The sequence below is a fragment of the Zingiber officinale genome, chromosome 2A (genome assembly GCF_018446385.1).
Source record: "Zingiber officinale cultivar Zhangliang chromosome 2A, Zo_v1.1, whole genome shotgun sequence".
In the NCBI taxonomy this organism is placed as follows: Eukaryota; Viridiplantae; Streptophyta; class Magnoliopsida; order Zingiberales; family Zingiberaceae; genus Zingiber; species Zingiber officinale.
In genome coordinates, this window is record NC_055988.1 from 167075883 (window position 1) to 167188985 (window position 113103).

General features: G+C 37.1%; 9 protein-coding genes and 2 long non-coding RNA genes across 17 annotated transcripts; 6 read left to right on the forward strand and 5 right to left on the reverse strand.

Annotated features, from left to right (window-relative positions):
- The first annotated feature begins 33621 nt into the window (after positions 1–33621).
- LOC122043106 lies at positions 33622–45972 on the forward strand. 3 transcript variants are annotated; one of them, XM_042603578.1, is made up of 7 exons: positions 35409–35463; positions 41361–41433; positions 41514–41581; positions 41653–43802; positions 45136–45240; positions 45348–45522; positions 45633–45972. In XM_042603578.1, the coding sequence occupies exons 4-7, from the start codon at positions 41770–41772 to the stop codon at positions 45831–45833; spliced, it is 2514 nt and encodes an 837-aa protein (XP_042459512.1). In that variant the 5' UTR covers positions 35409–35463; positions 41361–41433; positions 41514–41581; positions 41653–41769; the 3' UTR covers positions 45834–45972. The 3 variants fall into 3 exon arrangements, with proteins under 3 accessions (XP_042459510.1, XP_042459511.1, XP_042459512.1); XM_042603576.1 differs by adding an exon at positions 33622–33803 and having other exon boundaries at positions 35333–35463; positions 41361–43802; XM_042603577.1 differs by having other exon boundaries at positions 35408–35463; positions 41514–43802.
- Positions 45973–46946: 974 nt separating this feature from the next.
- On the forward strand, positions 46947–49570 carry LOC122040254. Its single transcript, XR_006128565.1, has 3 exons — positions 46947–47162; positions 47266–47326; positions 48521–49570. It is a non-coding gene; the product is annotated as an uncharacterized LOC122040254 (long non-coding RNA).
- A 4602-nt stretch (positions 49571–54172) lies between these two features.
- LOC122043107 (synaptotagmin-3-like) lies at positions 54173–62869 on the reverse strand. The gene is made up of 9 exons (XM_042603579.1): positions 61860–62869; positions 61197–61438; positions 60636–60654; positions 59549–59754; positions 59222–59331; positions 59031–59129; positions 58451–58901; positions 58266–58364; positions 54173–54375 (listed from the first exon to the last, which is right to left on the reverse strand). The coding sequence occupies exons 1-8, from the start codon at positions 62633–62635 to the stop codon at positions 58276–58278; spliced, it is 1992 nt and encodes a 663-aa protein (XP_042459513.1). The 5' UTR covers positions 62636–62869; the 3' UTR covers positions 54173–54375; positions 58266–58275.
- A 4245-nt stretch (positions 62870–67114) lies between these two features.
- On the forward strand, positions 67115–69664 carry LOC122043108 (BTB/POZ domain-containing protein At3g19850-like). The gene is made up of 4 exons (XM_042603580.1): positions 67115–67282; positions 67361–67851; positions 67931–68561; positions 69075–69664. The coding sequence occupies exons 1-4, from the start codon at positions 67220–67222 to the stop codon at positions 69471–69473; spliced, it is 1584 nt and encodes a 527-aa protein (XP_042459514.1). The 5' UTR covers positions 67115–67219; the 3' UTR covers positions 69474–69664.
- LOC122043109 lies at positions 69444–74442 on the reverse strand. The gene is made up of 4 exons (XR_006129444.1): positions 74297–74442; positions 71920–72200; positions 70879–71013; positions 69444–69576 (listed from the first exon to the last, which is right to left on the reverse strand). It is a non-coding gene; the product is annotated as an uncharacterized LOC122043109 (long non-coding RNA).
- A 1932-nt stretch (positions 74443–76374) lies between these two features.
- Positions 76375–78772, reverse strand: LOC122043110 (transcription factor ILR3-like). The gene is made up of 5 exons (XM_042603581.1): positions 78499–78772; positions 78339–78398; positions 77601–77678; positions 77320–77482; positions 76375–76855 (listed from the first exon to the last, which is right to left on the reverse strand). The coding sequence occupies exons 1-5, from the start codon at positions 78606–78608 to the stop codon at positions 76562–76564; spliced, it is 705 nt and encodes a 234-aa protein (XP_042459515.1). The 5' UTR covers positions 78609–78772; the 3' UTR covers positions 76375–76561.
- A 1471-nt stretch (positions 78773–80243) lies between these two features.
- LOC122043111 (ATP-dependent Clp protease adapter protein CLPS2, chloroplastic-like) lies at positions 80244–82990 on the reverse strand. Its single transcript, XM_042603582.1, has 4 exons — positions 82702–82990; positions 81305–81403; positions 80704–80813; positions 80244–80615 (listed from the first exon to the last, which is right to left on the reverse strand). Exons 1-4 carry the CDS (start codon positions 82949–82951, stop codon positions 80532–80534), a joined length of 543 nt encoding a protein of 180 aa, XP_042459516.1. The 5' UTR covers positions 82952–82990; the 3' UTR covers positions 80244–80531.
- A 5377-nt stretch (positions 82991–88367) lies between these two features.
- Positions 88368–96016, forward strand: LOC122043112. Of its 3 annotated transcripts, XR_006129445.1 has the most exons (10): positions 88368–88717; positions 89183–89712; positions 90396–90495; positions 92116–92184; positions 92460–92556; positions 93554–93624; positions 94761–94822; positions 94907–95024; positions 95129–95371; positions 95681–96016. XR_006129445.1 is itself a non-coding variant. In XM_042603583.1 (9 exons), exons 2-9 carry the CDS (start codon positions 89381–89383, stop codon positions 95207–95209), a joined length of 930 nt encoding a protein of 309 aa, XP_042459517.1. In that variant the 5' UTR covers positions 88368–88717; positions 89183–89380; the 3' UTR covers positions 95210–95463. The 3 variants fall into 3 exon arrangements, 2 of the variants coding, with proteins under 2 accessions (XP_042459517.1, XP_042459518.1); XM_042603583.1 differs by lacking the exon at positions 95681–96016 and having other exon boundaries at positions 95129–95463; XM_042603584.1 differs by lacking the exons at positions 88368–88717; positions 95681–96016 and adding an exon at positions 88791–89080 and having other exon boundaries at positions 95129–95463.
- A 1544-nt stretch (positions 96017–97560) lies between these two features.
- On the forward strand, positions 97561–100354 carry LOC122043114 (putative 4-hydroxy-4-methyl-2-oxoglutarate aldolase 2). 3 transcript variants are annotated; one of them, XM_042603586.1, is made up of 2 exons: positions 97561–97705; positions 99596–100354. In XM_042603586.1, the coding sequence occupies exon 2, from the start codon at positions 99612–99614 to the stop codon at positions 100116–100118; it is 507 nt and encodes a 168-aa protein (XP_042459520.1). In that variant the 5' UTR covers positions 97561–97705; positions 99596–99611; the 3' UTR covers positions 100119–100354. The 3 variants fall into 3 exon arrangements, with proteins under 3 accessions (XP_042459520.1, XP_042459521.1, XP_042459522.1); XM_042603587.1 differs by having other exon boundaries at positions 97637–97770; positions 99596–100311; XM_042603588.1 differs by lacking the exon at positions 97561–97705 and adding an exon at positions 97793–99514 and having other exon boundaries at positions 99596–100311.
- A 3475-nt stretch (positions 100355–103829) lies between these two features.
- Positions 103830–108504, forward strand: LOC122043113 (probable adenylate kinase 6, chloroplastic). Its single transcript, XM_042603585.1, has 4 exons — positions 103830–104318; positions 105759–105899; positions 107039–107311; positions 108116–108504. The coding sequence occupies exons 1-4, from the start codon at positions 104010–104012 to the stop codon at positions 108257–108259; spliced, it is 867 nt and encodes a 288-aa protein (XP_042459519.1). The 5' UTR covers positions 103830–104009; the 3' UTR covers positions 108260–108504.
- Positions 108505–109051: 547 nt separating this feature from the next.
- LOC122043116 (plant UBX domain-containing protein 7-like) lies at positions 109052–112272 on the reverse strand. The gene is made up of 7 exons (XM_042603589.1): positions 112053–112272; positions 111835–111941; positions 111675–111755; positions 110745–110838; positions 109849–109948; positions 109498–109706; positions 109052–109430 (listed from the first exon to the last, which is right to left on the reverse strand). The coding sequence occupies exons 1-7, from the start codon at positions 112155–112157 to the stop codon at positions 109260–109262; spliced, it is 867 nt and encodes a 288-aa protein (XP_042459523.1). The 5' UTR covers positions 112158–112272; the 3' UTR covers positions 109052–109259.
- Positions 112273–113103: the final 831 nt, after the last annotated feature.

Genomic DNA, 113103 nt, shown 5'->3' on the forward strand with positions numbered 1-113103 from the left:
GGCGCCTTCGGTTGGATAAGCAATGAACACCACGGAGCTCATCGACGCTGCGAAATCGGGATAAGTTTCCCCGCTGAAGGCACCTCCTATGGAGGTTGGAGGCGCCCTCAATGGCTTACTTAAGCCTGGTTCGAGCAGAGGCAAAGACTAATTAGATGTTGGCAATCTTTCTACTGCGCACTACTTAAAGGACGATCCAACAAAGTCGTAACTCGACTCCGATAACTGGAAGCCTTAAATTCTCTTTTCTTATTTGTCGGTATACTTTTATTTATTGCATTTAAAGTGTACTTTGATTTGTAAATTTATGAAGCTATAGTGATTGCCTATAGAAAGCACTCTTACGTGCGGGCATTGGAGTAAGAGTCGCCATAGGCTCCGAACCAAATAAAATCTTGGTATTTATGTTTGATGTTTACTATTCCGCTACATATCTTTAATCAATTTATTTAAAGCAAATGAATTAATCGCGAGCGCTATCACCCCCCTCTAGCGCTTTACGATCCTACAATTGGTATTAGAGTGGGGTCGTTTCGAATTAGTGAAACCGTCATTCAAATAATTTTTTCCCGTGGTGTTAATTATTTTGTTTTATTTAATCGGAGTTGGTATAATTGCCTTACCCTGATCATTTTATCGCAATTGAAAATTCATTTTTCTCAAAGCTGGTGCAACACTACTCGAACTCGCTTATTTAAAATTATTATCCTGCACTACTAATCCAAGACCAAGTCTTGGAACAAGTTTTCTCATTTTTTTTTTGTCGTGCTAGATTTTTAAATGGCCTACCAAGAGAGATATAGAACTACATGCCCTCCCCTCTTCACTGGTGAAGAATTTTGTTACTAGAAGAGTCGAATGGAATATCACCTCAAGACGTAAGTCGAGATGTGGATAATCATCCAAACGGGATTTGCTTATCCCACCGAAGATGGAATTCTCGTCCGGTGCAACAAATGGGATGCACCAATGAGAAAAAGAATCGAAGCCGACGCAAAGGCTACCTAGACTCTACAATGCAAGCTAACAAAAGAGGAGCTGGACCGAGTCGGCCCGTTCTCAAGCGCCAAAGATCTGTGGGAAAAGTTAATCGAGTGCACGAAGGGACTTCCGACATGAAGGTAAGCAAACGTGATTTAATTTTAAATAAACTGTATAACATAAAAATGCAGGAAGGTGAGTCGGCAAGCCAACTCCACACACGGATTCAGGATCTGCTGAACGACCTTCATGCAATCAGTCAGAAGGTGGAAAACTTCAACATCATCATGTATGCACTCAATGCATTTTCCGAGGAATACCTTTGTGGGCATCAATGATAGATGCTTACAAAGTATCCAAGGACCTTTCTTTAATTATACTAGACGAGTTTTTTTTTTTCTAAATTTGAACTTCATGAACAAACTAATACTACTCGGATCGAGAAAGGTATTGCTTTGATTGCAGGAACAAGAAAAATACAGGAATCAAAAGAAAAGCGCAGAACTGAACCTGAATCTGAAGATGAACCGGACTCAGAAGACAACGATGACAAGATTACAGTCGAACTCATCAACCTTGTACGAAAACTCTACAAAAAGAAGAAAGGATTCACCAAGAAAGACATCAAGAAAGTGATTCAGTCCAAGACGGTGTAATCAAGTCCAAAAGTGAAGTACGAAGTAACCTGCTACGGCTGCAACAAAAAGGTACACATCAAAGCCAACTATCCAAACTAAAAGGAAATGAATAAGCAAAAGGAAGAAGAAAGCATTGCAGGCGACATGGGATGAGTCTTCTTTAGAAGACTCTAACGAAGAGCTCGAACAGACGAGTTTCCTTGCCCTTACGGCTCGGGGACAAGTCGACGAATCATAAACTGAGAGCAAGTCGGACACAGAATCTAAGAGAAGCCATGTATCTGTATCCATTTCTGAAGGGCCAAACCTCACTGTAAGAATTTCTCAGATAGATAAATTACATAACTTAGTTAACTATCTCATGCGTAAGTTAGCCAAATTCAACATTCGAGTCAAGTCACTCCAAAAGGAGGTAACAATCCTTGAGGAGACTAACCTAAGTCCTTTGACTGAGCCAGTTCAAAATGGAAGTTCAACCCAAATCCAACAACTTGAGGAAGAAAATTTCAATTTGAAAACTCAAGTTAAAGAACTTAAGGACACGTTGGAATGGTTCACCTTGTGTTTCAAGAATCTTGATCTGATTCTTGTAAAACAAAGAGTCGTTTACAATCAATCCGGATTTGGATTTAAGGCTAAAAAAAATACAGATCTTACTTATCACTTGTAAATAAAACAAATATAAAATTAGTCCAAGCATGGGTCCCCAAGTCAAACTTGATTAATCAAGTTGCACTTGGTCAATATTGGGTCCCCAAAGATCAAATCCACTACCTTGATAGACCCTATCGAGGCTATGATCCAGGGGAAGCCGATAGATAGATTTGTTTGATGCTTGCTTTACTGCTTTCACTATACATGCTTAGACTACGGTAGATAAGGACCTAGACTTGATTCACACTTAACTAGTTAGACCAAGGAGTTTCAGAAAGGAAATTAAATATTTAATTTTTTTGAAAGACTTTGTCTAGAAGTGGTGGATAATCTCATACTCAAGAAGGTCTAGTGCCTCGCCATAGTCTGGAAGCCAATCATTGAAATAAATATTTAATTGACTAATTGTAAAATCTTAGTCTAACTCAATTGTAAATCAATCCTTAAATTGTAATCTAATTGAAGATAACATTAACCATCTCACAAAATCCTATAAGGTTCCCTGATTGATAATTTAGAAGAAGAGTGAGATGGATCTAGATTTAAAATATTAAGTAGTTAACCAAACCCAAATTAAGTAAAATTAATTCAATTAAGTTAACTTAATTAATTTCAAAATATTATTTATAAAATCATAATTAATTTCAAAATCTTACTTAATTTCATAAATTAATTTCAAAATCGTAATTAATCTCAAAATTATTTTTAAAATCATAATGAATTTCAAAAATCTTAATTATTTGATTATTAATTTTCAAATCATAATTAAATTTCAAATTATTAATTCTTAGATTTTCAAAATCTTAATTATTTTTAGAAGATAATTAATTTTTAAAACATAATTAATATGTAAGCTTATTAATTTTCAATATGTTTTCAAAATCTGTAAATTTTAATTATATTTTAAAATTATAAATTTAAACTTATGTTCTAAAAATTCAAAATTTAAATTTATTCCAAAATTTGAAATTCAAACTCATTGAAAATTCAAAAATCTCAATTTCAATATTTTTGAATATTGATAAAATTAAAATAAACTTAACTCCGTCTCATACAAACTCATAAGTTTTACATGTTTGATAACTTAGAAAGGGTGAGACAGAAAATTAGAAAAATAGATAATTTCTTTTATCTTATACATGCTTGGAGTCTAGGATCCTCAAAATATTTTTAAGGCATTAATCAAGGGGGAGTGAAGGGAGTCCAGTTAAGTTAATTTTTTATTTTGAAAAGTTAAAGTATTCTTTTTTAAACTTTTCTTTTTGCTCTTTGAAAAGTTAAAGTTTTTTTTAAAAAGGAAATTTAGTTTTCCTATTTAACTATTTTTTAAAAATAATCCTTAAATATTTTATTTTAAAAAAAGTAAGATAAAATATTTTTGTATCTAGAAAAATATTTTTTTTTTAGAAAAAATTGAGTACTTAACTAAGCTTCTTATCAAAATCTTTTTTAAGCTAAGTACTTAGTTAAGTTTTTTATAATTTTTTTTAACTAAGTATTTAATTAAGCTTTTTATGAAAATCCTTTTTAATCTAAGTACTTAACTGAGCTTTTATCAACATCTTTTTAAAGCTAAGTACTTAACTAAGTTTTGATCAAATTTTTTAAAACTAAGATTTTATCAAAATCTTTTTTAAGTTAAGTACTTAACTAAGCTTTTTATCAATTTTTTTAAAAAGCTAAGTACTTAAGTAAGTTTTTATAAAGCTAAGTATTTGATAAAGTTTCTTTTTAAAAAAATTCATCTTCTTAACTAAATATTTTTTACAAGAAATTCTTTTTAAAGTTAAATGTTTTATCAAAATCTTTTTCAAACCTAACTGTTTATCAAAATTCTATTAAAGCTAAGTTTTTCTCTAACTCTTTTTCAAAAGCAATTATTTTCAAATTTTAAGTTCAGCTAAGTTTTTTATTTTCAAAGCATTTCTAATTTAGCTAGGTGTTTTTCAAAGCAATTATTTTCAAAAGCTAAGTTTTTTTTTAAAAAAGCTAAGTCATTTTCAACCTTTAAAAATTAGCTAAGTTTCTTTTTGCTACCTTTCAGGGGAAGCTTAAAGTTAAACATAGTAAATTTTTTAGTATTTTTATATATTAAACAAACTTTCTCTCTACTTATTTATTTTTAATTTATGTCAAAGGAAGAGAGAAGTTAAAAGTTAAGAGTTAAACATAATTTTTGTAAAAGGAGAGCATAAGGAAGTTTTTTTTACAAATTATTATATTTATGCTCATGCTAAAATTCCTTTAATTATCATTATGTTTTACTTAATTTCGAACATGATTGTCATAATCAAGAAAGGGGAGATTGTTGGTACAGGAAGCACCAAACGATCGAACCTGTATTTTGATTATGTCAAAGGGTCCAAAGTTAAGTTCTCTTGTAATTTAACAAGGTTGATTGAGCTTGCAGGAAAAGTCCTAAGTGTACTTAGGCAAAAGTCCTAGTGGTTCTAGGCAGGTGGAAAACCCTAGGGGGTGGTAACCCTAGGTCCTAGGGGGTGATAACCCTAGGTGATGAAAAGTTCTATCTACAGTTAGGCAGGTGAAAAACCCTAGGGGGTGGTAACTATAGGTCATAGAGGAAGGTAACCCTAGGCGGAAAGTCTTAGCGGGTCGAGTGCTTCGGGCAAAATCTTAGAGTCGAGGACTCTAGGTTGAAATTGTGGCGGTTTGGTAAAGATCATGAGTTTAAAAGTATATAGTGTAGGACCGTTAGATTCGATAGAGGGGGGGTGAATATCGATTCGAAAAAGACGAGTATAAACACAGCGGAAAAATAAAATAGACACAGTTGTTTTACTTCGTTCGGAGCCTGTGACGACTCCTACTCGAAGGCCCGTGGTCCTTGACCACTTTCGTTGGGCAATCACTAGCAATTCGAAATAATGATTACAAAAGAACCGTACAGTGAATGCTAATGAAAACTAAAAACAAAATACCGACAAGAAGGGAAAAGAATGGAGCGTAGTGTCGGAGCTTTGTTGGCGTCGCACTGAACGTTGAGCAGCAAGACCAGCAGTAGAAGAATTCTCAGCTTGATTGATTGATCCTGAAGCTCCTGTCTGGGGCTTCTTTTATATGTTGTTCCAGGCGCATGGATCCCTTCCGGGCGCCTGGAATGTGACGTAGCTGCACAAACCATGATGCTCCACGTGGCGACGACTCGGCTGGATAGAATTCGCCTTCCGGGCGCCCGGATCCCCTCCGGGCGCCCGGACCACCTTGTTCCAGAAACCTCCTTTTTCCTGCAAAACAAAGTTAGTCCGAGGCAAATGTATATCCTGTAACACAGATTGTCAGCACAGTTAAAGTTCAACAGATAAATAAAAAGAGTATGACTTAGATTCCGTCTTTCCGAGACCGGAATCTAGTCACGATCTCGACTTAGACATCCGAAATGGATCTAAGCCGGATCGACGCCTAATGTCCCCTTCCCGGGAACGCGTCCTCACAGTCACTCCCCTCCAGTGACTTACCTCACTTACCTGCCAGACGTCCGGTCAGCCCGTCGACCCGTCTGGACTTCTCGCCAAGCGTCCGGTCAGCCCGTCGACCCGCTTGGACTTCTCGCCAGCTATCCGGTCAGCCCGTCGACCTAGCTGGACTTCTCGCCAAGCGTCCGGTCAGCCCGTCGACCCGCTTGGACTTCTCGCCAGCTATCCGGTCAGCCCGTCGACCTAGCTGGACTTCTCCTGCACACTCGATCAAAGTGTCAGACAACAACAAGACTAACTTAACCTATTTGTCATTCATCAAAACCTAGGTTAAATCGTTAGTGCTAGCCGCACCAAAAATCTCCCCCTTTTTGATGGAATGACAACCTGGTTAAGTTAGTGAAAGCATATGCAAGAAACAACATGCATTTGTGTGGTTTTAAAGTTAGTTTGTGTTTTCAAATTGGTTTAGCTAACTTAACCACCTAACCCTCCTCCCCCTTTGGCATTCATCAAAAAAATGAACAAAGGTAAATAATCATAGTGAAGAGTTACTGTAACAGGTAATCAAATTTTGAAAGATATCTAAGTTTGGTTCAAAATTTGAAAGATAAAAGTGTAATTTTTAACACCAAGTAAAAAAATAGTCAAGTTGACTTGGGGGAGACAGGTTGAGTTTTGAAAAGGTTAATCAAGTTTAACTCTCAAGTGTGTGGAAATTTTCAAAATAGGTTTTTCAAATTTACTTTTTATGTTTAAGTAACATCTACTTTTCAAATAGGTAAATTTTTCAACTTCGATTTTTCAAAACAAAGCAAAAATTAAATATTTTTTTAAGAAATAAAATTTTTGCCAAAATTAATTTTTAAGGCTGATTTGATAAAGGCTAAATTTGGAAATAGTTAATTTTTCAAATCAGGTTTGAAAATTGGGTGGGATTAAACTTTCACATTTTTTAAATACTTAGTTAAGTTTAAATTTTGTAAATCAATGTTCAAACATAGGTTAGGTTTTAAAAGGCATTTGTCAAACACACAAAATTTGAGTTAATTCTCCCCCTGAACTTGATATTTAACTTTAACCAGCTGTCTACCCAATTAGGTACTAACTAGCTATCAGAAGATAGTAGCTTTCACATGGTTAGTCAGATTAAGTTGATTACAAGCAGTCAGTTTTTTTTGACTTGACTGATTAACTTTAATCTGATTAATATCTGAGTTGTATTTAACGTCCAGACTTATGTTGATGCACTGAAATAAGCATCTTAAGTCCAGACAGTTGGCCTATGCATCTCACCCCTTTCTATGTTTGTCAAACACACGCAAGGTAAACCTAGGGTGTTGGTGAGATGCTCAAAAACTAGTCCTATGGGTACATGCTTTCTAAGGATTCAAAACTAGTCTAAGGCAAAAACTGTTTTTGAAAATCTAAAAATGGAAAGTTTGAAAACAAAATAGTTTTAACTTATAAGTTGAAAAACTAGTTTTTAGAAAAATTATAGTCTACCGAGATAGAGCATAATCAATGTAGGTCTGAAATATCACTAGATAAATCCAAAATATTTTACAAGTAGTGTAGCTACAGAAGTAGGTCATCACTAAAGCTACTGAGATGATGAAGGGGGTGGTCCAGATCCCAAGGATCGAAGAAGTGCCATCAGCTCAGTGTGTCGGGTGTCTCCGGCAGCTCGTAACTCGGCAACCTCTCGCCGTATGTCCCGATGAAAATCCGAGTTCTCCTGCTGGAGACTCGCCATAGCTCTCTCTAGTCCGGTCATACAGTCGGCTAGAGTGCGGGGAGCGTGTCGTGGTGCTCGAGCTGGGGGTGGTGGTGGAGCCGGTGCGGCTTCCTCTGGAAATAGTGCGAGCATGAACTCGTCCACCTGTGCGTCTGGTGCTGTGCCCCCCTCCGCCAAGACATAGTCCCGTCATCTCTATCTATATGGATGCCGGTTAGGGAAAAGTTCCGAGCGGCTATAACATCGAACTCGGTCATATGGGCAACGTCTCCCCTAGTGACATCAATGTGCAACGAGGACATATAGGCTGTCAGAATGTGACCAAATGGCATATGGACTCGACTGTCAGTCACAAATCCAGCTGAATAGATGATGGTGGAGAAGATATGTAGGCTGATGTCAATGTCTAACCTATGAATCAGGGCATACAGTAAGAACGAATGGAATGGGCGCATCACAGCGATGTCCCGAGTAGTCAGTGGTAAGATGCAAAGGACTACAACCCTATAAAGAGCGTAGTCCTGGACTCGAAGTTCTACTGACCTAAACTGTGTCACAGTGGGATCTCTCTCTCCTCCGAAAAAATACGAATAAATCGTATCGAGAGTAATATGTGAGTAGGGATCTTCGAACGGTAGATCTCTCGGAGAATAGCACAAAAAGGAGCAAGTAGATGGACGCAACTCTAAAAACTCTCGGATAGTCGTAGGGGAAAATACGATATCAGTGCCTGCTGCCCTAGTGGTATAGGTGAAATCGTCTACTTTTACTAGGTTATTGCAAAATTCGGCACACAGACTTATGTTTATTGGACTGGTACATTCGACAAGGTTCGTTAAGTTATAGTGGCCTATAACCTCTAAAGCAGAGGGACATGACCTTAGAAAGAACGATCTATCTATGCAGGTAGTCCTAATGGCCTTATAAATGGTGGATTCAAACTTAATCCTAAGTTCGTCTGTGGGAAACCTAGGGTCTGTACTAGTATTGGAGGGTCCAGCACCAGTATTTGTTCGTTTCCTACTGTATATAAATAAAAGAATATTCTAAGAAAAAAATTGAGAAGACAAATTCTAATAAGATTTTAGAGAGGGGAAGTATTTTATTTAACGAGGAGCCATCGAAAAATATAGATTTGACGACTTCAGCGTCTTCACCGCAAGAAAATTTTGATTTTAGAGTACTTTCGCACTGAGGTTCAAAGTGAACCTTGGCAAAAGTGAGAATTTGTGGGGCAAAGGTTGGGGGCGCCTGCTGCCCCTTATTTATAGGGGACTCCGGGCGCCCGGATCACTTCCGGGCGCCCGGGGTTGCTAGGGCGGGGCGCCCGGAACCCGGAGGGGAATACCAGGGGCTCCCGCCCCTGGTTTTTGACTTCTTTTTTTTTTTTTTTTTTTTTTTGAAATTAGGTTTGAAGTTAAGTTTTGAGTTTGAATAAAATTTTGAAATTAAGTTTAAAATTAAACTTTTGAAATTAATTTTTAAGTTTAAAATTTTGAAATAAATTTTTAAGTTTTAAAATTTTAAAATTAATTTTTAAGTTTAAAATTAAAATTTTGAAATTAATTTTTAAGTTTAAAATTTAAATTTTGAAATTAATTTTTTTTTGGTTTAAAATTAAAATTTTGAAATTAATTTTTAAGTTTAAAATTAAAATTTTGAAATTAATTTTTAAGTTTTAAAATTAAAATTTTGAAAATAATTTTTAAGTTTAAAATTAAAATTTTGAAGATAATTTTTAAGTTTAAAATTAAAATTTTGAAGATAATTTTTAAGTTTAAAATTAAAATTTTGAAAATAATTTTTAAGTTTAAAATTAAAATTTTGAAAATAATTTTTAAGTTTAAAATTAAGATTTTGAAAATAATTTTTAAGTTTAAAATTAAGATTTTGAAGATAATTTTTAAGTTTAAAATTAAAATTTTGAAAATAATTTTTAAGTTTAAAATTAGAATTTTGAAAATAATTTTTAAGTTTAAAATTAAGATTTTGAAGATAATTTTTAAGTTTAAAATTAAAATTTTGAAGATAATTTTTAAGTTTAAAATTAAAATTTTGAAAATAATTTTTAAGTTTAAAATTAAAATTTTGAAAATGATTTTTAAGTTTAAAATTAATTTAAGTTTAAAATTTTAAAATTAATTTTTAAGCCTTATTCATCTCACTCGATCTATATTATCAATCAGGGAATCCTATGATTTTGTGAGATGAAATTGGTTTGATTACAGAGTTTTGGTTTAACTTGTGTTAGATTCAGACTTAGCTTTGGTTTCCACAAATAGGCATTCTTCGGATAAACTTCTAAGCTTGGTGAGTCACAAGGACATCATTAGAAGTAACCAACCTTTCGAGGTTTTCCGAATAGTCCTATCCACGGAACTTAGTACTAAATCTTGGTCTAACTGGTTAGGATTCGTTTAAGGGTAGCTTCGGTCAGTTCCACTTGGCCAAATGCACCAGATCGAAACCATATCTTTCTAGACATGCGATGCCCAAGTTTCCCTAACGTACTATCATCCAAAAATTTCACCAATACCATGATTCAAGTTAAACTTGGTCTCTAATTCTAATTGCCCTGCCGGGTTTGTTAGTTTTGGGTTACCCTGTCGGGTAAGTTAGTTTTGGAGGTGCCACCTCCCCCTGAATTATTGGCCATTAATTTAAGTTTTGATTTTAGGCTTGTGTCGATTCTTTTATAGTTATAGTTAACTTGGTGATAATTTTGTTGTTTTTTAAACTGTTTAGATTTTGAATTTGATTTAGGTTTGTATTTTGGATTTTGGTTTGGTTTATTTAATTTTATATAATGTATTTTTTCTTTAGGTATATAATATTGATTAAGTCCTACTTGCGTGGTTAGACACGCTTTCGGAACCCAAGCTAGATTGGTTGACTTGTATTGGGTTATTAATGATTTGAAGGTTTTATTTGAATTCGACTTATATCCTAGTCCGGTTTTATTATAACATGCTTTTTGATTATTTAGGATTAAGTCTAAATTTTTTGATCTTGTTGTGAATTTTTCTAACATCTCCTTTAAATTGTTTATTTCATTTTTAATGATAAATTCTCCTCCTCAAGTGTTAGATCTTGAGTTGGATTTGAATTTTTTAATTGTTCCTTGAGGTTTTGATTTTCCTCAAGAAGTAATTTGTTTTCATTTTCTACTTTGGTTAATTTACTATTTAAACAAGAAATGATTCTAAAAAACTTTTTGTTTAAATTAAAATATACCTCATTCGAGCCTTCGGAAACGAGTACGGACTCGTGGCTTGTTTCAGGTTCAGACCCGTCTTCATCTTCCGACTCATTTTCAATTTCGGCTTCGCGGGCCATCAGTGCGAGGTGGCTCTGATGTTTCTGCTCTTCTTCCTCTGATTCGTCCGAGGAGTCGTCCCACGTTGCTTTGAGTGCTTTCTTTTTTGTTGGCTTTGGTTTGTCGAACTTTAGTTTTGGGCATTCGTTCTTGTAATGTCCCTTTTTGTTGCAGCCGTAGCAAGTCACGTTCTTTTGTTCTGAGGGAGAGCTGGTCTTTTGAAGATCCTTTTTGCTGAAGCTCCTCTTTCTCCTGGTGAACATTTTTCTTACCAAGTTCATCAGGTGTTCTTCGTTTTCGGAGTCTTGGTCAGATTCTTCTTCAAATTCAGGCTTGCTTTTCTTTTCTTTGGAGGACCCTGCAAATAGAGCTATACCTTTCTCAGCTCCAGCATTAGTTTGTTCGTGTAATTCTAATTCACAGAAAAGCTCATCTAATTTTAAGTTAGAAAGATCCTTAGAAATTTTGTAGGCATCCACTATTGATGCCCACAAACTATTACGTGGAAAGACGTTTAATGCGTACCTTATTAAGTCTCTGTTCTCCATCTGGTGGCCTATCGCATGGAGCCCGTTGAGGATGTCCTTGATCCTCGCGTGTAGTTGATTCGCCATTTCACCTTCCTGCATTTTTATATTAAAAATTTTATTTAAGAGAAGGTCTCGTTTTGTTACCTTGGCGTCGCTCGTTCCCTCGTGCAGCTCGATCAACTTGTCCCATAGCTCTTTAGCGTTTTTGTGTGGACCGACTCTGTTCAGTTCTTCTCTTGTCAATCCGCATTGTAGAGTGTTGATCGCCTTATTTTCTGTTGATGCTTTTTTCTTGAGATCTGCTGTCCAGTCTTCAGGATCCACTAGATTCCCGGCGTTGTCCACTGAAATTTTGTAGGGTCTCGTGATGCTCATCCACTAGTCGAAGTCTGTTTTGAGGTAGACCTTCATGCGCTTCTTCCAGTAAGGGAAGTCGTCCCCGTTGAAGAGTGGAGGTCGCACTGTGCTGAATCACTACAACAAAATCGCTCATAGACATCAGTGGAACAACATCGGTTTTAGGCTAAAACCGAAGTCTTTGAGTATTTTACACCGGTTTTTCTAAAAACCGGTGTCTATGAGCGCAGATTTTAGCTCATAGACATCGGTTTTTTAGGCGATGTCTATGAGCGCCCTTTTTTTGGTTAATAGATACCGATTTTAACATCTGTTTTTAAAATCCGATGTTAATAAACCCCTTCTTAAATAATTTAATTTTTTCACCTGCTAAAATTTACAAGACTTCACAAAATTCCCTCCAAACCTAAACCAATATCGTGCCCCTTCTCTCAACATAAACCTAAACCTAAACCTAAACCTCAGCCTCATCTCCCTCTTCCCCTTCCGCCGTCTCGCCCTCGGATATCTCGCCGTCGCCGTCCCCTTCGTCTGCAAGTCCTGGTACCGCGCCTCCCTCGACCCTAGCTGCTGGCGCCGCCTCAACTTTTGCTCCCTCGATTTCTCGCCGTCGCCGTTCATTTCCTCGTCACATCTCCCTGCCCGATTCCGCCGACCCTTCTCTTCTTTCCATTTTTCCCGAGTCGACAGAGCCACTCGTCGCGCCATTTCGCTGCCTAGCTGAGCTTCGCAGGCGGCGCCACGGCTGACGGGGCACAACGCGAGGACGAGTGGAGGCGAGACGAAGAAGAAAGAGGCAAGTGTATCTACCTGTGATAACTCGAAATCCATGAGGTATAGTGGGGTGGAAAACCTATAGAAAGTGAGGATTTGGTATGGATTTCGACTGGTTTTCTTCTGGTAAAGGCTTTGATTGTTCTTCCTGGAGATGTTTTGATTTACTTCTTTTGTAGACGCTTTCGATATGTTTTCCGCTTTTGTGGATGTGTTTGGTTGGTTTTTCTTTGTATTCGTTTCGGGTTGGATTCTTCTCGGTGGGATGTGTTCTTGTTGGAGGTTTCGGTTGAAGGTTACTGCTTGGTTTGCGTATGTTACCCAAAATTGTTTGACAGTGATTTCTGATGTGTTCACAGTAGGTTTTCCTAGAGATTTTGGCTGGTGTTCGATGATTTGAGGTTGAGTTGTGTTGTGTTTTCCATGATGAACAAGTTGTAGAGAGTTGCACGTTACCTGTTTGTTAGAATGGGTCACAGAGAGGTCAGAAGTGATTCGAGCTTTCCTTGAAGTTTTGGTTCCTAATTGGAGGGTTTCGGAATGATTTAGAGTCGAATTTGTGTCTTCGTGAGAAGTTGATTTGAAATCTTTGGGTAATTTCCACTCAATGAATTTTCCCCTGCAGCATCGTTTACGGATTTCTTTTGATTTGGTTTCTGGTTTAGCTCACTTAGAATGTGATAGCAGATCAGGAAAATTAATGATTTCTTTTGATTTGGTTTCTGGTTTAGCTCACTTAGAATGTGATAGCAGATCAGGAAAATTAATGATGCATTGTCAGGACTGGTGGGTGGAAGACCTTTCTGTGCTAAAAATTGATCTTTATCAACGAGTTATCGCTGCAATGAGGAGAGCTGGTGGCTACGTATATTCTTGATGTTTATTTGTTCCCATTCTATAACCTTGATCCTATGTTTATTGCACCTATATTTCAGCTGTTCTCTCTCCCTATCTGAACCTGTTCAATGAAAGTATGTGATAGGTTAATTGTTTACTGAGAGTACAACTCAAGTTGCATTTCTTGTCACCTTCTTTTCTTGATATTCACTATTGTGGAAAATGGATTTTCAATTTTGTGCAGTATGCATCTGACTTACTAAAAAAAACAATGACAATGATAATGTTTATTGTCGATACTTTTAACTCCATCAGGCAGTAGTTGTGAGCATTGACCCTCGGAGAGTCTTTGTCGGGAGCCCTGATGATGTTGAATTTAAGACCATTAAGGTTTCTTCCCCAGGTACTATATAATTATAATTTAGCCTTTCTTGCTTCTTTTAGCTCCACAAATTATTGCTTTTCTCATTATATGTTTCTTTCCACTTCTCTATGATTACATTTCTTCTTCCATGATAACTTCAGGCCCCTCAAGTGAAGAGTAGGCATGGTATCAGTGCACAGTAAGCTTTTCATTATTTATGCACATTATTTTCCCTAGTCATGTATTTTGTCACTAATTTCTTCAAACTAGTCTGGATGCTTCAACCCAAACTCGTAACTATAAATTGGATTACTTTGTGTTAACCTCAGATGAACAAACAAGGTCTTCAAATCTTTCTCTTGTCTGATTTGACCTTTTCTTGTGCAGGTCAATGGTGGACGTGAGGTTCGGCCTATTGGAGCTTTTGAACTTGCAAAAGCTGTCCAAGAACTTGGAGCTGGAGAAATACTATTAAACTGCATAGACTGTGATGGTAATTTTTCTTGGAGTTTGCAAAAGTGTTCTATTTGTCCATCCCTGAAGCCTTGTCCCTTTGAAGCCTAATGTCTAGCAATGGGTTCATCAAGGCCTCATATAATGTCATTGTGCATAAGAGAGATGCAAGTTCTTCTACAGTGTATTTCGATACCTTGCTCAGATACACTAGTTTTGAATAGCATATATAAATTTATGAAGAAATAGTGAAGCAAAATTTGTATAAGCTAAATAGCCTTACCGCGACATCTACATGTGTCAGGATGGGGAACTAATGAGAAGACACTGATCAACATTTTAGCGCATAGAAATGCCACCCAAAGAAAGCAGATTCAGTTGGCTTACGAGGAATTGTACAACGAGAGTCTCACCAAAAAGCTCGAATCAGAACTGAAAGGAAACTTTGAGGTGGTTATTTTTCTCAACCTTTATTGTCCAATGAATGTTTTTATCTGTAGGGGCAACATCATTTGCAGAAGCTAATATTAATTATTTGAAAAATTTATAAATGTGAAGAGATCGACATGAACTTAGATATGACTTGAACCAATACTATGAATGTAAGTACATAATTAATGGTAGATTGATAGGACTTGTGGCTTGTTATGCGTGATATGCTTATGTACACTATCACATTGTAGCGGTGTATCTGATTATGTTTGATTCTTCAGAAAGCTGTATACCGCTGGAAACATCCACACTTCCAATCAAAACTTGACACTCTTAATTTGATAGCATGTAAACGTTTACAAAAAGCATTAGATGTTTTGTTTCACAAGAGTGAAAACTAGTTGCTTCTACTTAATATGTACATGGTTTATGCATATGGCTTAGGTGAAAAGGAGAAAAGAACCCACACAAATTGGGACGAATTTAGCTCTGACATAGCATGTACAGTAGCTTAGGGATGACCTTAAGCAATTCACACAACATAAAACACATGAATTAAACAACCCATATTAATTGACCTACATCCCATTAAAGAAAATTTATATGTTGACTTAAGCAATCCTTATGCAACCATTAATGAGTGTAGCATTCTCTCATTTCATAAGCTTATATGGTTGCTTTATTTGCCTAAAATAAGTTACAAACCGGATGCTATGCTTTTGTTACAAACCAGATACTAGTTGGAGACTAAATGATTGCCTAAGAAGAAAGGAATTAGAGATTAGGAGCTGCAGTGAGTAGAGTGGCTGGATAAGCTATCTTAAATGGTAACCTTAGGATTAAAGTATTGATTACATTTTTAACCTGCTCAACTTCCTCTAAATATCTAACACATTGATACTCGAATTTAACCTAACCTATTAAGATAAATGGGTAATCAAACTTAAAGGGTACCCATTACCATATTTAGCTATACCAATGAATTTCAAGTTCAACTAGAAGTAAGAGTGAGTGTCAATATGCCTGTGGGTACCTCAAGAATAGGGAACTCTTTGTTTTTATGATTTAACCCCTCTTCATTATTTTACTCACATCTTTTGTTTTTACCTATATTCATGTTTTTCATTAATCAGATAGAGACCCCTAACTACATTATTTAGGCTACAAGCTCGACCTCTACCACATGGCTATAGGGAGGAAATGATCATGTTGATCGCTAATCTTATCCCTAGCCGATCATTAAACATTAAATGTGTGGGAATTTACTAGAATCTACTCCTACATGAAGCAAATGAATAAAAACTACAAGTAAAGTTTACCTACCCTGTTATGACTTCAGAAGAATATGCTGAATTTTCCATGTATGCTGGCCTTTAATATAGAGGGCTACAAGAGGATTATATCTTAGGTCAAGACACTCCAAATCCATCATAAACCAAAGGGAAAATAGTTTCTACTTACTAGAGGATTTAATGGACCCAAAAGGAAGCTCTAACTTGCTGTTTTGGGTGCTGAACTAAGGAGGCAGCTACCTTCTTGCCGCATTCCTTGCTGCTGTGGTTGGTAGCAGAAATCACAGAAAATAGGGGGCTTAGTGCAGGATATTCAGGATACCAAGATGGCATCAGAGGTAGTACAATAAATAGTATATCTCTTCATCAGAGGTAGCTTTGTTCTTCTATGCTTCACTAGATTTGTTGTGTAGTCATATTTCTTTGTTCAACCATTATCATGCCTAGTAAGTTGTTGTATGATGCTGTCGGTTCTTATCAATCTGTACACTTGAATTAGAAGGAGCAAATTATCTATGTTATATTCTAAGCAGCATATACTAAGTGTCATCTATGAAAGTTTTAGATTCTATGTTATATTCGTTATCTTGCACAGCAGCCTTTAAAAACTCAGTATTCTATTTTATTTGATACATGTACACATTTGTTTTAGTTATTTGACATATGGTGGATTTATGTGTTTTTACAGTTTACAAATCTCAAGTACTCCAGAGTTGAAATTGATGAAGTGCGGTTCGAGTGGGCTGAATGCATGCTAGATTACATTTGAAGTGCGGTTCTACCTTGATGTGTTAAAAGAATGTTCTACCTTGATTTTGATATTTATTAGCTAGCTTTTGATGTAAAAAGAATGTTTGGGTATTTTATGGATATTGTTGTAAGAAGATTATTTATATAATTTGTGAATATTTGTGTATTTTATGGATATTATTGAATGAAGAATATTTGTACAATTTGTGAATATTTGTGTATTTTTTTTTGTTATTGTCGGTTTTAAAATCAAATCTGTGCTGTTAGAAAAAATATATATTACATCGGTTTTCCACCGATGTAAAACCGGTGTTATAAAGTAATATTACATCGGTCATTTACCGCTGCCAAAACTGGTGTTATTAACATACAATATTACATCGGTTTTACACCGTGTATGAAACGGTGTCGTTAAGTGATACTACACCGGTTAATAACCGATTCGAAAACCGGTGTCGTTAAGTGATACTACACCGGTTTTAACCCGATGTCTAAAATAGCAGACTTTTAACATCGGCTTCATAGACATCGGTCGAAAATCAAATAGACACCGGTGGAAAATCGATGTCTATGAGCAATTTTGTTGTAGTGAATCCTTCTTGTTGGGACATTCTGTGCACAGGTAAATAACCAAAAAAAATCCAAGACTTGGTCTTGGATTAGTAGTGCGGGAAGAGAAAAATAGAAAGGAATCTAGATTCGTGTTGCACTAATTTAAATTGATTAGAGAAATATTAAGTTAACGAAACAACAGTTTTAAAGTTAATTTAAAAAAAATTCACCCCCTGTCTGATTGGTGGTTGCACCAAATCAGAGCGGTACCTGCTCTGATACCACTTGTAGGACCGTTAGATTCGATAGAGGGGGGGTGAATATCGATTCAAAAAAGACGAGTATAAACGCAGCGGAAAAATAAAATAGACACAGTTGTTTTACTTCGTTCGGAGCCTGTGACGACTCCTACTCGAAGGCCCGTGGTCCTTGACCACTTTCGTTGGGCAATCACTAGCAATTCGAAATAATGATTACAAAAGAACCGTACAGTGAATGCTAATGAAAACTAAAAACAAAATACCGACAAGAAGGGAAAAGAATGGAGCGTAGTGTTGGAGCTTTGTTGGCGTCGCACTGAACGTTGAGCAGCAAGACCAGCAGTAGAAGAATTCTCAGCTTGATTGATTGATCCAGAAGCTCCTGTCTGGGGCTTCTTTTATATGCTGTTCCAGGCGCCTGGATCCCTTCCGGGCGCCTGGAATGTGACGTAGCTGCACAAACCATGATGCTCCACGTGGCGACGACTCGGCTGGATAGAATTCGCCTTCCGGGCGCCCGGATCCCCTCCGGGCGCCCGGACCACCTTGTTTCAGAAAACTCCCTTTTCCTGCAAAACAAAGTTAGTCCGAGGCAAATATGTATCCTGTAAAACAGATTGTTAGCACAGTTAAAGTTCAACAGATGGATAAAAAGAGTATGACTTAGATTCCGTCTTTCCGAGACCGGAATCTAGTCACGATCTCGACTTAGACATCCGAAATGGATCTAAGCCGGATCGACGCCTAATGTTCCCTTCCCGGGAACGCGTCCTCGCAGTCACTCCCCTCACTTACCTGCCAGACGTCCGGTCAGCCCGTCGACCCGTCTGGACTTCTCGCCAAGCGTCCGGTCAGCCCGTCGACCCGCTTGGACTTCTCGCCAGCTATCCGGTCAGCCCGTCGACCTAGCTGGACTTCTCGCCAAGCGTCCGGTCAGCCCGTCGACCCGCTTGGACTTCTCGCCAGCTATCCGGTCAGCCCGTCGACCTAGCTGGACTTCTCCTGCACACTTGATCAAAGTGTCAGACAACAACAAGACTAACTTAACCTATTTGTCATTCATCAAAATCTAGGTTAAATCGTTAGTGCTAGCCGCACCAACATATAGGATATCTCCATTTGCATGAGACCTTTTGGGAAGAGCCCAAGAGCAAAGTCATGAGGGCCTAGGTACAAAGTGAATAATATAATGTCATTGTAGAGATATGTGAACATCCTTTAGGTACAACACGACCAATATACCAAGTACATTTCTACTACCTTTGAGCATCACTTTACTGCTTTCGAGCATCATTATAACGGCCTAAGCGGTAAGTAAATAATGCTTTCGAGCCACTAATAACAATAAATGTGTCAAATATATTTTTATTACCTCCAGACATCAATCCATTACCTCCAAGCATTAATTTTACTGTTTACGAGCATCATTATAAATATTTAAGTTTTTATTGTTAAACATCATATTACCAATTAATATGCTCCATATAAAAGTCTAAAAAATTTCACTCTGGTTATATTTATCTCTCATTGATTCTTTTTGGTTATGGGACATTACATGCTTAAAGGTATTGGTGTCACATATTTTATAAAGCTTTTACAAAACATAACAATTTAGTCATATTCATTCTAAATTTATAAAAGCATAAATCTATTAGTATTTATAACTCAATCAGGTAAAACAGGTATCTCCTAAATTATGTAAAGACCTTAATATTTATATTGTCAGCCAAGGCATTTTTCACAAAACACTTTCCGAGCAGTAAAAATGAATAAGCACTAGGAGTGGTATACCAATAGCGGTAGTTAATCAAGGGTATAATATACCTCTCACACTTAATCAGATTTCATTTGACTTCGCTCTTCAGTTTATCTTGAAAAAGGGATATCTGATGGTAACTGATCCTGTCGGGAAGCTGAGAAGACGGATCTGCCGGTGTGACGTGTCTGGAAGGTTGACTGTATCCCCATGACCCGGTGGTGAGCTGTCATCTGCGTTGACCTAGTCGTCAGAAGTCCTCCGGTTGACCGCATCCTCGCTTGAGTGGGTTCGCATTTTTTCGGTTGTCTGATCGGCATCTTCTCGATTGCGCGCTCGACTCGGTCGCTCGTCTTTTTACCTGATCAGCATTATCTTCGGTGCCTGGAGCACACTATTACTCGTCGCTCGCCCGATACTACTTGAGTTACTTGCTCAGGCATCGCCACGGCTACTCGGTTGACGTGTAGAGATTATGTGATTCTGATTTCACGTTCGGTAGCGATTCTATATTGGGTTTGGTCTAGTCAGTCAGACTTGCGCCTCCTTCGATTAGACTTGAAGGGGAGGCTTGTGATCCGGATATAGTTTAGGGCATGAGAGGAATTAAGGAGAGGGAAGGGGGCATTTTCATCCTTTCATGGGTTAAGGCCTTTAGGGTTTTAGTGCTTAAAGCACTGTTCACATAGGGGGGGGGGGGGTTCATGCTTTTTCCGCCGCCAGCCAAGGAGGTTTTTCTCCCTCTCGGGCCGTTTGCCGGCGCCGACGAAGCCGCCGACTCTCCCCTCCTCCTCTCTTATACCTCCTTTCCTCTTCTCCTCAGTGTCGCCACCAGGGGGAGGGGTGCTTTGTCAGGAGCCGCCTCTAGGAACAGTGGGGGAAAGGGGGATTCGCTGGTCTTGGTCCGCCGCCAGAAGACTCGATGAAGGAAGCTCCGTCGCACTTCGCTACTCACCGACGTCTATGGTCGTTCTTCTTCTTTACTTCTCCTCGACGCCATCTCCTCCCCTCCTCATGATTCTCTCCGCCTCCAACACGTCCAGTAGAGGACACTACTTGCGCTGCCTCCGCTGTCGGCCACGCTCGTTCCTCGTCGACGCTGATGCCACGGAGGGAGATCGCTGCCATCTCCAGCGGGTGTCGCCGTCGGCAGCCACCGCTGCCGCCTCTTCCGACAGCCCTACAGTTGACTCCGGCGTCTCAACAGTTGGCTCCGACGGCTGTACATTTGTTGTCTCCACCACCTTTGGCATAAATCCGACCCACCGCGGTGTTTCCGGACATCTGTGGTGTTTTCCGGCCATCGAGCCGTGATGTTCTGCTCTTTGTATTACTACTATGATTGTGAGATGTTTTACTAGCCAGCCTATAAGCCGTCAGTGTGTGTTGTATATCGACCTGCGAGCCGAGGACATATTTTGGCTTACATGTTACCTTGTGGATACATGCTACATCGGATTCCACGTCGTTGCTCCTAGACTCGGCTCCTCAGTTGACTCACATCCACCTACCCTGCACAGTCGAGAGGGCCAGATCCGCATCGCGACCAACTCACCGATCCATCCGAGGGCGCCCTACGTCATCATATTCACATTACATTTATTTCACTATTTCACTATTATTCGGTTGCTCATATATTTGTGGGATCGCCTCGAGCACCGGGTACCAGAGACCAGGGTAACCCGGTCGATGGCTGCAGACATTATTGACTGGAGGACTTCTGACGACTAGATCAACGCGGAGGACAACTCACCACCGGGTCATGGGGATGCGGTCAACCTTCCAGACACGTCACACCGGCAGGTCCGTCTTCTCAGCTTCCCGACAGGATCAGTAACCAAGTTTTTTCTCCAAGAATATTATCTTGGAACATATATTTAATCAGACTTCGCTCTACAGTCTGACTTGAAGGAGGGGCATCTGATGGTGGCCAAGTTTAGCCCAAGTAATATAGTAAGGTTCTCCTGGGTAATATAAATAGGTTACGCCCTATGGGCCGATTAAATATTGTTGGGCAATACAATCAAGGTTCCGCCAAGAAATAATACTAAGTTCCGCATAATAACATCCTCAAGGTTTTGCCATGCAATAATACTTAGTTCTGTAGAGTAACATCCTCAAAGTTCCGCTGAGCAATAATACTTAATTCCATAGAATAACATCCTCAAGATTCCACCAAGCAATAATACTTAGTTCTACAAAATAACATCCTCAAGGTTCCGCCGAGCAATAATACCAAGTTCCATAGAGCAACATCATGAAGGTCCACCAAGCAATATCATCAAAGCTTTGTAGAGCAATGTTATTGAGTTTGTTATAGAGCAATACGCAGAGCAATGATAGGGAGGTTTTTATACGGCAATAATATTGAAGGTCAGTAGGGCAATTACATTAAAATCTTCAGAGTAACGTTATTAGGGTCTGTCAAACAATAACACTAATTTTCACAAGAACAACATTATGGAGGTCCACCAAGTAATAACATTAGAGTTTGCAAAGCAATGTTATTAAGCGAATCTTTTGTCATGAAGCTTCTGATTATCAACAAGCGGTGATTAGTGGATGGAGAGGTGTCAGAGATGGTTTCCTTGATTCCTTTTTTATACTACATAACAACCAAATACTAAGGTGGTGTTTGGTTCTCTCCTAGGAATCTGAATAGGAATATGTATCATAGTATTATGGAATGGGAATGAATATGAGCTTGAATATCATTCTTTAAAATAATGTTTGGTTAGTTGAATATTTTCAATCGGAATGAACCTAAATTTTCTTTTTTACCCTTAGAGAAAAATAAGAGAAAAAATTAGAAGGAAGGAAAAGTTGAATGTGAGAGAAACATATGATGAGAGAGAATGTATGATTAGAGAGAAAGTGTGATGGAAAAAATGAAGAGAGGGAAAGTATGATGAGAGAAAGTGAGGAGAGAGTGCATGATAGGAGAGATTAAGAAAAGAAAAGGTATGATGAGAGAGAAAGTGTGCTGAGAGAGAAAGAGTGATGGAAAAATGAAGAGAGAGAAAATATAATGAAAGAAAATGAAAGAGTGAGGAGAGAGAAAGTATGATGAGAGAGACAGTGGGTTGAGAGAGAAAGAGTGATGGGAAAAATGAAGAAAGAGAAAGTGTGATAAGAAAAATGAGAGATTGAGGAGAGAGAAAGCATGTTGAGAGAAAATGAGGAGAGAGACTGTGATGGGAGAGAATGAAGAGAGAAAAAGTATAATGAGGGGAGATTGATAAGAGAGATTGAGAAGAGAGAAAGTATGATGAAAAATGAGGAGAGAGTGTGTAATGGGAGAGAAAGTGTGATGGAAGAGAATGAAGAGAGAGAAATGAGGAGAGAGAGTGTGTGATAAGAGAGAATATAGAGAGAAAATGATAGAGAATGTGTGATGAGAGAGTGTGTGATGGGAGAGAATATAGAGAGAAAATGATAGAGAATGTGTGATGAGAGAGCATGAGGAGAGAGAAAGTATGTTGAGAGAGAAAGTGAGATGATAGAATAAGGAGAAAGAAAATATGATGAGAGAGAAAAAGGAGACAGAGTGTGAAATGAAAGAAAAATTAAATAAATATACTAAGGATATTTTTATCCAAAACTTAATTCACATTCCTATTCCATCAAAACCCAAGGGAGGGGATGAGTTTCATCCATACCCAAGTTTTTGGATTTCATTCCAAAATCTTGATTTCATTCCCAGCAACTAAATACAAGATTTAGGAATGAATCCATTCCCTCATTCCCAAACCCTTAAACCAAACGCCACATAATATTGTATTTCGGTACATGAACAAATCAATTAATAAAAATCAAACACTTAAATTGCAATATCTTGTAATTGATGTTTTGCTTGTTGTCCAGCGGACGATTAGGATGAATCACCATTTCTAATTAACGAACCAAATCTCTCTCTTATTTTGAATATTCTTCTCTTTAAAGGACAAATTTTTTCTCTCGTCCTCCTTTTCAACACTTGGACGATATAAATAAGTGGTAAGTGGACAATTTTCTTAACGTACACTTGCCAACAACTGCAGTGTACTTGTTGCTACAGTTATATTCCACTAATGAGAAATCCATTTGTGAAAAATGACGAAATAGGTACCACCGAACATGAGAAAAAAAATCCATTTGTAATGACGCTCATGAAGGTCTTTGTTGGAATATGTCTGATACGTGTGTTTTAACATATATATTTTGTAAAATATATATAGTGAAAATAAAAATATGATAATAAAATAATTTTATTATAATACACACCACGTGTATAAGGATACAATTCATGTAAATATAATCATAAAATAAAAATTTTAAAATAATAATTATTCTAAGTATATCTTACATATGATGCGTAGGGAAAAGATATTAACTTTAGTGATGCCCACAAATCTCGTCACTATTTGTATCCATGCTGAGATCTTCAAGACAACTTTGGTGAGCAACAAGGGTTGTCTCCGATTGGTACTAGCCAAGTGTGAAGGCGATGCGATCCAAGAGAAGGAAGAAGAAACGAAAGCTTGATGATGAAGAATTTCTTCCTCTTGACATGAGGTGGGCGGCGACAGAGAGAAGAGGAAAGAGAGATACTAGTTTCTATAAAAACCTAAACTAATGAATAATGAATTGATTAATTATTCTCTCCACCATATATATATGAGTTAGATTAAAAAGTCCAAATCCTGTCCAAAATTTCTTAACTAAAATTTAGCCCATTAACGTCTTGATTTGGCTCATAACTAAACTAATTTAGTTCATGACTAAACCAAATAAGGTCTAACTCTTCCCTAAGAGATGTGGCTCATTCGCACTTCTGTTTTGACAAAATATTTTCTATATTTGCCCTTTTATTGATCCAACCAAAAATTTTATCTCTTGATCTGAAAATCAAATTCTCAAATTTGTTTTACGTCTTTTAGATACTCATAGTACGTGTGATGCAATAGATTTCTAATTTATCTTGATCATCCATAATTAACTATTTAATTATGGATCGATCATGAGTGACACCTAGTAGTACATCATGATCCTCAATTAATCAAAAAATCACAATTGATTCCAAAACTAGTTCTAAACCTTCAGCCGCTACAATGAACCGTGTCTTATTTCTTTCACTCATCTTATACCCACTTGATTCAGAATATGATTTATGTCTATCCTCATTAATGTAACTACGTCACACCTAGTCCAGGTAATACTTCTATTTCTTATAGATTCAAATTACTCCTACATGTATCTAAGAGTCTCATGCTCTTAATATGTGATGTTTTACAAATATTTTGAGTAATAATCCTGACAAGTGGTTATAAGGTATACATCTCCTTACACGAAGCAGTGAATTCTCTGTAAGTTATCCAAATACCTTCGAACACTTTAACTTATACTCAATCATCTCGGGTTCACATCTCTAATTGCTTTACTTAAAATGTCAAAGTATACTTTATGATCAAAGCGACTTGAATACCTTAAGTAGAAAGAAACTTGCACTCGAGCTGCAATAAGTACTTCACAGACATATTCATCTATGTTGAGAATCATATGAAATCTTACAGCAAATCACTCCAATGAACTAGTTACCATAATCAATATTCACGTTTAACTCTCAACATCTCAATGTCTCTAGCTAGTGAGTAACAACTGCTTGGTTAGAATAAGTAATATAACCCGTGCTAGTCTCATAGAATTGATGATATCTTAATGTATCAATTCATTAACTAGGGAATATTTCAATACTTTCATAATTACACATGTAGAGACTCTCACTAGTTGTGATCACATCACAAGTTCTCTCATACTATGAGTCGTATTACAGACATTCAGTAAATGAGTTTAAGATCATTCAAACACATAAGTAAAGTGCACTCAAATAGTGAATTTATATTTATCGAAATAAATAGTACAAATCATAAGATGATTGTCTTAGGATACCTCTCAAACATAACAATCTTAGTGACTACGTAGATGAAGATTTGTAGTATAATGGAGTAGTAACAAGTCGTAGTGCATAAAGGTCTCAAGGTGAGACAAAGTGTGAATAGCAATGTTAAAATGACCTAAACATTGATGTAGCTTGGTGAACCTAGTCGGATTGTTGCCCTCTTCTCCGTACCCATGCAGTTTGACACCTTCTAAGGATCCCACTAGGCTCGTAAAGTTATAGTGTTTGAAAACTACCATGTTTATTATGCGATAGTGTTCCAAATGTTATATTAACTTAGGAAGCTATGGAACTCAAGATGTTATAGTGCCCATAATGCTACATTAATTGAGTAGCTATAGTGCTCGAGGAGTTACAATACTCGGTGATCCTGCCCGAGCTGTGAGTCGATGAAAGCTGGGGACATGGCGCTCTCTGCTGGCTCCGCGTAGACGTCGGGATGAGGTGGACCTCCGGCGAACCTGCAACAAAGTCGGACCGGGAAGGGGCTCCCGGCGACGACCCTCCGACGCTCAAGTCAGGCGAGAAGAAAGCTGAAGCAAAATAAGGAGAACTGTAGCTACAGTATCGTTCATTGCATACCTCCGTCGAAGTCTTGGGGTCCTTATATAGGCCCCCGGGGAGGCGCGTGCACGCTCATTGGTGCGTGCGCGCTTCCCCAAATATACCTCAAAATGGATGTGTCAGAAAAGCACGTCTGACGTCATACTGCAACTGTTCGAGCATATCTCTGACATGACAGTGGAAACTTCCACTGTACGATTCTCTATCTGGTCCGACCGCCGACCATGTTGTCTGTCGGTGGCACATGTCTCGAGAAGGATATCTTTGGCCGACCCCTTTGTACTCTTCTGCACCTTCTGTCTTTTACCAAGCCGAGCGGGAGAGATGCTCGGCCATACTAGTCGGGTCGAGCGGGACCGCGCCTTGGCCATACTAGTCGTTCGGGGGACGCAGGTGGGGCCGAGCGAGTGGGTCGCTCGGTCATATGCTCGGATGAATAGCGTATATGTTGGCCTACGGCCTAGCTGAGCGGCCGCTCGACCCAATCAGCTGTCGTATGTGGATTCCTGAGCGTCGAAAACTTGACCCTTAGCCGAGTTATCTCCTTGCTGATATGGCATTCTACTGCGGACGATCGGCAAGGTGGCTTCCCGCTCGGCTCACCTTTTACGTTGATCATCTCGACCTCAACCTCCACGTGTCATTAACCTCTGTCCATACGGGACCCCTCCTCTTCTACCGGATCACGTGCCTCCCCCTCAAGTCTAGTCGAAGGAGGCTACAAGTCCGACTGACTAGACTATCGGCCTGGCGACATGACGGTCGTTCCGTATCTGATGAGAATGTCGCTTGGCATGGAACTCACTGACACTTGGAGAGTTCGACTTGTCGGTGGTTGTCTTGCCGACCCAACGTCGGTCAACGCTGATGTCCTCCGAGTTTCCTCGAAATTCATGTAAATCCTTGCCATTAAGGCCGAGCACGTGTCCTCGCCTACGTAATGGGGGTCATTAAATGCGCCCAATGGGGTGATGCAACGTGGGCAGGCGGCTGTCATCGCCTGCTCGATCTATCAGGCTCGATGTGACCCCTGACACTTTGAATTCAACAGGCGGATGCGCTCCTCGGATCCCGTGCCCTGGATCGGGCGGTCCCTGCAGCTCGAGCCCAACATTTATAAGGCCGCCTCCTCTCCTTCCGTCGCTTCCACTTTATCGCGCCCGTGTTCTTTGATGATTCTTGCTCTATTCTTCGGCGAACCACTTCTCCACATTCCGGCCATTAGTTCTCTTCTCCAGCAATCCTTTTCTCTGTAATAACTCTTTGCCCGCTCCTTTTTTGTTTTTTTCGTGCTTTTCTTCGTATTCCGGTGGTGTCTGCGCTCCGTAGGCACGGTCTTGCTCACTGCCTCCATTGCCTTCTGCTTTCCCTTTGCTTCACACTCCGGTCGTAATGGCTAGTTCTTCTGCCCCCTCTCCCGGTCTTTGGTATCAAACCATGGAGAGTAGGTTTGATTCGGGAGATACCTTCAAACTAATCAACACCTATGACATCCCCTCTGACCATAAACTCGTTTTGGCCAAGTCGTCCGACCGACCACATAAACCCATCGGCCCGAAGACCGTCGAGCGGCGACGTTAAACTCTAGAGTCGGACTGACGACTATAAACCCCCCGGCCCGAAGACCGTCGAGCGGCGACGTTAAACTCTAGATTCGGACCGGCGACTATAAACCCCCCAGCCCGAAGACCGTCGAGCGGCGACGTTAAACTCTAGAGTCGGACCGGCGACTATAAACCCCCCGGCCCGAAGACCGTCGAGCGGTGACGTTAAACTCTAGGGTCGAAGCGGCGACCATAAATATCCCGCTCGGAAGACCGTCGATTAGCGACGTTAAATCCCAGAGTCGGACCGACGACTATAAGCCCCCGGTCCAGAATTCGTGGGGCGGCGATTGAAAACATGACTTGTAGATTGCCAAATGACAATTAGGGGTCCAGCCTTGGCATCACAAAAGCCCAAGGAAACTGACGGAGGTGATCTAGCAATCGACTACCGAACAGTAACGTGAATATCGTGAGTCATGGGCTCACGAGCCACGCGGTCCAAACGCGCACAATGATTTGACAAGAAAACAAAGGCATAGGAAGATTCATTCAACAAAACTAGCCGAATGACGATTACAAAAGGGTTATATAGGCCGTACGGCCAACATACATCCAAGACTTCACTCTAAATAATGAAAAATCTCGTCCGGAATCGTGGTCAGAAGGTCGGCATGGTCGCGAACGGGAATAGTAAAGTCTTCAGGTAGCCGGCCCTTTTTCTTCAGATAGTCAGCCGTTGCGGTGATAGCTAGCTCGAACGCGTGGACGAGCCGAGCGCAGGCCTTCTCTACAAACTTCTCCGAGCGGATTAATTCTGTTGCATGACAGCGACTCGGCTCGGTTCGACATCCTGATATTCTTTGAAGGCAGCGCGAGGGGCATCCAACGCCTCTTGAAGTGTCTTCAAGTCAGTCTGAAAGGCGGCTACCTCCGTCAAACGACCATTCTTCTTAGCAGCAAGCAAGTTGGTCAACTCGTTGACTTTGACCTCAAGAGCCCGGGCTGCCGCATTCTTTGCCTCCAGGTCTGTGATGGCCTGATTCTTCCTGTTGTTGGCCAATGTGATCTTCTTGTCATATGTTTTGACCTGGGTCTCGAGCCGATCCACCATGGTCTGCAAGCCCGAGGATCTTTGCCGCTCGGCCTCTAGCAGCTTATTAGCCTTGTCCAGGTCGGCCTTCAGCTCGACATAAGAAGGGCCTTGAGAAGGAGCCCCACTGGAAACCTTGAGCTTTTTGAATTCCTCCTCGAGGAAAGCTAATCGGTGGTAGACCGCTATACTCTCCACCCAATGCTGCGATTCGGTTAAAACGTAAAGAATAGTCAATACTGAGCGGAGGATAAAAAGAAAAGGCTTCTAAGAGTTACCCCGGTAGTTTGTTGTAGATAGTTGTTGCCGAGCAGCCCAGGTGGCATCACGCCCACACGCGCTCGAGCGTCCTCCCAGACTTTTGCGAGGGGCCCCCGAATTGTTATCAAGTATTCGGGGCTCGACGGCTGGTTAGCCTTCTACAAATATTCCTCTGTCGGCAGGTGGAGCAGAGCCTTGATAGTCCTGTGCCGGCCCGGAGTGGACTGAGCGGACACGGAAGGAACAGAAGTTTGTCTGACCGGCTTAGAGCGAATGAGAGAGCGCTTGATTATCTGCCGAGCTGGAGGGAGCGAGCTAAGAGGCTGAGCAGCGACGGGGTCGGAAGGCCAGTCTCCTTGAGATAGGGTCAGGTCGGACGACAGCGCTTCCACAGACGCTGGAGCAAGAGGAGAGTCGCCCATCTGTTCGAGCACGTGAATGATAGAGGCGTATTCATTGGCTTTATGCAGCATATGGTCGTAGCTGCGAGGCGGCTTTCTGATGAGCGAGCGGAAGAAATCGCCGTCCACAAGCCCTTGTGTGAACGCATTCATCATGGTCTCCGAGGTGACTGTCGGGATATCAATGGTCACCTGGTTGAAGCGCTGGATGTAGGCTCGGAGCGTCTCCCTCGGGCCTTGTTTTATGGCGAATAAGCTGACGCTGATCTTCTGATAGCGCTTGCTGCTCGCGAAATGATGAAGGAAAGTCGTGTGGAATTCTTTGAAGCTTGTGATCGATCCGTCCGGCAGCCTTCGGAACCATCGTTGCGCCGATCCCGAAAGGGTGGTGAGAAATACCCGACACTTTACACCATCTGTATATTGATGTAAAGTGGTCGTGTTGTCGAACTTACCCAGATGGTCATCTAGGTCGGTGGTCTCGTTATATTCTCCGATCGTCGGGGGCGTGTAGTGCCTTGGCAGTGAATCCTGAAGAATGGCCTTGGAAAACTGCCGATTGATCTGCTCGGGGGATGACTCATCCCGAGGCGCCTTCCCCTTCATAGCATCCCGTGCGGGCGCTTCATCTGATGACCCTTGATTGGCCTGTGCCAGCTTGGACGGAGTCTGGAATAATGCCCGATGAAACGGAATAGGGGCGGGCGGCGCATTCCCTAGAGTGCCGGTCTGACCTTTATTCTGCGCCCATGTGGAGTATTGCTCCGGTCGGTCTTCCTCCGCCGCTCGGCCACCTGACGCCGAAGTTGCCTGTTGTGCTAACCGCTCGGCTAGCGCGTTCTGTTGTTGCTCCACGATTTTTGCCGCTCTTGCCTCAATAAGGGCGTCGAGCTCCTCCTGAGAGAGTGTCACGGTGTGTGGTCGTCCAGCTCCTTCCATCTTCTTTGCTCAGATTCAGGTGCGTTCCCACAAACGACGCCAATTTGATCATGTCCGAGCTATGAGAAGATGAAAGCTGGGGGCGTGGCGCTCTCTGCTGGCTCCGCGTAGACGCCGGGATGAGGTGGACCTCCGGCGAACCTGCAACAAAGTCGAGCTGGGAAGGGGTTTCCTGCGACGACCCTCCGACGCTTAAGTTAGGCGAGAAGAAAGCTAAAGCAAAATAAGGAGAACTGTAGCTACAGTATCATTCATTGCATACCTCCGTCGAAGTCTGGGAGTTCTTATATAGGTCCTCGGGGAGGCGCGTGCGCGCTTCCCCAAACATACCTCAAAATAGATGTGTCAGAAAAGCACGCCTGACGCCATACCGCAACCGTCCGAGCATATCTCTGACATGACAGTGGAAACTTCCACCGTACGATTCTCTGTCTAGTTCGGCCGTCGACCATGCTGTCTGTCGGCAGCACATGTCTCGAGAAGGATATCTTTGGTCGTCCCCTTTGTACTCTTCTGCACCTTCTGTCTTTTACCAGGTCGAGCGAGAGAGATGCTCGGCCATACTAGTCGGGCCGAGCGGGACCGCGCCTTGGCCATACTGGTCGTTCGGGGGACACAGGCGGGGCCGAGCGAGTGGGTCGCTCGGTCATATGCTCGGATGAATAGCGTCTATGTTGGCCTACGACCTAGCTGAGCGGTCGCTCAGCCCAATCAGCTGTCGTATGTGGATTCCTGAGTGTCGGAAACTTGGCCCTTAGCCGAGTTATCTCCTTGCCGATCTGGCATTCTGCCACGGACGATCGGCAAGGTGGCTTCCCGCTCGGCTCACCTTTTACGTTGATCATCTCGACCTCGACCTCCACGTGTCATTAACCTCTGTCCATACGGGACCCCTCCTCTGCTACCGGATCACTCGAGATGCTATAATGTGTGGGATGCTATAATATTTGGGAGCACAACCCATTCGAGTTCAGGAATGGACCACATAGATGCATCATGTTAACAGCCCCTCTTCTACATTCCAACTCGGGTTGACACTCGCTAAGGGTCATGTTAGCCCTTGACCTCTCCATCTCACTCAATTGCAGCTACTCGATCATTTGACGATTTCAAGTCATATACTACATCCATGCCGAGCGAACCTTCTTCAACCTTAACCTCCGCCACTCCCTAAACAGGTGCATTACCCACCCTAGCGAACAACCTAATCTGAAGGCGACATCTAGCTAATGATCTGACTATGTCAGAGGTATGCCCCAACTGTTGTCACTTTTGTGCCCTACCTTCCTTCGTGTGGTCAGTCAACAAGAGACATTTCACTTGTGCGATCGCCTACGTGGCTTGCCTAGGGCTCACATGGCAACATACATGGATATTCCTTTTCATCGGTTATAAAAAGCTTGGCAATGATATGTGAATGTATGATTTTCTTCTCTCACATGGAGGCTACTCTTCTTCTTCGAGGTCTCTCAATCTCTTACGCACGTGCACGAGCTTCATTCTTAGCTCAGCGCTGACTTGTCGGTTAAAGAGGTCACATAAGCAACGCTAGTCCCCACTAACGCATTTTGACTCGCAAGACATTGGGAGCAAACTAGTGGGAGAGTGGATGCTCCTGCTATTAGGAAATAATTATTATAAGTAAATAGTTATTTATTTCCTAGTTATTAGGGAATAATTATTATTAGAAAATAATAATTTATTTCCTAGTTATTAGAGAATAATTATTATTAGAAAATACTTATTGTTTTCCTAATTTATGTGTTTTTCTATTTTCACTTGTAATGATATTTATATATATCATATGTTATCATTAATAATATGTGTGAATTCTATCGTCAATATGGTATCAGAGCGATAAGCTTAACAACAATCTTTTTTTTTTTCTTTTTCTCCTCTCTTCCGCGTTTCCTTTTCTCACGGTTAAAAAACAAACTTTAACTTTCTTCTTCTTTCTCTGCCACTAACACCAACGGGATTCGCCGCTGTTGCGTCTTTTATACTGTTCACCTGTTGCTGCGGCCAAAGGAGGCGTCACCGTCCAAAGGCAGCCCACCATCGACCTTATCGTAGTCAAAAAAAAAAAATTCTTGTTGTCCCTCCGCTGTCGACGTTCTTGTATTACCAGCCCCCCTTTCCCTACAAATTTAGCGACTCCACCGCTTCCTTCGCTTTCTCCTTCACGGGTTCAAGTCCATCCTGTGACACCTCCTTCATCGGTGTCGCCTTTTCTCGGGCTTCTGTTCGGTCGCTTTTATGATCTTTTTAGCTTTCTTAGAATCTTCTTTCTCCCCTATTTTCCTTTCTTATGTTTTTTTTCCTAAAAAAAAAATTCTCTTTTCTGACTTCCTCTTTTTCACTGTATAATAATTTTGTTTTCTTCTTTCAAAAGGTCCAGGTTCAATTCCTCCTCTTTTCTCTTTCTCTTCTTATTTTTTCTCATATCAAGAGCAATATTATTATCTTTTTTCTTAAGTTTAAAGATATCAAATTTCATCCTTCTCTTCCTTCTCTCCTTTGTTTGTTTGTTTTTTTTAAGCAGCATCCGCATTATAGCGGTCTTTCCTTCATGAATATTATTTTAGCCATCTTTTGATAGACCAAATAGCAAGTTTTTTTTTTTCAAGTTTTATTCAATAGCAGATTTTTTACTACATCTGCTCCAGCATATGCAGCCACAAAATGCAAGAAAAAAAAAAGGAAGGATAGAAAAAGTCGAATGGATGAAGAAGAACATCATCAAACACGACTATGGATGCAACTCACATGCTGTTGTCAAAAGACTCTACTCGATTGAATCGAATGCAAAGAGTCATCCTTGGGCTAGATACAACACGAACTCGGTTGGCTTGTTTCAAATGTCAAAGAGTCAACAATACATTTATTTAAAAAGAAATAAACAACCCATAAAAATTATTTTTGGACAAAAATTAATACATCAATTTATTTACTAAATTTGTGACTAAATCATTTTTTCGATTTCTCGTTTTCTTTTCATTTGAAGGAAGGTTCCTTCGGATAAATTCTACGTATTTTTGGATAAATAACAAATTTAAAATACCTCATTAAATATCTATTTTACTTAGTTTAATTAGAAGCAATTCAAAGGCATAAATGGATGCTAAATTTAGGCGGATATTTATATATATAATCAATATATATGTGTTGTAGAAAACGGCTCCTTTAATTTCATTCCAATTTGATTATATATTTTTTTCTCACGTCATGATAAATGTCCATGTTATCAAAATCAATTTATTCTCTTTAGATTTACTCTTTAATAATCTATTTATTCCAAAAAAAATGGACGAAGAACAGAAAAGGAAATTAGACGAGAATTAAAATAATTTCCCTTTTAAATTTATTTATGGTCAATTTTAATCCCTTTGTCGTCGTTCAAATGAATTTTTTTATTATTTTTATAATTTTTCAGGTGTTGTTTGGTTTGACCACGAGTCGCGGCGGCTTTGGTAGCTAGAACTTGACACGGCAAGTAATACGCCGGTTCGTTTTTCAATCGCGTAGAAATAACTCTGCGACCGCGACCTTCCTTACTCCCTTTCCAAAACAGTAGCACCGCCCTGGACTATTGTCGACCGCGCCGAAGCCCAAATATGCGGTCGCGGACCCGTAGTGGGACCCCTGTATAACCAAATAAGATGCGAGTGTTTGGAAAGGTAAAGTATAGAGGTGTGTATGTAGTTTCCTCGTCTATTTTGATTTTCCCGTGCTCGGCCCCTCTCCTCGCTCTATAATATCCCCTCTCACCCTCCCACCTACTCGCTTCTTCTTCTTCTTCTTCTTCTTCTTCGACAATTGGAATCGATCGGTGGCGATCTCTAAGAACAGTGACATCTTTGCTTCTTCATCTCAATCTCGCTAACGATCTCTCGATCTCTTAATCGCGCATCGGAAGAACAACATCGGAGGAGCGTGCGCTTCGAGGTACTGTTCTCACTCTTTCATCCGTCTCCGTTTCGGATTCCCGCGGTCCCCTGCGAAATTTCAGCCCGCACGTTTCCTTTCTGTGGTTCGAGGATTCCAATCGGTGCTCCTCTTAGTAATGTGCCTTTTCATTGGTTTCCTCTCATGTTTCCACGATCGGAGATGGTTTTGCTCGCGTGCTTTGCTCGCTGCGCTTTGTGATCGCCGTGTAGTTGTTCGTGGATGTTGTCTCCGGTCTTTGTGTGTGATTATTATGACGCTACAGTGCGTGTCGGCTTACTCCGTCTGGTGGTGATTTGGTGCATCTGTCTTGATTTTGTGGATTGTCTTTACTGCGATATTGGGGGAAGGTTGGGACTTGCAGTTGAGGATATCTTTTTGAGTCTGATGTCTCTTCTCCAGATTGGATTGAAGTTTCGATACAAAATGAGATCTTTTTTTTTTACTCTCTCCGCCTAATCTTCTTGGTCGGATAAGTATATATGTCAAAATTTGGGAAGATGAGAGGTACTTGAATTCAGCTTAGAAGGTGTGCGTTTCTTCTGCAGTTGATTTTGATCATAAGTATACTCAGTTTATGAAAATTTAGGATTCCATGGTGTAGATAAGCATCCTTCTTCCAAAGGCCTTGTTTAAATTGAAAAATTCCGGTTCGTGGATCCAGCTAACTATCTATTGATGGACCTATTTCATCTAGAACAATGCGATAGACTAGAGGGCTTGCGGACTTGATTTTCAGGGATGCCCATTTTGGAACTTACACATATTGCTTCTCATGATTTGACTTAGTGGAGGATAACTCCTTATTTCATACTACATTGTTTATTACTCATTAAAATCCGTCTTAAATCTTTCCATTTTTGTATTTGTGATTACATATTGGTCTCCCTGCAATTATTATCTACGATACCTTTATACTCCCTTATATGCTGAACCTTAGAGCTCATCCAATTTGTGTGGGTACTTCTTGTCCAGTCATTTGGTTTTATTACATCAGTTTTGGAACAATTGGATCTCCACATAAGTTATGCATTTCTCTTAACTATTTTTAGCTGGTGGAGTGATCATATTCAATCATCTCAACACTTTAGCTTCACTCGTAGATATTGGAGGAATATATATCAAGAATTATTAATGAATTAACATTCAGCTACACAACCAGTGAGATATAAGATTTCATAGGTGGAATTTTGCAGAAGAAAGATAAGAAATGTTTTATTATTTTCACTTGCTGGGGATTGGAGACATTTTTCTTCAGTACCTTGCACAGACCTGTACCATCATGTCTATTCTTGATATGAATGAAACTTTTGTGTGCTTCTTGTTATTTTTCAATAGAAAAAATATTAGGATTGTGACTTGACATGAATATTCATGTATATATGATTCTGACGAATACTTACCTAAGTATGTGGAGTGCTTAAAAAAACATAACAAGTTTCCCGTATTCCTTTTTCTTTAAAATATCTGCTACTGATTGTCCATGTGATTGGTCTATATGAATTCATATGTTTACTTTTTGTGTTCAGTCCTAGGCAATGCCATATAAACATCGGAGGAGATATAGTACCATTGAAAAGATTGCATATGGGAGAAACGATTCGCTCTTGCTCCAGGACCTTCAACCACCTGAACTTGACCCAGGAAGTCCTAAACTAATGTACTCTTCTTTCTGGTCATTTATTCATTATCAGCTTAGCAACTGTTGACAAATTGTCGTTATTTTCCATTTGTGTTTAAATCCCTTTTTTACTACTTGTACTTGCTAATTTTAGGTTTTTTTTGTCATAGTAAAACTGTTCTTTTCCTTTAGGATGATATTTTGGGTGCTAGGTGAATACTGATATGCCACCCGTGTCTGTCCAAAGTTGAATCCTCGATGAAAAATCTCAAAGTTGTGTTAGGTCATGACAGCTAGTAATAGAAGTCTAGAAACCTATGGGCATGGATCCTATAGCTAACCTCAAATAGTTGAGACTAACATGAATTCAGGATGATGGAAGAAGTGGAGACGGCGATGATGGCACATTCTGTTGCCTAGAAAAAGCAGCTAAACAGAATTCGGATGGGTTTTATATTTGGCATCTATGTTTTGTTTAAATGTACTTGAAGTGTGTACCTTATAGGTATTAACATTAGATTTTGTGCTGGTTTTAATACATAAATATTAGAGTTGATCTGTTTTTTTCCTAGTATATTTGTTCTCTCCTTTCTACTTATCTCTACTCCTCTCTCACTATTTCTCCTAGTTTCTTTTTCTATTGCTGTCTGCTTTTCCCTTATCTACTATCGTTCTCCACTCCAACACATTCTACATTAGTTAGACAATGCCTACTAAACTGACACTATAAACTATTGTGCATGTAGCATGTTGTCGCGTCCTGTGCATATGTAGCATGCAAGGAAACAATATGTACGCCAATATTAAGAAACTATTCAGCATTGATCGTATCCATAAAAGTAAAATTTTAAAAAGTATTGACCAATTTATTAGAAATAATTCACTTCTAGCTAATGGATTACCTAAACGTTCATCACTGAAAACAAAGTAGTGTTCATTTAAGAGAGAGCAACTAATTGAATAGGCTAGAGAGAGCAATTAATTTCCATATACAACAATCAAGGAGGATAGAGAGAGATTAATTTCCATGTAAAAAAACTACACAAACTTTTCACATTGTTTATTGCAACTCTTCCATCTCCCTTTGCTTCACATCCAGTTTAATTATAGCTTCACTGAACTCTGTGTAAGTGAGCCAATTGAGGTGATTTGGACTAATGGACCAGGAAAGCAAGGTGGCAAAGATCTCAAAAGCTCACAATTAGAGTGCCTCTTAACAATGTCCAACCTCTGTTGCCATGGCACCCATTTCGATTGACAATTTCTTTGTGTATCAGTAGTATCATAAAGCAAAAAATGTGGTACCGCCACACTTAAAGAAGACAAGAACCAACTTCTAAATGTTAGTGTAATGTTTCTTCCGCATACGAAAAACAATGAACCTTTTTTACCCCACTCAACTTTTATTCATTTTCTTGTGTTCATACCATGAACAACTGTGGAAGGTCAAAAGCCTATCAACTCTTTGAATTCACACCTTCATCTTTCTCAATGATCAAGAGAGTCCAAGAACTCTAAGGCAAGGAGGAATCTTTCCTTTGTGAGTTGGGGAATTCCACCTCCTGATTGGTGAGGGCTTTGGTCTGATATGGAGCCCTTCCTATGACAATATAACCTTTAAGACACCCCACAATATTCTGAATCATCACGATAAGAACATCATTTGCAGGAGGCTAAAACACTTTGTACACTTCTGTCACTGCTTTTTGGCCTCTTCAATTTCACCATGTTTCCTATGACCATTGAACGCCACTTTTTCAATGTTATCTACGAGGACAGTGTTTGAGGAGATAGAGTTGAAGAAAGAGAGGTGGATACACGAAAGATGTAGTGGTATGTAAAAATCTACTTTAAAATTGCTCTATCCAATAAAAATGGCACATTTATATATTTTGTTGATGAATTAAAGATTGTCTTAATATGACAATTTAAACATGCATGCATTTGTCATACACTCAATTCCATCGACTTGTCATTAAATATTCCTCTTTTGGTCTCCCGCTGAGTGTTATTTATGAGGATAGTGTTGGAGAGAGTCGAAGAAAGAGAGGTGGATACAATGAAAGATGTAGTAACATGTAAAAGCCTACTTTAAAAGTGCTCTATCCAATAAAAATGACATGTTTATTTATTTTCTTGATGAATTAAAGATTATTTTAATATGACAAGTATACATGGATGCATTTGCTATGCCCTGAGTCCATCTGACTTAACATTAAATATTCCTCTGTGAGTCTTTCATCAAGTCGTTTTTTCTCACTTTCCTTATGGCTGGGAATGCTTGCATATTCAACATGATTCCCACCGCAAAGTTCTTCTATCACCTTCTCCCATCAGCAAAGCACATCAAGACATTCTTCACTAGGCACTCTGTCTAGTCTAAGCCTTCAAGGCACATCAAGGCATTCTTTACCAAGCACTTCATCCAGCCTAAGTCTAGCAAAAGTCTCATTCCGTGAATGGTGGTGGAGACAAAGCTGTGGAAGGAGACACAAATGGTTCCTTTAAAATTTCTCCATGTATCTATAGCAAAAGGAATATATGTTTTAATAATTAACATGCATCACACTACTATGCACTATTTTCAAGAATTTTTATAATATTAAATATTGACATTGTACATATAGAGCTTGAATTTTCAATTGCACATAGTGCAAGTTCTAACTAAAGTTACTACGGATTATTAATGATAGGACATCACTTATAACACATTAAAGGATAAAATTAATTTAGCTAACTGAAAATAGTTTGGGACAAATAAGATTTGGTGAGACGATGATGACTATATAATTATAAAATAATAATATGAAAATGTAATAAAGGGCGCTCGATGCACGAAGCTCCTGCTGATGTGGGTCCCAAGGAATGATTGAACCACATTAGGTATATTTTACGCAGCCTAATCTTGCATTGCAAGAGGATGTTTTCGCGACTCGAACCAATGATCACAAGGTCACACGACAACAACTTTACCATTGCGCTAAGGATCCCCTTCAATAATATGAAAATGTAATAAGTTTATAAAATTCAAAAACTTCTTCTCCCTTTAATTGGGATAGTGCCTTAGTCGTCAAAGTTTTTTCAATTAAGTTTCATGTCAAGTTCGATCAGGGGTGACTTACAATATCATTTTAGGCCATTGGAAAATTAATTACACTAAAAATCAATTAACCTACAGAGTAAAATTCCTTTACACTTATAGAATGATTTATAGCCAACGAATTCTTTCCTTCCTTCCTTTTTAAATCTTACTCTCATTAAGTGAAAGAGAGTTTTGACGCAACAGTAAAGTTGCTACCGTGTGACAAAGATGTCACGAATTCGAGTCTCGTAAACAACCTCTTGCAAAGTAGGGTAAAGCTGTGTACCCTTCCTCAGGACTCCGCATTGGTCAGAGCTTTGTACGGTCTGCCTTTTTTTTTTACTCTATTCATTAAATCCAACATTAGCTAGACTAGTCATTTTATTTATGATTTGTTATCTCGAAAGAATATGTAATGTGATATCCACATGAGGGTGTATGTGACAATGCAAAGCTTTCAATATTCATATGTAGGAAAGTACCCGATTTTATATACATAGGGGTCGATACTCGATACAACATAGGACGTTTAATCATGGATCCTATGCTTTGGGGAAAATCGATTCTTCTACTTCACGGAGATAAAAGGGGCCAATTGAGGAGCCTTTAATAGTCATCTATTAATATATAATAAACCCATCTCATATAAGAACGTGACATTGTTCCCACAACTTGCAACTAATAACCAAAGATGATAAAAAAAATCATCAAAAATTTTGATTTTGTTCATGCTCAAATCTTCCTACTATAATTGTTCTTGAGCCAAGAACCACGTCTCCAAATCTTAACCAAAATGAAAGTGCTTGAGAAACAAAAAAATCTTCTTTTATGACAGAAGTTCTAGAAACTTGATGGGATTGTAGGGAATTTCATCGCATCCACATGGTGGTATATGTTTGGTTTTTTCAACAAATCAAAATTGACCAAGCATGAATCAGCTATCATTTTAACAAATTTCAAACGAATTTGTTTATTTGTCTCAAAAACTTAAAGTGTTGGTGACTACTTAAGCCCTAGCATACAAAGGCGATAACAAAGGACTTTAAGCTGGACCTCAAAGCTTGACAACTGCTAGCAAAGGAGATGGAGTTGCTTGACCACAATGTTGATAAGAGTTGGGAAGATTGATGAGTAGTGATGAAGACAAACAAAATCTATTAAGTGAATCCATAATAATATTAGTAATAACTCAATATAAAATAATAATATTAAGGATGACTTATTATAGATATAAACTAAATAAGGGATCATGCTATAATTATTAAAAATATTTTAATGATTAGATGATAGACTATTATATTGTTAATAATGATAATATATGAGTATATACTAATAAGATAGTACAAATAGTTATTCAGTGTTACAACATACGATAGTTATATTTATTAGGTAACAACTAAATGCAAGTAATTGTTTCAAATTATCAAATACTATTTTTATTCATTGGTCTTTTATATAACATGCCAAAATTGGTGTGCTCATGAAGATTCCTAAAGCTTATAGGATTACTGTGATCTGTTCTTGATATACATGGAGGATGCATACAGCGTTATCTTTTTGACAGACGGGTATTTTTTGGAAGTGAGTTATTGTTGTTTAATAATTGTTACTCTATGCTAGGTGATTAATCTATGATACAGCTCAGGGATAACTATCTCATGTAGAGGTAAAAATGATTCCTGGTAAGAATCAAAAACTTACAAAGAGGAGAAATTTTTATTAAACCCTTGAATGCTTTATATGAGGGATTGAGAACCCCTTTTAAGACTATTTTTTGTAAGTTTGAGTTAAATTTTTGTTCTATTTTATAATACCTTGGAAACACAATATAACATCAATGAGGCGCCTTGAAGTGATTGTCCTTCTTTATTGTTTTTAGTGATTGAGTGGATATAAGTAATGGGGCTTGGGGGTTTGTTATTGTGATGAAGGAGAGGTTGGATGACATTTGAGTATCGAATCAAGATTTTGCCCTGATAGAGCTGTAAATGAGCTGCACATTTGTGAACAAGTTCTGTGTTTTGTAAAAGTTCGTTTATATTCATTCAATATATATATATATATATATATATATAAAACAAAAGGCTTGAATACTCGTGAATTCGATTTGTTAATGTTCATGAACAAAGGTCGTGAACAATATATGAAGGAACTTTTTTTTATTAAATCAAACAGAGTGGGGATCAAGAACCCCTTTTACAAAACAAAGGAAAGACATTCTAAGGTTAGATTCAATTTTATCTATTTTATAATGGTCAGTAAAATATGATAATAACATTAAAAAAATTGTAACTCAATAAAGTTGAACTTTCTAATTTAAAACTGGCAATTTAAACATTATTTTCCCCTAATTTTATAACACAACTAATTATCTATCTTCTTCATTTATCCTTTTTGTATTGCTACTGTTGTTTGCTACATTACTTCTGCAATGATATATTTTGGTCTAGCAGACTAGTCATTTGGTCAACAGGTGCAATATTCGCATTGAGTTTGCTCGAACACTAGAAGTGACTGCCTAGTTATTGTGAATGTATTGTCATATGTTTCAAATCTTGAACACTGCTTACCATGTTGAGCAATTTGAAGTTGGTTTATCTTAGTGGATTGGATCTATTCTTTCTGTTTTGGCTAAATAAGCTTTTAAAAATCTGTGCTGGACTGTGCTAATTGTAATTTTGCATTTTTCTTTCTATTTTGATACTTTAACCTTACTTTTATTTGTCAGTTATCTTATGTCTATACTTTCTGTTTTGGCTAAGTACATTTTCAACAGTTTGTGTTGGACTGTGCTAATTCTAATTTTTGCTTTTTCCATCCTATTTTCACACTATAACTATCTTTTATTTGTCAGGTTTCGTCCAATCACTGTCATCTTTGTTGATAATGATGCACTGGCGAATGCGTCATATTTGCCATCTAATATGGTTAGTCCTGATACATCATCTCCGAGACTTTTTTTGATTAACCTAGATACAGACTTCCGAATGTCCAGTTCATCTGGCAGTGGTAGTGAGGCAAGTAGTTCAGGACAAGGCAAGAAAAATTTGTCCAGTTCTGTCTCAAGTACCTCAGGTAATGCTTCCCCCATCTCTGATAACACAAATGTAGTTAGTTCAGATTTTTTGGTTGGTCTCTTTCCAAAGGAGGAGAATAAAGCTAAAAGAAAATCAAGAAAGAAAGACCAGAAGAAGAGGAAGCAACGTAAACGAGTTACATCTACAAAGGATCCCAACAAGTCAGTTGTTCAATGCAATGCAAAGATGCCTATGACCTCTGCTTTTGAGACATCTGCCCCCAGTTCACTTTGCTCTTCAGACAAACATCTCCCAGATAGTAATTTGTCAGATGAGGTAGCCGTTAGTTTGTTGGACAAGGATGATAGTGCAAATACTAATAAGTTTGTTGACTGTCCAAATTCACTCTTGTCTACATCATTCAGTGATGAGATCGATGATTTTGAAACAGTACCATCTTCTGAAAGATCTAGTGATGATTTACACTGGACCACTACCACTTGGCTTCATTCATCTGGCAATTTTAAAAATGAAGAAGCATTACCATTTTCTTTTGATGGGGGGAATGGAGGAGAGAACTGCAAAGAAAACAATATCTGTGATGGAAATTCTCCCATGGACAAGACGAACAATGACATGAGTGAGAACACTAGTGATGATACTGTAATAGAGTTACCAGTTAAGGATGAAACTGGACCAAGCTCTTCAGAAGTACCAAAGGATCCTCATAGCTATGCTGCATGTTTTTCAAATAATGTCCTTGATGCTTACTGCGGTACTGGAAGAGCAGATTACATCATCCAGGATGACAGCAGCAATGGTTTCCATGTTGTTATTTCTGGAAAGAGAAGAAGAAGGGCTAGAAGAAGGATGAATAATGGAGCTTTGAATGGAGAAAATATGCCCATTAATGCAAATATACATAGTAACATGGAGAAAGATTACAATTACTCCATTTGGCCAAAGCTCCAAAAATTTGGAGAGGAATGTTCTAAACCTAACAGGGTCAAAGTTTCATCTTCACACATCAAGCTTGCAATGAAGGATGACAAGATGAAATCAGAAGATAGGAAATTTATTGAGCCAAAGAAAAAACAAAGTGGAATAACCCCGTGTTCAGGTGGAAATTCCAAAATAGAGGCAAGCCTAGTAGCCTCTAGAGAATCCAAGGCTAGTGTAACTATCACTAAATCTACAGTTGGAAACTCTGTTACTGGTGTTATGTGTGAATCTAACCCAATTGCCAAACAAGCAGAGCATAATGATTGGAATGTAACTTGCACTGCTAAAACTGATGTGCCGAATGGTATTCAGCAAAGAGAAGGTTTGCAGAATCCACCACCCGTACAACTTAATATCCAAAGTAAAACTGGATCAAAATCACCTGGCAATGAGGTATCTGGAAGATGTGTTTCTAAGCTGACTGATAATGAACTGGAGAAGAGAGTTCCTGTTCCCACAGAGGAATTTTTTTGTCACAATAAACTTAGCTATATTCCAACCACAACAAATCAGCTTGGTCAGGGGAAGATTGAAACTATTTCTGTAAGTGATACCAAAATGAACTCTGAGGACACAGTAGGTTCCATTGTAGGTAATGAAGGTCAAGAACTCATAAAGCCTTGTTTTGGAAGTTACAAAGAATCAAACAATTTGAACAGCATTAGTACCTCAACACAGAATAGAATTCCTGTTGTGACAAGAACTTCAGCAGATATTAACAAGATAATGATAGCTCTTAATGATGTATGCAAACAGCAAAGAGTAGTGGAATATGCTCAATTGATGATTGGCTATCCAATTGCTGATTTTGAGAAATTTCTTTTTTCTGCCTCTCCAATTATTAGACAAACAGAAGGCCAGAATATCTCCTTGAAGAACATTTGGAAATGGTATGAAGAACCTGGTTGCTTTGGGTTGGAAGTGAGTGGACAAGAATTTTGCGATTCAAGAAGGCTGCCCAATGGGTATTTGGACTTCACTGCCTATTTTGTGCCATATCTCTCTGCTGTACAACTATTTGGGATGTCTGTTAGTAGCAGAAATTGCAATCTGAATTCTCAGGTGGATCAGACAGATAAATCTTCAAAATCTTTGGGTTCTCACTCCACTTTAACATTGATGCTGCAAAACTCTTGCAAGAGTGCAGATGTATGCTTGTCAGACTTCTCTTCTGAGGGAGATTTATCTGATAAAAACACTCCTGTTAATCAGGCAGATCTCATTTTTGAGTACTTTGAATCTGACCTACCCCCTAGGCGCCCACCATTATTTGACAAGTGAGTCATGTTTCTCTTTATTTATACTTCAGCTGATCTCTCTTGTTAAGGAATTGCTGCCTTTTGAAAAATTCCTGCAAATGTTACTCTTTTCTAAAATATGCCTGAAAAAATATGTAGTTTCCCAGCATCATGTTTTGAAGGGCATTTAAACTTTCTCTAGGCTCATGTGTAGACGTGACTTTTATATACATATGAGATGAATGACAGTTATTTTAAGAGCATAATGTTCTGTAGATGGTATGCGACAGGATATACGGAGTGCATGTACCATACAAGTTTTTATACTATTTCAAGATAACTAACTACCAATTCATTTTAATTTTAGATCATCTAAGTTTCCTTTTGGCCTGTTTTTGTAATTGATCAATAGTTGTTTCATGTAAACTGAAAAAATGTTCTTTGGTAGCAAAATCCAACAATTTAAAAATGTAGGGATCTCATGAGAGAGAAAATCCTTAAAAGAATGATGACCATGAGCAATGTGCAGCTCCATGAAGTTAGACTGCTCAACAGCACATACACATTATTAGGCAACAAAGGTGGATATGTATGTAGTTCTTACCGAATAGTATCAGTTATATTGTCGAATAATTATGTCTTCTCATTCCTATTCTTCATCGTTTTAAGTCTTAGATATGTTTATATGTTTGAAAAGGAGAAATGGGAGAAAGAAGACATTCACCTAAGATATATAAAAAAGTAGAAACAGCTCATACATAGCAAGGAGGATGGAGGCTAGAAAAACAAGCAAAAATACCTGCCCAATGAGAACTAAGGAGTTTATATGTGCCTGTAGTTCAATACTAGAAGATATTACAGTACTAAGATGTGTGTTAGAATTTTTAAGCCTTAGAGGAGGTAACCTGTGGAAGGGGAGCCTTGGCGCAACGGTAAAGTTGTTGCCATGTGACCAAAAGGTCACGGGTTCGAATCCTAGAAACAACCTCTTGCAAAAAGCAGGATAAGACTGTGTACAATGGATCCTTCCCCGGGACCCCGCATGGCGGGAGCTTCGTGCACCGGGCTGTCTTTTTTTTTTTTATTTTAGAGGAGGTAACCTGTGCATTGTAAATCAATAAGCATTGGATAGATTGGTTTATTTAACACAAATTACTCTTTATACTTGATAAGAATAAGGGTAGGCTTTGTTAACAGAAAGAACATCAAAGCACAAGTTGATGGGGGGAAGAGTGTGAATTAATGGAAGCAAACTATAACCTATGGTCAAACATAAAGCATGTCCAAATCGTTGGTTCCCTCATTTTACTCTTGCATTGTATGTTCTAGAGTTGGCGGTTCTTTTCTGATATTCCTCTTTTCCTCAATACAGGACCAATGAACTAATGGCTGGTGATACAGCTTCTGATGGATGTATATTTGGAAATCCATCAGTTTTGGAATCTATTGAACTGCAAGATCTTCATCCTGCATCTTGGTCTGTCCAAGTCAATATTGTTTTCTTCTACATTTCATTTGAGGTTCTGTTTAGTACAGATAGATATTCAGATATTTCTTTTTCGTCTTCGTTTATTTTCCTTTTAGGTATTGTGTTGCATGGTATCCCATATATCGTATACCTATTGGTCGTCTTCGTGCCGCCTTTCTGACTTATCATTCTCTGGGAAATTTCACTCGTCGTGGTAATCCAGCAGATTCTCCTGGTGCTTGTGACACTCTGGTTTCTCCAGTTGTTGGTCTCCAGTCATACAACGATATGGTACATCTTCTCTATGTTCATACTTTGATCCTTAAGAAACAAAATTTTACGGGTGATGATATTTCGATAAGTTGTTTGTTTGGAAAAGATAAACTGTGTTTGCGTTGCAGGGCGAGAATTGGTTTCGACCAAGGAACATGGGTTCAAATGTTCCCTGTACCAATCCCAATACTTCAGAGCTGGTAAAAGAGAGGTTGAGGGCGCTGAGGCAAACCGCAGCTGCAATGTCAGGCACTATAGTTTCAAAGGGTGACTCTCGCTCTGTGAATCGGCATCGAGACTATGAATTCTTCGTATCGCGGAGCAGATAGATTGCTGAGATGTTTTCTTTTCCCCCATAATTTTGCAATATTACCTGAAATGCTAATTACAATTGTCCATCTTAGAGTCAAGACTGCAACTAGAACAAGGCGAGAACAATTCTCACATTAACGTTTTTTTTCCCTTCAATTTTCAACTCTTGAAATAAGATTCAGACTTGCAGACATAAGCTCTCATTTCAACTGGTTTGAGCCTTGTTTCTCGACGAGTCATGTTATTACAATTAAGATATGTTTTTTTAATTTTTATGATAATGAAAATAATAGATGTGTCACCAACCCAGATCTTGGCAAGAGTTTCATCCCTTTTTTTGGAAATAATGAACGTCTTTCTTATTTATAGTATATCTAACTATACTACGTTCCTTGTAGCATCAAGGATAACAATTAAATTGTTGGAGCAATAACAATTAAATTTTTATCTCACAATTAAATTTTTATAGACCCTGCTAGACTTTATTTCCTATTATATTTTTATTTTTATTTTTATTTATATTTAATTTAATTTAATATTATTTTATTATTACTAACTTATATTTATTTGGGTCATAGTATATAATTTAAATATTAATCTTCATAAAGATAGAGAGTATAGTATAATAACTCTTTTTATTTAGTTATATTAGGTGTTATAATGTATATTTTAATTTTGATAAAAAATAATTAGAATATGCTTTTATTTAATTATAATAGATTATTTTGTTTATTTTTTAGTAAAAAACTAGTTATAATATAGATGTATTAGTTTAATTAAAATAAGTGCTACAGATAGTTTGATAAATAAATAAATATATTTGACGTTGATTCAAATTAATTCCCTCTGCGCTTTATTCATATTGACGACGTTGGACATACCGTTGACCAATTTTGACTAGCCACCATTCCCCGCGGCACGTGTGCGCAAGAGCTAGCGCATCACCGGCGCACGAGCCGGGTGGTAGGCCAAAAGCAGGTAATGGTGCGTCTGCCAACCAATATCCGACCGACGCTTGCCACTCTCTCGCTTAGAAGACCGACACGCGCCTGTCTTCCCGGTTGGAGCTCGCACGTGCGGCCGTAGCACTTCTCATTAATCCCCTGTCTCTCGCTTTCTCTCTCGCTGATTTGTTTTCCTTCTTCTCTCTCTGCTTTCTCCTTCGCCACTTCGCTATCGAATCACAGAGATGCCGATCGGTCTCTCGCCGTCGACCTCGTCGTCTCCTCGATCCATAATCGGCCTGCGTTCCTACTTTCCCCCCTCAGATTTGTAGATCGTATGCATCTGGCGGAAGCTCCTAGTCGACTACTTCATTGGCTTCTTTTGGCGGCTTGCATTTGAAGGTATTTATCTAATCCTGTGCTTATCCATTGATCTCCCCTTCTTTGATGGAGCAGATCGATCCCTCGTACTTATCTTCTCGTTTCCTGTCTCATGGAAGAACAGAAAACAGAACTGATCTACTCGAATCTGATGCATCCGGAAAAGAGAAAGCACAATCGCTCAGGTCAGTTCATATCCCAATTCCATTTCCAGTTTCTAGAGAAGAAAACTTTTTATTTAGGTTAATTCGGTCCAGTCAATGTTTCTTAGTTCTTTCAGGTTATCCATATCTAAATCATTTCTAGTTCCTAGAGAAGAAATTTCTCTTCATTGCTAGTTTTCTGGATTTTTTTTGTTCTAATTAATCAGATCTCACTACTACTGCATGATCGTTTTTTTTAAAAAAAAACATTGTTTGATTCTGAATCTGGAAATCTGTGCAGTAATTGGCTTAATTTAAAAAGTTATGTGGCTGTTGAATTAACAATCAGAGTGGCTTGCACTGTACCTAGATTAATTAGTGTAATTCAGTTGCATATGAATCAGTGTGTCTCTGACACCTTTGAAAAACAAGTTTCATTTGTTTTGTTTCCTGATGAAATTTCAGATTTTCAGGTGAACAATTTTAGTATTTTCGACAGTACTTGTCATTGAAAATTTGCAGCCCCACCATTGTCTGCGTGTGCTTGCTGTTTGCAATCCCACTTTAGAATGCATATTTTGAATTGCAGTATTCTGCTTAAAGGAAAATTAATAATAGTAAAGACTTATCCCATAAGCTAAGGTCGTTACACAGATCTTTCCAAATTATTGACCTCTTTTTCTTATTATGTTTTCATTTATGTTATTCCACGTTATTGTTCATACCATTTTGAACGCCTTTTAAATGTTTTTTAGTTTTGGCTTTCTTTTTAATGTTCTTATTCTTTTTATCAATGTCTATCTTGGTATATCTTCATATTCACTTCAACATTCTCATTTGTTGTTGGTGTAATCGAGTCATAATTAACTTTCAACATCATATATAACATAACTGATCTAATTCGTAATTAGTAATATTTTGAACATAGAGAGCGAAAATGCTAATCCAAAGATGTATTTCTGATAAGTCAAGAATATACATATTTTTTTAAAAGAGAAAAAATGTTGTATCTCTACTAGTGAATATACATGCATCATGAAGAAAGTGTACCATTTTGCCTTATATTTGCAATTTTATTTTTCCTTTTTTTATTTTAATCTACACAGCACTACTTTGTTTTAAATTTACTTCTTTGCATTTTCCAACAATGACTAGTTGAGGATGATGTGATAAAGTAATATTCTTGATCTGGCATGCAAGAAGTGAGGGAAGCTTTCGTTTTCCTTGTTTTTGCAGTACAACACAGTTCTTCCACTATCGGCGGCACGTCTCGGCCTGCAGAGCACAAACTGCATGGAGGCATCTGCAGTGAAGGTACAGTACCTTTAGGTATGATGCAAACGCGGACTCTGAGCTTCCAACTTTAATTTGTCTTAATTGCATTCTTAAATTCTTAATTAATTATTAGCTGCATAGATTAATTGCAAATGAACTGTGGAGGCTGCATAACGAAATCGCTAATTAGTATGGGAAATAAAGTTTGGTTGGCAATCGAAATTGGAGCAACTGAAATATTAGTTCGCTAATTTGTGTTGACACATAGGGAAAAAAAATCTAAATACTCTGACTAACATTATGAAATTATTGGGATTTATTTTTCCATAAAGAGAGCAAGGATAAAATTATTATTGTGTGATGTTGTAATCATGAATTTAAATCCTGAAAATAATTATTTTCCATATAAGATAAATAATGGATGGTGCAAGCCTTTTTCGAGTAAATCTCAATGTCCAAAATTTACCCAGTCAGAATTTAAATATAAGTCTTTTATTATTACATGCAATTTTAATTAATACATCTCAATCAAAAAATGAATGTTAAGAGTTTCATTCTGATATTCTGATTATTTAGCATTGTCTTTTATGAAATTACCATATTAACGAAACTAGATGGGATTATTTTTTTACTTTCCACGAAGAGAGCAACTCACTTTAAGGTCTATTTAATTTGTCAATATATTTCTATTACATAAATCAACCTATCAGTACCAACGGTTAGTCATTAAAAATCAGTACACGTAATTAAATTATAGTACTGATTTTTAAATATTAATATCACATTAATTATTGCTGCATGTAATCATTTTAAGAGAGAATTTTATTTTAATTTAATTAGAAAGAGGAAAAAATATTGAATGTAGATGAGAGAGATTAAAAAAATAAATTTTGATCTTTTTAGATTGTTCACGTCAAATGTCACCGGCTTATTCAAAGATGTGTAGGGTAATATTCTTGTATGTGTTTATATATATATATTTAGTATACATTTCTTTTTTCCCCACGCTTCTTGCAAAACATCTAAAAGGTTGATGATAGAGGTGTAAACGAGCTAAGCCACTCGCAAGTTATTTGGGTCTCGGTTCGAAAAAAAAAATTGTTCGAGTTTGTTCGATTAAATTAATCAGCCGAGCTTGAGCTTGTTTTCGAGTTCGAAAATCTTATCAAACCGAGCCCGAGCTTAATAATACTTGGTTCGTGAGTTCGTAAACATATTTGTTAAGAACCTCATTTATCTTATATATATAATAAATATAATAATGTGCTATTAATTATTATATCTAATTATCTTAATGAGTTTGAACTAGCTCGTTTAATTTTTAAACGAGTTTTTTTCTAAACAATCTCAAGCTATTTAATTTTATTACGAACTAAACTCGAGTTGAAAATTTTAAATTTAAATTAAACTTGAGCCAACCTCAAGCTTAGGGATAATGAATTGAACTCGAGTTCTAACTTTTTACTGTTCTTCTAATTGATTGTCAACTATATTTTTAGAAATTCTTTTATTTAATTTTAATGATCTGTCAACCATTTGATAGTATACTTAATGTTGAAGAACAGATTAAAAAAATTAGCCCCTAAGTTATGGTGTAATAAATTTAGTATAATTAAATTCCTAGAAATCAGCCTCTTGTGAAAAAACGTAGGCAATAGATCCTTTTCCTGGCAATAGATTTAGATGACGGAGTTTCGTATATCTAGCTGTCGTTTTTTCTAAGTATAATTAAATTAAAAATTATGTATAATAACATAAAAATATATTTATTATAAAGTATAAAAATATATAAAAAATATACTAAATATTGATTTTCATGCCGAAGTCAATGGAATGGTCCGCATTTAATTTTAAAAAATGAAAATAGCGATGATAATGCCGATGTATAATAATGTGATTCACTACCACTCGTTCGATCTAAAATTAATGGGCAAGATCGCGGGCGCCCACGGACCAGCCATTTCCTTAGACCTTAGGAACCGTCGCCTAGGAACAAACTCGGCGACACATGTCAGTCGTCCATTCAAGCAGCGCGCTCTGAGTATAAAGAATTAGAAACTGAACCCCTGCACGAGGCACGAAGCGGTTCGGAAACCTGAATCGAACTGCTTCGGTTCGCGTTCCCTTCAGGTTCTATTTAAACCAGGCTTGGACCGGCTTTTTATTTAGCTTTGTCATCACTTTTCCTCTACCCTCTCCCCTCTCCCCTCTCCCTCTCTCTCTCTCTCTCTCTCTCTCTCTCCCTCTTCCATGCCCATCTCTTTCTTGTTGAATTCTTGCAATTTTCTAGGGTTTGATGTGCACTTGGGCTTGGAGAAAACTGGGGTTGGATAATTGAGATGATTTTGTGATAAGATTGTGGGCATGCTCTCCACAGGCTTTCTTGAACTGTGAACTCTCCCCTTTCACTATCGATCTCGTCTTCTCAGAGAGAATTCTTACACTGAATTGGACTCTCAGAAGGACGGAAAAGACTGAGGAAGGTTAACTGCCGTTGATAGTTCAAGAAAGCCCGTGGAAACCATGCCAGATCTTAATTAATATGGTTTCTGATAGATTTGGATCCAGATTTATGATTTCATGCCGTTCAATTTCCTTGAAGGTTTCTCTGTGTTATATATATATATATATATATATATATATATATTTTTGTGTGTGAATTTTTACTCTACTTTTATGCAAATTTGGCGAGAATTGTTTTGTAGCAATCGGCATTATATCTCAATTATATCACTGAATTCTAGCGATGGAGTTTGACTTTAGTCTTTTTTGCAAATTTGGTGAGAATTCTCTTGCAGTAATTGGCATATATCTCTCAATTATGCAACTGCAAGTTGTGAATTCACTGAATTTTTTTACTTTTAGTATTTGTTTCCTCATCTAGATCTTGCAAAAGAGGTTTAATTTCATTTGATGAAGTTTTTTTTTTCCGTTTGTAAATTATAATTGCATGATTCACGGTTCCTTATCTTTTTCCAGTCACCTATTTTGTGTGAATTGCAAGTCATGAATTCACTGAATTCTAGTGTAAGAAGTTGTTGTAGATCTTTTGAAATCAGTATCTCATTTAATATTGTTGAAGAATTGTTTATTATTGCATGATTCAGCTTGCTTTTCATGCTTCAATTCACTGAATTCTAGTGTTAGAAGTTGTAGATCTTTCAAAAGAGGTCTCATTTAATTTTAATAAAGAATTGTTTTATTATTGCATGATTCAACTTGCTTTTCATGGTTCAATTCATCCTTCAATAAATTCACTGAATTATCACAAACTATTCTTAATGTCCATTATCATCTCTTAAATTACCATTAATTATTACACTTCCAAGAACAGTTACCACTGTCCTCAATGAACAAACTGTTAGACCGACAACTTAGCTTCTCAAAAAGGTTGGATTCACATAGTTGAAAAAGGTAGGAATAATCACTAAAGCACAAGCTTCTAAATGAAGAAGGTCGATCGATAGAGGAGGGTGCATTAGTGTCATAATACACACACAAAGGCAGTGAAAGGTGAGAGAGAGGTAAAGAAGGTGGAATGTGGGGAAAAGAGGAAGACAATCATGTGAGCCCTGTGCGAGGAGAGGACAATTATGCTATGGCTCACTGGCAAGAGGATTAAAAAGCCTTAGGACCTGGCAGTTTTTCTACCTTCACCCATCCATCCAGTAGTTTAACTAATGCTCGCCTTGCCTGCTAATTTCCTTCCTTCAAACCTTTGATTATTCCTTGCCTAAGTTGGTCCGCTTCGATTCGGTTGATTCGATTAACAAGCAGTGATTGAATTGTATTCAGTGGTGATCGATGGTGAAGTTAAGTTGGGGGTTGCATGAGATTTGGTGGCAAGGGACCAGTGATGGGTGCAAACCTGTCATCACATTGTTCCAGCTCAGCGTGCAATAGATGCGCAGGCACAAGAGGACACACCAACTCCCACCTTGCTTGTGGGAGCGCATCTTGGTGCCTTTGTGCTACACCATTGTGGTCTTTGTAGACAGGGGAATAGCTTTTTAGTTATTAAATTATGAATGGGATATTATTTTGACAATTTTTGAAAGTTAGAGGTTTTTTTTTTTTTTTTTGATTTTCTGCCCTTATTAATTGGCTGTCACAATCCGATTTTTTTTTTTTTTTTTTTTTGATAATCTAGGTGTCTCGATTTTGCCTGATTAATTTTGAATATAAACGGGCATTCTTTAGTAGTTCGCCTATAAATTTGAATCCTTTTAGCGCTTGCTTTGCCACTCTACCACACTTGTGAAACTCTTAAATTTTATATATAACTAAAGGTACCGGTTTTGAGTTGGCTTTTGATGGTACCGGTTTGGTTCATATAAATAATTGCGGTAGCTGTGTAAGGGAGTAGTTGGAACAAGAATAAATTTTGTGCGGTATCGTGATTCTGTTGAGAATTTTCTCATCAGGCCCATTTGCCAGTTGGCTCTCTCGTGCAACTGCCACAGTGATTTTATCGGCTTATTCATTCATCAACATTGTCTTTCAGTAGGAGAATTTGTACTAATTTACTGTGCTGTCGATATTATTTATCTTTAATATATATGTTCTAAGACCGATCATTTACTTGTCACATTGTTTTCCCCTCTCGAGGAAAAGTTAACGCGTATAATTAATTTTATTTATTTCACTTGTGAATATGATTAGCAATTACTAAATAATCCTTTAAATGTTTGATGATAACTTAGGGTTTGTGTTAATAGTCTCCATGGGATGTCCAATTGATAGAATAGATTTATATTGTATGTTAATAGTCCCAACAAGATACCCAATTGGTAGAATAGATTCATATTGTGTGTTAATAGTTTTCACGGAGTACCAATTAATTAGAGGATGATAGATTTATTATAATGAGATAGACATTAATTTTCAATGGGCATGTCATTGGGAAAAAAATTTCTTACACCCTTAACCACTTGTCTAGATCTCTATTATTTTAAATTGATAAAGACTTTCTTACACCCTTAACCACTTGTCTAGATCTCCATTATTTTAAATTGAGAAAGACTATGAGAACACAATCATATTTTACTAGAGTATAAGTATTCATTAAGTCAATAAGCTGTCTTTATAGGACCGTAAATAAACAATCAAATTTTGTTCAAAATTCTAAACAATCAAATTTTGTTCAAAATTCATATACAAGATCTCCATTATTTTAAATTGAGAAAGACTATGAGAACACAATCATATTTTACTAGAGTATAAGTATTCATTAAGTCAATAAGCTGTCTTTATAGGACCGTAAATAAACAATCAAATTTTGTTCAAAATTCTAAACAATCAAATTTTGTTCAAAATTCATATACAAACTGTTGAATTGGATGTTCAAACTTAGTTTAGGTTTTTCTTTTCAAATTTAAACTTAATTTGATTTAATTAAATATTATCAGAGTTCTTAGGTAAAATTTTTATATTTTAAAACTAAATTAATGAAACTTCTTTATTTATTATTTCTTAGTTTAATTAAAATGTTAGGATTTATTAATACTCATAAATATTTTATTACATATATATTCACAAACATTAATAAACTCATGTATTCAAATTTTATCTATTTAATATATTAAATAAATATAAACAAACTTTTAGTGCCTCTATCACAAATTGCCGTGAAAAGTCAATAAAAAAAAAAGTAAGTACTGTACGAAGGATTAAGCGTGCCCAAGAATTATTGATTAAAAAAATATTACACACTGAAAATGGCCGCAGATGTGACTCTGATCTATCAAGTATTTACAGTTGATGGAAACGGGAAAATTGTACGGTTTTACTTTGCACTCTCCTCAGTAACTACAAACCTGCAAGATACGGAAACAACAGTGTGCAAATATTTAGATCTGCTAGGTGAATCACAAAATAAAAAAGAAACAACATCATTATTAAGTTTTATCCTACTAATGAAGTTGAGATTTTTGTAAGAGTATATATATATATATATATATATAATATTTTATTTATATTTAAATAAATTTTATTTTATATTATTATTGTTAATTAATTTTTTTTTTGATAATATGTATATTTATCATAATTTTACATCACCTAACTAGAATATTTATCAATAGTCTAAGTACATATCCGTGTCTTCTTAAACATATTTTTTGAATTTTTTTTTTTAATAAATGTAACTTTCTAAATACTTAAAAATCTCAGTTTCAAATAACTCGTCATCTCTTATCTAACTTAAGACCTTTCACTTATATTATTTCTAATCAAATTTTAATTTAGTATTTACTCTTTCACACGTTTCATCTACCAAATCAATATCTATAAATAATATACACCACAGTATTGTGCGACCATAATTAGTGTAAAAAGATAGGAACTTAAAATTAATCTTGATGTAATCCTATCATTATTGAAAATGCTTCAATTAATTAATCTGAAGTTTTCACTTTAGTCATTATATCCTCATACATATCCTTAATTTTTAACACCCCTCTTTTCTATAATTTTCCATATAATTTTTTGGGGACTCTATCATTAACTTTTCTAAGTAAATGAATATCATATGTATATCTTATTTTTACTCCGTATATTTTTCAATTTATTGTCTTATTAGATGTATAATTTCTATTATCAACCTTGCAAGTATGAACCTAAATTGATTTTTTGTCACTGTGTTCTCTTTCCTTAATCTTTTTTCTATTATTATTCTCAAAATTTCATGGCATGACATTAGATTAATACCTGTTGCATAGTTTATACGTTTCATTTATTTTTATATAAGAAAATTAAAATATTAACCCATCATTGGCCAAGTATTTTTTTCGTTTTCAATATCATATTAAATAATTTTGTCAATCATTCAATATATTATTTCTATAAGCATTTCTATATCTCTATCGAAATATCATTTGATCCAACGACTTTTTCATTATGCATCTCATTTAAAGCTTGTTCTACTTTTAAAATTTGAATTCTATAATAAAAATTTAAATTTCTATACTCATTTGATCTATTTAAATTATTTAAGTTAAGTTGATCACTTAAACCTTCATCAAAAAGTTGATTGAAATACTTTTTCTATCACTCTTTTATTTTTTTCACCATTTACTAGTACTCAATTATATTTATTTTTAATATATTTTATTTAGATAAGATCTCTTATCTTTCTTTTTTTTACTTTAACTATTATATAAATATAAATGTCTCTTTTCATCTTTTTTTTTTATATCCAATTTTTTATATAACCGTTAAAAAATTTTATTCTTTGCTTCATTCACTACTTTCTTAACTTTTTTATTGACTATTCCATATTTTTTTTTAGTTTTTCTCTTCTTATAAGCTGTTTATTTTTCTTTCACTTTGCCTTGTACTTTCTTATTCCACCGTTAATATTCCTTATTTGGTGGTGCATATCCTAACGAATACACTCTTAGTTACTATTTTCAACTTTGATATCATCTTATCTCATATCGTATTAGAATTACTGTATATTTAATATAATGTTTGCGCTCCTACCTTCTCCTTAAATATGTTTTGTTTTATCTTTTAACTTTTGTTACTTAATGTTAAGAGGCATGTATATTTTCCTTCTTCAACAATATACACTCTATTTCTTGTTTTACTTTCGCATCTACTATCTTCATTGATTTACCAGTGAGGGTTTTTATTTTCCATATATTAGACTTAGTTTTTTATAATATTTGTTTTATCCAATCGATGGTGTGAGAACTGTTAATACCCCGAGATAATTTTGATGTGATCAACTAAGTTAAATTAGGTCCTATTATATTTTGATGCCCTAAGTGTGCAGGAACTTAGAAGCACAAGAAATTGAATGAAAGATGCAGCTAGCAAGAAAAACGGGACGTGAAAGAGTCGACGAACTCGGTGCATCCAAGGGACGAGGTGCTATGGAAGAGTACGCTAACGAACGAGAAGAAGACGCATGGTGTTTCCGAAGGACAAGAAGTAGGAGCGGAAAATTGCTCAAGAAGGTCGAAAAATGGGTTCAGATGAGCCCTATTTCGGATAGTCAGAATCACCCAAGTAAGCGGAGACAGAGCAGAATACCCGGACCTAAGCGAGCGGAGCCGGAGCGAGAGTCCGAACCAAAAAGTCAACAGGGAGGTTGACTTCGATCCGGACACCCCCGAGCGCCTCGCCCAACAAGGGCCTGATCGACACCATCCGCGCGCTCAGAACCCTTCCGGGCGCCCGGATTGAAAAGTTTATCAAAACGCGATGTGTCGTGATCCGTTGCAACAGGGATACAATTTTATCCCCTCCAAGCACCTAGAACCCTTCCAGGCGTCCCGATCAAGACTATAAATACAACTCTGATCCCAAAAACTAAATAACACTGAAAAATACAGAGAAAATGACTTGTAAAACGACTTCTATTCTTGTTCTACTACTTTAGTAAGCTGTCAACGGTGTAAAGAGGTTACTCCGCCCAAAGAAGACTTGAGTGAATTTCATTTGTCTAGGATTAGCAATCCTCTTATTGCAAACCTAATAAATCCTCTTGTCTCTGTTTTTTAATTTATGCATTTACGTTTTATTATTACAATAAAAGTGTGTTCTTAATTTAGTTTAATACATCGAGAAAGGTTGATTTTGATTTTCAAGGCAACTCACCCGTCTTTTACCGGTTGCCAGAAGACCAACAAGAACTCTTACTTATTTAACACAATATCCAAATTATGAATACCCGTATTCATGGACTCGATCAAATAATGGTAGGTTAATTAGCTGTGTTTGAAGACTCAACATTTCTATCATTGTCATGTACCCAACCCCACTCATTGAAGCAAAAGTGAAATTGTCATCTTCGAGCATCCGCATCGCTGTTAATACTTCTACATTAATATCTACATGGATATACTGTGAATATACTGTAGCATTAACGCGTTCAAGGAATTGAACGCGTTAAATGTTTACAGATTGAAAAAAGTATGTATATATATAATAATATATTGCTATTAACGCATCATGTGTTAATAGCGTTGTAGATGCTCTTGGTCCCTTTCGACCCCACACTTTTTGAAAGGGAGTAAATCACAGTATGGAAGAGGGGGCATTGGTTCTAGCACAATGACCCAATGACATACTGGGTAGCATATCATGGAATCTGAGATTGATTATTTAGATCCTCCTGGCACTCTATCTTCTATTATATTATTATTTATATTTAAATAAATTTTATTCTATTTTATCATTTCTAATTAAATCTTCTTTAGTTTTTTCACTTCTTCATTTAATATGTATATTTATTATAATTTTAATTTTTCACTTCTTCATTTAATATGTATATTTATTATAATTTTATATTACCCGATCAAAATATTTATTGATAATCTAAATATATATCGATATCATTTTAAACATCTATTTTATTTTTTACCCATCCATTCATCCTCGTATGTCTTCATATCCACTTTAATATTCTTATCTTTATGATTCTCATTCTACTAATGTGTTCAAGTCATAATCTAACATTCAATTTCATATAACATAACAAATTTAATTGTCATTTTATAAAATTTTCCTTTAAATGTTAGTGATATCTTACAATTATAGAGAACACCTATGCTCTCTTCATTTCTTGAATAAAAAAGATTGCGAGTTGGATTAAATTACCGCCATGAGAATATTCTATGAATGGACATGGCTTTTACTAAGTAAAATTTAATAAACTTGTAAATCTACTTGATACAGCAAGATAGATTGCCTGAGTTACCTTTGCAGTATCATGGATTGAAGAAGCCCGAACCTCCCACATTGATAGCAATCAGCACCGCAATGCTGGTCGCCACAGCAAGCCATACCAATGTTGAATCTACGAAACCAATAACTTTCGATGATACAACAAAAAGTTGAAATTCAACAAATGGAATCAGGAGAGCACAAGGGAGTAGGTAGTACCTTTAGAATTACCCGGTGCCCTATTAGCATCGAGAGTCGATCCTTGAGTGATAGGATTGCGTGCTTTTGGTATCGGAGATTCTAGGGAAGCAGACGACTCTGTAGCTTTTGAAGTAGCTGTTTCAGATGAGACTATACCCAGAAACTCCTCGCTGACAAGTAAAGCTGCTAGCACATCCATGAAGGACTCTCTTTCTCCCCCACTAGGATAACCACCAAACGTTTGTCCATACACCTCAGCTGCCTGTTCAAACTCCGAGCTCTCATCGTCCGATGCATCACCGTCGGTGAGTGTCTTCTCTATTGCATCTTCTTCATCTTCTACGTAGGCTTTGTACGTGAGGCGTAGCAGCAACTCCCCGGATAGTTGCTTCCTGAAAAAATTCCACCCACCTCGTAAAGCTACGACCCTATCAGTTGGCACTGTGTCCTGGAGGGAGCCAAGCTCGACCTGCTTATCAACAAATATCATAAATGTTAGAAAGCGGGCCTAAGATTGATGTTCCGGCAACCTAAAACCAAACCAAGAACAGAATCTGATAGGGCCTAAGAACCGATCGAATACTATCTATAGTCTTACTTCTCCAGTGCCAATGGCGAAGTCTGTGAAACCAATAGAGTCCTTCACTTGGATATATAATTTCTGTTTCCTTGGGTCTGCTACTAGGAGATGAAAATCCTGTTGACATGCCAACGTAATCATCAGTCAATGATCCAATGGCTGTATACTACATCGGTTGCTAAATTAGCGAGTTGGAATCAATGGATTACCTGATTCCATATAGGTTCTCCAGGAGCGCCTATGACTGTTGTCTGACTATTCTTCTTACTTCGAATTTCTTGATCACCGAGATTTAAAACAACAAATGGATCGGTTTTCCCTGTCCATCCAAAGAAACATACATTAAGACTTAAATGCCTCCAACTGCAAAAATTCTTGTATAACCATAAAACTACGATACAGGACGGACGTAAGTATCTAAAACTTATGCATATACTTCATCCTTGACAATCAATAAAAAAGAAATACCCCGAATAGCAAACTTCAGTTAAAGAACGTAAGATAATTACAAAAAAAGGGGGTAAATGGCTGAATACCGAATATAACATAAGCAAGTTTCCGAGCATCAACTAAGGTCACTGATAGCTCCCCCACAAAATCCTTATTTCCTTCTTGAATATCTTCTGTTTTAAAATTGACTGGAACAGGCACAAGTGCTGTTCCCTTCTGGAAATCAAGAACAATCTTCTTTGGACGCACAAAAAGCCGAGGCAGATCTTCAGTTAACAATTTTGTGAGAAAGCTAGTCATGAATGAACGTAATTTAGAATTCTAGAGAATGTTATTGTCTATTGAAGCAAGATAAAGTTTACAAAAAAAAAAAAAACTCATGCAAGGAAGCAAAAAGTACAAACAGTTGATTAAACATCGTGAGGTCAGAGGAGAAAAGAAATGATTTACACCACATGAATGACACACACAAAGGAAGACTTGCAACATCATCGCCTATCGAAAATTATGAAGCACAATTCAGATAGTAATCAATTCGAAATTGACAATAGTACTATATCGGCACCCTCCAATTTTCCAAATGAAACATTCCACATATCATGAAGGATGGATGTCAAAACAGCATCATCATATGTTCTATTCCCATCCCATTAGCTAACCTCACTACCTCACCCATTCGTGAGCACTAATCACTTTCCCTTGCAATAACTGCACAGTAAGCGCAGCTTATCAACCAACAAAGTGTAGCTAACATGAACATGAAATTTCTGCTCAAGTATTTAACGATAAGTATAAAGAAAGGAGTATCCGACATGGGCATGGCTCCAAGTATGGCCAACACAAACTCCCCTAAATAATTTTAGATCACTCTGCTTCCATCATTGTTTTTCAGATAGCCACGGAATCCAAAGGCGAAAAATAATCAATAGATATAGTACAGTATGTTGATCTATGGTTGTAATAAAATTATATATTAGTGCAAAGACAATGCAGAGTATGCCATGAATAGCTCAAGAGATTAAACAAAGCATTAGTTGCAAACCAAGCAAGTCAAATAAACAGAGGGAATTTACTTGACTAGGCTCTATAATCTATATTAGCGAACAATTTTGTTAATATACGTGCATGAAAATACTTTAATGCAATATGGAAATGAAGGTTGGATATGCTCACAGTGAGAGTACAGGAATTGCTGGAGGAGGATCAGCAAGTACATACATAAAAAAAATAGAGATACGTTAGGAAGCAGAAAAGGCATCATCTAATATTCAGGCCACATCGGTATCGATGTAGAAGGGAAATAGTTAAGCAGTACCAAATACATAACTGGCTTTGTAGGATGTAAACACTGCGACTAACATGTATATTATGATTGTTTTTTAGGATAGATCTTTGTCTATGTATGAGCAAATATCACATGAAGATAGTATGACACAAGACCTTTATTGTGACAAAGCCTAAACAAAAACCATCACTTCTTCAAAATATCATGTCAGTTGTTCTGTGCAATGGACTATTAGACTTCCCTTTAACAAGCTGAGTAGTACAGACTTATGCATTTAAATGTATACTTTATTACCGTGCATGAATAACAAAATATGAAGACATGCTAACATTGTGGTTCCCTGCATCATAAAAACAGTAGATAGAAATAACAATGCAATCCAGTAGAAGCAGAACTGCTAGTGTCATGAAGAGATTAGGAAAATTCAGTAAACTGAAAAGGATACAAACCCATGAGATTGAACAGACGGAATGGGGACAGCTCAAACTTGATCTTCGGAAGGGAAACAAATGCCCATGATACAGCTCCTATCCATGGTTCAGTTGGTATTAATCTTAGCTTAACCCAAAGCTCTCCATCAATATCAAAATCTCGAATGCCGACAGGTACAACAATGGGAATGATCCCAAACTTTAATGTCAAAGACAACAACATCCTAGCACCACCTGTATAACGAAGTCCAATCTGATACCTGAATTTGGAAGAGATATCTATTCTCAGTAAGAAGATTCAGTAAAAGAAAGTCCTTTGATACGACACAGATTTAATATAAATGCTGATCTTTTTTATGAAAAACATTGTCTTATGGGACGAGGATACAAGTTATGGCACATGTCAGAATCAAAATTGGTAAGAAAATGTAAGATTTTGCTCCTCTTTTTTTTTCACTTTTCCATCCCTACTCTCTCATGTTCATAAATGCCAATCATTAAAACCATTTAACAATATTCTAGAACAAGTTTTCAGACTTCAGGTCCATGCAATGTAATGTAACAGTAGTAGAGGTTTTGCTTCAGTCTACATGCAATGTAACAGTATGACAATTGTATCAAATTGACTTGTTAAATTCTCTAGCACGATTTTGTGTAGTACATATGATAAGGAAAGCTTACTGCAAATCATTCACACGTCGGGAAGTTCGCCTCTCGACGTTCCTCACAGACAGTGGTTCATCACCAAGTGAGAACTGCTTGATTTCGACTCTCTGCACATAGCTAGGCTTCTTAAGATTATCTATAACTGGCTGAAGCAGTCCGATGATCCAATTCTCGATCCCAGACCTATAAACCTTCCACAACTTCACTAAAACCATGTTCACCCATTCCACCGACTCTTTCCTCTGAAGGTCTTTCTCAAAAAACATAGAGAAGCTGGTCGGAACCTGAGGCCAGGTGCCATTTTCGACATCTCGTTGCGTCTTCTTCTTCCTCGAGGTCCAAACCTTGTCGAAGGCAACACCGACAAAGAAAAAGAACACAAAGAAACCGATGATGTTCCTGTTGATTGGGGGAGTAGGGATGGGATGAAGCACTCCCAGCTGCGTCCTCAACTTACCCACCAAGGGGTCTTCTTCGTAGCTGGCGAAGCCGGAGGCCAACTGCATCGATCGCGATGGATCCGATTCCCCGTCGGCCAGCCCATTCTCCAGCTGCCTCGAAACCAAGGTCTTATGAGCCTTGGAAGTCCTCTTGGTGGAGTTCAAGAAATCGACGTTCAATCTAGGGTTACTGTTCTCAGCGGAGGCAATGACCGCGCCGCATCTCCATCTCCGGGTACTCAGTCGGAGACGATGGAGTCCCTGGATCCCGTCGCCTGACCTACAAGGTAAGAGAAGCCCGGTGCCGAAGCAAATCTGCGGAAGGACCAAAAAATCCTGCGGCGGAGACATTCCAAGGGGGACGGGAGCTACACCCGATCCGATTCACGTCGGAGGAAGAGAGAGACATAGATACCGGCACGAGTCGTCGGCGCGGACCATCCAAAAGCGTCGGCAGAGGAGGAGTCCTCGCCGGCGGTGGAGATCGAGCGGCGGCAGATATGGCGATGGATTAGGCGGCGAGGAGGAACGAAATGCGTGGGGGCGCGCGATTGGACGCCTCGTGGATCATGCGGACTGGGGCAGCTCTTTTTCTAGAGCAGACTGGCCGGCTCAGATCCGGTTCAGCCATACGGCTTGACCGGTTCAGTTCGGTTTCTGATCTCCTCGGCCCGGTTCGACGAGTGGTTAAATTATGCGAGCCAACTTGTGGTTCAATTTTTGACAGGGTTTATTTCGGTTCCGTGCATTAGCAACGATCCGGGTCGATTCCGGTCCACGTCGCTGATTGACGTGGACTCAATTGGCGGTATGGCCGACCGAGGTCGGTACTCGGTAGTGCACCGCTGCTTCGTGCTACTAGTAAATATTAAGATCGTGTTTGATAGGAGTGTTATAATATAATCTAGATTATATTATAAGATTGATTAATTTATTTGATTTTATTTTTAATTATAATGTAATATAATTTGGATTATAAAATATAATGAAGTTTTATAATCTGGATTATAAAATAAATATATTATAATACGATTACATTACAAGGTCATCGTTTAATAAAAATTTAAATGTCAAATATACTCTTAATCTGTTCGGCAGCGACCGCAAACTCCAACAAAGATGTAGCACCCACCGGTAGAGGTCGTAGGATATTTTTATCATTTTATAATAATACAAATTACATTCCTTATAAAAAATAATGGACACCAAACAAAAGAATGTAATCATAATCAAATATTACATACATTACATTATCAAACGTAGTATACATTACATTATCAAACGTAGTAATGTAATTAGGATTACATTACAAATTTGATTACATTACAACCTCAATTACATTACACTCAACCAAACGTAGCCTTATATATTTTGAATTCTTTTATTCAATTATATATATAATTTTTAAAATATGTCATATATTTATATATGAGAAAATTGGCACGAAATGACAGGGTTTTTTGTGATCGAATTTGGATACAAGTTTCTTAAAAAGATGGAGGGCAAAAGAAAAGAAACAATCTTCCCTTTCTTTTTCCCCTAGAATCATGAATCTCAAGAGCCATCGCACAAGGCCCCATCTCCTAGTGGGTCCATTTGTTTATTTCTAAATAAAGTTTTTATATTTTTTTATAGTATTAACGGACAATCTGTGAAAAAAATTTAATTAAAAATGATCTAGTTATAAATTACAAATTGTATTAAGGACATTTTCTTCCTCCACCGTCTTTTATTTCCCTAAACGACTAAACCTAATTTGTCGTCTTTTGCTCTTTGAACCTTTCGACCACACCGACGTCGATGTTGAAGGCTTGACAGGCTTTATTGGGTGCACATAACGTGCCGATCACGCGAAGTCAGGAACCCTAGTGATCTTGAGCGCCATCATCACAAATTCATAGTCACTTCTGGGCTTCGTGGCCACTATCGCAGCATCAAGTTAGCGTATCAGGTTTCTATTTCTACTTATGCATCTATTGTTTTGCTTAAATATATTTAGTTGGATTATATTTTCCATTGATTGCTGGTTCAACATCAAATTAAAGTATTTTTTTTCTCTAAAATCTGTAGTTTTTGGATTTCTAGTAATTAAGATTGGTAATTAAAGGATAGACATTGTACCATTATAGGGAAAATGAACAAGGATAGAATATCCATGAATATGTGATTTAGGTATTACAAGATATATTACACAAGCACAGTAATAAAGTTGGTTAGTAATCTAACATTTTGGTGGAATTCATTTTGACCATATATTTTAAATACCGCTCTTTAGAAAATTTATTCATAGCAACTAGCAGACCTTCACGAAGCATCATTGCTTGACACCTTGTAGATATGCAGACCTCATGGTAAAAGTTTAAGGTTGCAACAAAAAGGATAATTTATGATTAAATCCAAAAAATGTCATGGTTGATGAACCAGATTGTTGCTCCACTTTGAAATGGTACTTCAATGACATTTCTTATATCATTATCATTATGCATTCATTGACATTCACAGAATTTAAAAGGTCTTTTTTTGTTTTGCACCGGACCCTTCAAAGTCCAAGGCTGGCTCTGTTTCCTTATAAAAAGTGATGGAAGTGAAGTAGCAATCTGAATTACTCTAAGGTTCCCTATTAATCTCATTGATTCGATAATTTCTATATAGGTTTTGAGTTTATCACCAAGCGATAGGACAAAGAAAAATATATGATTTTGATCGATTATAGGATGCCTAATTACATTGCATTTTAAGTTGTGGATTGATTCATGAGGAAAAGATCTTTATCATCTGTAATAGACAGAGATGGTGAACCTTTGTTTCTTGAAAGGGTTTCTGCTTCTCCTTCCAAGCTTTCGCCTTAGCTGTGGTACCTTTCATTGGCTTCCTTGATAGGGTGATCTTTGTATAGGATCTCCTTGAGGATCCTTCCTTATGCTCACAATCATCCTTAGAGGAACTAATGTTGTATCTCTAAATTAAATGAAGTTGTTTTTGCTTCACAAAAGCCTTGCCAAAGTCTTCGTCATATGATAATGGCCACGCACGAAGTCATTGCTTGCAAAGTTGTTTCCCTCATCATGGTGGACCTGTCACAAAAGAAGCACTGCCTGAATCGTCTCACACAGAGGCCTCGTGCGAACATCGCAATAGACATTACGCAAAAGTATTCACATGCCATCTCGAGCTCGTTCTGCAAGCTAGCTAATTAACAAGCCGGACGATATGTTTCGCTCATACCGGCCGACACAAACAAAACCACCTTCAAAACCGCGAATCAATTAAACATGTCAAATAGATCAATCTAGTCTAAAAGTTCAAGAACACATGATCTCCCCCAGCGAGATGCTACTGACCAATCTTGTTCATTATTCTATTTCATGAGAAAAACAGTCTCCAATGCTGGTCCCTCATCCCTCCCTAATCTGCCTGCCCTTCAACACCCTAACTGTAGCTCTCCAACTCCACATGCTCCTAATGGTGACAAACCCACTTGAGAGAACAATCATTATTCTGTTCTTCCTGAACCCTAATCGACTACAAAAACTATACCCGCAGGATATGCCTGTGGCTGTCTTCCAAAGCGGGTCGCCAGGTCCAGACAAAATCAATATGACTCCCCACTGTGAATCCACCAAATCAATGAACTTATCCAAGTACACACTTAACTTTCAATAGTATTTTTTTTTTAAAAAAAAAAGTTCACTAAACTTTTTGTGTTTATCAAACGACACACTTATTTTTTTTAAAAAAATATCATCCTTTTAAATAATAATAATAATAAAAAACTCATCGACACATGCAATTCGTGGGCAGTGGGCAAGTTGTTGCGGTCGTGGCCAATCATTGCAAGCACCAGTCGTGGCCGTTGGCACTCCAAACCTGGTATCGATTAGATAAAATGATAATTTATTAAATTGCATAGTCAAATTTCATAAATACTAAAACATACAATCATTTTCTATTATATCCATCTTTTATAAAGAATCGATCGTCCATAACTCGCCAGTAACTAAAAAAACAATCATAGTAAGATTTATTAAAATGTTAAGAGAAAATAGAATCATAATCCATAAAGAATAATTTTAAAATTAAAATTAATCATTTCAAAATTAGACGAAAAATTATGGATAAAAAAATAACAGATGTACCTTTTATCATTTATAAAATTATATCATATATAAAAAAAATAAAATATATATCATTTTTAACTCATAAAATTATATCATATATCTAAAAAAAAAATGATACATATATCAATTATATAAAAAAAATGATACATATATCAATTATACCACATAACCACATGTACCGACCTCCTTCAGTCAAGGAAACAAGCTACAGAAAAAAAATATTTCTTTCCCTTTTTATTTTCTTCGTACATTTCTAAATTTATTTCATCATTTTTCTCTAAATTTATTTCATCCATAAATCGTCCACTCTTTCGCGTAAAGAGAGCTGCTAAATTTTCTAAAGAGCTTGTGGACAAAAACCTCTTAACGCTGTGGATCTTACATATCTCAAAAACACTTTAAATCAAATTGTGTAATGTAATCATGTCATTACCCATGCATTTCATATCCTAAATATAAAACTATAAAAGTTTAAAATTGATACAGCATTTAAGAAGTTTTATCACAAATAGTTCATAAGAAAATTTAAAACATAATAATTAAAAAAATCTAATTATTGATTGCTAAGCACTCCGATTTATAAAGAAATGACATAATGAAAAATAATAATTATAAATTTTGTAACAAAAGATGAAATCGTCAAAGGATAATTATAAATATGAAAGATGAAAATATTATTCAAAGTTATATTTTAGAAAATAAGTGAGTGCTTTTAGTAAATGGCTGATCCAATACCTTCATTACACGATTCCCATCCTATGCTCCATCACTGAACTCCTCCCCTTCCTCTCTCTCTCCGGCACGTCAGTCTTCAGCAATGCAGGAGCTTTGTGATCTCAAGGTCCTCGTCAACGACCAGCACACCTTCTTCCTCCACCAGGTTCTACTCCTTTTTTTTTCTAATTAAGGAAAGAAAAAAAGAACTTTCCTTTGACAGTGACCTGAATCGTCGTCGCAGAGAGTGATCTGTGCCTTCTCAGGCAAGATGAGGAAGCTGGTGAAGCAAGAAAACCAGAAGAAGAAGAAGAAGAAGAAGAAGAGCATCAGCGTCGGAGAGTTCCCCGGAGGGCCCTGTGGGTTCGAGCTCGTGTCGAGATTCTGCTACAACAATGGCAGCATCGACCTCACGCCCTCAAACGTCGCGCTCCTCCACTGCTCCGCCGTCGCGCTCGACATGGCCGACACCCTCCTGGAGCAGACCTCCGCGTTCCTGGACGGCGCCGCCGGATGGCAGTGGAGCGACGCCCTCGCCGCGCTCAGGAGCTGCGAGGCCTTCTTCCCCGCCGCCAACTCCTGCGGCCTCCTCCGCAGGCTCATCTCTTCTCTCACCTCAAGAATACCCCTCGATCGCACGGCGCCGATCCCTCCTCCTCCTTCTTCTTCCTCCTCCGCCGCCTCCACCTCCCCGGAGTCATCCATGGCGACGCCCTCCGACTCACTGCAGAAGAAGTAAGTCCTAACAAATAAGAAGAAGGCGATCGATTCCATCGCCAGAAAATTTACATTCTCCGGGTCCGTTTTGTCGCAGAGAGTGGTGGTTCGATGAGCTCGCCGTCTTGGCGCCGATCACGGTGGAGGAAATGGCGAGGAGCTTGGAGGCGTTCATGGCCGACAACAAGAGCCTGCTCCTGACCAGGTTCCTCCTGCACTACCTCAAGTCAGTGGGCCAGAGGCCGGGCTCGAGGAAGGAGATGGAGGCGGCGGTCGGCGGGCTCGCAGAGACTGCAGTGCACGGGGTGGTGGCCATCGGGAGGTCGACGCCGGGAGCCTTCTCGTGCAGAGGCCTGTTCTGGGTGCTGCGCGTGGTCACCGGCCTAGGGGTGAGCCGGGAGGTCAGGGACGAGCTAGAGAAGCTGATGGGGCAGGTGCTGGACCAGGCCACGCTGGATGACCTGCTGGTGTCAGGCCATGGCGTGGTGTTTGATGTGAACTTGGTGGTGAGGTTGGTGAGGATATTTGCGGGCGGCGCCGCCGGCGCCGGTGAGATGGAGTTGCAGAGGATGAGGAAGGTGGGGAGGCTGATGGACAAGTACTTGGGGGAGATCTGCCCTGACCAGAGCTTGAAGGTGGGCAAGTTCCTTGAGGTGGCCGAGGCATTGCCGGACTCTGCGAGGGACTGCTTTGATGGGGTCTATAGGGCCATGGACATCTACCTTCAGGTAATGAATGATTAACTGCTCATGGATTTTGCTATTTGAATACTAAATTCTAAATGCTAAACTCTAAATTCTAAATACCTGATGGATATTTCTAACTGTGGAGGGCTTTCGAGTGTGTAAACATTCCTAAGCAAATGACCGAAACTAAATCGATAGGCACTTCATGTGATTTGCACACAAAGGCGCACACTTCCTATTTCTTTAGATTCATGCTTCACTTTAAGGATCCCAAACCTTAAATCGAACTGTCGCTCGGGGACCTTATAGATCTTTCTAACGATAGGGGGATTTCAAGTGTAACCATTCCTAAGTGATCAACCAAAGTTAAATCGATAGTGACTTCTTGTGGCTCGGCCGCGAAAGCACACCCTTCCTCTTTCTTTAGATTCATGCTTCCCTTTTGGGTTTTGAGATTTGCACATTGTTTAGATAGTTGAGCATTCAAGCTTGAAGCATGTTTGATCATAGGTTGATGCTCGAAACTAGAAATCTCTTTTTTTTATGGTTATGCAGTCGCACCCGGGGTTATCTGGGGAGGAGGTGGCGAAGCTGTGTCGCTGCCTCAACTACGAGAAGCTCACTCTCGAGTCCTGCAAAGACCTAGCTAAAAGTAGGAGAATTCCACCCGGAATTGCAGTGCAAGCATTGGTTTCCCAACGATCCAAGCTACACATGGAAACCACCACCACCACCACCACAACTACTGCAGAGACGACACTGTGTTCTCCGACAGTAGCACCAGATGACGAGGAGGAAAAGGAACGGCTGAGGGAAGAAATGCATCGGATGGAAAGGAAGGTGAAGGAGCTGGAAAAGGTGTGCAAGAGCTTGAAGGGCCAGATGACTAAGATGGCCAAGAAGTCTTTGAGCCATGGCAACATAAGCCGGGGTGGAATGCCAAAGCTCTGCTGAAGAGAGGTTTTCCTCTCTTTGTTAGAATTTTTTTTCTCTAGATCATTTGTAAAGCTCTTACTGCAATTCATGAATCACATACCTCCTGATCTGGATCTGGAACCTGAAAGAAATGCATATAAAACGGTATTAGAAAGTTTTACGATAGTGTTTCCTATGAGAAAAGAAAATATAGACAAAAATAAAGTGGCAAAAGAGATCTATGTTCATCTTTTCCTCCATTTTCTTGGATAGAATTGTGCATCTATATCTTTGACTACTAAAGAAAGAGGAACAATCATAGAAAATATGAATCCATGTTGAAACTTGATGTCATGAAGTACATTTTACGATGAAATAGTTAATGCTCTCCGACAACCGGAAGCAAGACCACCCACAGAATGAAGCTCTCGGAAAGAATCAATGCAAGATCAAGATCACAATAGGTCCACCCTAAATCAAGCTTTTTGAAAGAATGAGCACACAAACAAAAACATCGCATCTTCAGCAATCGATATCTTAATGACACCGTGAACCTAACCAACCTCCCCTTGTTTTTTCAAACAAAGAAACCAATATAAACGACTAGATTGACAGCATTGGAAGATTGTGAAACAAATAAAAGTTAGAACCATTGGGCAGTAAAATATAAAGCTATCAATCATCATTTTGTTTCATTTGCAGATGCATGTGTAAGTTCCACTGAAACTTCATTATCAGGAGACATGCTTTTGCAATCATCAAGGCTGAATTAGCACAAGGACAAAGATTTATTTGTAGGATCACATGCAAAGGGGGCTGATAAAACAATGCCTCAAGGATTAGGGCATACCTTGTCTTATTTATTGGACCACTAATTTTGTTTTATGTTAGTGCATTAGGAAAGCATAATTGTACTTATCGAGTAATCAGAGTGTTTTTTCCTTAAAAAAGAATGAAAGTGTCAGTCAGAAAACCTTGTGCCGGCATGTTAGCAAATCTACTGGTTTCCTGAAAGGGAAGACAAGGGTAAAAGAACAGCAGTTTCAGAGATTGAATGAAGTTTCAAGACTCATTTGTTCAGGGAGCCCACCTGTGTCGACTATGTTTAGGATGGCAATGGGTCGAACACTCGTGATTTGTAAAACTATTTCAGTTCATATCTATTGAAATAAATAGATAACCGACTTACTAAAGATCTGTACAATAGTGATACCAATCTTGCCATAAATATTTGAATAAATCGATAATCAAATTCTTATAGAAGGTAAAAAATTGTTGTTGATTGATATCAAATAACAAACATATCAGACATATTACTTCAGGTTTGCGAGATTAATGCAAAATTTAGTATTCAACTCTAGAGAACATAATTCTTCAGCTAGGGAAGATTTTGCAAATATATTCCCAATAGTTGGAGTTGCATGTGCAACGATTAAGAAAATACCTCTTTTTTCAGTTGGATATTCTACAATCTATAGTACTTTTTTTCTGATCAGAGTTGCTAGATCCATTCCACTAAAATTTGAATCGCCTGCTACGACTATTTGCTCCAAAGCCTCACGGGATAACCCATCAAATACTGTTAAGACAAAATAATTGCAGAGTTTATATTGTGATTAACTTTGAGTATGTGCATATTTAATAGAACAATAAAGCAAAACTGCAAAATCTTTGAAACATATAGAAGAGAGAGCAAACATTGAAACCATTATTGAACACATCTATGAAAAAAAAGGACAGAAATATAACAAAACCTTCAATGAGACATGGAACTGGACGACGTGACTACAAAGGAAAAGCAGTCTACATTGTGAAAAAAAACTACACGACATGCTAATCAAACTCTTACAGGTACTGCAGTCCTGGCACCATACTGTTCTTTGGAAATATCTAAGAGAATCAAACTTGTCTAGGTTGGCAAACAATAAGTTCATGATATTTTTTTTTTTGCAGTTTTTAGAAAATAAAAAACCCACTAAAACTTAGAAAGAAAAAATTGATATTTATCACATCATTTACCTCTAATAAATTTAAACTAGTAAAAAAAATCAATTAATGCTAAATATTAGTTTTACATCTCTTTCTAGCTTTTAAATTTTATTTACTAAAAAACAAAAGAAAATCTTCCTTAAACAAACAAGGCCATAGTAAATATGCTAAGTTTCACAATCCTTCCTTTCCTTCCATGCTTGTTTTGTAAGCCTCATCTATGTGACTGTACTCTGCTTCTGATCAGAGGATTTGTTACCATTTGGTGTATTCACTATTTACACATTTAATCTGAGACTCCTAGCCTCTGTTCTTCTGAAAAAATGGAATCCTCATAAAACTGTGATGGTATCACATAAACAGATATACAGTATCATCAACTATTCAAAACAAAAACAACCTGTAAAAACATATGAGAGCATAGAGGTAGTTTTTGCTTGTAAAAATCCAGAATGAACAACAAATGAAGAAATTTTTTTTACTAAAGTACATCTACCTTTTCACTTTCTTTGTCCTTGTCATCATCTTTTGCGCTGTTTGATTCAGCTTCACCATTATTAACTTCTCTTACAAAAACCAGCCTAGAAATTTGTCCTTTTTGATGATTACTACTGAGCTGTTGATTTATGGAATATGAAGTTCCAGCAGAAAGAAACTCTGTGCCTTAACATCCCAACATTGTATTATACTTAGTCTGGTGACTCTGGTCTTTGTGAAACTATTGAAAACTTGAATTGGTAAATTTCGAGGGTTGCCTGAGATAATACTCGTCATATCCTGCAACCAAATTACATGCTACTTAACTATGGGATGCAAATCATATTAAATCACAAAAAACCAAATCTACAAAATGAAACAACAAAATTTCGACCTGAAAAATATAGTTACATGATAGATGCCATTAACGCCAGCAATAAGTGGATTGCTAGCAAGTGAATGTATGACTTCTATTGGAACTCATAAAATGTAAGAGGGAGGAAAAGTCTTTGGATTTGGATGACAGACACAATTACAAATACATGGATGTCACAGTCCAGAAGAGAGAGTATTAAAACATGTACATTCTATCATATTCTTCTTAGAAGTCAGAATTGTTCTAGAGAAATTTCCCAAGAAGAAAAATCTAATTCATTGCAGAGTCGCCCGCCAATTCACAATCGCACTGCATACAACACTTGAGCAAGATAAAGCAATGTAAACATCAAGTAATAGTCTTGGAGTGGCAACACTGCCTACAAGTCTTGTAAATTAACCAAAAGATTTCATGAATTCTCTTCAGACTGTATGTCTAATTTGAGTGTCCAACTCTTGCTTGCATTTGCACTGGTCAGGTATTGCATTCACTCCAACTGTGTGAAGCATCAATGAGCAAGGAAAAAAAAAGGGCAAAAGTCAAAAGAGTGCCCCATTTTGATTTTTTATCAAAAGGGCACCTGACCTCCTATAAAATGACATAATTGTCCTCTTCATCTCCCACCTAAACCCTGAACTGGTCAGGCACATTGTAGCAGTTACGAACCCGTAGCTGCTACATAGTTATAGCAACTATGGTTTCATAGCTGCTACAACATGAAAAAAAAAATTTAAGACTAAAATTTTCAGAACCTTTGAAAAGATTTAAACAACGTTTTTTTAGCTTCAAACATAGCCATTATGGTTTCCACCCCATATCTAGTTGTAGATCTTTGAACGAACTTTGATTTGATATATTGTGCGTCTCGTGATTTAACCTGAGTCAAAAGTTATGACCACTCAAAGTTTAGGGTTTAACATTCATATTGTAGTGGTCATGAAACCGTAGTTGCTACAACTATATAACAACCACGAAACCATACCTGTTACAACTATATAGCAGCTTGGTTGTAGCAGCTATGGTTTCGTAACTGCTACAATGTGAATGTTAATTCCTAAATTTTGAGAGGTCATAACTTTTGACTTAGGTTGAACTATGAGACGCACAATATATCAAATCAAAGCTTGTTCAGAGATCTACAACTAGTTTCAGGGTGGAATCCGTATAGGCCAGGTTTCAAGCTCAAAAAATATTATTTAAATCCTTTTCGAAGGCTCTGAACAACTCTAGTGTTAAAAAAAAGTTCATGTTGTAGCAGATACGAAGTCATAGCTGCAACAATTTTATGGTAGTTCAATTGTAGCAGCTACGAAACTGTAGCTGCTACAACTATATAGCAACTACAGATTCGTAGCTGCCACAACGCGTCGATTTAGATGGAAAAAATAGGAGAGAGATAATAATGGAAATAAAGTTGCTACTGTGTGGTGGAGGGTAGTTGTATAATTGTGCATGGAGGTGGGGTGGTGCCATTTTAATAAAAAAAAATGAATGAATAAAATCAGGTGTTATCTTGATGATTCCCACCAAAAAAATGCATTTTGATTTTTGAATGAATAGTTCAATAAAGAAGAAAGAGATAAAAACGAATCGACAACTTCTGCTAGAAATCAAAGTCCTATTAAATTCTATAATAGATGAAACAAGATCGAATAGGCATCCAGATATACCAAGACCCTCATTTTTACAGTTATGAAACAGTAAATGCTATAGTGCACACAGAATTCCTTGGATTTCTTAAACGTGCAAGATGAAAAACCTAATTTAAGGAAACGATTTAAAGAAACGCAATCATACTGATTTGAACAGCAATAAACCCACATTGATAATAGGAAACCTTGGCACTAGAATCGCTAACAGTCACGAAATTGTAAGAAAAACTCTCTCTGATACAGTGCCCTAAGATTCGAACTCTACGTTTTCCAGAATCATATAATTGAAATCAAAATCTGAAAGCTCGATCTAGAGATGTCTCAGTTTCCTCATCCAGAAAGCGATAAAAGTGGGAGAAACGACGTACCTGACGTAGATCATGCAGCGGCGACGGATCGGGAGATGCGGCGGAGAAACCCTACTGATCGGCGGCCTCAGAGACGTGTAGAAGCGGGGAGGGAGTAGGCTTTGAGGCTAAGAAGAGTAACGGAAGGCGAAATGGACGCCAAGCGAACCTACTATACTTGTAAGTAAATTATGAATTATTTGTATATAAATAATATTGAGAAAAAATTAAAAGAGCATTTCTTTTTTTATTGAAATCGTCGGAAAAATATTTTCTAAAATAAAAAAAAAAATTGAGATGAAATATCATACTATTTTAATAACAAATAAATTAGACAAAAGTCAAAAGGTTTTATTCTAAAAAAATTATCCCAATCACATCCCATTTTAATTATTTTTTAACAAAAGGTACATGTAACTCAAATACTCTACGCTTCAAGCAGTTAAAAATTTATAGTTACTATAATGGCAGCTGCTATACTATAATTAAGTTGTCATATAATTATAATAGTTATAATTTTAGTTGTTATATAGTTATAGTAGATATCATTCCATAGTTGCTATAATATAAAAAAACTAAAATTAAAATTATTTGGAATTTTTTAAAAAATTTAAATGATAATTTTTTAAATCTAAAATCTAGTCGTTACAAGTTATACCATAATTAGTGGTAGATTTCTGAACGAATTTTTATTGCATATATATCGCATGATTCAATTCAAATTAAAAGTTATCAAAGATTAGGATTTAACATTCATGTTGCAACAGTTATAAAATCATAGTTGCTACAACTACGTAGCTACTATATTATGCGTCACATGATTTAAGATAAGTCAAAAACTATAATCTCTCAAAATTTAAAATTTAACATTCATATTATAACAGTTATAAAATCATAATTACTATAACTACATATTACTACAACTACATAGTTATTATAAATGTATGACTATTTAGTTGTAGTAGCTACAAAATAATAGTTATTACAATGTGAATGATAAATTTTAAATTTTTAAAAATTATAATTTTTAATTCAGATTTAATCATAAGTCGCACAGTAGGTTAAATAGATGTTATGTGATACTCGCAACCATCCAATTTGAGGCTAAAAATTAATGTTTAAATTATTTTCGAATATTTTTCGAACAATTTTAATTTAAAAAAAAAATCTCATGGTGTAAAAACTACGAACCCGTCGATTTAAGCGAGCCAAATTAAGAGAGATAATAATCTGTATAAACTCCTACCGTACAGTACAATGGAGACAGTAGGTACATCTTTTTATATAAAAAAAAACAACATGCGACGTTAAATTGGATAAAAAGCAAGCTCATTTTGCTTTTGCCTTAAAAAAAAAAAAGACAATCTTTTACTATTCTAATTATTAAACTATATCGAGCTCAAATGAATTCAAACACCCTGAATAACAAAAACTAAGTTTGAATCGCGATTTTAGCAACTTAATTTTATTTTCGACTTAGGAATAAAATGAACATGAAAAATGAATTTTAGATGAATGGAGATAGTTTCAATCAAAATTATTAATAAAAAAGAGATTCAAAATTCAAGAAAGATCAATTTTCACTGATTTTTGATCCACTTGAAATTGAGAGCATTCTTTTCCCACCCGATTTAACTCTCCCGTCACCACCTATCACGAATCCAACAGTGAGTTCACGACAAGCTCACAGACATGGCCCAGCCACGAGTCCGAACTACGTCACCGCAAGCTCACGGCCAAGTCGTCACAAGTTCTTTGCTTTTCCTTTTTCTTCCTGCAGTTCGCTTATTTTCCTCTACTCGTTAAACCTTACCAAATTGACTAACCCAACCTGTTAAGCTGAAGCAAGCTCACCAACATGGCTGAGCCACGAGCCTATAACTAAATCACCACAAACTCATGACCAGTGGCGGATCCAGACAAAAAAGGAAGAGGATGCTCAAAAAAAGGAACTAGAGCTTGTCTTCCTTCTCGCTGTCCCTCGGACTGCAACATACTAGTAGAATTTTTCGGGAGCAAGGAATTACTCAAGCACACCCCCGCTCCCCCCTAGATCCGCCACTGCTCATGGCTAGCTTGTTAAACCTTACTCAATCGACTAACCCCAACTGGTTAAGCTGAAGCATTCATTACCTGCTGTAAAGAAATGCTACAGGTAAACTCTTACATTTTGGAGGCTTACAAAGCTGGCAATTCAAGGAGTTGATTAATTAAAGTGTCAGGCAACTCTCATGCTTGCTGCGACATGAACAAGGGAATAGCATTTTAAGTGTTGGCAGCGAGATGTTAAGCATGAGGAGGCCAAAGCTTGGTGTCTTGTGTGGTATCCATGACGGCAGGCGGAAGCCACTGCCACATAGCCATGCCAGGATAAGCCGCGAAGTGTGCTGGCTTGTTTGGAGGGGCCTGGACGCAAGGCGGAGCAAATGCAGCTGGGGCGGCGGCAGCATCAGGATGGAATGCGAGTGGATGAGGGATGTAGCTTGCTGGAGGCATGCTCATAGCCTTGATTTGTTGTTCTAGCTTCTCTTTGTCGGCCTTCAGTTTCATCTTCTCGTCTCGAAGCTCATGTTTTTCCGCCTATGTTAATGAGAGTTAGCTGTGTTAAGGAATTTGAGTGCAGACTTGAAACATTGCACTTTTAAACCGAAAAGTCTAGTCTGCAAATATTTGTCTTAAAGAACAACAAAGCCAAAAACTATTTGTCGTCCCCTCCAACTACGGCACACACACACCACTCATTCCTCCAGACCACCATGAATTGGAGAAGAAAAGGAAGGATGAAACTTTTCATGACTTTCCCAGTGTCCGGTATTTAACTAACAGCACGAAGTACATGTATCACCATTTCACTAACTTAACATCATAGTTTCTGCATCCTAAGTTAAATATTTTTGTGAGTCTATATATAGAAACCAATCTCGATAGAGATATCCCACCACAAACCAAATAATGTTCCGTGTATAAACTTATTCGTAAGTTATCAATACAATGGTGGATCATCGTGAACAGAGCGAAAAAGAACATAAGGATAGGGGTCGGACCTTTAGATCCTTGATCATAGCTTGGAGTTTTTCATTTGACTTCTTTAGTTCTTCTGCTTCAGCTTTTAACTGCGTCAAAACACGAACAGCATCGCTCAGAATTGATGCTTTGTCAGACTTAGGAGGTCTACCAGGGTCCAAGATCGAAGACAGCTCTGAGAACCTAAGTAACAATTTCTTTGGCAATTAAAGTTGTTCACTTGACAGAAGAATGCATAAATTAACCATGTGAATCACAAGAAAACTATGATTTTGCAAGACATTAGTTTAAGAACAAGCACCTGTCATTCAACTTATCCCGCCGTATTTTTTCACGACAAGCTTTCGACTTAGGCCCAGTGCACGAGCCATCTCTTACCCTGTAAAATTAGAGTGCAAGAAAATTTAAGATGCCCACATAAAAGAATGCCACTGTCAAATGATGCAACCCAACAATCCAATTTAGGAAGATGGGAAACACCAAAATCAGCACAAGCATGGTGCTGGAAAACCATGAGAAATTAACCAGACCGGAACAAGCTTGGTTCTTGGCTATGGTTTAAAATTCTTGATATGTTCTACATAAGATAAACATCAATCAATCTTCCTCCCCCTCCATAATTATTTGAACAAAGAAAAAAAAAAGGGCATAATTTTAGGGTTCTTACTAATTTTTAAGAAGACTCACATGATAGATATGGAAGTACTAGTAGTAGTTCTTCTGGAAGCAGGATATATGTACCGAGAGTAGTTCCCTTCCATAAGTATTTAAACAATGAAAAAGGCATAATTTTCTGTCTTTTTTTAAGGAGATTCATATGATATTTATGGAAAAACAAAGCAGGTACCAGGAGTAGTTAGACATGATACAGATGTAAAAACATCTAAGCTTGTTTGTTTTATGATCTAAATTAGGACGAAAATCAAAAGTAGAAAAGAAAATGAGCATAATTCAATTCCTTATAAAATTTATGTTCATATCAACACACAAAAAAAAAAAATTAACGCAGAATCAAACCCTAGATCGGGAGAACACCAACCTCTTCCTCGAGCTTTCGACGGCACGACCATCAGCTGCGCAAGCCTCCTCGCATCCCACCCTGCCAAACACGTTCCATCCCATGCCCATCATTCAAGATACCCAAATCCACCAACTAATAGCACAATCAAAGCGAGAGGGAATAAGAGAAGTTCCCGCACTCGGCGGCGGCGTGAGGCGGCATGCCGCAGAAGCTCTCGATCGCGCACCGCAGCTCGCCGTCCGATCCGCCGGCGTCGATCCAGTAATCGTCGATGGAGTCGGCAGACATGGTAGAAGGGCGGGGAGAGGAGCAGCGCGGCTTCCCGTCGATCCGATCAAGGGAAGAGAAGCAAAACAATGCGTAAGGGAGAAGGAGAGGAAGAGAAGGGGAGGAGAGGAAGAGAAGGGAAGGAAGCGGTTTTGGTTTGGCGTGGAGTTTGGAGAATCGGAGAGCAGAGAAGCGGGTTTTATCGCCTTACTGTGGGCTCTCGAGAAACGAGCGCCAACCAAGGTGGAATCCGGGTTTTATTCAATTGACGACGAAGAAGTTCTAATATTTCACTTTGCACCTCGGTTTGTTTTTCTTTTTATAATATGTTTTTCTTTATTTTCAATGAGATTAATATGTTTTAACCATGAATTTCTTTCCGCCATTGACAATGATTAAAGAGCACTGTGGTACTGAATTTTAAAGACAATCTCATTATAATGTTAAATTTTAAAAAATTAATATTGCTGTGATGTTAATTTTAAAATATAATATTATAGTGACGTTGGTTTTAAATTTTTTTTTTTAATTTTAAAATTAGATGCGTCTTTTAATACTTTTTTAATTTCAAGGTCCTTTCATCAACTGCCGATTTTCTTTTTTGTTATTTTTTTAAACTAAGTAATATGGTTCGATATGCTTGAGTGGGGCTATTTTTTATTTTATTTTTCAAAAAAAAACGCAATAAAATTACGAAATTAGCAAAGCAGTATTTAAAATTTTGTCCTCACTCGAAAATTAAATAGAATAATAATGTGATGTGCACGTGGTATCATTCTGCTATATAAAATAACGTACATAATTAATAAAGTACAAAAGTGATGAAAATTAAATAGAATAATAATGTGATGTGCACGTCATATGCCATTTTCCCTATGACATAATTAATAAATGCAAATTATTTTTCAACAATATTTAAAAGTATCAAAACAACGTCATATCCCATTTTCCTAAAAGAAATATTCTTACTATAATAATAATTTTATCAAAATTATTATAATATAAAATAAAATCACTCAGAATATTGATACATATACAAAGAGGAAGGATTGATGCATTATTATCCTATAATTTAATAGTCATGGATTGAATCGCAAAATTTCTCTTATAATATAAGATGAGATTATGTACCATAAATCTAATAGGGTCGGGCTCGTCTTCTAGATTCCACATTAATGAGAATTTAGTACTATCGGACACTAGATTATCAATAAAACAAAACTCCAACTTAATTAAATGGCTTCAATACTATTGTAATATATTTATTAAAAAAATACTATAGCGTGCGGTAATTCTGTTCAACATTACTGTAATATCTCTAATCAAAACAGCTATAAGGGTAGCAAATTACGATATGCTATAATAATTTTGAATAAAATTGATATTTTCAAGATGAAAAAATAAATCACTGTTTTAATATTTAAAAAAAACTGCAGCACCCTTTCAGTTTTGCCCTTTTATCGGAAGCTTGTTTTAAAATCCTGCATCATGCCATATGCCTCTTCCTATGTTGCATAAGGGGATAAAACATCTGTGAGCACTGCAAACAGAGGGCTAGGCTGGCTTTAACAAGTCTTATTGTATGTGTTAGAAGATATAATTGCAATAAAAGATGATTACACTCACTCTAGGCATCATTCACAATCCATCCACAAATTATGTGAAAAAAAGGTAAATTACGGGATCAGCATAATGCCGACCGCTAAGTTGACTAAGAGGTAGAGGACCATGTATTAGAAGACATTATTGTTGGTATGCAATGTAGATTGAATTTACCATTCAACAACTATTAAATCATGTGCTTACGGAACTGACAAAGAATGTAAAATGAGCAACAAAAAAAAAGAGAAAGATCCGCTCTGTCAAAATTATACTCAATTTGCTAGTCTTCCATAAGATCAATTGAGTGAGAAAATCCATGGGCTTGATGCCACTGCTAGTTCTTCATGTTTCCAAGTTGGAATCTGCTTCTATTGCTGATCGCAATCCATGAAGGGTCATCATTTGGGCGTAGAATTCCGCATGCTCCTGTTCAATTATATAAAAGTAAGCAATAAGCTTGTAGCGACAAATGGGTGGAATTTGATAGTTTGTGTGTTTCGGGCTTTCTGAGCACCTTGACAGTAATGATAACCAATGCGACGCCCATCTCCCGCGATTCATGAAAGAGCTCCCTAGCGAGATCAGAAGTAACTGAAGGAACAACTTGTGGCAACACATTTTTGACTGCAAAAGGGCAAAGGAAGCTTCAGAAGAAATCATTAACAACGATTTTACAGTGTATAATTATTAGATTTCACTAATAAAGTTGACACTTAGGTATTTTCAGGTTCTTGATGACAATTAAAGTTTAGAGATTGAGCAATTGACTAACAAAACACAAATCATTTGTATGATAAATTGATAATAGTATGTTTTTAACCATTAATTTATGATTATCCAAATGTTTAAAGTTTAGATACAAGAAATTTTACATGTTTGATGAAAGCAGCAATAACTATTTGAAAGGATACTAATTCCAAATGTCATTCATCATACATACACACATAAAATTTAAATTTCCCAATCAGTGGGACTGTGAGAAGGTATGTTATGTGTGTGAATAGATGACCAAAAGGATTTATATTTTGTGAAAACTAAGAACCTTATCCTAATGACAAACGACGAGAAACAAAGCTATTGTGCACCTTGAGAGAAAGAAAGAATAATCAACATACCAAGTTTTTCAGTGTGCTTTTGGTCGTCAATAAGCAGAACTTTATAGTTGTCTCCTCTTCCCACTCCCCTCCTTGTAGTAAGCCGACCGATATCCCCACCTAGAACATGAGCAAAAAATTTGGATACATGATTAATTTCAGTGTACCTGGAGCCTAGATTGAAACAAACCAGATGCTACTTGGTTTTTGAAATCATGAAAGAAACTTCAACTAATTTCCTCTCGTGTTTTCACATAAAAACTTTCGACTTAGTTGATGTGATAAGCCTAAGGATAAATTCTAGAGGGTGTTTTGGATATAGATTACTATAGCCATAAGTTGTTGGTTTGATTAACACTGATTTACTTATTAGCTTCTGCTTCACCATTGAAGGTGATGTTCAATCAACATGGTGAATTACACAACACAAAGTAATTGTATCGACACAAAAGGGTGGTCGTTGCATTCCAAGTGACCTCCACAAAGTCCTTTATTTATAATATGATCAACTTTTCCGGTCACCACTAATCCATCCTTGTCGAATAAGAAAATACCAAATCATCCTTCATCTTAAATCACACCACGGTGATATAAGCCAACATTGCACAAATACGGGATGTGGGGAAATAACTGGAGGCATTTGCAGTCAATATTGAATTACTTAAGTTAATACAAAATCAATGTGGCTTAGTTGGAGTTAGATGAACCAAAAAAGTTTTTTTTTTCTTTATCTACACATGTAGACGGCACATATGCAGAGATGTTTTTTTTTCAAAACTATGATATAAGCTATCAACTAATTCCTGGTCACACAACATTGATTTAGTAAATTTTCTTGCAAACAAACAAGAATTTCAAATCATCATTGTGGTTGCATAATCTCTAGAGAGTGTAGATTTGGTTCAAATTGAATGGAACATCAAGAACTTAAGGTAGTGTAGCTATAACAGTCTTACTTTTGAACATGGATTTTTTTAGGACACTTAGAGCACTTGAGATTTTTTTGTTTTGTTCAAGTTTTCATTGAACAAAATAATAGGCGAGAAGGTTGATGATTAAAACTCTCTGCTTTGTATTTGAACTACTAAAAGATTATCTCTAGCATCTACAATGGCCTCTAAAAGTATTGATAAACAATTACAGAATTTTAATCACCATTAATTGTTTTTTCGATAGAATTGTGTCCTTCAAGAAACGCTACCTTAAGTTCTTTGGATCAACAAAAATACCCAGCGTTCATTTTCTTGGCAAAGTGGAAAAAGTTGAGTGCACGTTGAAGCCATGAATGAGAAATAATACATAAATATCGATTTCTATTGATCAAAGAACACAAACGCAACCAAAAAGGGGGGAAATTTTGACGGCAGCTAAAGAAAACAAGATCGATCTACAAGATCATATTAAGATTAGTAGATTACCTTCCTGGACTTGAGGAACGGCATCGAACTGGGACAGATCGAAGGTAGGTCGCTCCAAGAGACCAGATCCTCCCTTCGAATCCCCAAAACCTGCGATCACAGAGATCGGACCGGCAATGGCGGCGGCCAACCTCACGCCGACCATTCGCTTGATCGGGGAAGCGTAGGAGGTGGAAATGGGGAGATAAGGAGGGCAAGGAACGGGCATGGCGAGGAAGAAGTTGACGGCGCCTCTGGAGCTAATCGCCATGGGCAACGACAAAGAAAGCACAAGTGGGAGGAGGGGCTCTATTTGCGATATATATATATTATTCGAGGTTGGCATGGAAAGAATATACGAAGGAGATGGGGTGTCTCTAGTGTAATTTAAAATAATGCAGGGTTTAGATAAATTAATTATTGAATTGGGAAATATCAATTCACTCCTAAAAGTTTTAAAATTTCAATTTCATTATATTTTGTTCACTATTACTTTTAAAAATTAAATACTAAAATATGAATGGTTAGAAAGATCTTTCACCACTTTTAATAAAAAAAATCTTCGCCACTATAGGGTAAAAACAAATAAAATGTTTGTCCCAACATCCTATAGTTATTTCAGGATTAATATAATTATTTCCGGATCAATATAGAAATGATAAATCATAGTAACTAAAAAGATAAATAGATAGAGAATGAATTACATCGGATTAGATTTGACAATTATTTTTTTCCAATGAAAAGATAAATATATATTATCAAAATGTATAATTATATAAAATGATTCTGGAGCATGATCACATACATGTGCTCACTCATGTACCAACTGATTGTGTGCTCATCTTCAGTACCACCTACTGAGCAAAGGTACCAATCAGTATCACCTATGATCTTTGTTCATGCTGCTCATGCCTCGTCATCCTGATATGTATCCATACTCCTTATGCCTATATGTCCTCTTGACTTGGCCACCATGGTGGCAAAAGGTGAATATGCTCGGGGTGAGTGCCCCCGCCAACCCGTCTCATGACCAACACGGAGGAGATAAATCACATACGGCTACTAGCTTTTGTAATAGTGATTAGCACATAAGGGAGATATTTATCTCGACTTTATCGAGATTCGAACCTCAAACCTTATGGTGGTAACACCTCATACGTTAGCCACTAGACCCATCCAAGGGGACATGATAATAAAAGTTGATGTTGAACTTGATAATGATTATTTTGAAAGTGAAATTTCAACCAGGAATTTTAGAGAAAGACATGTGGAAAAGTATGCAAATAACAACTAAACAAAGTTTAAATAGACCTAGTCCTAACCATGAAAAATGGAAAATAACCTTAATTTAATGGTAAAATCTCATTTGGAGTTCACCTAGTCCACTTATGGTGACGAAACATGATCGTGTCAGTAGAGACAATCTTACCGTGCTTAGGAGTGACTGGTCATGTTTTCTACTAGAAACTCCCTTGTTAAGAAGTCAAGTGAATATGGTTGTGTCAGAAAGCATACGTTGTGTAATATCTCATCCTCCTCACTACTAGTCTGTGAGGGTGGAGCGCTACTGGACTACTAATTTTTCTTAACTAACATTGCACACATGTAATTATCAATACATAAACTCTCTAAACATACAACTGATAGCAGCGGAAACACATAAACAACTTATCTCTACATTCTACTCCAGCATATGAATACAACTAAAACTATACATCAATCTAATCATGCTGAAATATATGTATTAATCTGAACATACATGCAACCATTATATAACTCAGATAATAGGTCTAATGTGCATAACAATAAAAAGAAAGAATTCTAAATACATGGCAATCTTAATAAATTCTTATGCTAAATCCCAAGGCTTCTATAGTCCAGGCATCACACATCCATCCGCACCTCCTTGTCACCTTTCTTTGCTATAGTTTTTCCTTTTCTTTATCTGCAGTAAGAGGAAAATGCATCTATAAGCAAAATTGCTTAGTAAGCGCTATCTAACTCACAAAAACTCGAATATGTATGTGGATATACTGAAATCTAAAAACAACTGAATGCTCAAAAGAAGAGACTACTCATGCTCATCTAATAGCAAAAGAAACTTACTGAAATGCTAAACATGTAAAGCTAATCAGAACAACATGCTAGCATAAAAGAAACTAAACTTGCTAAATTTTAAACTTATGTGAAGCTTGTTTTACTTGTTTAAAAACTTATACTTTAATACTTCAAAATAATAATAAATCTGTTCTTGGGCCCAGGCTTAGTACCAAAGCGCGCTCCCTAATAGAAATTGGGGTAGCGACCCACCAGTCCTACGAGGGTAAAGACCTCGGTCTTACCAGGAGCAAGACCTCGGAATTAGTCACCTGGATTTGTTTAACGACAACCTCAGAAGTCGGGTATTAGCCTCTTAAAAAATAAAATTCTTGTTATCTTTTATTACTTCTAATATATATAATGTCTCGGCATTTTAACAAGCACCTTGTGTGCCAAAATCTCTAAAGTCTTGACTTTGGGATCTACTTAAGCCCTTGGCCCTTTTCTTTCTTTTCTTTATATTTCTTATACTTATTAATACCTCTAATAAAAGAATGTTTTTTTAAAAACTGAAATGTTTAAACAAATTCTAACATTGAAATGTATAAACAAAAATCTGCACACTATGCTAATCAAAATTCTGTATGTTATACTAACAAAATTCGGCATTTGTAAGCTTAATAAAATTCTGCACTTGTAAACTTAATAAAATCTGCATTATAAACTTAATAAAATCTGCACTTGTAAGCTTAATAAAATCTGCACTTGTAAGCTTAATAAAATCTGCACTTGTAAGCTTAATAAAATATGCAAATCTAATTAAGCTACTAGAGATCTAATTGGATCTTCTAATGTTAAACCATCAAAACTGTAATGCTAAACAATTCAAAATCTACAATGCTAAACAAATCAAAATCTGTAATGCTACACATAGCTATTCCACACTAAAAATCTGTTAAAGCTTGATACCTATGTAAAGCTTATACTTTTATAGAGCAATAGAGATCTTTAAGCATGTTACAACATGATCTAAACTGGAATACTAAGCCAAAATCGCAAACTGAAAACTAAATCTGCATACTATACTAATCAAGATTCTGCATTCTATACTACACAATTTCTGCATACTATGCAAACATAAATTCTGCATTATAATACTTAACCAAACTGCACTATAATTTTTTTTTTTTAACTGCACTATAAGTTTCACCAAAAATCTACACTACAAGTTCCACCAAAAATCTGCACTATAAATTCCACCAAAAATCTGTACTACAAGTTCCACCAAAAATCTGTACTATAAACTTAATTAAAATTAGCACTATAAGCTTAATTAAAATCTGCACTATAAGTTTACATAAAAATTTGCACTATAAGCTTAATTAAAATCTGTACTATAAGCTTACATAAAAATCTGCACTATAAGCTTAAATAAAAATCTGCACTATAAGCTTAATTAAAATCTACATAAAAATCCGAATTCCTAATTACAAGGGAAAAACAAATCTTGGATCTACTCTAAATTCCCAAGCAACCACAATCTTTTACAGCATATTCCGAAAACTAAAAGAAACACTAAATCAAAGCTCGTAACTACCCTTACCGCAGGTGAGTAGCACTTACCTTGCTTATTGGACTCAAAATCGAGAAGAAGAGCTCTAGTGTTTTCGGTTAGCTCGAGATTTCCGGCCTCCTCTTGTGCCTACGCGTTCACATTGCTGAGAGAGTCACAACCGTGTGAAGAAACCTTCGGACGAGTCCTTGGTCGGCCACCGGAGAGAAGCCCTAACTCGGCTTCGTTTTCGCCCAAGCACAGAACGGCGTCGCTCGAAATCGGGATCGGGAAAGCTTAGGTCACGGAAGAAATCAAGCCCTAAGTTCCTCTCTTTATAACTCCAATATTCTGTTAACATCTTAAATAAATTTTGTTATCTTTTCTAAACAGAACCGTCCGCTTGGGCACTTGGTCAGCCGGATTCACTTAAGGTTCGGGTCGGAGGTCATGGGTTCGAATCTTGGCTGAATCCCTTTTATTCCTATTTATTTTCTGTTTATTAACTATTACTTAAATAATTTTCGTTCCTCTATTAATCAGCATTGCCCGCTTGGGCACTTGGCTTTTGCGCTCCGCTTAAGTCGTTGATCGGGTTTGAGATTGCGGGTTCGAATTTCGGCTGAATCCCTTTTATTCCTATTTATTTTCTGGATATTCTGTTCCCAACTATTGCTTAAATAAATTTCACTATCTATTTTATCAGCATGACCCTGTTGGGTTCCTGATCAGTCGAGACAATTAAAGGCTTTGCTTAATTGGAGGTCTGCGGTTCGAACTTTAGTTTAATTTCTTTATTTTTTGCAACTTGTTTCTTTTGGTAAAAATAACTCCAAAAATTACATAAAAATACTCTAAAATTTTTTAAAAATCTCTAGAATATTTCTAAAGCATTTCTAAATATTTTTAATTACTATTGGAACCCGAAATGAGGAAATTTGGGTCGTTTCTTTATTTTTTGCAACTTGTTTCTTTTGGTAAAAATATCAAACGAACTCAAAAAATTACATAAAAATACTCTAAAAATATTTAAAAATCTCTAGAATATTTCTAAAGCATTTCTAAACATTTTTAATTACTATTGGAACCCGAAATGAAGAAATTTGGGTCGTTATACGTTGGTTGTGTTGTGTGCCAAAAATCTTGTCTGCTTCTCAACGCGACACGGAATGGAACATGATCTTGTCTTTGGACACGAACTGACCGTGTTTCTTGCTAGAACTCTTGGTTGCTCCATGCCAAGGGACACAATAAAACACGGTCATGTCAGATAACATGAACAGATTGTGTTAGATAATATGAGCGGATCGTGTTCCTGGATCCCTCCCGCATCTACATCAGTAGTCTAGCTTAGTCATCATTTATGTGTCGTTGTTTGATGGACGAAGCAATTTTAGGCAAACAAGAAGATGTAGTAGATACAGAGTTAGAAAGAGAAAAAAAAAATTATTATTCAATTTTAACATATGAAAAATAAGATAAAAACCTAAACCAAATTTGTGACCAAAGCTGTTATAATAGTATTAGTCGTTCTAAGAAAGAAGGATATTTTAGGAAAACAAATTAAGATAAAGTGTTTTTTTTATAATTTTTAAATCAAAAGTGCGTCTTTTGATAATAATAAAAATAAGGGTGCTTTTTAAGTTTTTGCTAGGGTTTAAATATAGCGTCCGTTACCTTGCACACGAGATTCCGGTCCCCAAACCGTTTTATTTCTACACCCACTTTACATTTCATTTCAAGAACGGCTACCCCACGACACCTACCCGTGCTCGGAATGGGAATCACGCTGGCCCCATTTCGGTCTCCACTGACAAGTTCGGTAACAATACGCGAGAATAAAAAGGAAAGGGCGAAGAATCTTGACCTTAATTTTAAGAAATTGATTTGACGGTACGGTGTGGATTCGAGATTCCCTCGGTCGGTGCAACGAACTCGACCGATTCCCATCGTCCGATCAGGATCTTCAGAATCGAAGGGAGGTGATCGTGCCACCTGTCGCCGTTAGAACTCGAGTCTTTGCCGCCAAAGGGGCAGCGGATCGTAATTAAGCTGAACTTGAGGGGCGGATGGCGGCGTCTGCTTTAGCTAAAGAAGGCGAGGGCGGTGGTGGAACGGGATGGCCACTGCGCCAGCTGCTAGAAATCTGGTACCGCGGAAGGAGGAGTAGGAGGAGGAGATTTGGGAAGCAAGAGAGGAGGCGTAATGGCAACGAACGGGAGAAGATTTGAGGGAAGCATGGGGTAAAAAAAAGCGAAAAAAGGCGGTGGAGGAGGGAGCGGAAGGATTGGCTTCTTATATCGGCGTCCAGATTCGCTCTGCTTCTTTCGAATTCCGGAGATCCGCTGCTATCGTTCTCTGCTCGGAGAAGGAGGGGCCTTTTTTTGTGCCTTCCCATTGGAGAGAAGAGAAAGCAGTGACGCGGAATAAAAAAAGGAGGAAAAGGTTCGAATCTCGTTGGATTTTGGTGTCTGTGTGCATTGATTGGCCACTGGTGTTACTGGAGACTGGTTTTGATTTCTTAACGTCGTCACTCTGTGCTGTTTTTAGTTTCCTTTTTTCCCCCTTCTTAATGTTCGAGAGATTTTCTCGTCTTGGTTGTTTGGGGAATCTTTATGTGGCTCTGATTAGTTGAGGTTAGGGTTTTTATGAATGCGATGGATGGCAAAATGATTCCTTTTGAAGGGTGCAAATTTGAGAGGTCCTCCGTGTGGAACTTCAGATTGATGTTTTGGGGGTCTATATTGCCTTCAATTGTTTGTGGAATCTGATCAACGTATCGTTTTGCAAGCACTAAGTTTGTCTCTGGTTGTTGAGCAGACTTTCGAATCTGAGGCTCGCGATTGATAAAATTGTTGTGTTTTCTTCTGTTGAATTTTACTAATTTCATTTCCCTGGGTTATATTGCAGGTGAGTGTAATTTTCTAGCCTTTTCGAAGGGGAATTTTCTCCGTGATGGAGAAAATTTTGCCTATGTGCCATTAGAAACGGCTGGTGTTGGAATCTTTCTGGACATTTGTCTCTTGAGATTTCTTTTTGCTATATGGTTATGGTATAATTATGGCTAGTTCATCATAAATTGGCATCATCTACGTGCAAAATTAGAAGATGGAGACTACTACTAACAATGGTTCTCAGCAAAAAAGTATAGGTTCTTCATTTAGTCATCCTAGCATGGTCTCTTTCCAGCCAGGAACAGTAGATAGCTCAACAGAGATGGTTAATGGTTACATACCCACTTTTGATGGAAACAGTAGCATGGCCAGCATTTTTATGTGCGCTGGCTCTGGTGTGATCAATCACATGGATACAGCAACTCAAGCTCAGTACACTCCTGGATCTGTTCTTCAGGAACTGATGCCTAGGTTTACAAATGTTTCTGGTTCACCTGCGTATTGGTCTCCAGGAGAAGTTGATATATTAAACAGAGGCCTCATAAGGTATGTATCAAAATTTTCTCAAATCCAGTTGCAATTGCTGGTGATTGGTAATGTTCAGGCTATCATCGGTAGTCAGGGACACAAGTCTTGCCAATGCAGTTGTGGCATGACAAGTTTTTTTGCATTGTCTAGAATTTGTTGAAGGTGAGAATGGAGAATGTGGTATAGTTCTCATAGAAAAGGGTAATTTAATTATTCAACACTTCAAAAACTTTTCCCCTCCATTTTCACTCATAATTGGGCAGATACAAAAGTAATAAATAATCATACTAATTTCTATCAGTTACTTTTCCTCCTTAAGTCAATCCGCCCAAGTAAACAACAAATAAAAAGTTTTCTATCAGTTACCTTGTTTCAACTGAAGCATACTAACGCCGTAACTTTTGTAATACTTATCTTTATGGTGACTGTGAAGCACCACATTGACGAAGTTGCCATTTTTATTCTTTGTAATTTTCACTTGAATTGGATCTGGATCTTCTTCCATATAAATCATTCTCTTGACAGGATTATCCTTTTGCTTTCTTTGGGGCATGAACTTTTTTTGTTATGTCTATATAATTTGGTACTCAAAGCATAACTTAGATTCACATGTTTTTCAGATTTTAATTTCTATAACTTCGAATTTACTGTAAATTTTTTTTCCTTTCATCCTACATCAAGTATTTGTTTGTGTTTGATAGCTTTGCAAGTGAATCGAGTATACAACAGTACTCCAAGATAGCTGCTATGCTGCCTCAGAAGACTATACGGGATGTTGCTTTGAGATGCCAATGGATTATTGTAAGCTTCTTTATTTACTACAATGACTTGAGGTAGTTTTTTCAACCATAGCTTCACCTATATGTATTATCAGGACTTAGGACAGTCTCTTTCCATCAAAATTTCTGATATGTTGGTTGGGATAATCCTTTTCTTCTACAAAAGCTTTGGTTAAAAACTCTACCTCACGTCCTCACCTTTTCTAAGAGACCAAGCTGACATTTTTCTTTACTTCAAAACTGTTAGTGGAAGAAGATCTGACTATATGTATGCTAAAGAACCCTATCTTTATAACCTTTAAGTGATTGGATATAACTGGAAGAGGATTTGCTTGGGCAACCCCACATGAGAACTGAATGATGTCTTTCTCAACTCATTTTCAAAGAAATAGAGAAAAGTTAAAGTTGCTGCTTCAAAGATTAATAATATTGTAATTTATAAATAATGTTCTTAAACAATTCGATACATATAGAAAGATTTTAAATACAATCTGATTTGCCTTTTGTCATTGGAAGGTTTTGATTATCACATAAGGCACACAAGCCTGTTGCACCTGCGAAGCATACCCACTGATACAGTGATACTGAATTGGCCATGAGAGTTTGTTGCATTTATTTTTTTAATATTTATGCAATTACAATTTTAGTGTTGCTCTGTGATTCACTTTGCTTGGCCTCCATATCAAATTGTGCCAAATGAAATATCATAGTTTTCTGCTATGTACAATCAAATCCAGATTAACTTCTGTTAAAGGAGCTAACATGAAGTTAATCGTAACTTGTGCTACCAGACACACTCAACTAGGATCATCTATGAACCTCCAGTTAGCAAATATCAGGTCTGAAGAACCCACATCTACAGAGGATATTTTCATTTGGAAAATGGAATTTGAGAAATGGTAGGTATTATAATTGTAGTTGTCAAAAATAGTTATAACTGGGCCAACTTTGCCTCACTGAACTTACTTACAATTGGCATCACTTATCACTATCAGCATCCTGGGGGTTGCACATGCAAACAAGCGAGCTTGGCTACAGAAAATGAAGCTGTTCATCTCCAAGCCAGACCCATTATTTTAGATTTTACTTGTAGTGCTAGTCATACCTTTTTCCTTCCTGTTAGTAATGGTCTGTTCTGGATTACATGTCAATATCTACTTGTTTCAGATACCAAAGACGAAGGGGTGTATGGGAGACTTTCAAAACCAACATTTTACAGTTTATCTTCCCTTTTCAAGTTTCAGACACTTTGTCACATGCATACTAAACACTTTCATCTTTAATACCCTGGTAAACCTACCTCGGTACATGCTTCAAATGCCAATAGCTAATAGGGTAGATGAATGATTGATGATCACATGACAGTTATTATTAACTAAGGCCAATATGCCCATGAAGAAGCACCAAGAAACATATTAACACAAAGTAGTAATGCCAAAATTTTAGAACGTGAATGGCTCTAATACTTCAATACAAAGAAGAAGTGTGACCATTTTTCCTACTAACAACATTTATTTTTAAATGAGTTAAACAGCTAGAATAGCAAAACTCTTAGCATGCTTTCACTGTTAGGTAAATGGATAATTTTTCCCACTCATATACTCGATTTTAAAATTAGTCAATGTATTGATCTCTCTTGCAGAGCAAGGAAAATGTAAAAAGGAGGAAGACAGGAGAATATTATGCATCAAAAATGATGAAAGACACGAAGGTAACCCTTAGACCCAGAGTCTTGTGACAGGAAGTCAGTATAAAGTCTTGATTGGGATCGTATTGAACTAATCTAGAGAATGTGTGTCTGTGTGTGTATTTAAAAAAAATCTGAGTGTTTGATTTATATTATTCTCACCTGGATTATATATTCTTCGTGAGACATGTATGATATTAACTGTGAAGCTTTAGCGCTTGGATGCCCATTGACATTTTTAGCTTGTGCTGTCATTGAATAAGTTGCATCCTTGTTTCTTTTTTCTTTTGATGTTTTAGGAAAGGAGGACGGGCATTCCCTCAGCAAGTACTTCTATGGCTCCTGATCTACTAACAATGCATCATTTGAACATCCATGATCAACTTCTATCCGAAGGTCACGTACTGTACTGTTACATTTTATCAAAAAGTTTTTGAGTTTTCACTTTTCTCCTTTGACAGAAATGTGTTAGAATCCTTCGTTTACATTTTACCAGTACTCTGACTATACATTTGCGCGCACACACAAGCCTTTTCACATTTTTTAGTGCATAACCATGGGAATCCTTAGGTATATTGACTAGATTTTTTTTTTCTGACTAGAACAATGTGGATTAGGAATGCATTTGAAGCTAAAATAGACATAATAATTGATCTAGTCCATTAGTTAGGATTCAAGATACTACATCAAAATGGAAAAAACTTGGAGCTCCACATGTTTCTCCATAGTAACTCAAGTCAGGTTTAATTTCAATTTTCCTTTACACATGCTTTCTGCTAATGGTATTTTGTGAAGCATTCTATGTTTCACTTTTTGTTCTTTCATTAATGTATTACTTGTGTTACCTGTTCTGGTGCAGTAACACATTCTATGTATTACCTGTTTGGATCACTGTCCTCTCACTGGCATCTAGGCCATCTTGAAGCACTAATATAGTTGTTTCAAATGTCCTCATGATGATCTGATTATGTTCTCATTAAAACACCATTCCCTGCACATCTCCTTTTTTCATCTGGACTCTTTTTTTCTCCATCTAAATTATACTTCTTGATGTTTTCCTCCATCTAAATTCTACCTTGTACATTAATATTGCATAGACTCTAATACTAAATATATTGCTTGCCAATGACCTCCCATTCCCCTAAAAATACTATATCATCTATTCAACTATCGTTCTAGAGAGAGAGAGTGCTTTATGGTCAATATCACAAACAAAAGCAACAATTCAAGCTCCTCTAAGTGTGCTTGTGTAGATTTGAAATCTTTTAATTATTACCAAAAGTATGCTACAGCATGTCAAAGACATCTTGTTTCTTCTCATTTTAATTCATGAGCTTTCATATAATTTGCATTATTTTTGTTATTTTGCTTAGATTTGCTGCTTTGGATGCAGAAATGAAGAGTATTCTCATAAAAAATGAAACATGTCTAAGAGCAATTGCACAAAATCTTGAGGGAGGCATGGTTTGTTATCTTATACCCTCTTTCCTTTTTATAGTTGGCTTTTTTTGTCACATTATTTTTAGACTAATTTGATCGCGCATATTTTCTTAGTTTATTTGTTATTGTTCTTTGTAGTTTCAATTGTAGTAGGTGTTAAGGACCAGTAGCCTGATTAGGGGTGAATAGATGTTGAATTCTCGCAAAAGTACAACTGAATTCAATCATTATCAATCACGTGTGATGAAACCTCACATGCTAGAGAGCTCTATGCAAGAATGAAACCTCACAAGTTAGAAAGTTTGATCCAAACCTATGGATGTCCACTCGATGATGAAACCTTATAAGGATGAAAACTGGACCAAAACAAATGAGATTTCTAATCTCCTCTCACACTAACAATAGAAATCAAGTCCTAGAGAGGCCCTGGCGTATGACCTAAATAAATGATAATATAATCCTTGGTGAGAAGAATATTACCAATGGATAGACAAAGGAATCATCAAAAATGCTTTTAAGCTTAACCTTAACTGTCATACTTATTCTGCCTCTACCAAAAGTCTTTAAGTCTATCTATCCCTTAAAAATTTGACCATTGAAACCAATGTTCAAATCTTTGGTAGCTCATGTGATGGAATAGAATATGCATTCAATAAATTGACAATAACATGTGTTTGTCTATTATAAACATAATGAACAGCACAAGTGAAAGCTACATAGATGAATCTGAAATGAATAGGTCAAGTATGATAGGAGGAGCAGAAGAATCAGGTAGGAGATAAATCTCCTTCCTTGAGAACAATCCACATGCCTTCTGGCCTGAGATCAAAAAACCAAAGAGTACCTTAATTGCAGTTGAACATTGTCTTGTTTTGCATATCGATATCTTTCTTCAACAAGACTGTGTGAAATGTTGACACTTAACGACGTAGTTGTATGTTGTTCATTTGTGCACTGCTTTTACCTTCAATGCATCTGAAGCTCAGATGACCCTTGGCTCGCCCAGTTACTTTTGTTTTCCAATAATAAAAAATAATATACCTTGATGCCTTGAGCAAAGTCCTGTGTAAGACATGCTGTTGTCTTGATCATTCTTTTCAAATTTCAGCTTATCTTCATTGCCATTCTTGGTCACTTAAAATTATGTCCTCAAATTACAGATGCAAAACAACTTAAGTTTGTTCCGTTATATGAGAAACAACATTGCCACCGCGGAGAATAGGTAATCATTTTTTCCCTTTGTTCTACCTTCTGTCTCTACACGCACATTTTGTAGACAATAATTTCGAAACATAACATACTTCAGAATAAATACTCTACCTAGAGGAATGAACCAACTTCCTGGGTCATTGAAACAAATACCTCCTATTCCAGTATCCGCAAACGATGAGCTTCTCAGCAGCCTCATACCTCTGAATGAACATGTAAGTTTCATCTCTATGCATTTGTTGCTTCCTTCAGCCGGCATTTTCTTTCGAAACACACCCTTTATGTTTTCGAAACACCCTGGAATGTTCAATTCTTGAAGGTTATCTACACCACACCTGGTGGAAGCAGCAGTAACTTGCAGTCGGATCTAACATGCTACAGACCTCCTAATACAGGCTGACTTACTGAACTCAATTATGTAAGATTCTCTCACAAAATTCTGCACAACCTCTCTTCCCAGCTTTCTCGATAGAGTGTTCGGTCGGGAAACCATCAGAAGAGGAGCTGTAAATAGTAGTAGTAGTGAACCAGGCACAAGGTTACAAGAAACCTCCTTTTCAAGGTTATGCTTCACCAACCCAATTCTGATCATATATTTGTGTTTATTTGCTGCATGAGAGGGAGAAAATGATCAATTCATTTGCTGTTTTATCATATCATGCTTGATCATGCTCTCAGGAAATGAAATTAACAAGAACAGAATAATTATTTTTAAAGAAATGGAATTAAAGTAAACACAGAAGAAATGAATTATTTGTGGGTAATTGTGTCTTCTCAAATCATTCTCTGTATTGAAACTTCAGCTTGCTAAGTGTGTTTTTATGGCACAATAATTCTACCTTGAGCAATGAGGTTGGATTGTTTGTGATAGGTTGAATCCGACAAGTAGGCTATAACGATGGTCAATTTCTTGCTTCACTTTGTCGTCACCACCTTGCGCCCAATCTTCACCTCGATTGTGAATGGTATCATTCGTTATTGATCTATAAAGGCCTCCTTCCTTTTGTTGTTGCGATGGAACACTACTTTGAGGCTATGGAATATTGGCCGACCTGACATAGATAGGGATCAAAGGATGATGACACATGACACAGGTAGAAGCTGAAGGAAATCTTAGGCAGTAAGGAGGGGAACACTATCTTGCTACGGAGACACTGAGACGAGCGAATTATCTTTTGCCATCAGGAACACTATCTTGCCATGTCATTCATGTATGAAGAGTGTTGATCCTAGATTTTGAAAGGTCTAGTAAAAAAATAAGTTATTTGTATTCATATGAAAATATAATAAAATTGAAACTATAAAAATAGTTTTATTAATAGAATCATACATGTTCAGTCACTTGAATATTATTGTGCGTTTTGATGATGATCTATTTAACTTTCATTGTAAAAAATAAAAAATTAGTGTTGCATCATGTCCTATATTCGCACCATCTAGATTAGAGACTTCTCATCGAATGATCATGCTAGCCAAAGTTGATCCCAATGGAGTGCATGAGGCCAAGACGAAGTCTAGGAGGCAAAGGGGGGATCTCTGAGTACATCAACAACAAAGGGAGGTGAGACATGACATTTGAATGTGTGCAATTTAAAAATAGTGATGCCTAAATAAAAATAGAAACTATTTTTATAAAAATAAAAAATAAAAAGTCTTATTTTATTTTCTTTTAAAAATATCCTTTGTATAATAGATTTGACTAAAATTACTACCATGTAGAACAAAATTACTCTAATTTAATTAAAACTATTTTAATATTATTGATCATGTTCAAGCGCTGAGTCGACGGACGCTGGGGACGTGGCACTCTTCACTGTCTCCGACTGGTGGTGTAGATCTCCGACGAACCTGCAAAGAAGCCGAGCCGGGAGGAGTTTCCCGGCGACGACCTTCCGACGCTCAAGTCAGGCAGCGAAGAAGCAGAGTAATGTTACTGTGACTACAGTGATCAAGATTACATACCTCTGTCGAAGTCTGGGGGTCCTTATATAGGACCCCGGGGAGGCGCGGACACGCTTCTCGATGCGTGCACGCTTCCCCAAACATACCTTAGTAAAGTTGTGTCAGAAAAGTACGCCTGACGTCATTCCGCAATCGTCCGAGCATATCCCGGATGTGACGGTGGAAGCTTCTACCGTACGATATTCTGTCCGCTCCGGCCGCCGACCATGTTGTTTGTCAGCAGCAGGTGTCTTGAGGATGAAGCTACCAGTTGTCTTTTTTGTCTCCTAGCGCTCTTATCTGTTCGCAGGCCGAGCGGAATGGTCGCTCGGCGCTCATGTCCTCCAAGAAGCCCTATTCACGTGCTCGGCTGGGATTGTGAATTATTGTCCTGCAGCTCGGCCGAGCGTCCTGGCCGCTCGGCTTAAAGACTCTTTTACCTTGAGCATCGGAAATCCGCCCTATGGTCGGATTGTCTTTTGTCCGGTCGCCTGGGAGACCCGGACCGGGCGCCCAGTCGGTCGGATGTCCGGGGATGGTCCGCAAGTCCGCTCGACACGACCTTGGTGTTGACCCTTGACCTCTATATATTGTTGACCTTCCGCCAATGAGTGATCCCCGTTCTTACCACCGGATCAATTATGATAAATAGATAATTTGAGCAAATTTATTTAGAATAAAAGTATTAAGATAAAATGCGATCGGGTTTTTGAGGCCCGCGTTTCATTTGTACTCAATTAACTTTCTCGGGCGAGAAAGCAGAGGGTGAATAGAATCTCTTGGGTTGGAGTCGGGACCCACCTCTCTTGACCAATCCCCGTCCGTGTTTATGCCAAATGCATCAACCTCACTCCGCCATATTACCATATTAGCCTTCTTCCCCCTTCGCTCTCGCCCACTCCTCCCTCGTTCCCTCGCGATCGGCTTGATTCCCTCCGCCCTCGATCTGCATCAGGTACGAAGCATCACGATCTCTCTCCTCCCCTCCCTTCTCTCGTCGATCTCGCGATCTTTAGGCAGGTAAATCTGGAGTCGTCGCTTTCTCACTGCTGCTCGATCACGCTGTTTTCTGACCGCAACGATCAATTGCCCATTTTGATTCCGCAGGAAATCCATAAGAGCTAGTGATTTTTAGCTTTGGTCTGTGAGATCTTGAATCTCATCCATATGTAGCTTGGGGAATACGCCCATTCTTAGGCAGTTTTTATTCATTTTTCTATGTTGTTTAGTCAAAATAGCTAAGGGCATTAGTATAACTATTTTCCCCTTTTTTATCTTGTTTATCTCTAGTATGATGCTAATTACCACTTGTTTATATCTAGTATGATGCTAATTACCACTTGTGCAATTTTTGAGAGCCATAGTGCCAAAAGCCTCTAGAAGTATGTTATCGCCTTTGATTTATCTTTAATATGTTGTTACTGATCATTTGCAATATCTTCAAGGGTAATTGTATTACTATTCCTTTTCAATTTAACATTCGTCATAAAATGATTAGCTTGCAAATGCATTTGTGGTTATCCATTAATAGTTTAGTACAACTTTTGTACATATATTTTTGGTAGCTCATATTTTTAAAGAATAATCTATTCAAGTTACTAAATCGAAATCTTAGTTGCCTGTTAATAATTAAATATTTCATCATTGCAATCTTCATCCTCACCTGAGTCTATATGTTTTTTCCTCAATAGAAACCCAAACTTAGATGTTAGAGTTTATCTAGCAATGCTTAACAACTAAGGATTTTTTTTTTTAGAACTACTTATATTTAACTAGCAATATTGACATGAGTAGAGTTCACAAAAAAGAGTAATGTTGCCTTATCAAAATTATCTAAAAGTTAATTTTTGGTGCACTGGTTATGCTTTTTAATTTGTCCATTTGCTTGTCCTTTAGTGTTTCTCGGTAGTTTTCAAGGAAAAAAACCTCTATCAAGTTCATGACATTGATACAAGTTTTTTTCTTCGCATTAGTTGTTTAGCCAAGATGAAGAAATGTCCTATGTGATATGAGTTTGCTTCGAGCCAATTTCTTCTATAGGATAAGAATTCCTAATTATCAGAAATGAATTCTCAAGGATTCAAATTTCAAATCTTCTGTTAGAGTTTTAGTGGGAAAAAGAGAATCAAAATTTCATTTCTTGTGGACTTGTGGAACGTAGATCTATTTGATTTTGAATTCTTGAACACAAATCTGATCAATTCTATAGCATTTTTGAATCTCAATTTTGTATGAAAATTGAATTCTAATTCCCACTTATTTGTTTCCCCAATACATGATTCTAGTAAATTTATACTAGACCTGGGAATAGGGGACTAGGGGGGTGGTTCAAACCAGCCTATAACGCAGTTGATCTTCTCAGTTTGTGATGAAGGTTAATCATTAAGTTAGAAGTCCTTGATGAAACCTCTAAAACTAGCAAGTCAACTGGGTTATAAGCTTGTTGATCATCTGCTGCATTGTGTGTCTATTGATCCATCCCTTCATCAGGAGAGGTTCCCTTAGCGATCGGCAGACGGGGAATGAATGTTGCAAGATGATATCATTGTTCAGAGCCTGCTTATCGTCATCACCAGTGGTAGCAGGTTATCGCGAAACATCTCACGGTTGAAGTAGATTTAGTGAAAGGGATTAAACTCAATGTTGTAAACATTCTTCCCCAACATGAAACAGGAAAGTAAACTTTTGAACAGACCGATGGGCCAGTTGGCTTTCTCGGGCTGGGCAGACATGGTAGATTGATCGCATTGTACATTTGTACCATGTAAATTGTGCAAGTTTGTATAAATTTTTGTTTGTTAGTATTTCCCAAAACTCGCCCCTATAACTGTCTTTGTTTCCCCAGGTACTGACTGAGCAAAATGTCTGCTTTACCATTAGCAACTGCTGAAGCATGCGATGCCAATGTACATTTAATCCTGAACGGCGAGCTCCGGGCCCTCCAACCAATCTTCCAAATCTATGGCCGGAGGCAGGTCTTCTCCGGTCCCATCGTCACTCTCAAGGTCTTTGAGGACAATGTCCTCATCCGTGAGTTCCTCGAGGAGAGAGGCAACGGCCGTGTTCTCGTTGTCGACGGAGGAGCAAGCATGCGTTGCGCCATCTTGGGAGGTAACCCGGTTCAGCAGGCACAGAACAACGGCTGGGCCGGTATCGTGGTCAACGGTTGCATCAGGGATGTGGACGAGATCAACGGGTGCGACATCGGTGTGAGGGCCTTGGGCTCTCACCCCATGAAAGCAAACAAAAAGGGATTCGGGGAGAGGCACGCAGCGGTTAACATCGCCGGGACGAGGATCTGTGACGGCGAGTGGCTCTACGCAGACAGTGATGGCATTTTGATTTCCAGGACTGAAATCTCTATATGAAATCCTCTGATGGATCATGAATGCTGCTGCATCGTGTAAACCACTTTGGATCAGTTTGAGCTACAACTTCTTATGTTGTCTTCTTGATGTATATAACACCGCAGTGATTTAAAGGCATGTGGGACTCATTTGGAGATTTCATTACATCTGGAAGAACAATAATGTAATGAGTGTGATTTGGGTTTTTAAGTTAGATATTCTGTTGCAAATGGGCAATGGATTAGACTTTCCCGATATATTAGATAAATTATAGTAGCTGAAACAACGTCCCATCCTAAATTTTATTTGAAAATTATCTTTTTTACTCCACTAGTCCAATATATCATAGTAGTTCCAAAACTACTATAATGTTGAGTAGTTTTAATCAAATTGCTATCATATATAATAATTTGGATCACCACATTTGATCTCTATTCTTAAGAGGTTGCTCTCCGTGTTGATCCTGAGACGGGTTGATGAGGGCGCTGGGACGAACGTATTTATCTTTTTATCATCTTAAGAGGTTGCTCTCGCAATTCAAATTCATAAGGGCATATAATAATAATTTTGTCATCACGTTTAAGCTCCTCTTTCTTTATACGAAGGGTAATTTGATATATCCGTCAATACAAGATTATGAACAAAAGTTTATCATATACAATCTTACCTTGTATTATAAAAGACTATTTATATGACTCAAACATATGACCATCAGATTATACAATAATAATTTTATAGTTACGCCAAGACTTCCCTTCTATACAGAGCATTAGTATATTTTCCAATGGCTAATGAGAATTTCTGTGGGATCGAATCTACCATCTTCAAATAAATGAAGATACAAATATCATTCCTAGCTATGACACATTTAAAGATTTTTTTTTTTTTAAATAGGACGCACAATTAAGAGATGTTGGATTTTTTAACCGTCCATCGCGAGGACTTTTCGATTTATCCTAACGGTTTATAGAAAATTTCTATAAAGTTATATTGATCATCCTAGATTCCATATTATATGATGTGATTAATTATTTTTTACAGATAAAAATACCTACACCTTAGCTTTCTCGTTAGTTTATTAAAAACATATTTTTAACTTGATAATAAATATAGAATTACACATTTTTAAAATTATATTTTTAAGGATAATAATAAAATAGGGGATCTCCTTTTAATGTTTTTTTCACCTTTAATTCAATTGTGAATTTCTAGAATAATCGCTCTAATTTATATTTTTTAAATAATATTAATAATTGAGCATGCCCAAGCATCCACGCTTAAAATTTCATTAATTGAGTAATTAATTAATTAAATTAATGGACGGCGTGGTTCGTGATGCACGTTTGGGGCTCGTCAATTCAAACAATCCACCGAATTTATTGCACCGATTAAAATCAAATATTCGCACGCAATTCTTCCATTCGCACGACACGTGGCTCTCGAGCAGGTGGAACGTTTTAAGAAGGCACTCTTCGTTTTCAAAACTACCTAAACAACCCTTTAACATCTATAATTTTTAGTTCGCACTCATCATATATGATATATCCAATTTATACCCATTAATCACTGTTTTACAAGGGAAATTTTTTCATAAAATTATTTTTATGACGAATGATGTATCAATCTAATATTTTTAAATCAACTGTTCATAAAAAAATTTTATCCGTTAATTTATCAAATTTAAAACTCAATCTTTAAATACCTATACCCTTCAGCATCTTTTATATCAGAGTTTTACCAGGGATGATCCCGACGGACAATGATAGAGTTGTGTTGGCTATACAATTATGCTAATCTAATGTGATCCATAGTTTTATTTTAGTTAAATGGAATTTACTTAAATTTATATATAAAATTAGAAAGTTAAATCTTTGTTATACTTATTTTTATTTAAGTTTAAAAAGTTTTTTTTATTGGAATTAGATAAAAAAAACTAATTTCAAGGAAAGTAAAGGGCTTTTTTTTTTTAATTTTTTGGCACTTAAAATGTTAAGGTAACAAATGTGGACACGACTGCTGATACGAAGGGTTTGACTCGAGTCTTTTCATACTTTTCACACCAATGATTAAGGGTGATTTTGTAAAATACTCCTAACATTTAGTAACTTAAAAAAAAACTCTCTGAAATATATTTTTCCTTTCATTTTAAAAAATAAAATAAAATTTTCAAAGGTACTTTAACATTAATATTTTCAGAAAACATTTTTAAAATTATACATGGATTATTTTGAATGTTTTAGCAAAGTTAAAATAATTATGATTATGAATTTTTTATATTTGGAGAAACAACATATGTTATTTGTAGTAAATGTACTTTTTTATTTAAGTTGACTTGAATTTTCTATAGATAAATTGGGAAGTAGATAACTCATCAATTTAACATTCTAAATTCAACTACTCATTAAAATTATATATATATATATATATATATAAATTAGACAAGATTTATAGTAAAACACTCTATTGGTGACCTAGGATTTATAGTAAAACACTTGATTGATGGTGGGTGGAAAGTCAGCTAAGGTAATTGTCAATATATTGAAGATGGTAATAATTATAAAAAATAGTCAACTACTTGTATATTCAATTAGTTTATTAACATCTCATGTATTTATATAGACTTTTTCTTTAAATGTGATGTCCAATGATGAATATTGGACTGTTGAGTCGTCCGCTATGAATATTTCTTAATTTATTCTGATGATCAATAAAATTTTTTTATGGAACTAGACTAATTGTCTCAGATTTAGTGTTATTTAGTCAATCATAATCAATTGATAACAAAATGAAGGGCTAAGACTTTTTAAAAACTTTAAAAGATGGATTAAGAGGGAAAACATTCAAAAGTCAAAGAGTATACTTGTATTTTGCTAAGATGCTTCTTCATTTTAAGGTAGGACAAAACTAACGTGCTTTCAAGAGTAACACTTAGAAGAGTCATAGGTTCGGATATTAGGATCATAAATGCATCAAATTGTATCAAATTAACTATATGGTATTTAAGTTTATTTAATAAAGTAATTAAGTTAAGCCAAGTGAAGCTTAAAATGAATTAAATCCTTAAAATGATTGTCTAAATATGATTTGGATATTTTTTATGAGCTTGAGTTGATTTAAACCTAACTTGAACTTAGTTTGTTTATATATTTTCGAATTCTCGATTCAAGTTTATTTGATTGTTTAAATTTTTTATATTTTAAACTTATTTAGATGATTATTGAATTTGATAATACAAATTTATTTATTTATTTCTAAAGTTTCTTTGTTTATTTAGTATTTTGATAAGAGTTTTATTGATGAACATAATTCATGAATATGTTCATGAATATTAACAAGTTGAATACATATGTATTTAAGCTTATTTATTTAAATCATCTTCTCTATATTGAACGAATATAAAAAAAATTCTAATTAAACTGAATATCAAACTTGTTCATGAATGTTTAATTCATTTATAACCTTATGGGATACAAACTAGAATTATGAGCAATAATATATATTTATATTGCAATTCATCGGAGATAGTTATTACATTTATCAATAAAGTAAAATAGTTTTCAAAATTTGACTATGACAAACTCATCTCATCTAGTGGATAAGATGTTGTTGTTGTTGTTGTTGTTTTTAAAATTTTATAGTAAAATATTGGAAACTTTAGGGTGCAAAAATGAAACTTCTCCTTTTAAGAAAAATCACTATATATAGCTGAAAATATCCGAGTTAATTGAATCACGTGAGAATTTCCCGTCTTCTTCTTCTTCTTCCTAATTTCCGCTCCACCACCTTCACCTCCTCCTTCTTCTCCTTTCCCTTTCCATCCGATCCCTTCTCTCGCCCTCTTGCTGTACGTCTGGATCCACGCAAGGGAAGGGAGCTTCCGATCCGAGCTCCTCACCCTTCGCCGGCGGCGAGATGGCGGCCCGGACCCGCCTGATGAGACGCGCGACTGCGCGCAACGTACGCGAGGCGGTGAGGTGGATGTCGTCGTCGGAGATTTCCGATTCGGACATGAGGTGTCGCCCGAGCGTTTCCCACAAGGGATCCTCGTCTTCGTCGAGCGATCCCGGGTTGCGGAGCGTGCAGTGGGTCTTCCTAGGGTGCCCGGGCGTCGGGAAGGGGACCTATGCCAGTCGCCTCTCTCGGCTCGTCAGCGTGCCTCACATCGCCACAGGGGATCTCGTCAGGGACGAGCTCGCCTCCTCTGGACCTCTCTCTAAACAGGTATTAGTTTGGCTTTTGATTTGCTTTACGAGAGATTTCAACTAGATCGCGAGGCTTTGAGCTTGATTTTGATCTAATTGAGAAGGAGTTTAAGTATAATTTGATATCTTGAATGGAAAAGGTGCGATTTTTGGCTTTAATTTGTGACATACCATGCTTGCGAGGATGTTACATCAACTGTAGCCCTACTTGTTGGAATTAATAAAACCGAAAAATGTATGGTCAACATCTATATGGTAGATATCTTAATCTGTCATCTGAATCCGTTACCTTCAGTTTCAACAACAGCAAACAAATTTCAAACCAAGAGCAATATAATGAATTTGGACCTAAGTCTATGCCATAAGGAGAGAATCCAAATCTCTATGATAGGAGAGCAAAAATACAAGAATACATATGCAAATATTGTACACAATGTTTAGATGAAGCTCTCAGCACTTTTAGGCTCTTCTCTCAAAGCTGATGAAGAAATACAATCAAATTCTCACCCTCGTGGCTTTCGGGCAATACAAGAACTGTTACAAGAAAAAAAAATCTCTCTTCAAGTTCTCTGGTCTTCAATAGTCATTCACACACAATGCCAGTTGCTGGATATGCCTCTGGAATCAGTGAGCTCGTTGGAGCCATTCTTCTTGGAGCATGAATAAAGGAAATGTATTTCATCAATTCAAACTGCAATGCACTTATGGCTGATCCCTTGCCTGAATGAGATGGTTGGATAACTTGTTATTGTTCCTGTTTTAGGATTGCAGAGTACTTGCTCAGTTTGCTAAGCCTCAAGGAACAATTGCACCCAAAGAGATTGATGAAAGAACAAATAAATGTTTTTCTCCTGTGCAAACAAAAGGAATTACATAAGTACACGGGAAGAAATTTTGTGTTCCTGTGGGTAAGATAAGATGTGTAGATGCAACATTCATAAGAAATACTAATGAAGGTATAAAATTGAACTGTCTTAGCGGAGTAATGTGACTGGTGCTATTTAGCATGTGGTAAATAGGTATAACTGTATCATTTAACTACTTAGGTGGATATTTATGAACTCATTTTGAGTGTGAGCGTTGCTAATTATGAAGTGTAGTTGGTGTATTTGTTATACTTGTTCATACTTTTGCAGTTTCAGTTCATTTTTGTACATGTTTTAATGAAAAATTGAGAATGAAGGATGCTCGAAAGTGAGGGAAAATGATCACTACAAAAATACTTTGATAAAAAGTGAGCTATTAAATGAATTCTTTGTTATGTTATCTTTCTAAATCTTATGCATCCATGCTGGATAGATGCATTCTCTCTTATGATTTTGTATTGGATAGAAGAAAGTTCACACTTATTTCACAGGACTACTATTCAATACTTATATATAATCAATTCTTGCAATGCACTTTGTATAGGCTGTCTGTGGTTCTATGTTACTTACACCATCTCAATCTAACTATGCAGCTTGCGGAAATTGTGAATCAAGGGCATTTAGTGTCTGATGAGATTATCATCAATCTCTTATCCAAGCGTCTAGAAGATGGAGTAAATAAAGGTGAATCAGGATTTATTCTTGATGGTTTTCCTCGAACAACACGACAAGCAGTGAGTACAATAGCAAAGTTAAGACTTAAATTTCTATGAAATTAGTGTATCATATACTTTCTCCCCTTAATTGGTAAGGGCATCATTTTATTACCAATTGCTGCTTCTTCAAAGCCTTTTTTTGCAATACTTGGCTGTATATCTAATTTTTTTCCACAAAAAATGGCACTTTAGTATGCATTTATTTTACAACATTGGCAATTAGAATGGTAACAAATTTCTTCTAAGGTTCTCTTTGCCTAGAAGATTTTGAAGGTTAACACTGTGGTATGACTAATTTAAACTGCATATCATGTAGATATTTCCTAAATGATTTGCCTTTTAGGTATTCAGAACAGCTCTATCTAGCTAAACTTGGCTGGAAACTTCTTGCTAAATAGCCGATGCACTGAATCCCCATATTCATATAGATTTATCAGATCTTTCTTTTTCCTAATATTTCTTTCTGTTTTCTTAGATTGTGTGAACCTTCTGATATTTGTCTCGACTTGACTTAGTTTTTTGGTTCCACTATCCTTGGATTCAGAGAAATCTTCCTTCTAATTCAAAATACCAGACTAGATGAACACACATGAGTATTGAGTGGAGAAATAAAGAGAGACAAGGGGAAATTCTGTTCTAATCACTTACTGACAAATCACTACATCCAAGCAAATAATTCTCTGGCCTAAATGTTGTGGTATATGAATCATGAAAAGACCCCAACACAAAATCTAACCAGAACAAGCTTTTTTGCCTAACAATCCAAATTCTAAAAGCAAGTCGCCTTAATTGATACTAAATTTCTAACTTCATCTCCTTTAACAAAACCTGTGTTACCCCACCCTTTGGGGCACTTCTCAATTTAAATTTACAAGCTGCTTATAGAAGTTTTCAGTTCAATTGGATAATTTTATTCTTTTCAAGGTTCTCATTAATTCTGTCTTTTGCTCATGGTAGTTCTGTTCTGCCACGATTCCCCTATACTCGTTTTAATGACATATTGTAAATTTTTTATTGATGTTTTCTGGTTATAACCATTTCTCGCAGAATCCTTAGTGTCTTAGAGATAATTTCATGCTCTGAAAACTAGTGATTAAATTGTTATGATCACCACTTGTTATTTTTCAGAGTATTTTACATGAAATTCTATTTCTCAGGAAATTCTAGGGGGAGTAACAGAAATTGACCTGGTTGTCAACCTGAGACTCAGAGAAGATATACTGCTCACAAAGTGTCTCGGGAGAAGAATTTGCAGCCAATGTGGGGGTAACTTTAATGTTGCCTCCATTGATATCAAGGGAGAAAATGGGAGACCAGATATAATTATGGCTCCAATTTTGCCTCCCGAACATTGTATGTCAAAGCTCATTACTCGAGCAGATGACACTAGAGAGGTGGTGAAAGAACGGTTGCGCGTATACCATGAAATGGTAATGCATAAATTCCTAACATCACTGCTTAGTTTCACATCTAATTTATTTATGGTTACATATGGAGGAACTTAATTCATATAAATTCTGTTTTAATCTACTTCATTGCATCATTCTCAAAACGAAGTAATGGACAAAATAAGTTATTACTTGCATATTATTGTGAACTTCAGGATATTATAAGGCACCAGCAACTCATTACATGATTTCAATATCTAGGCAGAGTCATTGGCTCCTCTTATCTATCTTTGAATGTATGCGTAAGGGCAAGGTTTGGAATTCTTAACTACTGGATATGTGGGAGAGTCAAGAGTGAATTAAGCTGCAGGTAAGAATAGATTTATAATTGACCCAAGAGCATTTGAGCTAGATTCAGATTGAGTCCCGTCCGGTTCCCAAATATCAATCCTTCATGGTAAGAAAAGAGTTCATTCCAAGTGTGAGGACACTCAATTGGCTCATTTGGTCCTTTTGGCCCTTTCACGACTCATACTACTCTCTGCTTCACTTGGCCTGTGTAGTTCACTCAACCTGTCTAGTTCGCTTAGTTTGATGCCTGATCTATCTTAGGAATAGATATTCTTTTGAGAATGAGAGAGTCGGAATGTATTTTCCCTGCAATGGAATAAGGAATACTAACGATGATCGCAATTTCATGGAAATCTTTGTTGCTAGTTCATTTTTATAACCAAATATACACATACTGATTCCTTAGACTTGTGGACCAAAATCCATCATCATACTCTGTTAAACTGCTTCTTTTTAACCTAGGCTTCAATAAAAAATGATCATTCATCCTTGCAGAGCGAGCCCGTAGAAGAGTTCTATCGCAAGCGCGGGAAGCTCTTGGAGTTCGAGCTGCCTGGAGGAATCTCTGAATCTTGGCCGAAGCTATTGCAAGCTCTGAAACTCGACAACCTCAGCGAGGAGCAATCAGCTGCAGCATGACTGCAGAACCAGATTCTTTTCAGGTGCATTACACCAAGCATATATACTAATAAGTCACAATTTTTTTCGAGTTATTTTTACAAATTCATCACCCCCGAACTTGGTCTCGAACAACCTCGTGAAACTTAATATTTCGCAATCACTACAATGCTGATTGCTTCCATGTTGTAGAAGAAGAATATTGGAGACTGTTCAATGCATACTGGTTTATACAAAGTACAAACAGCTCTCAGTTTCTTGGTTGAGTTGCATAATTTTTAGGACAAATCCTTACTAATGAAATATAGCACTTTCCTCCCTCATTTTGCCAAAATCTCTACTAAATAATACTTTGTATGAAAAATCATAAGGGTGTAAATGAGTCGAATTTGAATGTGTTTAAGCTTGTTTATTTTTTTATCGAGTTTGTTTATTAAAAATTTGACTGCGCTCATTTGTGACATTGTTGTTGCATACATGATATTTATATTATTTTTTAAATTTTAAAGATATTATAAAATAAATTAGTGAGGGCAACAAAACTATGAAGATTAACAACTTTTTCCAATTTAAATGGAGTTTCAATATCGATGTATAATAATTATTAATAATGTTATTTATGCCAATTTTATATGACTTAAAATTAATTAAACTTTTAAAAATTTAAACTGAAATAATATTAAAAAGTTAGATTATATTGTGTATTGAGAGTCTGATGATATCAACATGATCGAGACAACACTAGTGTTCCTATTTGAAGTTATTGAAGAATAAAAAAAGAAAACAAAGATCAAGAAATAGATTTTCTTTAAAAAAAAAAAACAGAAAACTTAAAAGCTTTGATCCATTCCAGTGTCATTCAATAGCTTTGGAAGAACTTGACCATTTACAATCGAGCTCGTCAGATCTAGATCGACCCATGGCTTCGATGCGACCAAACAACATCAATAACAAGAATCTATTTCGGTGGCTATGCACAAGGTGACATTACATAAACCTTCCTTGTTGACAAACTGTTTTTTCAATCCAAAACCAAGGTAACCACCCAATCTGATAACCCCGCTTCTTCGAAAGTTAAGTTGCTATTGTATTCTAGGTTTTTCGATGCACCGGGAATGGCTTGAGTGAAGTGGAAACCGCGGCCGCGGCCTTGTCCATTCTCTAGAAGCGAAGAACAGAAAGGCCACAAAAGCTGCATGGCAGAGGATGGAATTCATGTTAGGAAAGGAGTGAGTGAAATTTGATAAACAAACTACTACCTCTATTGGGTCAGTTCGAAGAAAGTTCCTCTGAATAAAACGCCCATCGTCAGGAAGACGTATCCGAATTCTACAAACTTCTTTTGTATCCTTCGGTTCTTCCGGGAGAATACGATGTGCCAGCTTTCCACTTGAGAAGACGCCACCATTTTTATCCCGGTTAGGTTCATTGTCGAGTAGGCATTGCCTCTTAGAAGGATCCTCAGAGTCTCATGTATGAAGCAAACATGAAAATTCAATAGTTGATTTAGGTATGCATCGACAACAAAAGAGATGCAAGAATTACGAAAAGCAACCCAATTGTTCGACTTGATGACCGATTTTCTATAGTAAGCAACACGGTCTGAATACCTTGTATGTTTGTGAACACAGAATCATATTCTCTTGGACGTTTCTGACAGAGAGACAAATGATTCGCCTTTGAACCTTTCTCTGGAAATGGAAGAGAAACCTAGAAAAGAAATACTGTCAATGAAAGAAATCTGAGTAAATCAATATAAAGGACTGAAAATAACAACTACCTCTTCAGCCAATTGCATTCAGTGTTAACTACATGGATTAGCATTTACGATATTATCGTAATGTCCCTTTAAAGTATACAAAACAAAGCTAATGTAGACGAGATGAGAATATTAAGAGTTTGTGAGTATATTAGAGGCATAGCTATATCAGTTAAATCAATTATAGTTGAAGGTGAGATAATCAAAGCAAGAAAAAAGAGAACCTCACAGGATTTGTTTAAATGTGAATCAAAAGACCCATGTAGAGTTCATTGAAGAGAAAAAATCTATATAGCTAGCCTCAAATAAGCAAGACTCGAAGCTTCTTGTTGTTATAATCCCTCTCGATATAAATAAATCAATGATGTTTTGCATACAATATTAGCATGTACTAACAAAAAAAAAGGCCTAAGAAAATTGTTCTAGCGTATGATAAACCTGGCGGATGAAGGGTAAGAGAAAGGAACAAAAAATAAAATAAAATTGGGTACAAGATGACAAGCATGCTAACTATAAGTCATTCTCATTAGCTATACATGCATTTTCTGAATCCAATCAATTGTTACTTGCAAATAACTAATTCATGTTTCCTAGATTTTCCCTGAAACCACTAGAAAAATTTAGCGAATGGATCTGAGTAAAATTACTAAGAAAGCATGAGAATTCATAGTATGACACCTGTTCAGAGGTCCCTTGGTAAATCAAGTTGAATGGTAGAGAAGCAAGCTTATCATGGGAGGAACTCACCCTTGGTGGTGCACTTTCTTTTGATCCCCGCACAGCAGATCGTCTTGATACCGAATCATCATTGCAGGGTGCAACCACTTGACCTGATTGAAGCCTGAAGTAGAATGAAGGAAAAGGATAAGATTAACAATATTACATACAGCATAGTCTTATCAATACGTTACTGATTGATAGCCGTATTTGATCATAATAATCTAATCTAATTGAACTTTTGATATTTTTTTGTATATAATTGAATATCTTTACCAAGGCTACAGGTCTTTGTTTAGTTTGTCACGAGAAATATATAATTCTTCAGAATAAGGTTAAACTTCTCTTTGTTTGATCTCTAGTTAGAACATGCACAAGTTATATAGTTTCATATTTACTGAATAGTTTTTAACCTAGCTTAGAAACAGACATCCTCACAGAAAAAACTTAATTTGGCCAGAATCTGGAACTCCATTCAATTATCTTCATTCCACAAAAGTACTAGGCACATTATTTTTTCAATTATCTTGAATATCAACCATACATGGTTATGAACGTGGAGATGCATACAATATAGTTACTACTAGATGAACATGTTGGCCAAAATATTTTTCTTCCATTTGTCAGGCTCAATCAAGCTTCGAACAGAACTAACAGCAAATTGCCAATCTGACAACTTTAAAAGATGAATTTTCCAATCCATTGCAGTTGAAATAAATGCAATAAGTAAACTAATAAGTTCCAAGTTTCCCTGACTGAAAAATAAGATTGATGAAAGCACACATTCATCTTTTACTCGAGCACTGAAGATGTCACTTGTTCACCAAATTTAAGCCTCATTTTGTGCGTTCTAAGTTCTAACCAAATGGTTCAACTTGTGAATGAAAAGACTGTACTTTGATTTTTTTTTTAGTAAATGAAACTGGATATTTTATGAATCAACCAGAAATCATCTTATACCTAGCCAACGACGAAGGTCGATCTTCATCCACTGGATCATCTCGCACAAAACTTATGTTGCCAATAGAGCTCTCCAGTTCACTGCAGGAAGCAAAATTTTCAGGAAAAAAAAAATCCAATATTGAACTAAATCTGATGGGCGGCATCAGTCCAAGCTCACCTGAGATTTCCATTGGCCGGCGGAGGCATGGAATGCGATGAAACCCCACCGCTGTCTTTGACATAGAAGAATAGTCGAATAGCGTCGTGAAGATTCCATCTTGCTTCCTGTGTGGAGTTCACAGATCAAATCGGGAACAAAGCGGGAACGCCGAGAGAGGAATTGACTGATCGAGAACTACACAAGGACAACCAAACTTTTGCACAAAGCCGGCGTACCTGAAGGAATTGGGTGGCGATGGCGGTCGTCTGGCCGACGACAATCTGGAGGAAGGACGAGACCAGAAGCTGACGCTCCTCCAACGATGGGAGGAGGGGATCCATTGGTCTTCGGGGAATCTCGGGGAAGCTACAAATTTAGGGTTAGGATTAAGAATGCGAGGAATTAGATTGATCTCCATCTTAATTTTCTCTTCCCCTCTATTTCTTCCCTTTTCATTCGTATTATTATTATTATTTAAATTTTTAGTTGCATCTGGTATTTAATTTATACCAATCAATTAATTATGTGATGGTCAACTTGATCTCACACAAATTTCACGCTGATGGGTAAATTAAAAGGACACAAATATTCCTATTTTAAAAATTATTAAAATAATATTTTATCCATAATTTAATATTTAAAATATTTTTTATTTTTAATGGATTAGATATTTGGAACGGATTATTTTTAAAGATAAATGTATAAATTCAATGAACAATTTATTTAATATTGAAAAATCATGAGATGCTTGGTAAGTGGATTTAGGATGTTGAAACGGAAATGAAATCTATTTTATTATCATTCTTGTTGCTTGGTAGATTAGAATAGGAATCAAAATAAGTATTTAATATCCCTGATTTCATAACCCTCCTTTTAAGTTATCACTAAATTTATTCCTCCCTATTCCTTCCTCCCCCTAGGTTATCACTAAACTTATTCCTCCCTATTCCTTTTCGGACAACCCTAAGCCATCCGAGCCACTTCTCCGCCTGAGCCTCCTCTACACACGAGCCTCTTCTCCGCCCCTCTTCTCCACCCGCCCAAGCCTCCTCCATTCTCCTCCTCCTTCTCCTCCTCTCGATCATGCCTACTTTCTTCTCCCCCTTCTTCTCGGCGTCTATTTCTCCTCCTCCTTCTTGCTCGGTGGTCCGAGTTGCTGCCATCTTCTCCCCCTTCCCCTTCTCTTCCTCCTCCCAACCAAAGTTGCTGCCATCAAAGCTTCCTCCTTCCAACTGAATTAAGTTGTTGTCATCGAAACTATTTCTCCCCCTTCCTCCTTCTCCTCCC

Coding starts and splice junctions, on each gene's coding strand:
- LOC122043110 (XM_042603581.1), bottom strand. CDS start 78,608: ATGTCTGCCGACTCCATCGACGATTACTGGATCGACGCCGGCGGATCG. Junction 77,679..78,338: donor GTCGAAAGCTCGAGGAAGAG/GTTGGTGTTCTC, acceptor CTAATTTTACAG/GGTAAGAGATGGCTCGTGCA. Junction 77,483..77,600: donor CGGGATAAGTTGAATGACAG/GTGCTTGTTCTT, acceptor ATTGTTACTTAG/GTTCTCAGAGCTGTCTTCGA.
- LOC122043108 (XM_042603580.1), top strand. CDS start 67,220: ATGCAGGAGCTTTGTGATCTCAAGGTCCTCGTCAACGACCAGCACACC. Junction 67,852..67,930: donor TCCGACTCACTGCAGAAGAA/GTAAGTCCTAAC, acceptor GTTTTGTCGCAG/AGAGTGGTGGTTCGATGAGC. Junction 68,562..69,074: donor CCATGGACATCTACCTTCAG/GTAATGAATGAT, acceptor ATGGTTATGCAG/TCGCACCCGGGGTTATCTGG.
- LOC122043114 (XM_042603586.1), top strand. CDS start 99,612: ATGTCTGCTTTACCATTAGCAACTGCTGAAGCATGCGATGCCAATGTA.
- LOC122043106 (XM_042603576.1), top strand. CDS start 35,342: ATGCCATATAAACATCGGAGGAGATATAGTACCATTGAAAAGATTGCA. Junction 45,241..45,347: donor GATCTTCATCCTGCATCTTG/GTCTGTCCAAGT, acceptor TTTTCCTTTTAG/GTATTGTGTTGCATGGTATC. Junction 45,523..45,632: donor TCCAGTCATACAACGATATG/GTACATCTTCTC, acceptor TTTGCGTTGCAG/GGCGAGAATTGGTTTCGACC.
- LOC122043113 (XM_042603585.1), top strand. CDS start 104,010: ATGGCGGCCCGGACCCGCCTGATGAGACGCGCGACTGCGCGCAACGTA. Junction 104,319..105,758: donor CTGGACCTCTCTCTAAACAG/GTATTAGTTTGG, acceptor CTAACTATGCAG/CTTGCGGAAATTGTGAATCA. Junction 107,312..108,115: donor TGCGCGTATACCATGAAATG/GTAATGCATAAA, acceptor TCATCCTTGCAG/AGCGAGCCCGTAGAAGAGTT.
- LOC122043116 (XM_042603589.1), bottom strand. CDS start 112,157: ATGGATCCCCTCCTCCCATCGTTGGAGGAGCGTCAGCTTCTGGTCTCG. Junction 109,949..110,744: donor AAGAAAGTGCACCACCAAGG/GTGAGTTCCTCC, acceptor TTTCTTTTCTAG/GTTTCTCTTCCATTTCCAGA. Junction 109,707..109,848: donor TGTGTTCACAAACATACAAG/GTATTCAGACCG, acceptor TTCATACATGAG/ACTCTGAGGATCCTTCTAAG.
- LOC122043107 (XM_042603579.1), bottom strand. CDS start 62,635: ATGTCTCCGCCGCAGGATTTTTTGGTCCTTCCGCAGATTTGCTTCGGC. Junction 61,439..61,859: donor CGACGTGTGAATGATTTGCA/GTAAGCTTTCCT, acceptor TTCCAAATTCAG/GTATCAGATTGGACTTCGTT. Junction 58,365..58,450: donor GGCACCGGGTAATTCTAAAG/GTACTACCTACT, acceptor TTGGTTTCGTAG/ATTCAACATTGGTATGGCTT.
- LOC122043111 (XM_042603582.1), bottom strand. CDS start 82,951: ATGGCGATTAGCTCCAGAGGCGCCGTCAACTTCTTCCTCGCCATGCCC. Junction 80,814..81,304: donor AAAGCACACTGAAAAACTTG/GTATGTTGATTA, acceptor GCCCTTTTGCAG/TCAAAAATGTGTTGCCACAA. Junction 80,616..80,703: donor TGGTTATCATTACTGTCAAG/GTGCTCAGAAAG, acceptor ATAATTGAACAG/GAGCATGCGGAATTCTACGC.
- LOC122043112 (XM_042603583.1), top strand. CDS start 89,381: ATGGAGACTACTACTAACAATGGTTCTCAGCAAAAAAGTATAGGTTCT. Junction 89,713..90,395: donor TTAAACAGAGGCCTCATAAG/GTATGTATCAAA, acceptor TGTGTTTGATAG/CTTTGCAAGTGAATCGAGTA. Junction 90,496..92,115: donor TGAGATGCCAATGGATTATT/GTAAGCTTCTTT, acceptor TCTCTCTTGCAG/AGCAAGGAAAATGTAAAAAG.